Here is a 144,179-nt window from a genome sequence, read left to right as displayed (position 1 = left end):
TCAGATTGCAGGCTTCCCCATGGTGCAGGGTGCCATTGACTGCACGCACATTGCTTTGCAGTGCCTCAAGTCAACTCTGCCATTTTCATGAATTGAGAGGGATTCCAATCCCTCCATGTAACCACAGGAAGTTCATCAAGCAGGTGAATGCCCATTATCCTGGCAGTAGCCACGATTCCTTCATTCTGTGGCAGTCCTTTGTGCCAGCTGTTTTTGACCCAGCAAGTCAAAGGCTGGCTACTGGTTCACAAGGCTTATCCACTCATAACATGGCTCATGACTCCGGTCTGGAACCCATGTGCACAGCAGGCCTACAATGAGAGTCATGCTGCCACAAGGAACATTATAGAGCACACCATCGGCATCCTCAAGCAACGTTTCCGCTGCCTGGCCCACTCTGGAGGAGCCCTGCAGTACTCAGCTGAGCGAGTATTAAGATTTGTGGCAGCATGCTGCATGCTGTACAACCTGGTCATCAGGAGGGAATAGCCCTGGCCACCACCTATCAGGTGAGAAACTGAAGAGCAGGAGGAGGAAGTGGAGGAGGAGGAAGTGCAGGAGCAGGGAGAACAAGGGAAGCTACAACATAGACAGGCCCTTTCTGCCTGAGCACTACATGATGAAATAATTAATGAGCAACACCAGTAACCTCAACCACACCTCCCCATTCACCAACACGGAGTGCAGCTTGGCGCAGAGTGAACAACTTGGGAGTTTGGTAAGTGTGGGAGTGAATCTTAAGGGTTAATCTCTGCTTGATAAAATCTAGCCTTGTGCGCGCTTGCAATTAGCATTTAACTTAAATTTACTGTTTTAAGTTTTAAGTTTCTTCCAGGCTTGGGCAGGACTAAACAAGTTCTGTACTGACGAGTGGGTGGGGCTAGTTAGTTAATGAACTGGTCTAATCTGGTTCTGCAACTGCCAGAGAGATGACACGTAAATCTCAGCTGTATAAACAAGGGAGGTTGGAGTGCAGTTTGTCACAGAGTGCAGCTTGGTGCAGAGTGAACAACTTGGGAGTTTGGTAAGTGTGGGAGTCAGGGGAAGTAGGTGTTGCTTTGCCTTGCTTTTTCTAACTTCTCCCGTAGAGCGGCAGCGGACCTGAGTGGGGATAAAAGCAGCAGCAGACCTGCAACTACAAGAGAAAACTACAGTGTGACATCACAGGTAAGACAGGTAAGTGATTGGTAGTGACTGTGGGCTAAGTTTTAAGTTAACATATAGCATGATGTAAGAAAACTACTAGGCAGTTGGTCGAAGTATTAAACAAGGCTTTAATCAACTGTTTTTCAACATGGAGATCTAGTTGTGTCCTTCACTAGTTCCTGTTAAAGAATGTCCTGAGCAAGCTGGGCCCATGCCTGAGTATTTATACTCTCCCTGGACTGTGCCACCAGCAGGCCGCCCAGTATCATTTCATAAGTCATTTCCACATGAATGACAAGATTCATGTCATAATATATAACTAAATTTTAAAAACTAAACTTAATTTAATAAACTAAATGAGGTAAATAATTTGATTAACACTAAATTAATGAATTAATCAATTAAATAAAATAATGAGAGAACAGGAGATGTGTTGCTGCTACAACATGTGGGAGCTTGTGAACATTTTTGTCCAGGGCGACTACATCTGCGGTAAGTGTCTGTGGCGTGAGGAACTTTGGCTCCGAGTTGAGGAGCTGGAGTCTGAACTGCAGACATTGCGAGACAGCAGGGAGGGAGAAAGTTACCTGGACCTTTTGCTCCAGGAGGCAGTCACACCCCTTAGATTAAATACTTTAGAATTGACACATGGTCAGGGACAGGAGGGTGTGACTGCGAGTGAGGCAGGTACGGGGATCCAGGAGGTAGTATTGCAGGAGCCTCAGTCCCTGCCCTTGTCCAATAGATTCAAGGTTCTTGCAAGCCTTGTGGACGAGTGCGGGGACTGCGGGGAGGATGAGCAAACTGACCACGGCACCGTGGTATAGGAAGCCATTCAAGTGGGGGGAGTAAAAAGGAAGGTGGCTGTAGTAGGGGGATAGTTAGGGGGATAGACACTGTTCTCTGCAGCCAGGAGCGTGAGTCACGAAGGCTATGTTGCCTACCTGGTGCCAGGGTAAAGGACATCTCCTCCGGGCTGGAGAAGAACTTGGAGTGGGAGGGGGAGGATCCAGTTATCGTGGTCCACGTAGGTACCAACGACATAGGTAGGACTAAGAAAGAAGTTCTGCTGCGAGAGTTTGAGCAGCTAGGGACTAAATTAAAAAGCAGAACTACAAAGGTCATAATCTCTTGATTATTACCTGAGCCACAAGCAAATTGACATAGGGTCAATAGGATCAGGGAGATGAATGCGTGGCTCAATGATTGGTGTGGGAGAAGTGGGTTTCGATTCGTGGGGCACTGGCACCAGTACTGGGGAAAGAGAGAGCTGTTCCGTTGGGATGGACTACACCTGAACCATGCTGGGACCAGAGTTCTAGTGAATCGAATAACTAGGGAGGTAGATAGGGCTTTAAACTAAATAAGGGGGGGGGGGTCCCGGTGGAGCGAAATCTAGAATGCTAAAGAGAAAAGACAAGGACGCACTGCAGGAAAGTGATTGGGGTAAGGATAACCAGATTGTGTCAGGAAGGGACAGAGCGTACAAACAAAGGAGCGCATGAACAAATAGGGTCCGGGTAAGAAAAAATGGTAAGACAAATAGTGCCATAGTACAAAAAAATGTTAAGATGTCTAAAAATGTTAAAAAGACAAATCTAAAGGCACTGTATCTGAATGCACAAAGCATTTGTAATAAGGTAGACGAATTAACAGCACAAATAGATGTAAACGGATATGATATAATTGCGATTACGGAGACATGGCTGCAGGGTGACCAAGGCTGGGAGTTGAAAATCCAAGGATATTCGATATTTAGGAAGGACAGGCAAAAAGGAAAAGAAGGTGGGGTGGCGTTGTTAGTAAAGGATGAAATCAGAGCAAAAACGAGAAAGGATATTGGCTCAGAAAATCAAGATGTAGAATCAGTCTGGGTGGAGCTAAGAAGCACAAAGGGGCAGAAAACATTGGTGGGAGTTGTATATAGGCCTCCAAACAGTAGTGGTAATGTAGGGGATGGCATCAAACAGGAAATTAGAGATGCATGTAACAAGGGTACTACAGTAATCATGGGTGACTTTAATCTATATATAGACTGGCCAAACCAAATTAGCAATAATATTGTGGAGGATGAATTCCTGGAGTGTGTACGAAATGGTTTTTTAGATCAGTACGTTGAGGAGCCAACTAGGGAACAGGCTATCCTAGATTGGGTATTGTGCAATGAGAAGGGGTTAATTAATAATCTTGTTGTGCGGGGTCCTTTAGGGAAGAGTGACCATAACATGATAGAATTTTTCATTAAGATGGAAAGTGAAGTACGCCAATCCGAAACTAGGGTCCTAAATCTAAACGAAGGAAACTACGAAGGTATGAGGAGGGAGTTGGTTATGATAGATTGGGGAGCTTCATTAAAAGGCATGATGGTGGATAGACAATGGCTAACATTTAAGGAACTAATGCATGAATTGCAACAGTTATACATTCCTTTCTGGCGCAAAAACACAAAAGGAAAAGTGGCCCAACCATGGCTAACAAAAGAAATTAAGGATAGTATTAGATCCAAAGAGGAGTCATATAAAGTCGCCAAAAAAAGTAGCAAGCTGAGGATTGGGAGCAGTTTAGAATTCAGCAAAAAAGGACCAAGAGATTGATTAAGACGGGAAAAATAATGTATGAGAGTAAACTTGCAAGGAACATAAAAGTGGACTGTAAAAGCTTCTACATGTATGTAAAAAGAAAAAGATTAATGAAGAAAAAATGTAGGTCCCTTACAGTCAGAAACAGGAGGATTTATAATGGGGAACAAGGGAATGGCTGAGCAATTAAACACATACTTTGGTTCTGTCTTCACGGTAGAGGACACAAATAACTTCCCAGAAATGCTGAGGAACCAAGGGTGTTGTGAGAAGGAGGAATTAAAGGAAATTAGTATGAGTAAAAAAATAGTGCTGGAGAAATTAATGGGGCTCAAAGCTGATAAATCCCCAGGGCCTGATAATCTGCATCCCAGAATACTAACAGAGGTAGCCATGGAAATAGTGGATGCATTGGTTGTCATCTTCCAAAATTCTATAGATTATGGAACAATTCCTGCAGATTGGAGGGTGGAAAATGTAACCCCACTATTCATAAAAGGAGGGAGCGAGAAAACAGGGAACTACAAACCGGTTAGCCTAACATCAGTAGTAGGGAAAATGCTACAGTCTATTATAAAGGATGTGATAACAGGACACTTAGAAAATATCAATGGGATTAGACAAAGTCAACATGGATTTATGAAAGGGAGTTTTTTGAGGATGTAACTGGTAGAAAAGATGAGGGAGAACCAGTGGATGTGGTGTATTTGGATTTTCAGAAGGCCTTTGATAAAGTCCCACATAAGAGATTAATGTTCAAAATTAAAGCACATGGGATTGGGAGTAATATGCTGGCATGGATTGAAAATTGGTTAACAGACAGGAAGAGTAGGAATAAATGGGTCTTTTTCGGGGTGGCAGGCGGTGACTAGTGGGGTACCGCAGGGATCAGTGCTCGGGTCCCAGCTATTCACAATATATATCAATGATTTGGATGAGGGAACCAAATTTAGACAAGTTGAGTGAGTGGGCAAATACATGGCAGATGCAGTATAACATGGATAAATATGAAGCTATCCACTTCGGTAGGAAAAACAGAAAGGCAGAGTATTGTTTAAATGGTGATAGATTGGGAAATGTTGATGTACAAAGGGACCTGGGTATCCTTGTACACCAGTCACTGAAAGCAAACATGCAGGTGCAGCAAGCAGTTAGGAAGGCAAATGGTATGTTGGCCTTCATTGCAAGAGGATTTGAGTACGGAGCAAAGATGTCTTACTACAGTTATATAGGGTCTTAGTGGGACCACACCTGGAGTACTATGTGTAGTTTTGGTCTCCTTACCTAAGGAAGGATATACTTGCCATAGAGGGAGTGCAGCGAAGGTTCACCAGACTGGTTCCTGGGATGGTAGGACTGTCATATAAGGAGAGATTGGGTCGACTAGGCCTGTATTCACTAGAGTTTAGAAGAATGAGAGGGGATCTCATTGAAACGTATAAAATTCTGACAGGGCTAGGCAGACTGGATGCAGGGAGGATGCTTCCCCTGGCTGGGGGGTCTAGAATGAGGGGTCACAGACTCAGGATATGGGGTAGGACATTTGGGATTGAGATGAGGAGAAATTTCTTCACTCAGAGGGTGGTGAACCTGTGGAATTCTCTACCACAGAAGACTGTGGAGGCCAAGTCACTGAATATATTTAAGAAGGAGATAGATAGGTTTCTAGACGCAAAAGGCGTCCAGGGGTACGGGGAGAGAGCGGGAATATGGTATTGAGATAGAGGATCAGCCATGATCATATTGAATGGCGGAGCAGGCTCAAACGGCCGAATGGCCTACTCCTGCTCCTATTTTTCTATGTTCTAACAGGCCCACGCTCCTTACTGTTCCTCTATCACTGACCATCACAATGTCCTCTTTATGACATCAAAAAAATAAAAACCAGCAGAAAATGCACATTCCAATCCAAATTTATAAATTCAATCATGACATAATGCATACAAAAATAAACAAATCACCCTTGTGCATTCCCTTCGTGCCTTTGTCTCTCCTGCTGCTCCTACCAGGTGCTTCCCCAATGGCTGCAGCATGGGTGGTGGAAGGCTGGTGACCTTCAGTTGAGGAAACTGCAGATGGCCTTGGAGGGTAAAGTCGAGCAGCTCTGACCCTAGAAGGCCTGGCCTGGGCTGCAGCAGTCTGGGCTGGTTGTCTGACAGGCAACAGCAAGGGCAGTGGCGGATGGCAGGGGTGGGAACAGGAATGCTGTCATACTGAGAGAGGAGAGCAAGTTCGTGCTCCATGGACCCACTGCCACTCTCCCGGGATAGCCCTTCAGCAATCCTACTGATCTGTTGGAGAACAGATTGATTGACTGCTGTGATGTCCTGGAAGCCCCTTTGAACATTGGTATCTAGACCATGAGGGCAGCAGTCTGAGCTTTCACTGCAGCACTCAGACCCACAAGCTGTTTGTGCTGCAATGGAAGCTGTGACATCAGCCAACAGACGCTGCATCATGGTGGGTTCCACAAGTATGCTGATGGAGGTGACCACCTGTTCTATGTTGGAAAGAATGGGCTCCAAGCTCTGTGCAGAGCCCTGTGCCAAGTTGTTGATGGACTCCTCCATGCTCCTTGATATTTAGCGCAGGCTTTCTGGCAGGTTTTCCAGTGCACCAAGCATTTGGTTATGTACACCCATCAGCCTTCTTCTGTAGCCTGGTCCATCAAAGTCCTCATCTGAGTCCTCTGCAGTAGAACTAATGTGTGACCTCACCCTCCGGCGAGCTGGCACCTGCCCTATCCTTTCCCCCCACCCTAGCTCCTGCGCACTTGTGTCTCATTATGTGCAGATCTCTCCTATATTCTAGCCTCTAAAATACATGCAGTTTCTGAGCTGATGGCTGTGACTGTGAGATCTAGTGACAATGTCTGTTCATCTTCACTTTCTTCTTCCTCATCCTCCACAGGTTGTGGTTGTTGGCTATCTGAAATGAAAAAGGGACAATGGTTGGTGAGGGGAGAGGAGAAAGTAAGAAGTGAGAGCTTACACCATCTGAAACTTCTCAGTCAGAAGAGATTGAGGGATGAGGGAGAAGAGGGACGAGAGAAGAATGATTAGGTCTGCTGATACCCTCATCTTCAATTGCTTCAGCCCTGCCAGTGGCTATGGCCTCAACGTTGCCCCTTCCCATGTCAGCACGATCTCCTCCATGGGGGTTAAAAAATGAAGACGTGCTTGTCCTCCTCCAATTCTTTGCTACTGCCTGCTATTTATGTGCCACCTTCTCCTGCAAGAAATAGGGAAGTGTGTCAGTGAGTGTCCTGCAATATGTTTGGTTGATTAGGCTGTCATGGTGGAATAGCTGCCAGTGTTTGTGAGCTGGGAGTTGTGAGTGTGAGGCTTGCAATAGTGTTACGTGTGTAAGGGTGAGGTTGAATCGTGATTGATAGAGATTGTTGGTAGATGGGTGATGGGGGTGCAGTGAATTGAGCAGTGGATGAGGCTAGAGGTGCAGTTGGTAGGATATGCTGTTTGAAGATGAACTCACTCACCTTGACAACTCGTGTGAGATCATTAAACTTCTTCCTGCACGGCATCCATGTTCTTAGGGCAATACTCCTGGCATTGACCTCCACCGCTACTTCTTCTCACCTTTGTGCTCACTCTCTTACATGTTCAGCTATTGCTCAAAGTATCAGAGCACAGAATCAGTTTTCAAATGACTCCCACCACTTCTTGCAGCCAAAATGCACCTCCCCTTTAAGACATGCAGGCTGCCATTAAGTAGTGCTAGCCATTCGTGATATTGGGCACCCTGATGATGTGTGCAGCCAATGAACAGCACGATGAGTGCTGGCTGCATGCAGCAATCTTGTAAAACACAAATTTACCATGCTGCCTGCAACTCAATGAACAGGCACGGGTTCTTGTAAAACACAAATTTACCATGCTGCCTGCAACTCAATGAACAGGCATGGGTTAATCGTGCACCGCGATCTCTGCGCCCGCTTTCGGGGGTTAGCCAATTTCTCCCCCATACGTTCAACGTCACCTGTTCCTCCCAAGCATGCTACACTTCCCACATGTCATGTCTCAGATTACTCATTCATTGTTATTTTCTGAAAGGAATCTATCTAATGTAGTGGGTGGCGTGTGGTGGTCAGTTGGTTATGCCTCTGACTGCCCGTGAGTGGTTCGAATCACTCCCACGCCCCTGAGATTCTCGACACCGGACTTAGGTACAGGTAGCGATACAGAAAAGACTCAAGTAGACAGGTGGTTTGGGTGTAAGCAGAACTCAGGATTTTATTAAACAGGAAAAATTAATACAGTCTTAAGAGAAATTACCAGTATATAACATTACAGGCAAATACAAATAACTATGCTTATACAGGGAATGGGGAACACACGGCACATCGAGGAAAACAACTATCTTAACAATCCCCTTATCCTTATCCCACCCCCTATATCTAACTAGATTAAGCTATGAGGGGCCAGAATTTATGCTCACCAATCAAAAGGGTTTGTTGGACTCAAAACAGCGGTGGGGTTCGGGGTCCGCTCTTGGTGCTCTCTGGAGCCTGCTGTTGTCACGTGGTCTCCGGGCGCTACAAGGGCATTGTCCAGGTTCGAGTACCCCAAAGTTAAAGTCTCTGCTTGGGCACTTTACCTTGCAGGGATGATTCTTCGTCGTCGGCTGACAGTTTGAGTTTGTATGAAGATAGTCGCAGGTTAGCTGAGGCTGAAGGCCCGATGATTTGAAGCCTACCCTCAGTTGGTCTCCTCAGTTGGTCTTCCCAGTTGGTCTTCCTCAGGTGGTCTTCCCTCCTCCCCTCGTCGCCTCCCGCCTCACCTGGCCTGAATTGTCCGTGTCCGCCCGATGCAGTGCCGGGGCGATTTCCAGATGGAGTGGCAAAAGGCACGGGCAAAGGCCAGGGGGTAAGCGCGGGACGGGGAAAGAGCGACAGCCACGAGGGCGAGGGGCCGAAGAGCAGAGAGAGAGAAGAGAAGAAAGCAGTTGCTACCCGGGGCCTTCAATTATACTCTTTTCGAAAACCCTTATCTGCGCGCCAAATCAGGTTAGTTCTTTGTCTTAATCTTGGCGGGCTATTTTAAATAATGGTAGCAATCCATACTAACTGTTTTTAGATGGCCGGTAATCGCATCTACCGGCCTGATAATTGACTTGTATTGTCATGAATGTTCCTTGATGGGCCTGTCCAGCCTCGATGGCGCTCTTAATCTGTTGCCGATTATATATGTAGACTGCTTGATGGCCTTAACTATGGGCCTAACTGAATTTAGATTTGTCTCCAATTCGGTCTAATACATAATTCAGAGTCCTGTCTGGTTTCAAAATACAAAGTCTCTCTTCACAGAAAACTGCAGCTTGGGTTTCGATCCACAAGCTGTCTGCGTTGCAGAGTCCATTTTAAAATCCCACAGGCTTTCTGCCACGAGGCATGGACGCCATCTTGGGTACCCTTTTTGATTTAAAATGTCCACGCAGGGTCCCGTTTATTAATAACAGCCTTCGGGTTAATGCAGAAATTTTGCGAATCTTACATTCTGACCTATGATACTAAAACTTGCTTGAAGTATCATACTTTTAAGGTGAGCAAAATTTTTCTGACCCTCCATAGTCAACCTTCCCCAGTAATTACCTATCTAATATACCCACGACACTTGCACTTCCCATTCTGTGAAAATGTAGTTTACATCAGCATACAGAGAGTAAAATTACAGACTTTACACACACATCCAAGCATGGAGGGGGTCCAACACCCCTGCACCACTTGGTACACACATCTTTATTAAACCGCATCGCAAAAAAAAAACAAAAGAAAAACCTTTATTAAAAATAACAAACACAAAGAAACAACAATCCTTTACTTATAATACAGGGAAAAGACTTAAACCGGCGTATCTCCCTCCACCTTTACATAGTGTTCCTTCCAAATTCTCTGGTTTCGGAATTCTGACCACCGACCTTTTCCCTTACACTGGATACAAACTAAATACAACACTATCCCTAACAGACAAACAACGAGAATGTGGGAAGCCAGTCTGATCCACGAAGGGACCTCGATATTACTGAAAATATTCCACCAGGGTGGAGTCACTATATCCAAATATCTTAGTCCCTATCTCTACTGTTTTCTGTTCGAGTGTGTAAAAATGTTTCTGCGAAACTATAACGGCTTTGAGTATTTTGGTAAGGTGTTCAGGGAGAGGGGGATTTTCATAGCCAAAGTGTGCTATGTACTTCTGCAAATCCGTAAAATTCTCCTTCACAGTGAGGTGAACAGTGGAGGGTTCAGGAATGGGGACGATTCGCTCCTGGGCCACTTGAACTCCTGCCTCGGGTTTAAAACAGAAACTGCTGTCACTAACAGGACACCAGCTATGCTGTCCCTAACCGGACACCAGCTATGCTGTCCATGCTGGTAGTGGGACGCGCCGGTGGTGACACAGTATGTCCCACCTCCTATATATGCTACATGTGGGGGAACATGGCCTTGTGCCATTGCCTCCATGGTACAATTTATAGGCTTCGTGTCAGCAGCTCTGAACCCACACTGCGGTTTTGAAAAGGCATTCAAGTGCCGGGGACACAGGATTATGTGTGCTCCCCGGCTCCGGCACCCTGAGAGGTCGGTACCTGTCATAGCATGCTCCCACTTAATGACGTAAGGCGGGACTGCTGTGAAACGAATGTGTGCACCCCCTTGAATGACTCCAATGTTCTCAACCCTGTATACCAATGTGGGTCGGGCTGTCCTACCCATGACCGGCATCCTAACTACTGCTCCCATGATTGTGTGGTTGGACCGCCCACTATCCACGGGGACTGGGTAGGCTTCGGAGGCTAGCCGGAGTTGGCACGGGCTCAATGCATTCTCAAAAGGGTGGAGGGCTGCGAGGTGCTTGTTGCTAATCCAGGAGGGGACCAAACCCTGTTTTAAATCCTCCAGATTACTGCGGCCCTCGCCCAGTAACCACGCCCCGTATAACACGCACACCTCATTCTGCGCAGCCTGGTCAGAAGCATTTCTGTCCTCCCTTATGAGAGCATTTACCGTCTTTGCGTGCTTTTCCAACTCGGCTATGATCTCTTTTAAATGGACCATCATGGCCTGGTCCTCATGCAACTCCGAGCCCACTACCTTGTTCTCATCCAGTAATATCTTCTTTAACTGTGTTTTTAAACTGTTTATCTGGGTCTGCAGCTCTATGTCATCCAAGCTGTTGATGACAGAGGACCCAGTATTAAACGCAGTAAAAACATCATTCCATACACCCCTTCTTTGCCTCCCTGCATTACCCAAAACTCTCGGTGTGTGGTGTACAGTTCGGTTTTGTCCATGTGGGCAAAATCGAACTTGTAAAACTTCTTGAACATGTCCTTTAATAGGGCCTGGTATAGCTGCTCTGTTTCCTTGGGACACCACTCCGGCAAATGTACCTCGGTGAGACTTAAAATCACGGAGGCTACCGCGTAGTGTACCCCCTGGTACAGCACCTGATCGGTGGGGACTAGTACCAACCCATTCCCTGGTCCCTTGGTGGTGGTGGGGCAACCTTCCCTGGGTAACCTTGCCGCCTGCGCCATGGGCAGGGGCTTACGGGGGCGGGTTACCAGCTCAGTGGCATTGCCTGGGATCTGGGAGTACGGGACCGCACACACCTTTCAGCTGGCATCCCACCTTATCCCCTTCCCGGTGTTGTGCCACTGCCGGTGGAACATAATGGATATGCCTGCGGGGCAGACCTCCTCTGACCCCCACATACAGATGTAAATCCCTTGATCTGGTTCCCACCATTTGTCCCAACACACGCTTAGTCCTCCATGAGTCCCTGTAATCATCCGATGGGTGTTGTTTCCCAACCGTTCCCACTCGACTTCGGGGTTCCTCATGTCCTTGCTCAACTTTCTGAGCCACCACCACCTATCCAGTGGAATGTGTCCTTTACACGTCAAACATATTCGCTTATCAACGGTGACACTGACCCTCGTGGTAACGACTCGTACCCTGGGGCACAGGAGGGAGGTCTCCCCGTACGTGAATCCGGTTTGACTGGAGTACTGAGACGAATTGGACCCCAGCCACCCTGGCCACCTTCCCTCGTGGAAGTAAACGGCGGTTTCCTCCGCATCCCGTTCACCACTCCCATCGATCGCCAGGGGCGCCTTTACTCCCAAACACCCGTAGATGTGGGAGTCTTGGATGTCGCCCCTCCTCTCCACACTCATCCCGATCTGGGCGAATAGGATCACGATCCATTCCATCCCGAAAATCTTTCAGCAAGAGACGTAAAAGAACATGCAGCCAGGTCCCTAAGAGATTCTCTGGCTTGGTGAAGCATGGTCAGGTCCCGCGACCTCGACCCAAAGATACACTCTTAACAGATTACTTAACTTAAAACTACCCATCACCTTATTTAACTTAAATTATAAACACCCAAACTTAAGCTAAATAATTACACTTTACTTAAACTTAAACTATGTACATGCGCCGCCCGTCTCCGGGCGGCCAGGCTAATCCTTGGTCGGACTGCGGCTCGCCGCTACCCCCGGCGTGACCGCACCGTCCTTGACTGTTGGTCCCTCGCAGCCCGTGGCTGCTGGCTGAGGGCCTGTGTCCTTGGACCTCTCCCTGACTCGAGGAGCGGCCCTTGGTAACTGGAGGGCTGGTGACCATGGCTTTCTCGGTTGGGGCGTCCGTGGGGACCTTCTAGGGGCTTTGACGGGTGGGGCTTTCTTGGCCGATGGGCCTTTTACCCGAACCGCTGTTCCCCCAGGCTTGACCCCTTCCGAACCTGGGCTGGGGGCAGGTAACTTTTCGCAGCCTGCTGCTGCGAGCTGAGAGTCTCCGCCCCCAGGTCCCATGGCTGGGTCCGGGGCGGGGTTTTCGGCCTCAGGTCCCTCCCTCTCTACACCTGGGTCCGGGGCGGGGTTTTCAACCTCAGGTCCCTCCCTCTCTACACCTGGGTCAGGGGCGGAGTTTTTGACCTCAGGTCCCTCCCCCTCGTCTGGATCCCAGAAGAGTGGGGGAGTGTCCCAATCGATGGGCGGGATGGCCCCTCTCTTGACGCAAGCCACAGCGCCTGCCTGTGCAGACTGTGAACTCGCTCCTGCTGCAGGCTGAGGATATTTATCCTCAGACCTTTCCCCAACTGGCTGCTTTCCCCTTTCAGGTGTAAACAGCTTACACTGGTTGATATGGAACCATTTTGTACGCCGGGGCATCTCACGGTGTATACCATGGGGCTGGCTTTATCTACAATGCTGTAGGGCCCCATGTATAATGGTTTCAAACTACCTACTCGGGCGTAATTCCTCACCATAACCTGATCTCCTATTTCCCACTCATGGTGCTTTCTCGGTTCGAGCAGCAATCGGTTACTCCGATGCTGCCTTCCCATGTTCCCAGCCGCCTGCTCATGGACCTGCTTCAGGTGCTCAAAGAGGTTTCGGGCAAACCTGTCCTGGTTTACCTCTCTGAGCTGACCCACCGTGAGCACCGGGCTAGTACATGGGTGGGAGTCCGCATAACCCTGCCAGTCATTAGCTCGTATGGGGAGTGCCCCGTGCTTTTAGACTGGCTGGCCCGGATCCCCATCAAAACCAATGGTAGGACTTCGCCCCATTTATGGGGCGAGTCCACCGTTTCCTTTCTTAACCTTTCTTTCAGGGTCCGATTCATGCGTTCTACAATCCCCGATGACTGGGGGTTGTGGGCTACGTGCCATTTCCCTTCGATGCCTAGCAGCATCAGGGTGTTCTGCATCACCTGTCCGGTGATGTGGCTCCCTTGGTCGGACTCCACAAACTGTGGTAGTCCCCACCTCGAGAACACTTCCCGGACTAGGATCCTGGCAGTACCCAGAGCTGTGGCAGTTCTACAGGGAAAAGCCTCTACCCACTTGGTAAACATGTCCACCAGGACTAGGCAGTATTTATAGCCTCCCTGGGCAGTAGGCAGGGGCCCGATGTAGTCGACTTGTATCAACTGCCATGGTCCCTCTACCCTCCTGACGTGTCCCATAGGGACCTTCCTTTTGTGGGGGTCAGGGTTGTTCGCAGCGCACACAAGACAGCCTGCACAGAACTCGCGGACATCGTCCCTGAGTCCCAGCCAACATCCCGCCTGTTCCACCCGTTGCCAGATAGTCTCAGGCACAGGGTATCCCTCTCCTGGACCCTCATGGGCCAGTTGAAGGAATTCCCTCTGGTGTTGCTGCGGCACAACCCACTGTTCCCCCCGGAACAGCATGCCCTCTTTAACGGAGAGGGTCGCTGTGCCGTACGGACCTTCTATTCCCTTTCCCTCAGCAACTGCACTGAGGACTGCTTTTAGGGCGGGGTCTTGGGCTTAGACCGTCTTAAGGACCGGGGCTAATGCTACTCCTACACTCCCTTGGGTCCCGTCCCTACCTCTGACCGCCACCATGGGTCTGGACCCAAATGGGTCCCAGAAAGTGCCTGTACAGGCACCCTCCTTGGCGAGCAAGTCAGCCTGCTGGTTGCCCTGGCCGCGGGGTTCTGTGGAGGAATGGGCCTTCACCTTGTGAATGAAAACCTCCCCCACTGCTGCCAGGATCTTTTCCAGCAGGGGCTTTACTGTGAGGTGTATCCGCGGCGGGACCAGATGGCCAGGTACTCCGTACACGAATTGCACGTGAACATGCTGTCCGAGCAAATCGTGTAGGGGTTGGGGAAGATTTCGGGGTGTGTAACAACGTACACCACCACGGACAGTTCAGCCTGCTGGGCGCTCATGGTGCTGGGGAGCTTAATCGCCAGGGCAATATTTGCCGCTGGGTCGTAAACTCCACACCCCGTGAGACGCTCGCCAGCAAATACCGAGTTGGAACTGTCTACATAGATCTCGCGGCCTGTGGGATGTATCCTAGCCCGTAAACCTATGTTTACTTCCCAAACCCCTTCAATGGAACACCGGTGGGCTGTTCCAGGATATACCAGGTTGACTGCGAGCTTTGGCTCACAGAGACCCTGCACCTTCAGATCCATCTGTGAGAGGAGCATGGTCCAGCGGGCAATGCGGGCACTGCTCGCTGTCCCATCCTTGATCCTCCCGTCCAGAAGCATCTGGGTGGGTGTGTGATGGGTGAGGAGGGTGATGGGAGAGGTGCCTGTGAAGATCAATGATCCTTTCACAGCCCAATGTGTGGCCAAAAGGTGCCGCTCACAATTGGAATAGCTCCTTTCCACATCAGTGAGTATCCTGGAGGAGTAGACCACCGGCCGCAGCCGGCCGTGCCTCTCTTGGAGCAGCACAGCACTGAGGCTGTCCCCGCTGGCTGCTACCTCCCGGAAAAACTCTTTCCCCCCATCTATGGCCCCTAAAGCTGGCGCAGTCTGCAAGTCCTTCTTGAGCCTGACAAATGCTGCCTGGCAACCCTCATCCCAAAGCCACTCCACTCCCTTGTGTAGGAGTCGGAGCAGAGGGGCTATGGTGGCTGCATAGTCCTCAATGAAATCTCTACAGTACCCGGTTAGCCCTAGGAACGACCTCACACCCGTTACTGTGTTAGGGACCGGTAGTTCTTGTACCGCCTCCCTCCTAGCCTTATCTATGGCCCTTTCTCCAGCGCGCACAGTCAGACCGAGGAATTTCACCTCCTGCTGGCCGATCTGCGCTTTCTTGGGATTTACCTTGAAACCCTTCTGTCCTAACAGCTCCGGCAGTTCGGACAACAGTGGGCCATGCTCCTCTCTCGAATCAGTGAACAGGAGCAGGTCATCCACATATTGAACCAACTGTCTGGCTGGCTAAAATCCTTCAAACTGTTGGCCATGCACTGATTGAAAATGCTGGGGCTGTTGTGGAAGCCCTGTGGCAAACAGTTCCACGTGTACTGTTGCCCTTTAAACATAAAGGCAAACTTGTACTGATCCTCCCTTCTTACAGGGATGGACCAAAACCCATTTGAAATATCCAGCACCGTGAAAGTGGTCGCGGATGCTGGAATACTCCCGATGAGGTCGGCAACTGCTGCTACTGTGGGTGCGCAGGCTGGGATGTTGCTATTGAGCACCCGATAGTCCACCGTGGCCCTCCAGGAATTGTCCGGCTTTCTGACCGGCCACAATGGAGAATTCACGTGGGTAGCTATCGGTCTCAGAACTCCCTGCTGCACTAACGAGGACATGGCTGCTTCCATGTCTGGTTCTGCTTCCCTGGGGAAGTTATACTGTTTCTGTGGTCGGGCCATGGGGTCCCCGTCTACGCTGACCTCAAACCCTGTGACCCTCCCGCAGTCGTGTTAGTGAGTGGCAAATGTGGCCAGGTGGGCCTGCACAAATGCCTGGAACTCTGGTGGGGTATTACTGACCATGAGCCCAAGGTTATAATCCTCTTTGGGCTTCATGGTGCAGAGGGTCCCCTTCCCCTCCTTTCCCGGGATTACTACGATCTCTCCGTTCTTTACTCTACCTTCCCCCCAAAGGCAGTGATTCCTCAAATCCACTAGGATCCCGTGGCCTACGATAAAGTCGGTGCCCAGGACCCCTCTTCCACCCTCCGCGTCCCATTTCATCAGGGCACACGTCCACTTGGAGCGGAGCGGTCCTATCTGAATGGCGAGCGGGATGGAAAATGAGCCGGCCTGTTCTCTACCCGTGAACCCCGATAGACTGTATGGGACCCCGCTGGAGAGAGGCGAGGTGGTGGGGTTAGCTGAGTAGACCACGGTGCATGATGCCCCCGTGTCTAACAGATAGGTCCTCGTCACCTTCTCCACCTCCATCTCCAAAAGGGGTCTCCTCCACTCATCATATCGGGGAGAACACAGGTAAACAGGCTGCGCTGGCTCTAGTCACGGCTGTGGGTTGGATGGGGCTGACGGGGTGAGAGCACCGGTGGTGGCTGCTACTCTCCCCTGGCCAGTCAGTAAGGACCTCATGGCGTCCGAAAGTGACTCGACCTCTGCGGAAGGGGTCCCTGCCCCCGCCTTAAGGGCTGAGGCTGTGGGCTGCTTTCCCTTGTTATCCTTCCAAGGGTTTTTGCACTCCTTCCGCCAGTGACCATCCTTCCCACACCCGTAACAATTGGTCTTTGTGTTGGGGGGGTTACTCCCTTCCTGGTACCACTCCTTCCTACCCGGTCCGGGTTTTATCTCATGCACCTTCCCCTTGGGAGGGTGTGCATCAGCTCCCCTACCATTTTTATAAGCCAGAGTGAGCTGCCTAATTACCGTGAGTTCTGTGGTCTGGGGATCTTTGGGGTCGAACCAGGCTTCTGCCTTGGCCCGGACCTGTGGCAAGCTGTTTGCCACCAGGCAACGGAGCCAATGAGTGAGGGAATCCCCGTTCAGGAACGCCCGGCCCAGCGTCCCCGGGCAAGCCTTCCGGTACACCAGCCACAGCCGGTCCATAAAAGCCTGCGGGGTTTCCCCAGAAAGCTGGATCGTCTTCTCCACGTGGGAGAAGGGACTTCCCTCATCCATCCACATGGCCTCTAGAACCGCATCTCTAAGCTCCTCGTACCCGCTCTGCCCCCTTTTGCACTTGTCAGAGGGATTGGAGGAGATTACTCTCCAGGGAGAATAGCAGCATTTTGGCCTTCTCAGCGTCATCGCAGTCGTTGACGCTGGCGGTCTGCTCTATTTCCCTGAAATGGATAGAGGGGTCTCCCTTTGCGGAAAGCTTCGGGATATGGTTGACCATATGCAGCACAGTGGCATAGTGGTTAGCACTGTTGCCTCACAGCGCCAGGGACCCGGGTTCAAATCCGGCCTCGGGCGACTGTCTGTGTGGAGTTTGCACATTCTCCCCGTGTTTGCGTGGGTTTCCTCCGGGTGCTCCGGTTTCCTCCCACAGTCCAAAGATGTGCGGGTTAGGTTGATTGGCTATGATAAATTGACCCTTAGTGTTAGGGGGATTAAATACGTGGGGTTACGGGGATAGGGTGGGATATGTGTTGGTGTAGGGGTTACGGGGATCGGGTGGGATATGTGTCGGTGCAGGCTCGATGGGCCGAAATGGCCTCTATCTGCACTGTGGGGTTTCTGTGATTCTGTGATTCTGTGAACCCTGAGCTGTTGGGTGTTAAAGGGTAATACGAACTGGTTTTGGAGGGGTTCCTCAATGTCGCCATTAGCGGGTGGGCCGAACCTCCGATGCCGCGTTGGGCACATCGGTCCCAGCTCCGGCCTCTCGGGCGGGGTTTGCCCTACCTCCGCCTCCACCTCTGGCTCCACCGGGTTCCACCCCTGGTTCCACCCCCCCTTGCTGCCAAACCTCGCTGGAACTTAGCGCTATGGGTGGTGGTTGTGAGATCTCTCTCTCAACCGGGTCATCCCTGGGCACCACCGATGATGTTGGAACTGTCCTCCCCTCGTTCCCCATAAAATCTGCCTGGCCTGCCTTTGGGCTTATGAGGCATACCATGCCTTTTGCCTTCCGGAGGGCCCGGCTCAGATTTTCTATCCTCTCTCTGCAGGGGCCGTGGTCTGCCTCCTCAAACCCCTGTTCACTTGCTAGCTTGTAAGCGGCTTTTACCTCCTGCACTCTCTCTTCCTGTTCCCTAATCTGCCTTGCCAAGCGGGCGTTCTTCTCCCGCAACCTTAACTCATTTCCCTTGGCCTCGGTGACTTGGCACCATAGCTATTCCAACTGGGCCTTGTGTTCTCCCACTAAATGTACTCTTTCTTGGTGCAAAGCCTGCAAAGCTACTAATAACTTCTCCCCTGCGAGAGCCTTATCCTGGATCTCCAGGGCTGACTCCCTTAACTCGATTGCCTTTGCGGCAACGAGCCTGTCCAGAAGCTGGACCTGCTCTTTAAAGCACATCAGCCAAACTGCCTTCTCTAAGGACTTCTTGTGTTCCTTTCCCTCTGTCCACTTAGCTGCTGCATCTATCGGATGCCCAGCCCTTAACAGAGTGGTGATCCACTTCTTAGTGATATTCAGCTTGCTAAACACATAATCAGAAATCCTTTCTCCATCACGGTTCGCTCATCTGAACCATTGTCTACTGTATCACAACCCTGTTGCCAGTGTCCTGCCGCGGTCACCATTTCTGTAGGGGGTGGCGTGTGGTGGTCAGTTGGTTATGCCACTGACTGCCCGTGAGCGGTTCTAATCGCTCCCATGCCCCTGAGATTCTCTACACTGGACTTAGGTACAGGTAGCGATACAGAAAAGACTCGAGTAGACAGGTGCTTTGGATGTAAGCAGAACTCAGGATTTTATTAAACAGGAAAAATTAATACAGTCTTAAGAGAAATTACCAGTATATAACATTACAGGCAAATACAAATAACTATGCTTATACAGGGAATGGGGAACACACGGCACATCGAGGGAAACAACTATCTTAACCATCCCCTTATCCTAACCCACCCCCTATACCTAACTAGATTAAGCTATGAGGGGCCAGAATTTATGCTCACCAATCAATAGGGTTTGTTGGACTCAAAACAGCGGTGGGGTTCGGGGTCCGCTCTTGGTGCTCTCTGGAGCCTGCCGTCTTCACATGGTCTCCGGGCGCTGCAAGGGCATTGTCCAGGTTCGAGTACCCCACAGTTAAAGTCTCTGCTTGGGCACTTTACCTTGCAGGGATGATTCTTCGTCGTTGGCCGACAGTTTGAGTTTGTATGAAGATAGTCGCAGGTTAGCTGAGGCTGAAGGCCTGATGATTCGAAGCCTACCCTCAGTTGGTCTCCTCAGTTGGTCTTCCCAGTTGGTCTTCCTCAGTTGGTCTTCCTCAGGTGGTCTTCCCTCCTCCCCTCATCGTGTCCCGCCTCGCCTGGCCTGAATTATCTGTGTCCGCCCGATGCAGTGCCGGGCCGATTTCCAGATGGAGTGGTAAAAGGCACGGGCAAAGGCCAGGGGGTAAGCGCGGGACGGGGAAAGAGCGACAGCCACGAGGGCGAGGGGCCGAAGAGCAGAGAGAGAAGAGAAGAGAGCGATTGCTACCCGGGGCCTTCAATTATACTCTTTTCGAAAACTCTTATCTGCGCGCCAAATCAGGCTAGTTCTTTGTCTTAATCTTGGCGGGCTATTTTAAATAATGGTAGCAATCCATACTAACTGTTTTTAGATGGCCGGTAATCACATCTACCGGCCTGATAATTGACTTGTATTGTCATGAATGTTCCTTGATGGGCCTGTCCAGCCTCGATGGCTCTCTTAATCTGTTGCCGATTATATATGTAGACTGCTTGATGGCCTTAACTATGGGCCTAACTGAATTTAGATTTGTCTCCAATTCGGTCTAATACATAATTCAGAGTCCTGTCTGGTTTCAAAATACAAAGTCTCTCTTCACAGAAAACTGCAGCTTGGGTTTCGATCCACAAGCTGTCTGCGTTGCAGAGTCCATTTTAAAATCCCACAGGCTTTCTGCCACGAGGCATGGACGCCATCTTGGGTACCCTTTTTGATTTAAAATGTCCACGCAGGGTCCCGTTTATTAATAACAGCCTTTGGGGAAATGCAGAAATTTTGCAAATCTTACACTAATTTGCATTTGAATGAATCAATACGATCTGCTTCCACCATTTCCCTAGGGAGCCCGATCCATAGATTGCCCATTCGCTCACTGAAATATATATTTCACAGATTTGTTTTCAATTCATCCCCTTCAAGTGCAGACTGTATCCTCTGGTTTCACTGTCCTGGACAAGGTGTAAGAATTGTCATGGTCTACACTATCTAGTCCCTTTAGAATCTTAAAAACAGCCATCAAATCACCTCTCAATCTTCCCTTTTCCAGTGAAATCATGCCCAATGTACATAATGGCTCCTCATAATCCAATCCCTCCATCCCCTCAATCATTCTGGTTTCTCTCTTCTGCATCTTCTCAGTAGCTGCGATATCCTTTCAGTACTGCGGCGACCAGAACTGTACACAGTATTCTAAATGCGGTCGCACTAATGATTTATAAAGTGGCAGGATTGCTTCACTATTTAGGCTCAATATTGACCTTTTAATACATCCCAAAATCCAGAAAGGAGTATCATGCTGTCCACAGAGTGCTAGTTTCTAGCTGAGCAAACTATCTTGAATGGTAGCAAAACAGGAGCAAAACCTAAATTCAAGCTCAAAAAAGGCAACAAATTAAAGGTTCAATCCAAAGAAACCGAGATGATGTCATCACTGTGCATCTGTAAAACCTGGATCACAGCACATTCCTGCAGGCACACAGCCAGCAGAAATTCTCTTAAAGCTGTCCTGTCTGAACTTTAGGAATGATTTAGAAGACCTTGATTTTGGGCTATTGTTCTTGGCAAGGTTTGGAAGTTGATTTCATCAAATGGCATGAATGGGAGCTGTATAACCTGTTGCAGACAGAGCAGGGTCTGTAGATGATGACATATTTGTGGTGCAAAGGTAGAAAATGTCGTTAGGTCTGAATTTAGTTGAAGGTTACAATAGTCAAGAGAAGGTCTCCCATATCATGGCATGAATGCGTCTTTCAGCTGGAAATAGTTTGACCTCCGTATTCTTTTCAAGCTTTTGCTTCTGCTCCTCTTGCTGATTCCCTTGTTATACTTGGGAATCTTCATTCTCTGGAGCCTCCATGAAGGAAGCCTCTATCTAAGGCAAAGCTGTGCAGCATGCAGCACACCACCATGATCCTTGAGATCCTAACATGACGCCACCAGACCAATCCAGGTACCTGAAGCACATTTTCAACATGCCAGTGGTGTGCTCAATTATTACTCTGGTATATGTGTGTACCTCAATATAGCAAGTGCTCAGCTCAGGTCCTGAGAAACTGCACAGGTGTCATCAGCTATGGCTGCAGAGAACAGTTTTGATCTCCCAAAGAACACCCACAGAAATAGCATTTCTGGGTCAAGGAGTGCCGGACTGCCTTAAAATGAAGGCCCCATGGCAGCTCAGATGGAAACAAGCATTCACTTGCATGATGCAGTTCTGCTGCTTGCAAACGAACTGCGCATTGATACATATGGAATCTTTAGCTGTTGACATGTATGGTGGTAGTGATTAAAGGAGCGTGTAGACCATATGGGTATAATCTATGACTTCTGGGACCTTCTGCTACTCTGTCAATTGGAGTTATCTGTCATACCATCACTGAGGGAGCATGGAAAAGGAGAAGAAATTATTTACTTTAGCAAACTGCACATCCATGACTTGCTTAATGCATTTGTGAACCTCTGCTTGGCTAACGTTACTAATATCTCCATTCGCAGCCTGGAATGACCTTGTGCATAGAATTTAAGAGAAGTTGTAACCTTAGCAACCACCGTCAAAACAGTGCCTATGATGGAGGTGAGCTATAGGCCCACTTGCTGCCAATGATATCAATCTGGTACAGCTTATTTTTGAAAGTAAAGACTCTGCTCTTCAGTCAAAATGTAGGCAAGAGCTTTTATATTTACACTGATGTGGAGGTGGGTGGGTAGCGGTCCTCTCCAATGCAGCGTCACCAGCCTGGCAGCCCTCCATTACTTTTCCTCCTCTTTCAAGAAGCGAAGATAGAGGGGAATTCCTAACATTATTAACAGCAACAACTTGCATTTTTATAGTGTCTTTAACATAGTAAAATGACCCGAGGTGCTTCAGAGAGACATAATTGGACAAAAATAGACACTGAGATGAAGAGGATATTAAGAAGGGTGACCAAAAGCTGTGTCAAATAGGCGGGTTTTAAAGAGGGTCTTAAAGGGGAGAGGGAGGTGACAAGATGGGATGGTTTAGGGAGGGGATTAGAGAGTGTGGGGCCTGAATGGCTGAAGGCACAGCCGCCAATGCTGGGGCCAAATGAGGGGGATGCAAAGAAGATCAGACTGAGAGGAACGGAAAGTTCGGGGTTGGAGGGGGGGAGTTGTAGGGCCAGAGGAAGTTACAGAGACAAGCAGGGGCAAGACCACAAAGGGATTTAATTACAAGGATGAGAATTTTAATTTTGAAGTGTTGAAATAATGGGAGCTAATGTAGGTCATCAAGGACAGATGTGGTAAGTGGGTCTTGTGCAGAAAAGATACAGATGGCAGAATTTTGGATGAGCTGAAGCTTATAGAGAATGATGAGTGGGAGGCCGGCCAGGAGAGCATTGGAATGGTCATGTCTTGAGGTAACAAAGGCATGGATGATGTTTTCAGCAGCAGGCCGACTGAGGCAGGGGAGGAGGCGGGTGATGTTAAGGAGGTAGAAGTAGGCAGTCTCAGTGATGGAAAGTATATGGGATTGGAAGCTCAGTTCAGGGTCAAATAGAACACTGAGACTGCAAACTGTCTGGTTCAACCTGAGACAATGGCTGGGGAGGGGGATGGAATCAGTGACGAGGGTAATGAGTTTGTGGTGGGGGCCGGAAACTATCACTTCTATCTTCCCAATGTTTAACTGGAGGAAATTGCAGCCATCCAAGACTGTATATCGGACAAGCAGTCTGACAAGAGCAATGCAGTGGAGGAGTAGAGAGAGGTGGTGGAGAGGTAGATTTGGGTGTTGGCAGTGAACATGTGGAAGTTGACCCCATGTCTCTGGATGATGCCGCCAAGGGACGGCTTATAGATGAAGAAGAGGAGGGAGCCAAGGATAAATGCTTTGAGGGCTCCGGAGATAATGCTGCTGGGGTAAGAAAAGAAACCATTGCTGGAGATGCTCTGGCTGTGATCCGATAGGTAAGAGTGGAACCAAGTGAGGGCAAGCCCACTGAGGTATACAATGAAGGAAAGATGTTGGAGGAGGAAAGGTATTGGAGGAGAGATAAAGCACCATGGTGACAGACACAGAGGATGCCATCTATGCCCAGTGCTGAGGCAGGGATGGAAACTCAATCCATTGTGCCCTGTATGAAATGGGACTGGGGCCACTAGCAGCCCTTCAGGAAATGGCATAAAAGCAAATGAGAAAAAAACCCCACTGCTATAGCTGCATCTAGGCTCTTTAAATTCTCTTCTGCCTTCTCCATGGTGCTCAGCAATACCGCACCCCATGTAAAATGGGAATGAATATGATTCAGCGCAAATGAGGCAGAAATTATAGAAATAGAATGTATGATGTCAAATGTCATTACCAGCTCACTTGTATGTGCCAACTCAACAATGGGCAGGTGTTTCTGCCAATTGTCAGACATGACGGTGAACAAAGGGGCTGGCACTAATGTGGTCAGAGACTCAGCATTACAGATCTCTGTCCCATTTCCTACAATTTCTTATAATGAGCAAAACAAAATTAGGCAGTAGACATTGGAAAATCCAAGCTTTTGTGACAGGCATAGTTCGACCATCTACTTGGTGTAGGAAATGGTGGGTAGTCTTACCATGGCAGATTTTCTGAGGTTAGCAAATCTCTTTTTAATCTGAACCCATGTCCTCTGGGCATTGGAAACAGCTTCACAACATCCTCCCATGCAATCTTACTGCTCAATTTGAGTGCTGAACACTCCTTTCACCCACTTTCTGAAGGAGCTGCCCACAGGTACATCAGTGAATGGAAAAATTCTTTTTGGATACTGCACAATTTTTTTAGCTCATTTTTACTTTGCAACTAATATCCCTTTAAGAGCTCTACCTGCACTGGCTGTCTTACCATCTATTAAGCAATCACCTGACAGGAGGCTCAATCTGGGCCAGGAGTTTACAGGGTCAGCTGTTCCTAATATGTGTGAGCAGAGCAATGCTGCCACAGCCTGAACACATGGACCAGAAAATATAACTTACTATTGGTAGAATTAACTAAACACATGGGACTATGGAGCATTTCTGTGTATCCCATTAAATAAAATTGCCTGCCTCAGCCAATCTGCTGCTGAAACCCTCATCCATGCACTTGTTACATCGAGACTTGACCATTCCAAAACTCTCCTGGCTTGCCTCTCATTCTCCACCCTTGTGTTTTATTTTTGGACTAAAAGTACGTAAAAACACAATGGCAGACAGGATAATGCCATTCATAAATTTATTTCAATTTTTTCTGCTCCAATTTTCCCCTCTTCTCTCCTGAATGCAATGACCCATGCTGGAGGTACGGTTCCACAGGTGATAACATCCCTTGGTCTCATGCCCAAGTGTCCATTGTGAGCCTAAGCTTTGAGTGTTGGCAGGCTTGTTTGACCATGGGGCCATCATGCCAAGGCCCATCCTGTCCTAGCCTAAAATTGATACAGCCTCACTTTCCAGCAGTCATCACTGGATAATGATTACGAGTGGTAACCCCGACTGATTTAAACCCCCACTATCCCAGGGTCACTGCAAGTCCCCTCCCCCATCTGATATGCTTTTGTGACAATATATAAAATCAAAAGAAAATGTTTAAAATGAGATGTCCTGCTCTTACAATGATTAACTGCCTGTGTACTGGCCGCGCTAGACGTGCTCCTATCTAGCTATCCAGCAAGTTAAACACTCATTCAAAAATAATTCTTCTGAAGCCGGTTGCTGTTTTGAAGCTTTACTTGAACAAATTTGTGAAACTGTAAACAAAGACAAAGTATGTTTTGTACATAAACTGAGTACTATACATTCGATATTACATAAGATATAAACATATTTACAACAGTAGAATGGACTAATTGTATAACTAACTAACATTTGGACTAACTTCTATAACTATCAAATATTAACCTTTTATAAACATAGTATTATCAAAATATTACTCTGACAATGTTGCTATTATGCTAAGATACAAAGATACTCACAGATATTGCGCTTGGCCTAACATATGAAATCAGATTACATTGGATTGTAAATGGAACCTCTCATGGCAGATTCTCCATTACTCAAGTCAGGTTCTTCCCAGCAAAACTGCTTCCTGGGGTCAACAGGAAAAAAGGTAGTAAGGTCAAATTACCTCTCACAGGAAGAAAGGAACAAAGGTCAAATGACCTCACACAGGAAGAAAGATCAGATGACCTTTCCAGCATACAAACTGTTAACACAATAACCACCACCAGAGGGTGCTATCTGCACACATAAAATGTTCATTGGTCCAGAACACTCCCCGTCTGGGGTCGTTAACGACTCCACATAGTCCGAACTCTACTTGTCACTGGAGTCCTCTGGCGACAAAAGAAGAACCACCTCGGAGACGGTCCGTCGGTGTCGACGATAGGATGCAGCTTCATTAGACTGCTGTGAGGAGGTAGGTTGCGTTCTGCTACGCACTGTTCGAATCTGGGTATGGTGAGGTCTGGCTGGGGCACCAACTTGCCTCTATCAAAGACGAAGCCGATTTTGCTTTGTCCTTCTTGAGTGGTGACCTTCAGATAAGCCACACTTGCAATGGCCTTAGCGGATGCGTCTACAAAGACACAAAGCTCTTTGAATTGGGCATTTAAGGGAGAGAAAGACGAATAGCAGTGAGGTATTCGGATCTCCTGTAAGTCTTGGAGTGAGTCTCTCCATCTGTCCCACTCTGCTTCCATCTCTTCAGGGAGAGGTGAATCCCACTCTTCAGTGCGTGTGGAGAGTTCCCTGAGGAGCAGCCTGCCTTGTATGGTGACAGGGGCTAAGAAGCCGAGAGGGTCGTATTGGCTGTTAACTGTAGAGAGCACTCCTCTACGTGTGAAGGGTTTCTTGGCGTCTAGGACTTGGAACATGAACGTGTCTGTTGCTATGTTCCACGACACCCCTAGGCTACGCTGTAGGGGGAGGACATCAGTGAAGAGGTCTAGGTCCTTGACGTCCTTAGCACGATCTTCAGGGGGGAATGCCTCCATCACTGCTGGTCTGTTAGAGGCTATCTTATGCAGCCTGAGGTTGGATAGTGCAAGTAGTTCCTGGGCTCGTCCGAGGGTACTGATGGCCTCTGCTTCGATCGGGAATGACTTCAGTGCGTCGTCGACGTAGAACTCTCGTTCGATGAACCCTCTCACATCACTGCCAAAGTCGTCGTCTTCTTCCTTGGCAGCCCTCCTTAGTCCATATATGGCGACAGCAGGGGATGGGCTATTCCCAAAGACATGGACACACATTCTGTAGTCCACAATGTCTCTATTAGGGTCATTGTCCCGATACCACAGGAAGCGGAGGAAGTCTCTGTGGTCTTCTCTCACCACAAAGCAATGAAACATGTGCTGGATATTGGCAGTGATGGCGACGGGCTCTTTCCCGAATCTCATGAGCACTCCCAAGAGGCTGTTGTTAAGATCGGGCCCTGTGAGGAGTACGTCGTTGAGAGAGACGCCCTGATATGGTGCACTGGAGTCAAACACCACGCGGATCTGTTCCGGCTTTTTGGGGTGATAGACTCCGAAGGAAGGGAGGTACCAACACTCTTGGCCTTCCTGGAGTGGAGGAGCTATCTCTGCATGATCGTTGACAAGCATTTTCTTGACAAATTCTAGGAAGTGTGCTTTCATCTCTGGCTTCTTCTCTAGTGTGTGACGGAGTGAGTTAAGACGATTATAGGCATACCCCCTGTTGTTCGGCAGCCGTCGTCTGGGGTTTTGGAAGGGTAAGGGTGCAACCCAGCTTTTAGAGCTGTCACGAGAGACCTCATTGTCCATAATCTGGAGGAACCTCATGTCGTCGATCGATGGAGCAAGTTTGTGGTCGTTGGCGGTGCGACAGAAGACTGACTGACCCGGGTTCTCTCCAGTGAGCATCATCTGTGTGCTGTCTGTGGAGATCAGCGCTGGGGGGGTTCTGAGGCTGAGCCGTATGACTGAACTTCTCTGTCACTCGGATCTGACTACTGCATGGGGTAAGGTAGCTTGGACGACCATTCTCCAAGATGGAAGTCTTGAGTGTGCTCACCTGAGATGGCTTGTGAGCGCCCTTGAGGCACACGTCTCCAACAACGACCCAGCCGAGGTCTAGCCTTTGGGCGAAAGGGGCGTCATGTGGACCGCTGATCTGCTCCCTTATCTTATGTACCCTCAGGCTGTCTCTTCCCAACAACAGAAGTATGCTTGCATCTGGGTCAAGAGGTGGGATCTCGTCTGCAATACATCTCAGATGACGGTGATGACGAGCTGCATTCGGAGTGGGAATCTCAGAACGGTTGTCGGGGACTTGATTACATTCGATGAGTGTAGGAAGGGGGAGACTAATCTTCCCGTCGACTGACTCAACAACGTAACCGCAGGCCCTCCTGCCGGCTGTTTCTGAAAGTCCAGCACACATCTTCAGCGTGTAAGGCGACGGACTTCCTTTGACCTTGAAGATGTTGAAGAACTCGGATCTTGCTAGAGAACGATTACTTTGTTCATCTAGTATGGCATACATCTTTTCAGATTCCTGGCGACATCCTGCAGGGTACACATTAACGAGGCATATCTTGGAGCACGCTCTTGCGCTCACTCCTTCTCCACACACCTCGGTGCACCTGGATGTAATCTCCGTACCAACAGCTCCCTCTCTCTCCCCGCCATGCTCTGATGTGGGAGGAGGCATCTCTGACTTCCAAGGAGCTGGGCCTGGGTGTAGTGCTGAAACGTGCCGATCACTTTCACATTCAGTGCATTTTGCATCCACCTTGCAGTTCTTGGCGAGATGGCTCGTGGACGAGCAGCACCTGAAACATATAGAGTTCTCTTTAAGATATTGTTTCCGATCTTCCAGGGACATCTCCCTGAAGCCTCTGCACTTCTTTAAAGGATGGGGCTTGTTGTGGATAGGGCATTGTTTGCTCATATCCTCAGGTTTCTTCTGAATCTTTGTGTGCTCAGTTGAGGACACTTGCATTCTGTGGACAGATATTGGTGTCTTTCCATGTCTGTCGAACTTGTCTCTTCTGGCAAGTGCTGGGTGGGAGGAGAAGAAGTTGAAGCTGGGGTCGTTCCTGGCTTTGGCTTCTTTACGGATGAATTTAACAAACACAGAGAATGGTGGGAACACCACGTAGTGCTTTAGCTTGAACTTTGATCCAAACGTTATCCACTTCTCCTGCAGGTTAAATGGAAGCTTCTCAATGATGGGACTTACCCCTCTGGAAGTGTCTAAGTACGATAGACCGGGTAGGTAGCCGTCCTGCTTTGCGGCTTCGAGTTCCGACAGCAGATCTCCAAGGTCGCGGAGCTTCTGGGGTTCCTTATTCGTCAACCTCGGAAAGTTCTCCAACCTGTCAAAGAGAGCCCTTTCAATGGCTTCGGGCGAGCCGTAGCTTTCTTCCAGCCTCACCCAAGCCTTCTTCAACCCCTCTGGCAGCTGCCCCACATTGGCCGCTTTTATCCTGCAGGCCTGTCCGGCGGACTCTGGGCCGAGCCATTTGATAAGGAGGCCGAGCTCTTCTCCTGCCGACAGGTCTAAGCCCGATATGGCATCGTGGAAGCAGGACTTCCAAGCCCGATAATTCTCCGGCCTGTCATCAAACTTGATTAACTCCAAAGTCACCAGCTGGGTGCGTGCAAGGTATTTGGCGAGGTCGTAGGTGCTGGGACCTGTGCCAGGGTTGCCTTGGCTGGGGGCTCTGTTGGGGGTCTCAAGGGACCGAGAGGGGATTTGCCTCTGACTTTCTCTATTCGGCGTTCTATTCCTTTGCACCGTGTCTTCCGTTCTGCTGGGGGCGACTCTGCGGCTTGAGGCATGCCGTCTGCTTTGACGTTGGTTGGCAACTTGTGGCATGTTATACGAAGTGTTTGCGTCTGTAGAGATGTGCAGGCCTCCATCCCTTTCTCCTGTAAACTGTATGTCAGCATGGTTGCTCACGTAATCTATGGTGCGCTGTCGTGGACTCTGCCACGGAACGGGAATTAAAGGTTTGTAAGCTGTCGCGGGATCAGCTCCCTCCAAAATTGCCTCGAATACTTGTATCTCGGCTAATGCAGCATCTATCTCTTTTTGTTGCTGCAGAGCGTCTAATGTGGCTTGGAGACGGGCCTGTTCAGCCTGGCGTTCCACTTGGTGATGGGCCTGTTCCGCTTGGAATTCAGCTTGGAGTCGGGCCTGTTCTGCTTGGAGTTGGGCCTGTTCTGCTTGGAGCCGGGCCTGTTCTGCTTGGGGTTCAGCTTGGAGACGGGCCTGTCTTACTTTTATTTCTATTTCACTGTCCGTATGCACAGCTCTGGCTTGAGCTGCTACTAGCTTAGCCCGTGCTTTGGCGATGGCTACGCTTACTCTAGAACCACCCGATGACTGTGAACCAACTTGCGATCTGTAGTAACCGGAGCTTATAGACCGATTGTCACGTTCTACAGTTTTGTCTGCCTGTTTAAGGTCTTCTACTTGCTGCAAAGCATTTTCGTTATTATCTTCTGACATGTTGATGTGAGGTAGGTGTGCTCTACGAGGTTAAGGCTTACTCTGGGTTCCTCCTGCTCCGCTCTTCACAGCTAGCTGTATTGCGATCTTTTCACTGATATCTTTTCACTGTACTGGCCACGCTAGACGTGCTCCTATCTAGCTATCCAGCAAGTTAAACACTCATTCAAAAATAATTCTTCTGAAGCCGGTTGCTGTTTTGAAGCTTTACTTGAACAAATTTGTGAAACTGTAAACAAAGACAAAGTATGTTTTGTACATAAACTGAGTACTATACATTCGATATTACATAAGATATAAACATATTTACAACAGTAGAATGGACTAATTGTATAACTAACTAACATTTGGACTAACTTCTATAACTATCAAATATTAACCTTTTATAAACATAGTATTATCAAAATATTACTCTGACAATGTTGCTATTATGCTAAGGAACAAAGATACTCACAGATATTGCGCTTGGCCTAACATATGAAATCAGATTACATTGGATTGTAAATGGTGTAAAGTCTGTGAGTTGTTTAGTTAATTAATACACAGACTACCAGAGTAACTTAAAACAGGACTTTACTATTCGAAGGTCAGGGCGAATCTGCCAAATAAATCCTGACACAGCACTTATATACCGGTGTGGTCACCGTCGGTATTACAGTATACAGAAGCCAACAAAGTAGTGCCACACCTAAAATAGTTCTCTTAAAGGTGAACGGTTACATACAATGGTTTTCTTAAAGGTAGACGGATACATACACTACAAATGGAACCTCTCATGGCAGATTCTCCATTACTCAAGTCAGGTTCTTCCCAGCAAAACTGCTTCCTGGGGTCAACAGGAAGAAAGGTAGGAAGGTCAAATGACCTCTCACAGGAAGAAAGGAACAAAGGTCAAATGACCTCACACAGGAAGAAAGATCAGATGACCTTTCCAGCATACAAACTGTTAACACAATAACCACCACCAGAGGGTGCTATCTGCACACATAAAATGTTCATTGGTCCAGAACAGCCTGCGTACCTAACCAATCCTTAGCATGGATTGAGGATTGGTCAACGGACAGAAAAGAGAGAGTAGGAATAAACAGGTCATTTTTGGGTTGGCAGGCTGTAACTAATGGGGTATCGCAAGGATTAGTGCTTGGGCCTCAGCTATTTACAATCTGTATCAATGACTTAAATGAGGGGACCAAGTGTAATGTATCCAAGTTTGCTGTCGATACAAAGCTAGGTGAGGAGGACACAAAGGCCCCGATTTTCGGCTTGTGTGGGAAATGGTCGGGTTTCCCCGAATGTGAGGTTTCTGACACACACAAAAAAGTGTCAGCCAGCTCCACGCAATTTTCCCTCAAGTGGCCAATTAATTCCCAGCATGTGGGAAGCCTTGCTAATTGTCCAATTCGAGTCAGAAATCCCCACAGTATGATGTCATCATTCATGGTGCTTTCAAGGTCCATAGCAAGCACTGCATCCTCTGAAGGCTTCCAAACGAACCATACAGGATGGCAGAGGAGCCTGCAGCAGCTGTGGCCAGTGCCAGACCCCGAGCTGCCTTCAAATTCGACAAGGCTTCACTGCAGGCGTTATTGGATGGGGTTAGGGCCCACAGGGAGGTCCTCTTCCCTAGGTCAGGGAGGAAGAGGCCTCCCACTGAGACCAATGCTGCATGGATGCAGGTGTCAGCAGATGCCAACTTGATGGGAGTCACCAGAAGAACCTTGGCATTACATCTCTAACTCCTTCCTTTACTCCCCCACAGTACCATCCAGAGCCCCTGTCCTCACTGTGGAGGAGGAAGAGGCTGTGCAGCCAGACTCCTCAGAGGAAGCTTCAACCTCTGAGGGCGCAGTGTCAGCAGAAGTAAGCGCACCCAGCACCAGCGCAGACACTCACACCTCGGGGGGACCTTCGGGACATATAGTGTTGTCACCTGGTGTTTCACAGCTCACAAGTGAGCCTCAGCAGATTCTGGAGACAGGCACAGCAGTGGTGAGTCCTCGTCGGAGGGCGCAGGACTCTGCCAGCTCAGCTCAGCTGCGCTGCATGTCGACCCTCTGCCTCTGGGTCCATCTGCAAGAGAAGAGGTGATGGATCTCCATGCACAGATGCAGGAGTCTCTGGCAGGTTTTGTCTCCAGGGTCGCTGCGAGTGCGGAGCGAATGGAGGAGTCCATAGCGACCATGAGCAGAGCCTTTGTGGAGTCATTGGCGCATGAACGCATCACCATGGAAAGGTTGGCAACCTCCATGGAGGAGATAACTCACCAGGGTACGGAAAACATGGTGAGTGCTCATAAGAGAATGACATCTCTTGAGCAGCATTGGCCATCTATTGAACAGAGAAACCAGATCTTCATGAAAGTCCTTCTGAGTAGGACTGCCAGTGCAGAAACGGGTCCCCATGGCCCCCTAAAGCGCAGCAAGGTGCTCTCAAGCCACTTCCAAGCGCTGGCCCCTTCTGGCCTGTGCAGCTTCAGGTGAGTGAGCAGCAGCCTGGTGCTCCTGTTGCTGATCCTGCTGTTCCTGGTTCTGCGGCTGCCGCCTCTGCTGCTGGAGATCCTCTAATGGCAAGAAGGTAAGGAAAAAAAGGCGTCCCGTGCTTCTTGTAGATGCCTCCGCTGAGGAAGCACTGAGTGAGGGTGGCGAGAGGGGCTTCCCAGGAGATCGCATTGGAGAACTGTGTGAGGCTCCAACCTTCCACAGCTGTGCTTAAGCCTTGAAGAAGTAGCCCCAAACCTGCAACAACAAAGTCCTTCAACATACAAGTGCTGTCCCTTTAAATCGCAGCTTCTCCGATTGACCTGCAGCTGACAGCAAGCAAGCCGGCAAGCTTCATGCCAGGTCTCATCAGCGGGGTTCCCCGCAGGCGTGTTTCACGTGGGGAAAGCCCCAAATTCGCAACGGTCCCGGAAAATCTACTTCAACAAGGTAATAATTGGTCATTAGTGTTCCGACGACCAGTCCCGCCAGCGGCGGCCGGGACTGAAGAGGGTCGCGGAGAAACGGCGGTCTGAAAGTCGGACGGGGCGGGGGGGGGGGTCGTGACCTGCTTTTTCGGCGATTTTTGGCCTCCGGCCGCCTGAAAAGCCACCCAACGGCTGGCAGAAATTCGGGGCCAAAGAGTCTGCAAAGGGATTTGGACAGGCTCAGTGAGTGGGCAAAAACATGGCAGATGGAATATAATGTGGAGAAATATGAAGTCATCCACTTTGATAGGAAAAATAGAAAAGCAGAATATTTTTTAAATGGTGAGAGATTGGGAAATATTGGCATTCAGAGGGATCTGGGTGTCCTTGTACACGAATCTCTGAAAGTTAACATGCAGGTACAGCAAGCAATTAGGAAAGCAAATGGTATGTTAGCCTTTATTACAAAAGGATTGGAGTATAAGAGTAAAGAAGACTTACTACAATTATATAGGGCCTTGGTGAGACCACACCTTAAGTACTGTGTACAGTTTTGGTCTCCTTACCTAAGACAGGATATACTTGCCACAAAGGGAGTGCAACAAAAGTTCACCAGACTGGTTCCAGGGATGGGGTGATTGTCCTCTGGGGAGAGATTGAGGAGACTAGGCCTATATTCCCAGGAATTTAGAAGAATGAGAGATGATCTCATTGAAACATTTAAAATTCTTAAGGAGCTTGACAGGATAGTTGCAGGGAGGATGTTTCCCTGGCTGGGGAGTCTAGAACCAGGGGTCACAGTCTCAGAATAAGGGGTCGGCCATTTAGGATCGAGATAAGGAGAAACTTCTTCACTCAGAGGGTTGCGAATCTTTGGAATTCTCTACCCCAGAGGGCTGTGATTGCTCAGTCGTTGAGACAGATTGATAGATTTTTATATATTAAGGGAATTAAGGGATATGGGGATAGTGCGGGAAGGTGGAGTTGAGGTAGAAGATCAGCCATGATCTTATTGAATGGCGGAGCCAGCTCAAAGGGCCGAATGGCCTACTCCTGCTCCCATTTCTTATGTAACTCTACAATTTTTTTCCCCTTTTAATTGCCATTGTAATCTGTGGTGGAAATAAAAATTAGCGAAGACATTTTCTAAAAGCTATTTTACATGCAGAAATCTCTTTTATTGATTTTCAAATGCATTGAATTCTATAGTGAGCTTTGGGTGCCCTTTCTAGACGTGCTCCCACACAGATGATGACTGTTGCACTCTTGCCGTTTTCTCCAGGGGGTGCCTCATGCTTCGTTTTACATTTACAAAATCCTTGCGTCTTATTCCATGAGCTGATCTATAAAATCAACAAGAAGATGAGGTCATGTTTGAAAGTCAGCCAAAGTAAACTCAGGAAGGAAAAGGTATTACGTTTCCCTGGTTCAAAACGTTTTGGTAAATGCCCATTAATTATGTGTTGTGGGAATTGTTGTCATTGTGGTTTTCTGAAACACTTTATTGTAGGATTTTTGATGCCAAGCATTACAAATTCTTACCTACTTCACCTTGTAGTCAAAATGTAGCTCTCTAAGATTAAATCGTGTTTATTTGGGTTGTTAAATATGGATCTAAACCAAGGTTAAAATCTTGGCCAGCAGGGCTCTCTCGATAGCTCAGTGGGTAAGTGTAGCCTATGATATCTGACCTTGAAGTTAGAAGACATCCTGTACAGTTTTGTACAGTACTGCATGAACCAGGAAAGTCCCAGGTTCAGTCCTACTCTGTGCTGAGTTAACTGAGGGTTACAATCGGTTTCAATACCTTTCGACTAAGGAGGAGAGCAACGATTCTTAATCCCAATTACTATCAGGTGGTATCTGCCTGTAAGTGCATCTATAAGGTCAAAGGGAGGACAGAAATGAGCTTGGCTCTCATGCTGCACACAGTTAAATACCCTGCAGCCACTCACTGTACAGACCCACACCAGAAGAATGGTGGAGGTATTGGAAGGCTTTCGTGCCCAAGGAACCAAAGCGCTGCAAAGTTGGAAATTTCAGGAGAAAAGGAAATTGGTAGAAAAAAATCTGCTAAATATGATTGGGATGTTTATAACTGCAACGCATGTGTGAAATGGCTGATAAATGCAAATTGGACCTGCTTGCGCATTCAGAAATTCGAAGTGGGCCCACTCGTACTGCCTTCTTTTAAAATCTAACGGTCATTTTTTAAGTCTGCGCTGCCAGTGGAGTGGAGCATCTCACCCATCGGTGGTTCAGACTTATAAAGTTACTCCTTAAATGTCTGGTTCTCATTTCTCAAAATTACCATGAAAACAGAATGTCCAGTACAAAACTGTACAGGATATCTTCTAACTCCAAGGTCAGATATCATAGGCTACATGCAGAGCAGAGATCTCTCCACCTACTCCAACAATGGACCTTAATCCCAAAATGTTTCCACTTCGCACAATGGGCATTGGTGTGGCCTTGCTGAGTGTGGCCTTGCTAATTTAGTGTCAATTTTCATCAAATTATGGTGAGTGCGGTGTTCTTTAGGTACTAGAGTGAGAATGCCTATATCTATTTTATGTAGCACCCTCACAGCTGGCAGAGAGGGGAGGTTTTCATTCCATTAGTCCTGACTGGATTCAAGTTTTGGTCCTGGAGATGAAAGAAATGCATTCACCCACTTCACTGCTCAGACAACTTTCCACCTTTTTACTGAATTGTTTAACAACAACTTGCATTTATATAGCCCCTTTAATGTAGCAAAACGTCTCACGGTGTTTCACAGGAGCTTGGTCAAAGAGGTAGATTTTAAGGAGTGTCTTAAAGGAGGAGAGAGTGGTAGAGAGGCAGAGAGGTTTCGAGAGGGAATTCCAGAGCTTAGGGCCTTGACAGCTGAAGGGATGGCCACCTACAGAGCAGCGAAGGAAACTGGGGATACATAAGAGGCCAGGAACACAGAGTTCTCAGAGGGTTGTAGGGCTGAAGGAGGTTACAGAAATTCCCTGTTGTTTCATCAATATTCTTTGGTTTATAAAATTCAGCTCCTATCTATGCTCCCATAAGATTATTATTATTACAACCATCTGCAGACAGAGGTGTAGCCAGGACTAGAGAAAATGTGGAAATATTCAGATAACTTGAACTTAGGAATATATATTTGGAATAATTTAAGGCTACACCTTCTAGAGTCTTTTTTAGAGGGAGAAAAAAATGCCTGGGGGAGTTAACTTAATTTTAAGGAACATCACAGTTTACGCTTTCCACTGATAAAAGTTTCCACTCTCTGCCAGTCACTGTAAACTTTCAAGCAGTTACATCAGTAGAACATCCAAATAACAGAGTATCAGCTGGGCATTGCCTAGATTGCTACTTGTTCTTTAGGCCCTGACCTATCCACCATTCAGGGGGGCTGATATCGTTAAAGGATTGAAATGAATGGCAAATCAAACCCAAAAGTACACGACTGCTCCAAATAGTAACAACAACTTGTATTTATATCGTGTCTTTAATGTAGTAAAACGTCCCAAGGTGCTTCACAAGAGTATTATACGACAAAAAATTTGACACCGAGCCACATAAGGAGGAATTAGGGCAGATGACCAAAAGCTTGGTCAAAGAGGTAGGTTTCAAGGAGTGTCTTAAAGGAGGAGAGAGAGGTAGAGAGGAGGAGAGGTTTAGGCAGGGAATTCCAGAGCTTAGGGCCTAAGCAACAGAAGGCATGACCACCAATGGTTGAGCGATTATAATCAGGGATGCTCAGGAGGCCAGAATTAGAGGAGCACAGATATCTCGGGGGGGTTGTGGGGCTGTATGGGGGAGATTACAGAGATAGGGAGGGGCGAGGCCATGGAGGGATTTGAAAACAAGGCTGAGAATTTTGAAATCGAGGCGTTGCTTAACCGGGAGCCAATGTAGGTCAGCGAGCACAGGGGTGATGGGTGAACGGGACTTGGTGCAAATTAGGACACGGGCAGCCGAGTTTTGGATGACCTCAAATTTATGTAGAATAGAACGTGGGAGGCCAGCCAGGAGTACGTTGGAATAGTCAAGTCTAGAGGTAACAAAGGCATGGATGAGGGTTTCAGTAGCGGATGAGCTAAGGCAGGGGCAGAGACAGGCAATGTTACAGAGGTGGAAATAGGCAGTCTTAGTTATGCCACGGATATGTGGTCGGAAGTTCATTTCAGGGTCAAATATGACACCAAGGTTGCGATCAGTGTGGTTTAGCCTCAGACAGATGTTAGGGAGAGGGATGGAGTCGGTGGCTAGAGAACGGAGATTGTGGTGGGGACGGAAAACAATGGCTTTGGTCTTCCCAATAGTTAATTGGAAAAATTTCTGCTCATCCAGAACTGGATGTCGGACAAGCAGTCTGACAATTTAGAGACTGTGGAGGGGTTGAGAGAAGTGGTGGTGAGGTTAGACCTGGGTGTCGTCAGCGTACATGTGGAAACTGACGCTGTGTTTTCAGATGATGTCGCCGAGGGGCATCATGTAGATGAGAAATAGGAGGGAGCCAAGGATAGATCCTTGGAGGACACTGGGGGTAACGATGCGGGAGCGGGATGAGAAGCCATTGCAGGTGATTCTCTGGTTACGATTGGATAGATAAGAATGGAACCAGGCGAGTGCAGTCCCACCCAGCTGGACGACAGTGGAGAGGCGTTGGAGGAGGATGGAGTGGTCAACCGTGTCAAAGGCTGCAGACAGGTTGAGAAGGACGAGGAGGGATAGTTTACCTTTGTCACAGTCACATAGGATGTCATTTGTGACTTTGATGAGAGCCGTTTCAGTACTGTGGCAGGGGCGGAAACCTGATTGGAGGGATTCAAACATGGAGTTGTGGGGAAGATGGGCACGGATTTGGGAGGCGACAACACTTTCAAGGACTTTGGAGAGGAAAGGGAGGTTGGAGATGGGGCGGTTGTTTGCAAGGATGGAGGGGTTAAGGGTTGGTTTTCTGAGGAGAGGGGTGATGACGGCAGATTTGAAGGAGAGGGGGACAGTAGCTGAGGAGAGAGAATCATTAACAATGTCAGCTAACATGGGAGCCAGAAAAGGAAGTTGGGTGGTCAGCAGTTTAGTGGGAATAGTGTTGAGGGAGCAGGAAGTGAGTCTTATGGACAAGATGAGCTCGGAGATGTCATGAGGGGAGATCGGAGAGAAACTGGAGAAAGATGTGAGTTCAGGGCAAGGGCAGGGGGGAACCTTAGAGGAAGTTTGGCCCGGTGGGCTAGGGGAAGGAAGGGAAGTGGCAGTGGCAGCTGAATGGATGGTCTCAGTCTTAGAGACAAAGAAGTCCGTGAGCTCCTCACACTTGTTGTTGGAGGTGAGGGTGGAGGAGACAGGAGAGAGGGGTTTAAGAAGACAGTTAGCAGTAGAGAATAGAAGCCGTCCCCACTACCTATGGGGGGAAAAATTCAGTATCGCCCCGTTTGGGGCGCCATTATCGGTCGTGCGCAAAGTTTAGCGCCTGGCGCTAATTATCGCCTCCGACGGCAAACTTGGCTTTTATCGCCCCTGGGGGTGATTGGAGCACTAAATCAGGCGCTTCACACCTGTCTTAAGGTGCAAAGGCCGAAGAGCGAGGCGCTACCTCAGAGCGCTGATGAAGCAAGGAAGGGCAAATCAAAATGAATCTGCAAAGTGCTGCTCAGTACCCAAAACTCCTTCACACAGCGTTGAATCTCTCCAGAAGTCTCTCTCTCTCTCTCTCTCAGAATGCGTGGTGCAAAAATGTCACCAACAAAAAAAGGCAGGAAGCAGTCACCTTTAAATAGCGCTCCCCCAGTCCCTTTCTGACTGCAAAACGCTCTCCTCAGCCTGTCGTTGCTAGCGGCAGGCGGTAAGGCAGGGGGCGCCACTCAATATCCGGTCTGGGGCGCTACCGGGCCGTTGTGCACTCGACTGACGTCACGTGGCGGTAGTGTTTAGCGCCGCCACAAAATGTCTAGCTAATTTCGTGAGCGGTGCAAACATCGCCGCGCCCGGGTGCTAGTTGCTTTGCGCCCCGTTAGCGCCCTCTTAAGGCGCTAACGGGAGGTACAAACAACTGAATTTTTTCCCCCAAGATGTTTATGTGGTAAAGTTATAAACGGTGAACCGTTATTCATCACTTTCTTCTGCAACAAAGGGGAATTGGAAGTACCAGGAAAATACTATGGGGTAGAAATTCATCGGCACCTGGTTTCTGGCGTGAAGGTGGCTATGCGGGCACACCATGTACCTGAACCGGGTGGCCCGAGGCGGGCCAAAATTGGGCCTCAGGCCTCATCTAAATAATCTGGGCATACTGCCACCACCTGTCGCACCTGCGCAGGCAGCTCACCCTTTTGCTTCAATTTCAGGCCACCTGCCTCACCAGCAGTGGTCTCAGCTAAGAGCTGGGGGAGTGGTGGGTGGGGGGGAAAGACAACGGGCGCAAGTTGGATTGCTGATCACTCCTGCTCCTCCTAGCTCCACAGGGGTGATTTCAAACAAAAGCTTAACTATAATTTACAGTACAGAAACATGCTGATCTTTATGCTCCATATGAGCCTCCTCCCACCCTACTTCATCTAATCTTATTAGCATATATATATATTTTTTATTATTCATTCACAGGATGTGGGTTTTGCGGGCAAGGCCAGCATTTATTGCCCATCCCTAGTTGCTCTTGAGAAGGTGGTGGTGAGTCGCCTTCTTGAACTGCTGCAGTTCGTGTTGTGAAAGTACTCCCACAGTGCTGTTAGGTAGGGAGTTCCAGGATTTTGATCCAGTGACGATGAAGGAACGCCAATATATTTCCAAGTCAGGATGGTGTGTGACTTGGAGGAGTACTTGGAGGTGGTGGTGTTCCCATGCGTCTGCTGCCCTTGTCCTTCTAGGTGGTAGAGGTCACGGGTTTGGGAGGTGCTGTCAAAGAAGCCTTGGTGAGTTGCTGCAGTGCATCTTGTAGATGGTACACACTGCAGACAGTGTGCTGGTGGTGGAGGGAGTGAATGTTTAAGATGGTGGATGGGGTGCCAATCAAGTGGCTGCTTTGTCCTGGATGGTGTCAAGCTTCTTGATTGTTGTTGGAGCTGCATTCATCCAGGCAAGTGGAGAGTATTCCATCACACTCCTGACTTGTGCCTTGTAGATGGTGGAAAAGCTTTTGGGAGTCAGGAGGTGAGACACTCACCACAGAATACTGAGCCTCTGAGCTGCTTTTGTAGCCACGGTTTTTATGTGGCTGGTCCAGTTATGTTTCTGGTCAATGGTGACCCCAGGATGGTTGGGGATTTGATGATGGTAATGTCATTGAATGTCAAGGGGAGGTGGTTAGGCTTGTGTGGCGCGAATGTTACTTGCCACTTATTAGCCCAAGCTTGAATGTTATCCAGGTCTTGCTGCATGCGGGCACAGATTGCTTCATTATCTGAGGAGTTATGAATGAAACTTAACACTGTGTAATCATCAGCGAACATCCCCGCTTCTGACCTTATGATGGATGGAAGGTCATTGATGAAACAACTGAAGATGGTTGGGCCTAGGACACTGTCCTGTGTAACTCCTGCAGCAATGTCTTGGGGTTGAGATGATTGGCCTCCAACAACCACAACCATCTTCTTTTGTGCTAGGTATGGCTCCAGCCAGTGGAGAGTTTCCCCCCAATTCCCATTGACTTCAATTTTACTAGGGCTCTTTGATGCCACACTCGGTCAAATGCTACCTTGATGTCAAGGGCAGTCCATCTCCCCTCACCTTCTAATGTTTCAATATTTTTTCTTTTGTAAGTAAACTATGGAGGTAACGATAATATTTAGCTCCATGACTTCTCAAAATTGGATTATGTTTTTAAACTCACTTTTACTGTATGAAAATAAATACCATCTTGGTACTTAAACTTCCAAACAGGGGACTTGGCTAAGGTTGCGAAGGGTGCTATATAACTATAAGTTCTTCCTTTACCATCATAAAAGAACTGAACAACCACATATTTACGGCAATCATAGAGAGAGAAGTAGATCTCGTCATATTTTTCTCACACCAGGGAAATTTCAATTCACAAGATTGATACCATCTTATTATTTGTATATACAGTGAGGCATATTACCTTTTTAACACATTCAAAATATAAATTCCCACAGGCTATATTGCCAATAATAATCTATATTTCTGGCCAAGATTACTAGACACCTGAAGTGTAAAGACATTTATTTCAGTGCTAATTTTACATATGTTCACTTTTGACACATGTGATATTTAATGTAAGCGAATGAATGAAGTGTTACTACACAGTGGTGACACCAAACTATTGTTACACATGCACCACCTACTGGAGCTGGTGAGTGAAACAAACACATATGAACAGGATTATATCGATCTATATTGCAATATTTTTAGTGTTTAACCTGAATATTATATTATTAATCAACATTGAAAAGAAAGCTAAGACTAGAAAATACTGCTGGTGATAACAGCAGATGGATACTTAGGGCTGGATTTTGCCAGCCCTGGGGAGGCGGGTTTGGAGGCAGGACTGCCGGGAAAATGGCAGAATTTGGGGGCGGGTGCCCAACCCGCCCCCAATCCGCCTCCATGCCATCTTGCCAGGAGGCGGGTGCCCGACCCGCGCCAGGTCCCACCTCCTCGAGGCGGGAAGGGGATTAATGCCAATTAATGGCAGGAATGACATATGAGGAGAGGTTGGGACGATTGGGCTTGTACTCGCTGGAGTTTAGAAGAATGAGAGGGGATCTCATTGAAACTTATAAAGTTTCTGACAGGACTGGACAGACTAGATGCAGGAAGGATGTTCCCGATGGTCGGGGAGTCCAGAACCAGGAGTCACAGTCTAAGGATAAGGGGAAGGCCATTTAGGACAGAAATGAGGAGGAATTTCTTCACCCAGAGAGTGGTGAACCTGTGGAATTCTCTACCACAGAAGGCAGTAGAGGCCAATTCATTAAATATATTCAAGAAGGAGTTGGATATATTTCTTAAGGCTAAAGGGATCAAGGGGTATGGGGAGAAAGCAGGGACCGAGTACTGAATTTGGATGATCAGCCATGATCACATTGAATGGCAGAGCAGGCTCGAGGGGCCGAATGGCCTACTCCTGCTCCTATCTTCTATGTTTCTATGTAGATTAGTGAAGCACGATTTACCTTTTGTAAATCCATGTTGACTTTGTCCGATCCTGTCACTGTTTTCCAAGTGCTCTGCTAATACATCTTTTACAATGGAGTCTCGGTCTATAATTCCCCATTTTCTCTCTAAGACCTTTTTGAAATAGTGGGGTAACGTTAGCTACCCTCCAATCCATGGGTACTGTTCCAGAGTCTATCGAATTTTGGAAGATGACCAGCAATGCATCTACTATTTCTAGGGCCACTTCCTTAAGTACCCTAGGATGTAGATTATCAGGCCCTGAGGATTTATTGGCCTTCAATCCCGTCAATTTCCCGAACACCATTTCCCTACAAATACTGATTTCTTTCAGTTCCTCCCTCTCATTAGACTCTATGTTCCCGACATCTCTGGGAGGTTATTTGTGTCCTCCTTTGTGAAGACAGAACCAAAGTATGTATTTAATTGGTTTGCCATTTCTTTGTTCCCCATTATACATTCCCCTGATGCTGACTGCAAGGGACCTACGCTTGACTTCACCAATCTTTTTCTCTTCACTTATCTATAAAAGCTTTTACAGTCAGTTTTTATGTTCCCTGCAAGCTTATTCTCATACCCTATTTCCCCCCTCTTAATTAATCCCTTTGTCCTCCTTTGTTGAATCTTAAACTGCTCCCAATCCTCAGGTTTACTGCTTTTTCTGGCCAACTTATATGTCTTCTCCTTGGATCTTATGCTATCCCTAATTTCCCTTGTTAGCCACGGTTGAGTCACCTTTTTTGTTCTATTTTTATGCCAAACTGGGATGAATAAATTCTGTAGTTCATCCATGCGATCTTTGAATGTTTGCCATTGCCTGTCCACCATCAACCCTTTGAATAACATTCCCCAATCAATCCTACCCAACTCGTGCCTCATACCATTGTAGTTTCCTTTATTTAAATTCAGGACCCTTGTGCTGCCTCTCCCTCTAACTTAACCTTACTGTATGTATTTAACTTACTTATATATGTATAACCTACCTGTTGGGGCCGTTGCCCCTTTAACTTAACTTTTAGGGCCATTGCCCCTTTAAGACGCGCCTTAGCGTGCTGACGTCACGGCACGCACGACGTGACGTGCGTGAGGCGGCTGCCGGCCCGACTCGGCCTTCCAGAAAGGCCGCCGGCACAGCCCGGCCTAGCATCTTCGGCCGCATCTACCAGCCGCCGGGAGCGACGCGATCTTCCGTTCCCGCGGCAAGCACCGGCTCAGCCTGGTCTCCAGCTCCCGCTCCCGACTTCGGCCTCAACGGCCAGAAACGCGACCACGCACATCACGTGACGCCCCAAGCGCGGACAACGCGACCGAGCATGATGAGGTCATCGCGCTCCCCACAGGACTGCTACGTAGTCCTCGTGGAGTCCTCGCTGGGACACAGACCTACACCATGGTGCTCCTACAGCAGCACAGGCTCTGAGCAGTTGTATTGTCCCCATGCTTGAGTCTTGGAAATTGTTTGTCTGTAAGTATTCTAGAATGCTATAGATGATTAGTGTGCACTGTATGTTGTAGAAAATGTTTAGTTGTAACTTTTCTCTGTCTAGCTGATTAACTAGTAGCTGTATTTTGATACACTATGTACAGGGCTAATTTAAAGAGAATGCCTCCCAGTTTACTAAATGTACTGTGTTGCTCAGGCGTACCTAAATTTGTGTATACATATCAGTTATGCACTTGTATACTAATGTGTGCTTCCATTTCTGTGTTGTATTTCAGTTTTACAATAATAAGAATCTTTCAGTAAAGTTTTACAAGAAAAGTCAAGACTTGTGATTTTTATGGGAAGATATCAAGTTGTTCGCTATCTGTCTAGCTCTGCATAGGATCGTGTTGCGAGGGCAGAATAGTAAAAAGACAGCAGCACAGCGGGCTCAAGCACAGGAAGATACCACTCAGCTACCATGAGTCTACGCTCGGGAAGACAATATACCATAGAGGACGTCGACCAGCCAATCGAGAAGCATGAGCCTCTCCGAGCAAACGCTGCCAAGTCACAGTCCCCTAAAGTACCCTCTAGGTCATCTCGGCGGTCCAGCAGACCGTCGTCATCGACAGCTTCTGCAGCCGCCAAAGCACGTGCCAAGGCAAAAGCTGCCCAGGCTCAATTGTCCTTCGCTGAAAAAGAAGCTGACCTTATGAAGCAGAGAGCCGACCTCGACGCTAGTGTGATGAAGCAGAGAGCTGACCTCGAAGCTGGTATGATGAAGCAGAAAGCTGACCTTATGAAGCAGAGAGCCGACCTCGACGCTAGTGTGATGAAGCAGAGAGCTGACCTCGACGCTAGTGTGATGAAGCAGACGGCACAGTCCTCTAAAGTATCCACTAGATCATCTCGGCAGTCCAGCAGACCGTCGTCATCGACAGCTTCTGCAGCCGCCAAAGCACGTGCCAAGGCAAAAGCTGCCCAGGCTCAATTGGCCCTTGCTGAAAAAGAAGCTAGTGTGATGAAGCAGAAAGCTGACCTCGCTGCCAGTCTCCACATTCTCCAAAGCCAGAGAGCTGCCGCTGCCGCTGCCGCTGCCGCTAAAGCTGCAGCTTACGAAGAAGGTGAGGAGAACGAAGGCGGGGAGCCCAGCCAGGAAACATATGTTCTGGGACAGCCCCTCAGTCCAGTGCAACGTACAAGTCAGTATGTCCAACAACACTCCAAATTGTTCTCCAAGGAAACATCCAACTATCTCGACGCAGAACCAGCTACTCACCACAGTAGCAAACAGCCTGTTTTTGGAGACACTGAGCTTAAAGGAGAAGAAACAAGCAAGACTTACCTACAGAGACCTCCACAGCACTCGGCCAATCCAGCCAAGCAGTCCCCACCCGAGCCACAGGGTACACAGGACCTCGCTGGGTGCCTTATCCGCCGAGAGTTGTTGAGTTTGGGCCTTCTGGAGTTAGATGGCCGTCCTGAAAGTTGTTGGCCATGGAAAGAGTCCAACCTGAGACTACACAAGGTAGCATCGAACAGTGGACAGGTGATGGAAGCCTTCCCTGCAGAGGACCGTGCCAAGGATCTGAAGGATTTGCACCTTGGAGTGGATCCTCCCCCCCTTCAACGGAGCCTGGGGCTCTCCTGGAACCTGGAAACAGACAGCGTCACATTCCTGGTGTCCCGTGAAGAAAGGCCATTCACACGGAGAGGCGTCCTGTCCACAGTCAACAGTTTGTACGACCCTTTGGGGTTCGTAGCTCCCATAACAATGCAAGGAAAAGCATTAGTACGGGAACTCTCATCGGATCAGAGTGAGTGGGATGCTCCACTCCTCCCAGAAAAAGAAGCAAAATGGAACCTAGGGAAGGAGTCCTTGAAGGCTCTCGAAGACCTGCACATAAAGAGGTGCTACATTCCAGGCTCGCTGTCTTCAACACAGAGAAGAGAGCTGTGCATCTCCTCAGACGCTTCCACAGTAGCAATAGGAGCTGTGGCCTACTTGAGAGCAGCTGACATCATTCCACGTCTCGAGCTTTGTGCAGCTGTGTTGGCTGTTCAACTGTACGAGTTGATCAGAGACGAGATTGACATCGATGTGGGCACCGTCAAGTTCTTCACGGACAGCAAGATTGTACTTGGTTACATCCACAACTCCACAAGAAGGTCTTGTGTGTATGTTTCCAACCGGGTGACTCGTATCAGACGATCCACTCACCCTGACCATAGATACATATAGATACATAGAAGATAGGAGCAGGAGTAGGCCATTCGGCCCTTCGTGCCTGCTCCGCCATTTAATGAGATCATGGCTGATCCTTTAATTCAGTATCCCGTCCCCGCCTTCTCTCCGTAACCCTTAACCCCTTTTGCCCGTAGAAATATATCTAATTCCCTCTTAAATATATTTAATGAGCTGGCGTACACTGCCCTCTGTGGCAATGAGTTCCACAGGTTCACCACTCTCTGAGTGAAGAAATTCCCCCTCATCTCTGTCCTAAATGGTTTAGCCCTTATCCTTAAATTATGTCCTCTAGTTCTGTTCTCACCCGCCAAGGGAAACATTCCTTCTGCATCCAGTCTGTCTAGACCTGTCAGAATTTTATACACTTCTATGAGGTCCCCTCTCAATCTTCTAAACTCCAGTGTGTACATCCCTAAACTACATAGTCTCTCCTCATAGGTCATTCCCGCCATTCCTGGTATCAGCCTGGTGAATCGCCGCTGCACCCCCTCCATGGCAAGAACATCCTTCCTCAGATGAGGCGACCAAAACTGTACACAGTACTCGAGGTGTGGTCTCACCAGTGCCCTGTACAGCTGCAGCAAGGTATCCCTGTTCCTGTATTCTAACCCTTTTGCTATGAAGGCCAGCATACCGTTTGCCTTCTTGACCGCCTGTTGCACCTGCATGCTCGCCTTCAGTGACTGGTGTACAAGAACACCCAGGTCTCTCTGTACTTCCCCCTCTCCCAATCTATTGCCATTTAAATAATAATTTGCCCTCCCGTTCCTGCACCCAAGGTGGATAACTTCGCACTTGTCCACATTATAGTGCATCTGCCATTTATCCGCCCAATCGCCCAGTCTGTCCAAATCGCTCTGGAGCTTCCTGGTCTCTTCCTCTGAGCCCACCCCACCTCCTAGTTTAGTGTCGTCTGCAAATTTGGAAATGCTGCATCCGACTCCCTGATCCAGGTCATTAATGTAAATTGTGAACAGCTGGGGGCCCAGGACAGATCCCTGTGGTACCCCACTTGTTACTGCCTGCCATTCAGAAAATGAGCCGTTTATTCCAACTCTCTGTTTTCTATCTGACAGCCAGTTCCCTATCCACGCCAAAACTTTCCCCTTTATCCCATGAGCCTCAATTTTCCATGCTAATCTTTTATGTGGGACCTTATCGAAGGCCTTTTGGAAGTCCAGGTACACCACATCTACTGGCTCTCCCCCATCTATTCTACCAGTTACTCCCTCAAAAAATTCCAATAGATTAGTCAAGCACGATTTACCCTTTGTAAATCCATGTTGACTCTGTCCTATCCTGTCCCCATTTGCTAAGTGCTCCGCTATTTCATCCTTAATGATGGACTCCAGCATTTTGCCCACAACTGATGTAAGGCTTACAGGTCTGTAATTACCTGCTTTTTCCCTACCCCCCTTTTTGAATAGTGGGGTAACGTTAGCTACCCTCCAATCCATCGGCACTGTTCCCGAGTCTAATGAATTCTGAAAAATCATCCTTAGTGCATCCGCTATCTCTAGGGCCACCTCCTTCAGTACCCTAGGATGCATGTTATCAGGCCCTGGGGATTTGTCCACCTTCAATCCCTTTAGCTTCCTTAACACCATATCCTTAGAGATATTGATTTGCGTCAGTTCCTCCTTTGCCAATGTCCCTATTTTTCCCGATATCCCAGGGAGGTTTTTTGTGTCTTCCTTCGTAAAGACTGACCCAAAGTATGCATTTAGTTGATCTGCCATTTCCTTATTTCCCATTATATATTCCCCCGTATCTGACTGCAATGGACCAACTTTGGTTTTCACCAGTCTTTTCCTGGTGGTGCTATGTCTCCACAGACCTGAACCCTGCAGACCGTGCTACCAGGTCTATACCAGCAGCACACCTACAGCAAAGCAGTTGGTTCTCGGGCCCCTCTTTCCTGTCTAATGTCAACACAGAGGAGACTCCTGAGTCCAATCCCTTCACCCTTGTGGAGCCTGAAGCTGATACTGAGATTCGACCTGAAGTTACGACCTTGGTCACCAAAGCCTCAGAATCTCAGTTGGGCTTACAACGCTTCGAGCGATTCTCAAGCTGGAGAACACTCTGCCGAACCACAGCCCGACTCATTCATGTAGCAGCATCCTTCAAGGGGAATTCGGATAACATAGAACGCAAAGGATGGAAATGTTCTAAAGAAGTATCCAGCACAAGTGAGCTTTCACAAGCCAAAGGTGTGATCAGTCGCTCTGTCCAGCTTGATGTCTTCAAGGAGGAATTCAAATGTCTTGAAGAGGGACAGACATTCCCCAAGCAAAGAGGAGAGTATTCGTCCACCCTACAGAGCCGTAGGAAATGGACAGAAGATAAGCCAAATGTCAAAGTGAGAGATGTTGTCTTGCTGAAAGACAGCCAAGCACGCAGAAATGAATGGCCAGTGGGACTGGTTGTCAAAACTCTGCCGACCAGGGACAAGAGGGTCCGCAAGGTGGAGGTGAAGATCGTCAAGGAGGGGCCTGTCAAAGTGTTTCTGAGGCCAGTCTCAGAGATTGTAGTCCTCCTTTCTGAAGAAACCTAGAGAACGGACTCTGAGTATGTTGCAGCCAAAGGACGTTTTCTTTAGGTTTATTTTGTATCTGTGGTGGTACAATGGAATTGTACCAAGCGGGGAGTGTGCTGCCTCTCCCTCTAACTTAACCTTACTGTATGTATTTAACTTACTTATATATGTATAACCTACCTGTTGGGGCCGTTGCCCCTTTAACTTACCTTTTAGGGCCATTGCCCCTTTAAGACGCGCCTTAGCGTGCTGAGATCACGTCACGTACGACGTAGCATGCTGACGTCACGGCACGCACGACGTGACGTGCGTGAGGCGGCTGCCGGCCCGACTCGGCCTTCCAGAAAGGCCGCCGGCACAGCCCGGCCTTGCGTCTTCGGCCGCATCTACCAGCCGCCGGGAGCGACGCGATCTTCCGTTCCCGCGGCAAGCACCGGCTCAGCCTGGCCTCCAGCTCCCGCTCCCAACTTCGGCCTCAACGGCCAGAAACGCGACCACGCGCATCACGTGACGCCCCAAGCGCGGACAACGCGACCGAGCGTGATGAGGTCATCGCGCTCCCCACAGGACTGCTACGTAGTCCTCGTGGAGTCCTCGCTGGGACACAGACCTACACCACGGTGCTCCTACAGCAGCACAGGCTCTGAGCAGTTGTATTGTCCCCATGCTTGAGTCTTGGAAATTGTTTGTCTGTAAGTATTCTAGAATGCTATAGATGATTAGTGTGCACTGTATGTTGTAGAAAATGTTTAGTTGTAACTTTTCTCTGTCTAGCTGATTAACTAGTAGCTGTATTTTGATACACTATGTACAGGGCTAATTTAAAGAGAATGCCTCCCAGTTTACTAAATGTACTGTGTTGCTCAGGCGTACCTAAATTTGTGTATACATATCAGTTATGCGCTTGTATACTAATGTGTGCTTCCATTTCTGTGTTGTATTTCAGTTTTACAATAATAAGAATCTTTCAGTAAAGTTTTACAAGAAAAGTCAAGCCTTGTGATTTTTATAGGAAGATATCAAGTTGTTCGCTATCTGTCTAGCTCTGCATAGGATCGCGTTGCGAGGGCAGAATGACCCTAGTCTCTGAGTCAACTACTTCACTCTCCATCTTAATGAAGAATTCTACCATATTATGATCGCTCCGACCCAAGGGGCCTCGCACAACAAGATTGCTAATTAATCCTTTCTCATTACATAATAACCAGTCTAAGATGGCCTGATCTCTAGTTGGTTCCTCGAAGCATTTAGATGAACTCTTGAAACGCCATAGCATACAGGACTACAGACCAAGTGCTTGAAAATGGGATTAGAATAGATAGGGCTTGATGGCCGGCGCGGACACGAAGGGCCTCTTTCTGTGCTGTATAACTCTATGACTCTTGTAGAAATACAATTATGAGATTTATTTATTTTCCTTTGTGGGTCAAATTTTTGTGAAGTTACATTTCTCCCTGTTCTTTTAGTTCGTAACATTCCCTAACTGATAAACTGGACAGTTACCACTGCCGGGCCTCTGCTATTGCACTTGAGGTGGCTGCTAAGGTTTTGATTTAACCTCTGGCTTTCTCATCCTCTCTCTCCGTGATTCCTTGTAGTTTGATTACCCACCAGTAGGAGATGGAAAATGAACATACAGGGAATCATGGGCACGCACCTACGGCTACTGTCAGCTTACTTCAGGTGGCATCACGGTCGTCTCAAACCCCACACCAGACAGTATGATGCATGGTCAGAGATTACATCCTTCAGATGCTGTCAACAATCCAAAAGATTATTTAAAGATGAACGGGGCATTTTTCCCCCAGTGCCCATGCCCATATTCTCGCTGTTACATTTGCCTACATAACAAATACTGCATTTCAAAGCAATTTGTTGTTGAAAAGATGTGATGAAGTGTGAAATAAATGCTTCTTATAGCCATTAACTAGTACTTAATGTTGAACAAAACTATAACATTCCAACTGTACAAATTAATAGCTTAATATAACTATAATAATGACAATATAAAAGAATACATTTTTAATAAAGTATTTTTTCTACAACTAAAATTAGAAAATAACATTTATTCATAACTGTTAATGGTTGTTAGATATATCATATCACGTGAAGGATATTTGATACATGGAAATGATTTCTGTTATTGTTTCATTTGCCTACAAAACAACAATGATTACATTTCAAAAAGTGGAATTCATTCATTGGGAGGTGCTTTGGGACAGTCCTGAGAACATGAGAGGCGCTATATAAATGCAGTTCTATCTTTATGTAGTATACAATTTTATCTCTCCTATTAACATGTTCCAGTTCTTTATAAAACCATAAATTAATTTTAACAGTTGTTGGTAATTAAAGTGTTGTTTCCATTTTGTAAAGATTTGAAGACACTGGTAAACCAATACATCCACAGTGGATGTATTTGCTCCTTGTAGAAAAAGTATACTTATGTTTATGATTTAGTGAAAAGAATAAATCTCTCCCAATGTATTTAGCCATGATTTGTTGAATGGATGATTGGCATTTCTGCATTTCATTTATCAATGAAACTGTATCATCTTTAAATAAACTACAAGAATGTAATAAAGACTCATGTAAATGTAATTGTAATGAATATAATCTCACATTTGGGGTTCTACTGGCAATAAAAATAAGTATGACAATGAGAATATTTTCTTTTGGTCACTCCCACACACGGGCTGGATTTTCTCAATGGAGACGTGCTGGAGGTGGGACTTCCGCTTTCCAGGATTCAGTCCCGCCCCTAGTGACGTCTGACCAACCCACGCTATTTTCCCTTGATTGGCCTTGTTACCGGCCAATTAAGGGAAAGCCGGTGACAGATGACATCAGCGTATGACGCTTCATCTGTCAAAAATGTTTTGACAGATCAATTGTCAGCGTTTGACAGCTTTGAGAAGCTGCCAAACACTGACAATCTCTGTTCTAAGGTGAGCCCTTGCACACAGGCTCACCAAGACCTCTCTCCTCAGCAGAATGCAGATGGCTGCTGCATCTGAGAATGCAGCAGCCATTCTGTCATCTCTGCCATTGAGATGAGGCACCTCCGGATCCCCAAAGGTTGAAGCCTGCAGAAAGAAGCAAAGGTAAGGAAACTTTTTCCAACACTTTACATTCACCTCTCATACTTACCTGTCCACAACTGCACTCATCACTCACCTCTACAGCTGACATTTCGACCCCTCTCACCCCCGCAGATCCACTGCTCGCTTGGCTGACCCTGGCGAGGTTCGCAGCCATCGGGAAACCTGCAATTGCAGGTGTAAAATGGGAAAAAGCCTCAAAACTGCCTGTTAATTACCTGCGTGACTCGGGGACTCGCCTCCCGGGAAGATGGCATGGAGGCGGGTTGGGAGCGGGGTCGATACCCGCTGCTAGCTTCTGCCATTTTCCCGGCAGTCCCACCTTCATACCTGCCTCCCCAGGGCTGTGAAAATTCCCCCGTATCCAATTCTATTTGGTTTTTGTGACTTTTTGTGCCCATCCGGGTGAGGAATATCAGTGCAGAAATAGTGTGAGTTAGATGTGAGTAAAGACCCCTCTGCATTATTCATGGTGTTGTCCTTAATCATAAACTGCATCTCTTATTACATCAGTGTGATTTTCCATTCTCATTGCAGCCATGGTTACTGCCTCTCAGAGTGAGACCAGAAACTTAACAGCAACTACAAGTTTTGTGGTGAAATTCACCCATTGGGGACTGAGTTGAGCGTCCCAAACAGACTTAATCTATAACCCGCACAGTAAGCAGAGGAGAAACTTTTATCCTTTCAGCCTAGGTGGGATTCAAAGACAGATCACCAGGTCGAAATGAGAGTGTGCTAATCCCCTATGCTACCCTAGCTCCATCTACCTTTATTTTAATTATATCACTAATTGAAAAGCACCAAAATCAATTCTAGTATTTTCTTTTTCAATTACTTGCACTCAGAATAGCTTTTCATGCATTTTAATACACAGGGTTATTATAGCCAGATATACAGGGCAGCACAACAGTGCATCCTTCAGCACTGACTATAACATGCTTATCCCAGCATGGGTGGTGGTAGGGGCATTACAATTTGCCTCAGTGTCCCTGCATTAGAGAGGTAAAATTAGCCAATTGGCCCGGGTTCCTGCCCCTAATTGCTATCCAGGGAGTTCCACTGGAAGCATAAGTGTATGGGAGTACAGGATTGGACTCAGCTGTGCTGCCCCTGCAGACAAATAGCCTGCTGACATTCACTCATAAAGAATGGCTCACTTGGGTGATGTACCAAAGGACACTCAGGATCTGTGGAACTGTATCCCAGGTAAGGAGTCAACACAGGAAAAGAGGGAAGGGACAGAAAAATTATGAGAAACGAGAAAAAGAACCATCAAGATTTCAGCTGTTACATATCTGTAGTCATCTGCTTACAATTCTGTGTGACCATTATGTCAAGGAAACTTCCATGCATTTTACATGAAGGAAAATTGTTGAAACGTTGTGCAAAGATTGAGCTTCTAGCTGTTTACTGCTGCAATTTGTCATTTTCAAATATATCCTCCTTCAAACCAGCCTTGGTAAACAAATATTCAACTTCTAGTCTCAATTCCGTCTATCACAGTATCTCTCCAGCATTCTAGCCCACAACTGAGAATTCTCTTTAGGAAGTGAGAGGCAATTTCTGTCGAGGAGGAATAATATTTATTAGTGTGAGAGGCCAGAGAGGTGCCAGCTGTTCATTTGGAGTATCTGTGCAGTTTACGCACTTCCTCTTCTCCCAGCTAGCTGTTAACCACAGTGCAGAGATCCAAAGCATAAGGTCAGCGCACCTGTGGTTCAGATTAACATAAAATCACCCCTATTAACTTGGAATTTGAATGATGTAACTTTTAAATATGCATTATGCCTTGGTGATATATTTTGAGTTAAGAGAAAGAAGGAAGAAAATAAAAGAACATTTGTATTATTGATTAAGTGATTAGTATAATTCAGGTAAATAAATGGCTTGGTGCTGCGTAGTTTTATCTTCTGAGGGACTTGGGTTAGAATCCAGCCCGAATGATGGGATAAAGACTCTAAAGTATGTGTCTATACTTAATCCAATAATGAAGAGACAGCTTGGAAGATTCAACGTAGGTCTTTACTTAATACCAACAGGCGGGAACTGAGGGGAGATCAGTACCCACAGTACTATTTATACCCCTATGGCCAGGAGTGGTACTACGGTATCACTACGCCCTACAAAGTAGTGCTGCCCTGGCCATAGGTTTAAAGTAACATACCTATTACATACACAACAATCCTCCCCTTTTAATTAAAACGTACCCGTGCAATTAAGTCAATAGATGCCCCATAACTAGGGCTAATAACATGTTCTGTTATATATATATATAACAGAACATGTTATGCGGCGGTACTTCCGTCACCCCTTCATCGCTGGACTCGTCGGTGTCTGATGGCACATCCTGTGCCGTGGAGATCACTGGAGTGCTGAACTCCTCGCAATCCTGAGACCTCTGTAACGACGAGCTGGGCTGTGATTCCGCTGTAACAATGTGCTGAGACGTTTGAGGTAGTGAATCAGTTGGGTTTCTGGACTCCACAAGTTGATCAGCATGTCGTCTGATTATGCCTTCCCCTGTCTCAACTGTGTACATCAAGGATCCCTGGCGGACCTTTATCGTACCAGACCGCCACTTTTCATTCCGATAATCACGGGCCAACACTTGCTGCCCCACCTCGAAGCTCCGTGTCTGTCTGTCAGGAGCCCTACGAAATACTCGGTTTTCCACATCTCTCCGAATATTTGGTCTGAGCAATTCAAGGCGAGACCTTAACCTTCTATTAAAGAACATGACGGCGGGGGCCTGGTTGGTCACCGTATGTGCAGCATTACGGTATGCAAATAGGAAGTTGTCCACCTTGTGTTGTAGTGGCAACCTTTCCTCCCCCATCGCCTTGATGGCCTTTTTAAAAGTCTGTACAAAGCGCTCTGCCAGCCCATTTGTAGCCGGATGATATGGTGCGGACGTATAATGTCGCACTCCATTCCTTTTTAGGAATGCTTGAAATTCTTCTGCCACAAATTGCGGCCCATTGTCCGAACAGACTTGCTCGGGCACCCCGTTTCGGGCAAAAATGGTCCTTAAGACTGCGACCGTCTTTTCGGCTGTCGTTGATGACATCTTTATGACCTCCGGCCATTTTGAATGGGCGTCCACTACAATAAGGAACATCGCGTCCAGGAAGGGGCCAGCGAAGTCCATGCGGATCCTTTGCCACGGCGTTGAGGGCCACTCCCACGGATGTAGTGGGGCTTGTGGTGGTACGTTCTGTACCATCTGGCACCCTTGGCACGCTTTTGCTACTTCCTCAATGTCCTTGTCAATGCCGGGCCACCAGACGTAAGCTGCGGCGAGGCTTTTCATTTTGACACCCCCCAGATGACCTTTGTGTAAGTCCTGCAACACTTTATGTTGTAATTTTTGAGGGACCACCACCCTGGCTCCGCACATCAATGTGCCCCGGCAGACGGACAACTGGTCCTTCCTTGCCGAAAACGCCGGCAATGATGCGTCACCCTGCTCCGGCCAGCCTTTCACGGTTAACTTGTAAACCCTTGCCAATGTCGGGTCGTTCCGTGTTTCCCGCTCGATACATTGGCTGGTGATGGGCAAGTGTTCCATAACAGCCGTATGATATATTTCCACGGGGTCCTGTACTATCTCTTCGATCTCGGCAGGCAAGGGTAGCCGCGACAGGCCATCCGCATTGCCATGCTGTTTGGTACCCTTATATTCGATAAGGTACTGGTGTGCTCCTAAGAACAGTGACCATCTCTGTAGCCTTTGGGCCGTCATCAGGGGCACCCCTTTTGTTGGATTAAATATCGACACCAATGGTTGATGATCCGTCAGTAGTGTGAAACGTTGCCCATGCAGGTAGTGGTGGAATTTTTTTACACCCCACACCAGACTGAGGGCCTCCCTGTCGATTTGCGCATAGTTTCTTTCGGCTGTAGTTAACGACCTTGAGGCAAATGCTATTGGCCTCTCCGTCCCGTTGGGAAATTTGTGTGACAACACTGCCCCTATACCGTACGGGGAGGCGTCACATGCCAACCTCATTGGCATTTTTGGGTCAAAGTGTGCGAGCACTTCCTTTGATGTAATGAGTTGTTTACCCTTTTTAAAAGCAGCCTCACACGTTTCGTCCCAATTCCAGGAGACTCCCTTTTGCAGCAAGGAATTTAGTGGATGTAAAATGGACGATAAGTTCGGGAGGAACTTATGGTAATAGTTTATAAGGCCTAAGAATGATCGTAACTGAGATACATTCTCAGGGGGTGGGGCCTTCACTACTGCCTCGATCTTTTCCGGGGACTTATGCAGGCCTTCCTTATCTATAATGTGACCACAGTATGAGATACGTTCCTGGAAAAACTCACATTTCTGCTTGTTCGCCCTGAGTCCGTATTGTTGCAACCGCAGAAGTACTTGCTCCAGGTTAGCGAGGTGGTCGTTATCCGTTTGTCCTGTCACCAGGATGTCATCCAGGTAGCACTGCGTTCCTGGAATGCCCTGTAGGACCTGTTCCATGGTCCTCTGCCATATTGCCGGGGCGGACGCCACACCAAATACCAGGCGATTGTACTGGTACAATCCCTTGTGTGTGTTAATCGTTAGGAGCTTTTTCGAGTCCTGTTCCACCTCCATCTGTAAATAAGCTTGACAAAGGTCAATCTTCGTAAAGTGTCTACCCCCAGCTAACGATGCGAATATGTCCTCTATCCGCGGCAGCGGATACTGTACCATGTGCAGGACTGGGTTAATAGTTATCTTAAAATCCCCGCAAATGCGAACCTTCTTTGGTTCCCCCGGTGTGTTATTTGCAGATTTCTTTATAACTGGGACGATGGGCGTGGCCCACTCACTCCACTCAATCTTTGTAAGGGCACCTGCACTCTCTAAGGCATCCAGTTCTGCTTCCACAGCTGGCCGAATGGCGTAAGGCACCAGTCTGGCCTTACAAAACTTGGGGTTTGCGTCTTGAGCAATAGTTATTTTTGCTCTAATGTCCTTTAATGTCCCCAGCCCTTGTTGGAACACCTCTGGCGTTTTTGCCAATATTTTCGACAGCCTGCTTGTAATGGTTGTATCATCCTTGGTGGTCTCTACTTTTAACTCGTGTATCGACTTCCAGTCGAAATGGATTTTTCTTATCCATTCCCTAACCAAAAGTGGTGGTCCGCCGTTTGGTAGGACGTATAAATAAAGTCCTGGCACTTTTCTGCCATTGTATTTAACTGTTACTTGCATTTTTCCCTTCGGGTAAACTTTTTGTCCCGTATATGTTTTTAATTTAATTTCCGTATCCTTTAAGGGAATGCGTTTGAACAGCCTGTTATAATCTTGTTCATTAATGACTGATAGGGCTGAACCCGTGTCCAGCTCCATATTAACTTCGATGCCTGCTACCTTCATTTTAACCCACATTGTGCTGTGGTCCTCCGTTTTGTCTACACCATATAACTTGAGACATCCCAGACCTTTAGGCTCTGCTTTTGTGCCTTCCTGTGACTCGTCTGAGCTACTGTCAGACATCTTATGTATTTTTGTCCTTGCCTTGGTACTGCTCGGACTGCCCCCACTATTGGGTTTCGTACCCGACCGACAAACTTTCGCTATATGCCCCTTTTTCCCACACTGCCGGCATATTTTATCACAAAACCAACAATTACTTTGGTCGTGGGTGGTTTTGCCACAACGGTAGCATTTACCTTTGTGAAATGTCACCTCATGGGTGTCATAGCAGGTTGTGTTTTGTCACATTTGAGCAGCACCCTGTGCTGCTGCTTCGTGGGGATATGCTATTTCAATCGCCTGATCTAGGCTGAGCTGTTTCTTGGCTAGCAACCGTTTTCGTGTACTCTCGTTTAACATGCCACAGACAAATCTGTCTCTGATCGCGTCCGCCAAAAAGGCTCCAAACTGGCAATGTTTGGACAACCTTCTGAGCTCAGCTAAATAGGCTGCCTGCGACTCACCATTCCTTTGGTCACATCTGTAGAAGCGGTACCTTTCCGCTATAAATGGTGGCTTAGGGTTTAAATGTTTCTTTAACGTATCAACAATTTGGGCATACGTTTTGTCTGCTGGCTTTTCTGGAGTAAGAAGATTCCTCAGCAGACCGTATGTTTTTGCCCCCATACAATTTAATAAGGTTGCTACCTTTTTGTCATCTTCCACCTTGTTTACTATGCAATAAAGTTCATGCCTTTCGATATAGGCATCCCACTCTTCTGTGTCCTCAACAAATGCTGCCAACCAACCTTCTTTAGACATTTTAAACTGCTGAAGAGCTTTTCCCGCCTTTCTCCACTAGATGGCGTTTTCGTTTTTTTAAATTTTAAACTGCTGAAGAGAAAACACTTTTCCCCTTTCTCCACTAGATGGCGTTTTTCGCGTCTTTTCTCCTGCTGCTGCTAACGACCTCTCTCCAGTTTCGTTATTTTTGGCCCTTGCAGCTCCCATTATTGCCACCGCTGCTATTAACAAAGACCTTCCCCTCTCGTGGCTTGCTAGTCCTCGTGGCTCCGTTTGTTCCCCAGATCGCCTGCCCGTTCTGGCCCTTGCAGCTCCCGTTCCCCAGAAGGATTTCAGTTTACCTGGCCCTGGGTGGACTTTTGCCCCATGGCTGGAGCGCCCGTTCAGCCTCTTCTCTCAGCTGCTGCAGCCTCCGCTGGAAACCTCTCTCTCTCGCTCCGTTGCTGCCACTCCTCCCGAACCCGGAGTGCTGGGCGGCCTCCTTCGGTCGACGCTGGACTCTGCAGGCTGGCTGGTAAGAAGCCTCTCTCCTTCTCTCTCCGTACTGCTGCCGTTCCTTTGTTGCACCGTGTACTGGTGAGTTCGAACCTTACTCGTCGCCAGTGTAAAGTATGTGTCTATACTTAATCCAATAATGAAGAGACAGCTTGGAAGATTCAACGTAGGTCTTTACTTAATACCAACAGGCGGGAACTGAGGGGAGATCATGTGGTAAACCACTGTTTGTATTCCACTGTGTACATGCCTGGACATGCCTCGGCTGACTCCTCCCACAAGTCCTAGTATAAAGGTGACTGCTCCCCAGCCCTTTGTATTTCTGGACCGGTCGACCACTCGAGGCAGACCTTCATTCTTTTGTTAATAAAAGCCTTTAGTTACTCTCTTAACTCTCAGTCTTTTATGAGTAATTGATAGCGCATCAATTTTATTAACAAAATTTTTATAATGGAGAAGATCCTCACACCAGCATGCCTGGACTTAGATCATCGGGAGGCGGACTCATCCACCAAGTTTACTCACTGGCTTAAGTGTTTCGAAAAATTCCTGACCGCCTCCGCAGCAATCAAATCGGACGAGGACAAACTGGATGTCCTGACCTCCAAAGTGAACCACCGAGTGTACTCGGTCATCCAAGACGCGACCTCGTACGCGGACGCTATCAAGCTCCTCAAGGACCGGTACACGCGCCCAGTGAACGAAGTGTACGCCAGGCACCTTCTGGGGAGTCGTAAACAACAACCTGGGGAATCGATCGTGGAATACCTTCAGGCACTGTCTGTGCTTGGCCGGGCCTGTGGTTGTAAGGATGTAAAGGCCGCCGTGTACACAGAGGAACTTATCCGGGACGCTTTTGTAGCGGGCCACAGAGCCAATTACACCCGACAGCGACTGTTGGAGCAGAGTGACCTCGACCTCAACAAGGCCTCTGAACTCGCACTATCATTGGATGCAGCCTACCGGGGCATGGATGCCTACTCCTCTGCACCGTGGATGCCGCGGGGAATGACAGCCTGGGACACGGTAGGACCGCCTCATAGCGCCGTGCCACCCCAGCCACACCCCAGCAACGGCCCAACTACCGCAGCAGTGTCCCAAGGCCAGACAGCAGTGCCCCAAGGCCAGAAATGCTACTTCTGTGGCCAGGCAAAACACCCCAGAGCACGCTGCCCGGCGAAAAACGCGATCTGCTCGGGCTGCGGGAAGAAGGGACACTACGCTAACGTCTGCAGGGCCAAAGCCACCCCGAACCCCAGCAGCGCCGCGTGTGGGCCGTGCGGGCCGCCATCTTGGGCCTCCCCGGCCATGTGCGAACCACCGGTACAGCAGCCATTTTGGACGCCTCCAGCCACATGGGGATCATGGACGCCACCATCTTGGACGACAGCCAGAACGCAGCAGGCCCCCAACACCGCCTCATCTGATACCCGCAGCGACACACCGACCCCTACGCTGGCATCCATTACACTGGACCAAGCGAGACCGCACCAGCTGGCCAGTTCCACAATGGACATTAAGGTAAATGGCCACGATACAATCTGCCTTTTTGACTCTGGGAGCACGGAGAGCTTCATCCACCCCGACACGGTGCGGCGCTGCTCTCTCCCAGTCCTGCCTGCGCACCAGCGGATTTCTATGGCCTCCGAGTCCCAGTCGGCGGACATCGGCGGCTACTGCGTAGTGACACTCGTAGTAGACGGGACCGTGTACGATCATTTTAAACTTCTGGTCCTGCCCGACCTCTGCGCTGCCGTCCTGCTGGGGTTAGATTTTCAGTGCCACCTTAAAAGTGTTACGATGGCGTACGGTGGACCCCTACCCCCACTCACAGTCCGCAGCCAGCAGCTCCCAAATTGCCCACCGCGCACCAGGTGCAACCTCTCCACACTCAGAGTCACCCCCCCCCCCCACTGTTTGCTAACCTCACCCCCGACTGTAAGCCCATCGCCACAAAGAGCAGGCGATACAGTGCCGGGGACAGGGTTTTCATTAAAACCGAAGTGGAGCGGCTCCTGAAGGAAGGGATTATTGAGGGCAGCACCAGCCCCTGGCGAGCCCAGGTTGTGGTCGTTAAGACCGGCGAGAAGCAGTGCCTGGTCATCGACTACAGCCAGACAATAAATCGCTACACCCTGCTGGACGCCTACCCACTCCCCCGCATAGCTGATATGGTCAACCAGATCGCGCAGTACCGCGTCTTCTCGACCATTGACCTGAAATCAGTGTACTACCAGCTCCCTATCCGCCCTGAGGACCGCCAGTATACTGCCTTTGAGGCAAACGGCCGCCTCTACCACTTCCTTAGGGTTCCCTTTGGCGTCACCAACGGGGTTTCCGTCTTCCAAAGGGAGATGGACCGGATGGTAGATCAAAATGCGTTGCAGGCCACTTTCCCATATCTGGACAATGTGACCATCTGCGGCCGTGACTTGCAGGACCATGACGCAAACCTCGAAAAATTCCTCCGCACCGCCCAACTCCTGAACCTGACATATAACAAGGAGAAGTGCATATTCCGCACAAACCGCCTCGCCATCCTTGGCTGTGTTGTGGAACACGGAGTCATCGGCCCCGACCCCGACCGGATGCGTCCCCTTATGGAACTCCCACTGCCCCACTGCCTCAAGGCCCTGAAGAGGTGCCTAGGGTTTTTCTCCTATTATGCCCAGTGGGTCCCCTACTATGCGGACAAGGCCCATCCGCTGATCAAGTCCACCTCTTTTCCCTTGACGGCAGAGGCCCGCTTAGCCTTCCACCGTATCAAGGAAGACATTGCCAAAGCCACCATGCACGCAGTGGACGAATCCATCACCTTCCAGGTGGAAAGCGACGCGTCCGACTTTGCCCTGGCCGCTACCCTCAATCAGGTGGGGAGACCCGTGGCCTTCTTTTCACGAACCCTCCAAGGCCCGGAGACCAGACATTCCACTGTTGAGAAGGAGGCCCAGGCGATTGTGGAGGCTGTGCGTCATTGGAGGCACTACCTGGCCGGAAAACGATTTACCCTGCTCACTGACCAACGTTCAGTTGCTTTCATGTTTAACAACAAGCAGAGGGGCAAAATCAAAAATGACAAGATCTTGAGGTGGAGAATCGAACTTTCCACCTACAATTACGAGATCTTGTACCGGCCCGGGAAGCTCAATGAACCCCCGGATGCGCTATCGCGTGGCACCTGCGCCAGCGCGCAGATCGATAGACTGCGGGCCCTCCACAATGACCTCTGCCACCCGGGGGTCACCAGGTTCTTCCACTTCATCAAGGCCCGCAACCTGCCTTACTCTATTGAGGAGGTCAGGACCATGACCAGGAACTGCCAAGTCTGCGCTGAGTGCAAACCGCACTTTTATAGACCAGACAGGGCCCACCTGATAAAAGCCACTCGCCCCTTCGAGCGCCTAAGCGTTGATTTTAAAGGGCCTCTCCCCTCCTCCGACCGCAATGTGTACTTCCTCAATATTATTGATGAGTACTCCCGTTTCCCGTTCGCCATCCCCTGCCCGGACATGACAAGTGCCACGGTCATTAAATGTCTGAACGACCTCTTCACCCTGTTCGGTTTCCCCAGCTATATCCATAGCGACCGGGGCTCATCGTTTATGAGCGACGAACTCCGTCAGTACCTGCTAACTAGGGGTATTGCCACAAGCAGGACCACCAGTTACAACCCCCGGGGGAACGGACAGGTGGAAAGAGAAAATGCGACAGTTTGGAAGGCCGCCCTGCTAGCCTTAAAGTCTAGGGGCCTTCCAACCTCCCGCTGGCAGGATGTGCTCCCCGATGCGCTCCACTCTATTCGGTCACTGCTCTGCACTGCCACTAACGCCACCCCTCATGAGAAAATGTTTGTCTTCCCAAGGAAGTCCACATCGGGGACATCGCTACCGCCATGGCTGACGTCCCCAGGGCCGGTCCTACTGAGAAGGCAAGTGAGGACCCATAAAACGGACCCCCTGGTCGAGAGGGTCGACCTCCTCCACGCCAACCCCCAGTATGCTTACATTGCATACCCGGACGGGCGGGAGGACACAGTCTCCATACGAGACCTTGCACCCTCGGGGGCTGCAGTAACCCACTACTCACTACCACCCCCCCCCCCCACGATCCGATATCCAGCCCCAGCAGACGGCAGGCCTGGGCCCCGCGACCCGCTCGACATCTACGAGGACAACACGCCTGTGCCACAGCCCACGCAGGACTCGACGCCGGAAGCTCCACTACCCCTGCCGTCGCCACGCCGATCACAGCGGCAGACAAGACCTCCGGAGAGACTCCAATACACTAACTTTTAATACACTTCACCCCGCCGGACTCAATTTTAAACAAGGGGTGAATGTGGTAAACCACTGTTTGTATTCCACTGTGTACATGCCTCGGCTGACTCCTCCCACAAGTCCTAGTATAAAGGTGACTGCTCCCCAGCCCTTTGTATTTCTGGACCGGTCGACCACTCGAGGCAGACCTTCATTCTTTTGTTAATAAAAGCCTTTAGTTACTCTCTTAACTCTCAGTCTTTTATGAGTAATTGATAGCGCATCAGATCAGTACCCACAGTACTATTTATACCCCTATGGCCAGGAGTGGTACTACGGTATCACTACGCCCTACAAAGTAGTGCTGCCCTGGCCATAGGTTTAAAGTAACATACCTATTACATACACAACAAAGACCATAAAGGACCTTCTATTTCTATTGGCTCTAAGAATGAGCTTTGGTAGTCTCTGGTCCTATTAGGTGCCAGGATATAAGTATGGTTGGGGTGAGAAATGGAAAGCGTCACAGTGGGACAGAAGGTGTTCGCTTCTGAGGTTGAGGTTAAGATATATTTACCTAGATTTTCCAATCGGTGCCATTTTATTAGAGGATTAACCTGTTTTAAAATAAATGGGTTAGCACTGGCACGAAAATAATGGCAAATGGTAAATCTAATCTATTGTTGGGGGAAATTAGGGGGAGCTTTACTCTCCATCTGGCTATATACTTTGTTGACACTAGATGCCAAAAGTGGGAAATTATTCCACACTGGTGTAGTGAAAATTCATATAAACAAAAGCCTGATACCAGATTGGCTCCAGCATGTCTGAAGGAAAAGGACTCTTAAAACTCTATAGCAACAAGAACTAGTCCAGGGTGGCTGGAGGATACTTTGAACACCTTAGGTTGTGGACACTGAGAAAAAACAAGTGAAGTGTCGATCAATCGTGGGTTGTAATTGTTGGAAACTATTGTTGGCAAGCCACCGCTCCAGAGGTGTGGTTCTAGGTTAAAAAGGGCTTTTAAAGTTAGGCAGAATAGAGAGTAGAAGAGACACCGCTCCACTGCAACTGCTCCAACCTCGCCTTTAGTTTCCTGGCAACACCCTCCCACCTGGTATCTTCCTGACTGCTTGCTACCTCACCGCTTCATGCCTCGATGTAGGCTTACAGATTGCCTGTGAAGTGGATGACCTGGTTACAAAAGAAAGCCATGCTACACTACAACTGTGTCCATCCAAATATATGGAATCTTTCCGACAAGCTTGAGCCAACCATGAGTATATAACTTTCGTTATGAGGTTAGTCTAAGATAGACATTTAATTTCTAAAAGGTTATGCATTTTGGAAATTCAGAACGTGTTGTATTGTTGAGGCAATTCTAATTCATGCTTAAACCGAAGATATTGTTTAGATTCTAATGTCAATCTTCTAATGTATTAATAAATTATTGTTTTCTTTATAAAGCCATGGTTTGTGCCTGAAATTTCTTTAGGGAAAAAGAGCCCATTAAGTTAAAAATAAAATTAAATCATGTGGAAATAAAAAGGCAATTCCTCAAAGTAAAGTGTAAAATCACTTGGCAGTTTTTTGCTCCTACATTTGTCACACTTAATGCCATATATGCAAAGTGTATGTCACCATTAGCTCAAATATCAGATATGCAAAGCACCAAAAATTCATAATTGACTAGGTGAGGAACCTACCAATGAACAAGTAGCATCTGAAGTAAAAAATATAGGAAATAAAAGAGAAAGGAAACCAGTCATTTGTTGCTGGTTTCTACTGACCTTGATAACCTGGCTTGTCACCAATGGAAGAAGCTGGGTGTTTATGAACTGCTGCCAATGTAGAATACCAGGAAGCCAATGAACCATTCCCTTCTGCTCAGTTGGAAGATGAGTAGGATTGCTGCCACAAGGTTATTTTTATCAAGTTTCACTGGAGAGAAGAAATAGTCTCTAACTGACCTCAGCATCCGCCTATTTATAGTACTTAACCAGCCAAAAGAAGATCAGATTCGTTAGATTTTTGTGGCCTTTTAACGGGTCAGACTGCATCAAACTTAGTTCGAATTTAATAGCAGACAACCTTCCTCAGATCAGTCTCTGACATAAAGTCTACGGCCTAGAAATTTGTGGCCGCCACAAGAGTTAACGGCTGCTGAAAATGGACGCAGCAATACCCGAGAGAAATTCGCACTGGGAGCTAAAGATTTTTATCCTGGCACTAAATGCCCTCCTGGTGGTGGTGGTAGTGCAGGCCTGGAAGTCGAAGGTCTCGTCCACAGTCAGCGTTCCAGCTTCTAACAGTCTCTGGGAGCGAGACTGTGGCGTTCACAAGGAATTGTAGACAACTTTAAAGGGCTATGAATTAAAGAGGCAATGCGTTCAGAACTAATAAAAATTAAAATGCAGTGTTCAGCCCTTGGTGCCTGTATTAAAAAATGAACATTCAAAAAAAAAATTCCCAAATGGGTGTGTTCAGCACTTAAAGTTGAATTGCCTTCTGAACCTCAAAAAATAGGAAAAGTGCTTCAGCACTAACACAAATGGCGCAACAAGCCAGGGAAGGAGCACCCAGGATCTCTCATGCAGCACTCCAGTTTTGTGCGGGGGTCAACACTGCAAGAGAGGTCCTCTACCCCAGGGCCCAGGAGGACCTCCAGAAAGAACGATGTGGGATAAGAACATAAGAAATAGGAGCAGGAGTAGGCCATTCGGCCCTTTGAGCCTACTCCACCATTCAATGACATCATAGCTGATCTTCTGCCTCAACTCCATTCACCGGCCCTATTGCCATATCCCTTGATGCCCTTACTAGTCAGAAATCTATTGATTTCTGTTTTGAATATACCCAACGACTGAGCCTCCACAGCCCTCTGGGGTAGAGAATTCCAAAGATTCACCACCCTCTGAAGAAATTTCTTCTCATCTCAGTCCTGAATGGCCTACCCTTTATCTTGAGGCTGTGGCCCCTGGTTCTAGACTCCCCAGCTAAGTGAAACATACTCCCAGCATCCATCCTATCAAGCCCTGTAATAATTTTGTATGCTTCAATGAGATCCCCTCTCATTCTTCTGAATTCAAGAGAATACAGGCCTAGCTTACTCAATCTCTTCTCGTACAACAGTCCCACCATCCCAGGAATCAATCTCGAACTTTCGTTGCACTCCCTCTATGGCAAGTATATCCTTCCTTAGGTAAGAGACCAAAATTGTACACAGTACTCCAGGTCTCACCAAGGCCCTATATAACAGGACTAAAACTTCTTTACTCCTGTACTCAAATCCTCTTGTAATGAAGGCCAGCATACCATTTGCTTTCCTAATGGCTTGCTGCACCTGCACATTCACGTTCAGTGACTCAAGTACAAGGACACCCAGGTCCCTTTTGAGCATCTGCATTCCCCAATCTTTCACCATTTAGGATATGCGCTGCCTTTCTGTTTTTTCTACCAAAGTGGATAACTTCAAATTTATCCACATTATATTTCATCTGCCATGTTCTCGCCCACTCACTGAGCCTGTCGAGATCCCCTTGAAGCCTCTTCACATCCTCTTCGCAACTGACACTGCCACCTAGCTTTGTATCATCAGCAAATTTGGAAATGTCACATTTAGTCCCCTCATCCAAATCATTGATATAGATTGTGAATAGCTAGGGCCCAAGCACCGATCCTTGCGGTACCCCACTAGTCACCGCCTGCCATCCTGAAAAAGACCCGTTTATCCCTACTCTTTGTTTTCTGTCTGTTAACCAATTCTCAATCTATGCTAGTATATTGCCCCCAATTCCCTGTGCCCTAATTTTGTTCACCAACCTCTTGTGTGGGACCTTATCAAAGGCCTTCTCAAAATCCAGATACACATCTACCGGTTCCCCTTTGTCTACTCCACTCGTTACATCCTCAAAGAACTCCAATAGGTTCGTCAAACAGGATTTCTCTTTCATAATCCATGTTGACTCTGCCCAATCTCACTATTAGTTGGCTAAGTGCCCAGTTATTGCATCCTTTGTAATAGATTCCAGCATTTTTCCAACTAATGATGTGAGGCTAATAGATCTGTAGTTCCCCATTTTCACTCTCCACCCTTTCTTAAATAGCGGGGTTACATTTGCAATCCTCCAATCTGTAGGAACCGTTCCAGAATCTATAGAATTTTGGAAGATGACAACCAATGCGTCCACTATCCCAATAGCCACCTCATTCGACACCCTAGGATGTAGGTCATCTGGTCCTTGGGATTTATTGACTTTTAGTCCCATTAATTTTGCTAGTACTGTTTTTTTACTAATAATTTCTTTAAGTTCCTCATTCTCGTCACACCCTTGGTTTTCTCGTATTTCTGGGAGGTTTTTTGTCTTCCTCCGTGAAAACAGAAACAAAGTATTTATTTAATTTCTTTGCCATTTCCTCATTCCCCATTATAAATTCTCCCGTCTCTGACTGTAAAGGACCTACATTTACCTTCGCCAGTCTTTTCCTTTTCACATACCTATAGAAGCTTTTACAATCCGTTTTTATATTTTTTGCTAGTTTGTGCTCATATTCCATTTTCCCTTTCTTTATCAATTTCTTGGTCCACCTATGGTGATTTCTAAAAAGATCCCAATTCTTAGGCTGACCGCTTTTTCTGGCAACTTTATAAGCTTCCTCCTTTGACTTAATACTAGCATAATCACATCACCGAGGCCATCACTGCCAGCAGTTTCGCCCCCACCACTTGGCTCAAGTGCCCAAAGAAGATTTATGACCTCCGATCACTGGTAAAAGTCATTGAATGCATCTTCAAAAGCCGCCATCTACCAACTGAATCACTAGCCTCACATACTGCTCAATGCATGACTCCCCACCCCAATCACTCACCTACCAACAATCTGTACCAATCTATTTTTTAATTCATTTGTGGGATGTGGGTGTCGCTGGCAAGGCCAGCATTTATTGCCCATCCCTAATTCCCCTTGAGAAGGTGGGGGTGAACCTTCTTGAACTGCTGCAGTCCATGTGGTGAAGGTACTCCCACAGTGCTGTTATGTAGGGAGTTCCAGGATTTTGACCCAGCGATGATGAAGGATCGACGATATACTTCTAAGTCAGGATAGTGTGTGACTTGGAGGGCAACTTGGAGGTGGTGATGTTCCCATGCGCCTGCTGCCTTTGACCTTCCAGGTGGAAGAGGTCGCAGGTTTGGGAGGTGCTGCCGAAGAAGCCTTGGCGAGTTGCTGCAGTGCATCTTGCAGATGGTACATACTGCAACCGTGGTACGCCGGTGGTGGAGGGAATGAATGTTTTAAGGTGGTGGATGGGGTGCCAATCAAGCGGGCTGTTTTGTCCTGGATGGTGTCAAGCTTCTTGAGTGTTGTTGGAGTTGCACTCATCCAGGCAAGTGGAGAGTATTCCATCACATCCTTACTTGTGCCTTGTAGATGGTGGAAAGGCTTTGGGGAGTCAGGGGGTGAGACACTCGTCACAGAATACCTAGCCTCTGACCTGCTCTTGTTGCCACAGTATTTGTGCGGCTGGTCCAGTTAAGTTTCTGGTCAATGGTGACCCCCAGGATGTGGATGGTGGGGATTCGGCGATGGTAATGCCATTGCGATGGGCCGAAATGGCCTCCTTCTGTGTTGTAACTTTTGTATGAATGTCAAGGGGAGCGGTTAGACTCTCGCTTGTTGGAGATAGTCATTGCCTGGCACTTCTGTGGCGTGAATGTTACCTGCTACTTACCAGCCCAAGCCTGAATGTAGTCCAGGTCTTGTTGCATGTGGGCATGGACTGCTTCATTATCTGAGGAGTTGTGAATGGCACTGAACACTGCAGTCATCAGCAAACATCCCCATTTCTGACCTTATGTTGGAGGGAAGGTCATTGATGAAGCAGCTGAAGATGGTTGGGCCTAGGACACTGCCCTGAGGAACTCCTGCAGAGATGTCCTGGGGCTGTGATGCTTGACCTTCAACCACCACAACCATCTTCCTTTGAGCTAGGTATGACTCCAGTCAGTGGAGCATTTTCCCCTTGATTCCCATTGACTTCAATTTTACTAGGGTTCCTTAATGCCACACTCGGTCAAATGCTGCCTTGATGTCAAGGGTAGTCACCCTCACCTCTGGAATTCAGCTCCTTTGTCCATGTTTGGACCAAGGCTGTAATGAGGTCAGGAAATCACGAGGCACATTTCCCATTCCTAGCCTTAACTCACCCCCTTGGAGATGGTGCAGGCCATTCTTGCCAGGGGCATAGCTGAGCCCTTGGCCAGCGGTGGGGCTGAAAGGATAGAAGATGTTGGTATTCTCATACATAATCCTCCTTCTCGCATGCACCTTTTGCTTTCCTGCCCTCCCCTCACCACAACTCCACCCTTGTGCCTTCCTCATTTCACACACCCAAGAAAAGCAGCCTGCCCAGCCAATGGTTGGCCAAGAAGAGGGAGAGGAGAGTGAAGAAGAAGAAACACTGTCACTAGATTTCACACTCCCAGCCATCAGCTCCTCAAGGTTGACCAGCAAGGCCATTTGCAGTGTCCCCACAGAGACCAGCTATGCTGCAGCCATTGGGGTAGCACTGCATGATATGAGTAGAATAGGCAAAGGCGCACACGAGAGTCACTAAGAGAATGCAGAAGGGTGATGAGTTGATTTCTTGATGTCATATTGGTTGGATAGGAAAGTTTGCTTTGTGATGGCTTTTATTCCAGCATCGTGGCCAAGAGGACGCTGTGATGGTCAGTAATAGAGGGAAGGTAAGGTGTGGGACAAACATTGAAAGGGGAATTGGGGTTGTGGTCACTGGGACCGCAGGCGGATGATTCCATCCCAGATATCCTGGCCAGAAAGCGGCTGTCTGGGTTGCATCCTTCCTTCTGTTTCTTCCTGTTCTGAGTCTTCCTCTTCCCTCTGCAAGTGGATGCTATAAATCTGAAATGACAGCATACAGTGCTGGAAATACTCAGCAGGTCAGGCAGCATCTCAACCTGAGACATGAACTCTGTTTCTCGCTCCACGGATGTTGCCTGACCTGCTGAGTATTTGTAGCATTTTTTGTCTTCTCAGAGGCCTTCCTTTACCATCTGAAGCCTTGCAAGTGTCCAGCAGCACTCCCTGCACACTTAAATCCTTTAATATCTATTGCAGCAAGCCACTACTTCAGTAAAATAAAAAAAACAGTCCAAAAGCTTAAATGCAAACTTAAATGCAAATGTGTGTGTCCCTTTAAAAGATGCTGACAATGCCTCCGAGTCTGCTTCCATGCTGGGTTTACCTGGTGTGCTAGCGCTGAACTCAGCGCTAGGGTCGAAGTTCGCCGTGGTGCCACTTTTTTTTGCAGGGCGATACCTCAACGGCAGTGCTACCGGGACTTTGAAAATGGATAATGCTGCAGGACCCGCCACCAGCAGGCAGAGGAGTAGCAGCTGCCGCCTTCGTGAGATTACGCCGCGTTAATGGGTGGCGCAAACCGCCCGAATTTCTAGGCCTACATTTTTTAACCGGGCGCAATTCCCGTCTGAAGTGTGGTAGAGCAGGAATAGAGCCCAACTAATGTTGCAAACACTGACCCTGTATTTTATATGGTCAGGCTTAGTCATTAATTAGGATGAGCTCGTAGCATTGGGAAGGCCACTGCTTAGGAGCTCACTCACTGGAGGCAGTGGGGAAGCGGGTGACAGTAAAGGGGGACAGGGGATGGTGGACTATAGCTTGATGCTGCAGGATTTAAAGGGTTGTAGCAGCTTAATGGGTTAACTTTCATCTGCATAATTTTGTCTGCAAGAACCCCAAATGTTGTTGCGGTCTGTTACAGCCCTTAGAGCCCCCGTTTTGCAGATTTTGATGACAATGTACAGGAAATGCTGGAAAAAAAGTATAACGACCTTATCAGATCAGGCAAGGTAAGAGGAGTCAGCTATGCTTCAAAGAATGTACCAAGCATGCCAGCTCCTTTCAATGACCTCTTTCTCACATTGTGTTAGACTGCCCATAAGATACCATGGTGTCTTTTGCACTCCCAGCCTTCAAGTGCGCCGCCTTCAACAACAACAACTACTTGTATTTATATAGCGCCTTTAATGTAGTAAAATGCCCCAAGGCGCTTCACAGGAGCGTTATAAAACAAAATTTTACACCAAGCCACACAAGGAGATATTTGGGCAGATGAAAGATAGGTTTTAAGGAATGTCTTAAAGGAGTAAAGAGAAGTGCAGAGGTTTAGGGAGGGAATACCAGACCTTAGGGCCTTGGAAGCTGAAGGCATGGCCACCAATGGTTGAGCGATTAAAACTAGCGATGCTCAAGAGGCCAGTGCAAATATCTCAGGGTGTTGTGGGGCGGGAGGAGATTATAGAAATAGGGAGGGCTGAGGCCATGGAGGGATTTGAAAACAAGGATGAGAATTTTAAAATCGAGTAGAAATCTCGTACTCTCTTCCCCAAAAGGCTATGGATGCTGGGACAATTGCAGCTTTCAAGACTGAGATCGATAGATTTTTATTAGGCAAGGTCATCAATGGATATGGAGCAAAGGCGGGTAAATGGAGTTAGGGTATAGATCAGCGATGATCTAATTGAATGGTATAGCAAGCTCAAGGTGCTAAATGGTCTACTCCTGTTCCTAAAGTTCCTATGATAGCGTGCTTTTAGAAAATTGATCTTTGTATGTAATGCTGCTGATCTGCAGTAGTGTGGTGACCACACAAATATAAGGATAAGTTCAACAAGGGGTTTTCAGGTCCTTCAAATTCAGTCTAACAATTAATTGACACAAATTAGTGTCAGAACAATGACTGTTTTCTTTGGTTTTGCTCCATTATACAAACCCTTGTCATTTGCTTCTGGAGACAGGGTTTTGTTAGTGTCAGCGATTGGTGGGATTTTAACTGCCTACAGGTTTACGGTGGGAAACTGCTGGTTTCTCTTAGATTCCCACCCTTGGTAGCATGAAATTCGGGCGATTTTAATCTCTGGGCCTCATTAACATGCTGCCGGTTGAGATCTTGCCTACTCTGGATGGGAAGCATGCAGGAAACAGCTGCCGGTTTGCAGAAATTCAGGCCACACCTGGCTGGCTGCCAAGACTCAGATAAGTATGGAAACTGGGGTTCCGGGGGGAGAGGGTCTCGTGGTACTGAGGGCAGGGCGGGGAGTCTGGGGAGAGGATGGTTAAGCTTTCCTTGTGGGGCCTTGCACCTCCTGGCCCCACAAAGGAAACAAAGACACTTATTTGAACGGCCTCTTCTGCTTCCGATCCTCTGCTCATGTGACTTTACCTGGTGGGGAAGCTGCAGCTGTATCCCTGATCAGAGCAGAGGTAAAATTGTAGTCTGGGCTAATTTTAAAGAGGGCCGCTACTGGCTTCAGGTCTTTGCTGCCTCAGAATAGGGTGACCATTGGTCCCTGTTTTCCGGGGACAGTCCCCGGATGAGGTTCTGTGTCCTCGGGCAAGCAATGTCCCCGGTTCACAAAACTCGTCCCCGAAGTGTACCTGTGAGTGAACGCTCCTGAGTTGTCAGCTTGTGACTCTAAGGCTAAACTAAACAGCAACTTGTACAATGGCCAGAGTGACCCACTGAGCATGTGCGACTGGGCAGTCTTTCTGCGCATGTGCCGGTTGTTGTTTGAGCGTCTGGCCAGGCTCGTGCTGGGAAGCACATTAACTGGAACAGGTGAGGGAGAGGGCTCGGGGGAAGGCAGGGCGGGCTAATCCTAGACTCTGGGAGGGGGCGGTTCAGGTGTGACCTCAGTCACAGGGGGGGGGGGTGGGTCAGGTGTGACCTCAGTCACTGGGGGGTGGAGCAGGTGTGACCTCAGTCACGGGGGGGGGGTGGGGTGGAGAGCGGGTCAGGTGTGGCCTTGGTCACTGGGTGGGGGGGTGGTGGTCAGGCGTCTGAATGCGTTTCAATAATGTGACGGCACATGCGCAGTAATTATATGCGCATTTGTTTTGCATTTGCGATGTATGTGCAACTGTTACAATATAAGCTGCTAAAATTTTTTTGCCGTGCTACAATGTGTAACCTACATTTTCTGTCCTGGCTACTTTTCTGTGGCTCCCATCCTGTGTGCCCCTGGATTCGGTTTAGAAAATATGGCCACCCTATCTCAGAAGAGCAGGTTAAATTGAAGACAGCGGATCCAGTTTTAGGACATCAATGGGTAAGTCACCTGGTCTATTTGAACTGCCTATCCGCTTGGTTTCCGTCCAGCGGGTAGGATTAAAGCTAGTATTAATCAAAGGAGGGAGCTTATAAAGTTGCCAGAAAAAGCGGACAGCCATAGAAATCAGCAAAGGGGAACCAAGAAATTGATAAAGGGAAAATGGAATATGAGAAAAAAAACTAGCAAAAAATATAAAAACGGATTGTCAAAGCTTCTATAGGTATGTGAAAAGGAAAAGACTGGCGAAGGTAAATGTAGGTCCTTTACAGTCAGACGGGAGAATTTATAATGGGGAATGAGGAAATGGCAAAGAAATTAAATAAATACTTTGTTTCTGTCTTCACGGAGGAAGACAATAAACCTCCCAGAAATACGAGTAAACCAATGGTGCGGCGAGAATGAGGAACTTAAAGAAATTATTATTAGTAAAAAAACAGTACTACCAAAATTAATGAGATTAAAAGTCGATAAATCCCAAGGACCTACATCCTAGGGTTTTGAAAGAGGTGTCATATGAACATAAGAAATAGGAACAGGAGTAGGCCATTCGAGCCTGCTCCACCATTCAATGAGATCATGGCTGATCTTCTGCCTCAATTCCATTCACCGGCCCTATCGCCATATCCCTTGATGCCCTTACTAGTCAGGAATCTATCGACTTCTGTTTTCAATATAACCAATGACTGAGCCTCCACAGCCCTCTGGGGTAGAGAATTCCAAAGATTCACCACCCTCTGTGTGAAGAAATTTCTTCTCATCTCAGTCCTGAATGGCCTACCCTTTATCTTGAGGCTGTGGCCCCTGGTTCTAGATGCCCCAGCCAAGGGAAACATTCTCCCAGCATCCACGCTATCAAGCCCTGTAATAATTTTGTATGCTTCAATGAGATCCCCTCTCATTCTTCTGATTTCAAGAGAATACAAACTTAGTTTACTCAATCTCTTCTCATACGACAGTTCCACCATCCCAGGAATCAATCTCGTGAACCTTAGTTGCACTCCCTCTATGGCAAGTATATCCTTCCTTAGGTAAGGAGACCAAAATTGTAAACAGTACTCCAGGTGTGGTCTCACCAAGGCCCTATATAATTGGAAAAAGACTTCTTTACTCCTGTACTCAAATCCTCTTGCGATGAAGGCCAGCATACCATTTGCCTTCCTAATGGCTTGCTGCACCTGCACATTCACTTTCAGTGACTCATGTACAAGGACACCCAGGTCCCTTTGAGCATCTGCATTCCCCAATCTTTCACCATTTAGGATATGCTCTGCCTTTCTGTTTTTTCTACCAAAGTGGATAACTTCACATTTATCCACATTATATTCCATCTGCCATGTTCTCGCCCACTCACTGAGCCTGTCAAGATCCCCCTGAAGCCTCTTCACATCCTCTTTAAAGGATATTGGGGGGGAAATTCAGTATCGCCACATTTGGGGTGCAATTATCGGCCGGGCACAAAGATTAGCACCTGGCACTAATTATCACCTCCGACTGAAAACTTGGCTTTTATCGCCCCTGGAGGTGAATGGAGCGCTAAATCAGGTGCTACACACCTGTCTTAAGGCGCAAAGGCCGAGGAGCACGGTGGCATAGTGGTTAGCACTGTTGCCTCACAGCGCCAGGGACCCGGGTTCGAATCCGGCCTCGGGCGACTGTCTGTGTGGAGTTTGCACATTCTCCCCGTGTTTGCGTGGGTTTCCTCCGGGTGCTCCGGTTTCCTCCCACAGTCCAAAGATGTGCAGGTTAGGTTGATTGGCTATGATAAATTGACCCTTAGTGTCAGGGGCATTAAATACGTGGGGTTACGGGGATAGGGTGCGATATGTGTTGGTGTAGGGGTTACGGGGATCGGGTGGGATATGTGTCGGTGCAGGCTCGATGGGCCGAAATGGCCTCTATCTGCACTGTGGGGTTTCTGTGACTTCTGTGACTTCTGAGCGAGCCACCACCTCAGACCGCTGGCGAAGCTCATGTGATGTCAGTCAGCAATGGAACACAGACACACTGGCGCCGGCCAGTTCTTAAAGGGGAGGGTCGATCTTGCTCTCCATCCACACCCTGCTCATTGCAGCCTTGAATCTCGGCCTGGAGAGACCTGCACATCAAGTCTGTTGGAAAGAACAAAGGAGGCCCAGGGAAAGAGCTCAGAGTGCAGCCCCCATATTCGCTTTTAAAACGATGCAAGGAAGATCAAATCAGAAAGAAGCTGTAAAGTGCTGCTCATTACCCAAAACTCCTCAACACAGCTTTGAATATCTCCTGCAATCTCTCTCTCTCTCTCACTCGGAATGCGTGGTGCAAAAATTTCGCCGACAAAAAAAGGCAGGAAGCGGTTGCCTTTAAATAGCGCTCGGCAGGAAGCGGTCGCCTTTAAATAGTGCTCCCCCAGTCCCTCCCCAACTGCAAAACGCTCCCCTCAATCTGTCATTGCTAGCGGCAGGCAGTAAGACGGGGGGGGCGCCACTCAATATCCAGTCTGAGGCGCTACCGGGGCGTTGCACACTCGACTGACGTCATGATCTGCCGGCGCAGGAGGTCATGGCGGTAGTGTTTAGCGCTGCCGCAAAATGTCGTTAATTTCGTGAGTGCCGCAAACATCGCCGCGCACGGATGCTAGTTGCTTTGTGTCCCATTAGCGCCCTCTTGAGGCGCAAACCAACCGAATTTTTCCCCCATTGTTTTTAAGCCACATTCAGTTTCTATGACAGTCAACCCTATATAAATTTCTGATGATCTGCTCTCTTGCCTGCTGATGAAAAGTTGCACTAAGTTTATCCCTTAATCATAAATCTTTTCATTTTTTAAAAGACAGTTTATGTAGTGGTTGTGTCATGTTTCATTTTTCTACTATACATGAATAGGAAGTCAACAGACAAATTTTCCAAATGGTTGCTAGATCTTGAAAAACAAAATAAGTACTGTACTTCAATTTATTGCAAAACACACACAGCAATGGACAGCGTTAAACGGCCAAGGCTAAGTTAGAATTAGGTGGCACGTAGCCTGCATCATTCACGCTGTGAACAGCATAAGTTTGCCAATTTTCATCCGCAGAGATTCTGCTCTGTCTGCAGTTACACAGGTGATGAATTTGACAAGTGCTCAAATGTCATAGCCCATGGTGATCCCAGGAGCAGAAAACAACATTTCTCTATTCATGCACAATTGCTAGATTATGAGTGCCCTCTGTTGGTTGATGCACAAACTAAATTGTTAGGGTGTTGAATCTGTGCAGTAGCACTGATGTAAGTTTGGAAGGTCTGTGTTCATCAATGTGAGGATGACAGTGCTGGGAAATGGAAGGTGTTCCATTCCAGAGAGACCGTGCCATCATCAGGCACTCTCTGCCAGGTCGAGTATAGTGTAACTCGATGCAGAAAAAGAAATCCCTCTTCTCTACCCTAAAAAATGTTTCTCAGTTCCTACCTTAGAGTACTCCTGCTACACCAGTTTAGCATTGGTACCATTCTCCACACTAATCAGCCATAGGCCTGTCTGAATGAAATTGGGAATCAATGTTGAATTAAGGCCATTTTTTTGTTGTAGGTTCATGTCTGCTAGGAACTGGATCAAGACTACCCAAACAAATTTTACATAGTCCACTTACAGCCAGCATACAGAGGAGACTTTCACTCCATCAGTCTGGGCTGAATAATCAATACAGGTTCCACAGGTGTAAGATGATGTAGTGTATATGGACTTTAGCAAGGCTTTTGATAAGGTTCTACATGGCAGACTGGTCACGAAGTTAAAAGCCCATGGGATCCAGGGCAAAGTGTCAAGTTGGATTCAAAACTGGCTCGGAGACCAGAAGCAGAGGGTAATGGTTGATGTGTGTTTTTGTGACTGGAAGGCTGTTTCGAGTGGGGTTCCGCAGGGCTCACTACTAGGTCCCTTGCTTTTTGTGGTATATATCAATGATCTAGGCTTGAATATAGGGGGTATGGTTAAGAAGTTTGCAGATGATACTAAAATCGGCTGTGTGGTTGATATTGAAGAAGGAAGCTGTAGACTGCAGGAGGATATCAATAAATTGGTCAGGTGGGCAGAACGGTGGCAAATGGAATGCAATCTGGAGAAGTGTGAGGTAATGCATTTGGGGAGGGCTAACATGGAAAGGGAATACACATTAAATGGTAGGACACTGAGTAGTGTAGAGGAACAAAGGGACCTTGGAGTGCATGTTCACAGATCCCTGAAGGTAGTAGGCCAGGTAGATAAGGTGGTTAAGAAGGCATACGGAATGCTTGCCTTTATTAGCCGTGGCATAGAATACAAGAGCAGGGGGGTTATGCTTCAACTGTATAAAACACTAGTTAGGCCTCAGCTAGAGTACTGCGTGCAGTTCTGGTCACCACATTTACAAGGATGTTGCCGGGAGTAGAGAATCTTAGCTATGAGGAAAGACGGGATAGGCTGGGTCTGTTTTCCTTGGAACAGGCTGAGGGGAAGACCTTATTGAGGTGTATAAAATTGAGGGGCACAGATAAAGTGGATAGAAAGGACCTATTTCCCTTACCAGAGTGGTCAAAAACCAAGGGGCACAGATTTAAAGTAATTGGTGGAAAGTTTAGAGGGAATTTGAGGGGAAATTTCTTCACCCAGAGGGTTGAAAGGGTCTGGAACTCTGTCTGAAAGGGTGGTAGAGGCAGGAACCCTAACCACATTTAAAAAGTACTTGGGATGCTGTAACCTGCAGGGCTACGGACCAAAAGCTGGGAAGTGGGATTAGGCTGGATAGCTCTTTGTTGGCTGGCGGGACGCGATGGGCCAAAATGGCCTCCTTCCGTGCTGTAACTTTCTATGAAGGTCAGTGTCTTACCCTCTATGCCACCCAGTTGTGTCAAAACAGAGTTCTACTTGAAAGTAAATGGCCTGGAGGACTGGCAGCAAGAAGCTCCATCATGATTGCATATAGACTGCATGCACAGAAATTCTCTGGTTATCTTTGAACAGAAAGCAAAATACTGCAGATGCTGGCAATCTGAAGCAAAAACAGAAACTGCTAGTAACACTCAGCAGATCAGGCAGCATACAAACAATGACAGACAGGAAAAGACCCACTAGTCCATTCAACCTGTTCCACACAATTGCAGTGCCTTGTGCATTACTATACACTTCTCTTTCTCCCAACCCCCACCACCCCCCCCCACTCCACCCACCCCACACTCGCGGCCAGGTAATCTCCTGGGAGAGGTGAAAAAAGATAAAAGCCCAGGCCAATTAGCAGAAAAATCAGAGACATTCCTCTCTGACCCCTTTAGGCATCAAAACTAGACCAGGGGACCACTTTGGCCCTGATTAATGTTATACAGCACCTTCCTTTTGTAAGAGGTGATATCCGCTCCAGCCAGAAACGGGTCTAGATCTTGCTTGAAGGAATTCAGCGAATCAATGTACACCGCACAAGCCAGCAGCCTGTACCACAAGTCCACTATTCTCTGGGAAAAGAATTTAATATCTAATGTAGTTCTGGACTTAAATAATTTGAGATTGTGACACCTGGTCCTCCCTAACCTATTTAGTTGAAACAAACAGCCCACACAGACACACACTATTCCCTTCATCATCTTATAAGCCACAATTAAATCACCCCCAAGCCTATGCTTCTCTAATGTGTAGAGTCCCAGCTCTTTGAGCCTATCTTGGTAATTTTACATGTGTGGACCCAGCTGTAACTGGGTACACCTGACCATTTACACCTGAATTGGTCTAAATTAAATTTCTCAATATATTATTAATGGTATAGCAATGGGATGCAGCTAGTGCTGAATTCAACAAGAATCATTGCTTCATAGAATTGATCCTGGTGATTGCTGGAAACACACATACTTTGAAAATCTCTACAGTAGGTGTCAGTTGTCAATATATATATTGGATAATATGCATGATTCAAATTGAACAAGTGATCCTGTGACCAGTGCTCCCAGCATGGATCTGCACCAGTATGGAGCGCATCAAAAAAAGGGGGAGGGGGATAAATCCAACAACTACAGGCCAGTCAGCCTAACGTAGGTGGTGGGGAAACTTTTAGACAGTATAATCCAAGACAGAAAGCAGAGAATAGTGGTGAAGGATTTTTTTTTCCAGACTGGAGGGAACTGTACAGTGGTGACCCCCCCCCCCCCAGGGGTTGGTTTTAGGACCACTGCTCTTTTTGCTATATATTAATGACCTGGACTTACACATGCAGTTGACACACAATCAGAAATGTAATAAACAGTGAGGAGGATAGTAACAGGCTTCAGGAGGATACAAACAGACTGGTGAACTGGGTAGACACATGAAAATTATCGCAGGGAAGTGTGAAGTGATGTATTTTGGTAGGAAGAATGAGGAGGCAATATAAACTAAATGGTACAATTTTAAAATGGGTGCACAAACAGGGACACTAGGGGATGTACATACACAAATCTTTGAAGGTGGTAGGACAAGTTGACAAAGGTTGTTAAAAAGCAGACAGGATCCATGGCTTTATAAACAGGGGCATAGGGTACAAAAGCAAGGAAGTTATTCTAAACCTTTATAGCTCACTGGTTAGGCCCAGCTGGAGTACTGCAGCCAATTCTGGGCACAACACTTTAGGAAGTATGTCAAGGGCTTAGAGAGGGTGCAGAGAAGATTTACTAGAATGGTATCAGGGATGAAGGACTCAGTTACGTGGAGAGACTAGAGAAGTTGGGGTTGCTCTCTTTAGAGCAGAGCAGAGAAGCTTGAGTGGAGATTAAAATAGGTGTCCAAAGCCATGAAGGGTTTTGATAAAGTAAATAAGAAACTGTTTCCAGTGACAGATGTGTTGGTAACCAGAGGACACAGATTTAAGGTAATTTGCAAAAGAACTGTGACTGAAACCAGACTAAAGCCGTGGTCCCAGTTACTGGTGGTGTCCCAATGGCAGAAATGCCACACACCAGGTAGCAGGTAAGCAACATTCCAGCACAGGCAGGCTGGGGAACAGCAGAGGGGGGGGCGGGAGGACAAAATCCTGAAACACTCAGCAGCTGTGCAGTGACTAGGCGAGCAGTGGAAGGTTACACCTGAAATGGTGCCAGTGTTCCCAACAGGAGCCACCAAGCCTAATCCTACTCCAGGAAGAACAGGGAGGTGCCTTGCGATGAAGTATTCAACAGGCACGTTGCTGAACCTGTTTAGTTACCTTTCAGCTGAAGGGAAGATAAAAGTTTTCACATCACCAATCACAGCAATGTTCACTATATCGGACAGCCCTGGCAAAGTTTCAGGCAAGTCCCTTTAACAGGACACTGAAAAAGACTTGCATTTATATAGCACCTTTTATGACCACCAGACATCCCAAAGCATTTTACAGTCAATTAAGTACTTTTGAAGTATAGTCACTGTTGTAATGTAGGAAATGCGGCAGTCAATTTGCAAACAGCAAGTTCCCACAAACAGCAATGTGATAATGACCAGAATCTGTTTCAGTGATGTTGGTTGAGTAATAAATATTGGCCAAGCTCCTCTTCGAAATAGTGCTATGCAATCTTTTACGTCCACCTGAGAGATAGACGGGGCCTCCGTTTAATGTCTCATCTGAAAGACGGCACCTCCGACACTGCAGCACTTCCTTAGCACTGCACTAGAGTGTCAGCCTAGATTTGTGCTCCAGTCTCTGGAGTGGGACTTGCACCTGCTAAGCACTCAACAGAAAGCAACTATATGCCAAAATGAAAAAAAAAATCACAACACCCAATTAATAAACATCCTCTATTTATTGAGCATACAATCAATACAAGCCAAAAGGTAAAAGAAAAGACATATGCATTGTCAGCTGTGGCTCAGATGGTAGCACCTTGCCTTGGAGTCAGAAGGTTGTGGGTTCAAGTCCCACTCCCGAAACTGGAGCACAAAAAATATAGGTTGACACTCCAGTGCAGTACTAAGGGAGTGCCGCACTATCGGAGGTGCTGTCTTTCGGAGGAGATGTTAAACTGAGGCCCTGTCTGCTCTCTCAGGTGGACAAAGATCCCATGGCATTATTTTGAAGAGCAGGGGAGTTCTCCCAGTGTCCTGGCCAATATTTATCCCTCAATCAACATCACTAAAATCACACTGCTGTTTGTGGGAACTTGCTGTGTGCAAATTGGCTGCCATGTTTCCATTACAACAGTGACTACACTTAAAGTATTTAATTGGCTGTAAAATGCTTTGGGATGCAGGTCATGAAAGGCGCTACATAAATGCAAGTCTCTTTCCTTATATAGTGCCTTTCACGAACTCGGGACATCCCAAAATGCTTTACAGCCTCCATTTTTCTTTTTATGTACAAAAATCTTGTATTCTGGACATTTAAAATTTTTATTGCTAGTTCCTTGTAACCCATTAGTGAAGTTCTGGGAGGGTTTTCAGCCACCTACAATAATTTTGACAGGCAGGGTTAATTAAATAACTGAGGGTGTGACAACAATGAAGCATTTTTGTCTGTCTAATTAGTTATTGGATTATTTCGATTATAAATCGCATAAGGGTTAAAATTGTTACTTCTTGCCTTCATTGCCAGCAGCTTCAGGTTGCATGGTTTGATACTAGTGCTTCACCAGCAGGACCTTGGGTCAATTTCAACTCCAGCTGAAGGGTTAAAAGTTGTCTCTATGCTGTAAGGAGTCTAGGTGAAATAAGTTATTCCTGTCACAATCCAATCCCCAATAGGCATAGGCCACAGTACCAAATTCAGAATTTTACTCAGCCACAGGATGGTTACTGTGGAAAATGGAAATCACAATGATGCTATAAAGCATGGTCTGAAGTTGAAGCGAATTATATTGTTGAACATAGTGAATGAACTTTATATCTGTTTTATAGTTAACCAGAAATGCTTGATGCTAGCATTTGTTATTCAAAATAGAAAGTCTAGCACCAACATCCTTCACATATGAGCATAACATTCCGGGGGGGGGGGGGGGGGGGGGAATCCTGAACCAGTATCTGTGCTCAATGTTATCCAACAAATGGAAGGAAGTAGGGTCTATTATCTCAGGTTTATCCACCACCAAAAAAAGCTACCTTATTCAGCAAGTTCAGCCCTACATTCAGAACTGGGAAAGTCAATGAAGAATGGCCATCTTGGCAATTAGGCCATACAACTGGCTCCTATCAAGCCTACATTACCTAGGAAGGCAAGCGTGGGGATGAAAGGTGATTCTAATTAGAGATGATTTTGAAAGAAAAGTTCCTTCTTATAATTTTGAAATTGCCCCACAGCCTCAACTAATGTCCTTACCTCTTTCACTTCTCCAGGCTAATTCTTCATTCTGGATAGCTATCATTTTCATTGCACTTGGAATGTAATTAGTAAGCTGGATGCTCCATATTTTGCCTTACTGGTTGATATACATCCATCTACCAACTGAGAGGGGAAGGCAAAGAATGGGGGATCACAGTTGAACAGTCTGGATACAGAGTGAGGTCTAACCCATAAATGAGTAACCAGGCTTACAAGTTAGATTTATGCAACTTTACAGGGGCAGCATTAGCTCTTCTGATCTGCACAAAAGCATGAAAGCTATTCAATGGCAAAGCTAATTGAGTAAAAAAAGGGCAGTAACACAATTGAAAAGAAAATCAGGCAAAGTGCTAAACGGGCTCCCGATTCACGATCCCCTGTTTTGCGCTATTGCCCAAGGTGAATTTAGAATCTTTAATACATCTCCCAGTATATTAGCTCCAGCAGGCCAAAACGCCACAGGCACCTGGGAATGATTTTAGTACAACAGAACTACTGTTGCAACTATAGATTGAAATTCCAATGCCCCAATTTACTTTAATTATATTAAATCCGTACAATAATGGCTACAATAGAACCAGCTCCAGATGGATAATGGATCTGTTGTAATTATAAGAAGGAACTTTTCTTTCAAAATCATCTAATCAGAATCACCTTTCATCCCCTCTCTTGCCTTCCTAGGTAATGTTGTCATCCGAATGGTGATTTTGGAAAATGAAGTTAAATGCTGAAGTTTATTGATAAAACAGGCAAGTTATAAATGCATAGGGAAATTTCCCCCAATTTAAAAAAAAAACATTTCCATGCCTCACTTATGACAAGTCCTAAACTTTCATTGGTCACACTGATGTATATATAAAAAATGGTTGCAATATGGGACAAAAGCAGTTTCTGGGGTTATCCTGCTTCAGTTACAGTGGTTAGAAGTTTAAAATCCATTGTGGTGGTGAGAATTGTTAAAGTTTTTTTTTAAGGGAATAAAGTAATTCTTCAATTGCTCAACTAGTGAGCAGTGGGATTGGAAGTAAGTTGTGAACATATTGTGCAGTTTTTGCTCCCCGAATAAACATATGTACAAATTAATTCATCAACAGCCAGAATGTAGACTAAAAAATGGGACCCTGCAACAGATTATTTTTGATAAGTAGAGTGCAATAAAGTATCCAGAAACATTATCAATACAAAAGTTTTGTGGATTACTACCTTTATTCAGTGCAAGTTTTTCAACATCCAAGATAAGGAAAACAGAAAAATCAGAATTAAGAAAAACACTATGTAAAGCATTAGAAATTGAGCGCATTTTGGGTGATGGTTGCCTTGTATGGGCAGATGGACAGTTTCCATTCACCTCCATTAAAAGTCAGCTGAAAGAAGTTAAATAAATCAAGTTTAGGCATGTTTCAAGTTGCTTGGCAGCAGGTTAATATTTGTTCAGAGATGGCTGTGAATAAGCAGACCTCCATGACTATGACAAATCCCTACTTTTCTGGAAGAGCAAGGGGCTGCAATCTGAAAACCAAAAGGTTATATATGGTCAGATAACCTGTATAGAAAGTCAGAGGGAAACCAAATCAGGAAGTTTGCTTTTAGTCATAAAACTGCTGCTATTATTCAGTAGTCTTTGTCTAAAAGGGGTAATTTTATTCATCTGTGCTGCCAGTGGAAAGTCTTGAATTCTGGCAGTGCAAATGAGAAATTCAGACAAGTCATGAAAATCATGAACAGTGGTACCAGAATTCCTGGTTTGCACTACCGATGGGAGTAGTTCCTCACTGGGCATAGACTCGGAAAGCTATTCCTATAGTTTCTGTGGCCATAGCTCTAATGAGTTATATAAATTTAAAGGAAACTAACTTTAAAATACGGTGCAACCAGTTTTTAAAACTGAGGCTTCCATGACAAGCTACAGCTTGCACCAAGTGTCAAATCAGTGCATAATTTTTCAGTAAAAGACTTTAGTTGTTGATTAGTATGAAGCAGTTCATGATAGTTTAAAAAATAAATTTTCAGAAAGCTTTATTACTAGATCATGGACAGCAATTTACCTGATGCGGAGTCACAGATCTCACTTGGGAAAACTTCCATTTTAAACCAGCATATCCAATACACACAAAGTCATTCCTGAAACATAGGCACTTGGTAAAAAAAAAAAAAATCTTGAAATTTCAAGAATGAGAAAACTATAGAACAATTGCGGCATAATGAAAACATAATTGGAATAATTTCCAATTTGTTGTTACAAACAATGATCAAGATTCAACTGTTACATAATGATATTCAGTACATACAATAGTTGAGAAATGTAAATAATGGATAATTATGCAACATATGCAAAATTGGAAAAAGGTTTACTTAAATGATCTTGACAGACATAATTTACTTACAGTAATAGGGAAGTGCCAAGCACACAAATGAAAATGATTTACATTTTTAAGGGGGAGTGTTCACAATCAAATAATAGACAACGGATAATAAAGTCTGACTTATTTCATCCAATCCCTTTGGATCCTTTCATTTTCCTGAATTCAAGTTTACAGTAAATGAACTGCTGCTGTTACTGGTTTTGGAATATTTTGTTTGTGAAAGCTTTAAATGTTTGGACAACACACTCAGCACCCAACGTTCAGATAAAGTGGAAACTATTTTATTCTTCTCTTTCACAAGCTTTAGAACTTAACACTGAAAATGATCACAAAAAAGTTATTAATTTATAAACAAAAGCCATCACTGCTGCAAAACACTCCAGTATAAAACAGAATTGGCCTATGAAAGGACTGCCCTTCTCTTGGGAAGCATCTTCCATCGGTGTTTGAAAAAGTTTTGCATCTTCCATCGGTGTTTGAAAAAGTTTTGCAACAATGATAATGAATCCAGCCATCTACACCTTTCCAAACAGTTCATATGTTGCAATTTACAGCTTCCATCTTCTCAAAGCAAGACCCAAACTGCAGCCATAAAACAGAGTGACGACAAAAGAAAATATCTGAAATAAGAGTGGTAGAAAAATCAATCTCACCATCAAATTAGAAAAAAAAATTGCACAGTTGGGCATTTTTAATTTGGGTTTATGATGTGTTTCTCTAAATGTTTTTCTATAGTTTGTCAGTTTCTAAAATGCATAGAAATTACAACACGGAAACAAACCTTTTGGCCCAACCAGTCGTCTGTGTTGGTGTTTATCTTCCACATAAGCAGTGGTCTTAATCCCACCTGCATGCCCCCATCCCAATATAGTTTTACTCCCCTTTCCTTCAACCACCTATATAACTGATTCTTAAATGTTGACAGTGTCTCTTTCACTTAAGTGTATTTCACAAACTCACAACCCTTTTTTAAAAAAAAACACATTTTCCAAATTCTAGAGCCCTGGATCACTAGAAATTGTGTTCCCACTGTCCCATCCCTTCATGCTTTTAAAAACCCGTCAAATTAACATCTAATCATCTTTGTTCGAAAAACAGCCTCAATTTTTGAAAATTTTTTTCATTTGTATTTCCTCATACCAGGCAGCATTCTAGTGAATCTGCACTGTCCCTTTATTACCTGAGCATCCTTCTCCTTGAGGTCAAAATTACCAAGCGTACTTCAACTGGAGTTTGAGGTTTTCATTATTACATCTTGACTTTTATATTCTATACCTCTTGCTATAAAACCCAGTATTCAATTAGCTTTTTATGACCTTATACACTTGCGATGCTGCTCTTAATGTCTTGAACTTGAATCCCCAAATCTCTCTGCTCTTCATGTCACACAGCTTTCCCTCATTATATAAATATTTTAACCAAAATGTACCACCTCACATTTATGGATATTAAATTCCATCTGCCACTTTTTTGCCCATCTTATCAATATCCTGCAGCTTCCTTTGGTTCTCAGAATTATTTACTGTGCTAATATTGTAGTATCATCTGCAAATTTGGACACCACTTCCTCTAACCCTATATCCAAATCACTTCTGTACAGTAAGTGCCTAGATTATTTTTCGGCTTTATTTTTGCTTTGTAACTTCTGCTTTGATTAGTTATTTTTACATATCAAAAAAGTTCAGATATAGAAACAATGACAGTTCACAGTAACAAAACAAAATTATTTGCAAGAGAGAATATATTCAAGATTAGAACAGCAGGTTGAAGGATTTTAACAAAATATGTAACTATTCAAGAACAACCTGATTTGTCAAAGGCTGCTTTTTACTGAAATCCTCTTAAGGACATACTGATGCAAGTAATGACAGTAATATGAAACCGAGTCTGGTCTGTGAATCACTAACAAGTGTAAGAAAAAGCTCTGTATGAGTATACCACTTAAAGAATTGCTTTAAATCAACATTAAAAAACAAGACGTTAGTTATTGAAAAATAGTTAGACATTTGAGAGCCCTGCCCCACAAAAGTAAAGAGGATCTACCTGGTCCCATATTCTGTGGGAATAGGGTCGAGTGAGCAGGAGGGGGGGTCTCATGGACAAGATTGATTGTCATAGAGTTATACAGCACAGAAAGAGGCCCTTCGGCCCATCGCGTCCGTGCCAGCCATCAAGCCCTATCTAATCTAATCCCATTTTCCAGCATTTGGTCCGTAGCCTTGTGTGCTATGGTGTTTCAAGTGCTCATCCAAATGCTTCTTGAATGTTGTGAGGGTTCCTGCCTCTACCACCCTTTCAGGCAGTGAGTTCCAGATTCCAACCACCCTCTGGGTGAAAAAGTTTTTCCTTGAATCCCCTCTAAACATCCTGCCCCTTACCTTGAATCTATGCCCCCTTGTTATTGACCCCTCTACTAAGGGGAAAAGTTCCTTTCTATCCACCCTATCTATGCCCCTCATAATTTTGTATACCTCAATCAGGTCCCCCCTCAGCCTTCTCTGCTCCAAGGAAAACAACCCCAGCCTGTCCAGTCTTTCTTCATAGCTGAAGCACTCCAGCCAGGTAACATCCTGGTAAATCTCCTTTGCACCCTCTCCAAAGCAATCACATCCTTCCTATAGTGTGGCGACCAGAACTGCACACAGTACTCCAGCTGTGGCCTTACCAGCGTTTTGTACAGCTCCATCATAACCTCCCTGCTCTTATATTCTGTGCCTCGGCTAATGAAGGCAAGTATCCCATATGCCTTTTTAACCACCTTATCCACCTGTTCTGCTGCCTTCAGGGATCAATGTACATGCACACCAAGGTCCCTCTGATCCTGTCTTTCCTAGGGCCTTACCATTCATTGTGTATTCCCTTGCCTTGTTAGTCCATCCAAAATGCATCACCTCACACTTTTCAGGGTTAAATTCCATTTTCCACTGTTCCGCCCATCTGACCAACCCATCTATATCGTCCTGTAGCCTGAGGCTACCCTCCTCGCTATTTACCACCTCACCAATTTTTGTGCCATCTGCGAACTTACTGATCATACCTTTTACATTCACATCCAAATCATTAATGTAGACCACAAACAGCAACGACCCAGCACCGATCCCTGCGGTACCCCACTGGACACAGGCTTCCGGTCACAAAAACAACCTTCCACCATCACCCTCTGCCTTCTGCCACTAAGCCAGTTTTGGATCCAATGTGCCAAGGCACCCTGGATCCCATGGGCTCTTACCTTCCTGACCAGTCTCCTATGCGGGACTTTATCGAAAGCCTTACTGAAATCCATGTAAACCACATCCACTGCACTACCCTCATCCACACACCTAGTCACCCCCTCTCAAAATTCAATCAAATTGGTCAGACATGATCTTCCCTTGACAAAGCCACGCTGGCTATCCCTAATTAATCCCTGCCTCTCCAAGTGGAGACCAATTCTATCCCTCAGAATTTTTTCCAATAATTTCCCTACCACTGATGTTAGGCTCACTGGCCTATAATTCCCTGGTTTATCCCTACTACCCTTCTTGAATAATGGTACTACTTTAGCTGTTCTCCAGTCCTCTGGCACATCCCCTGTGGCCAGAGAGGTTCTGAAAATTTGTGTCAGAGCCCCTGCAATCTCCTCCTTTGCCTCACATAGTAGCCTGGGATACATCTCGTCCGGGCCTGGGGATTTATCCACTTTTAAGCCTGCTAAAACCGCTAGTAACTCCTCCCTCTCTATGCTAATATGTTCAAGTATATCACAGTCCCCCTGCCCAATTTCTATGTCCACATCGTCCTTCTCCATAGTGAACACAGATGCAAAAAATTCATTTAAAACCCCACCTACATCCTCTGGCTCTACACACAGTTTGCCACTTTGGTCCCTAGCTATCCTCTTGCCTATAAAAAAGGATACATCTGTCTGTCATTCCGTCTGTCTGTATTGTATAAACTCTCAAGTTATAGAGCGTTCCTACACGTGTGTTACATCAAAAGAAAGCTTACGATTCCAGAACCGTCATAAGCGTATTTACGTTTCGGCGAGACAAAAATTGCGCCCGCGGTATCCAAAAAACATTCAACATTCCGCTCATTATCCACTCATTAGCATCGAGTGACGTAGAGGTCGACCAATCGTACGGTCGAGCGACCCGATGGTCGACCAATCGCTGCGTGGCGGGTTCCTGGCGCGTGCGGGTGGGCCCTCCTACAGTCGAGTGACGGGACGATTGACCAATCCTACGCTTCGGTGACCTGACGGTCCACCAATCGGTGCTTGTGTGGGCGGGCCTTATCGTTCTGAACCGAGGTGAATCGCCGCCATCTTGATTCCAAACTATTTCTTTTTCCCGCTTTCTGCGTGTTTCTTTTCAAATCTACATTTCCAGCAAAAAAAAAGTTGCTTTTAAAAGACAAATTGTTTTTAAAAAAAGTTAATTAATTTGTAAATCTTTTGTCTAACTTCTAATTTTCCTACCTTTCACCATTTTTCCAGGCCTCAAAGCCTCAGCCCCCCCCCCCACCCCTCCTCTGTCTTTAGTCCTTTGTATCTGCCAAAAGCCCCCCTTTTTTTCCCTAATCCATTCTCGTATATCCCTTGACATCCAAGGTTCCCTGGGCTTGTTGGTCCTACCCTTGACCTTTATGGGAACATATTGCCATTGTACTCACTCAATTTCCTTTCTGAAAGACTCCCATTGCTCCGATGTGGATTTTCCTTCAAGTAGCTGATCCCAGTCCACATTGGCCAGATCCTGCCAGATGAGCTTGGACAGGGCATGAGGTGAAATAGGAGAGAAACTAGAGAAAGATGCGCATTTAGGGTGGTGGGGTGTACCTTAGGGAAAGTTTGGCGTTATGGGCCAAACTTGTGACATATTTCTCAAGTGTTACTTTTTACCCACCAGGTTCTGTTCAGCTTGCACTTACACAGTTGCCCAACCTCTCAAATGTGAAAACTTTGCTGAACCTGATAAGAACTTGGTATGAACATAACTGATAAACCATTGGAGAAGCAGGAATATGAAATGCACATCCTAAGACACAGACTGGAAATTCAGAAGGTGCTTCAGACCAGCCTTCTTTGTCCTGTTGGACGAACACCTCGAGAAGAATAAATATAGCAACACCCTTTATATCCCTGTGACAAAATTAATTATTTCTATATTTAATGAAGCATTGAATTTTATACCAACATACTGTGTACTTGCTCCTGCTAGTTTGAGTCCAAAGTGCTGAACAGCTGCTGGAACTTGCCCAATAGTTGCTTCAAGAGCAGCAGGTAATGGAACCATCTAGCCATGACGTCCATCCATTCATCACCAGATCTGGCTGGACCATAAAGCACTCTTGGGTCCAGCTCTCCTCTGCCAAAATTGCTCACTATCCCAGGATCATCCTGGAATGCAACGATAACTCCCGGCTTGTCCTCTCCACTAGTCTTAAACCCCTCTCCTCCAACAAATGTAAGGAGCTCATGGAGTTTTATCACCAAGATTGAAACCATCCATTCAGCTGCTTCCCGCTCTTCCCCTAGCCCATAACGCCAAACTTTCCCTAAGGTACACCCCACCCCCCCCCACCCTAAATGCGCATCTTTCTCTAGTTTCTCTCCCATTTCACCTCATGCCTTGTCCAAGCTCATCTTGTCCATGAGACCCCCCCTCCTGCTCACTCGACCCTATTCCCACTAAACTGACCACCCAACTTCCCTTCCTGGCCCCAAGATTAGCGGATAGTTAATGGTTCCCTCTCCTCGGGTACTGTCCCCCTCACCTTCAAATCTACCGTCATCATCCCTCCTCCTCAAAAAACCTATCCTTAACGCCTCTGTCCTTGCAAACGACTGCCGAGTCTCCAACCTCCCTTTCCTCTCAAGTCCTTGACATATTGTCGCCTCCCAAATCCATGCCCATGTTTCCCACAACTCCATGTTTCCACCACTGCCACAGCATTGAAACAGCCCTTAAAGTCACAAATGACATCCTTTGTGACTGTGACCGTGGTAAACTATCCCTCTTCCTTCTCTACCTGTCTGCAGCCTTTGACACTGTAGACCATCCACCTCTTCTCAGTCATCCAGCTGGGTGGGACTGCCCTCGCCTGGTTCCATTATATCTATCCAGTCGTAGTCGTAGCCAGAGAATTAACTGAAATTCTGTAATGGCAGAGGACAGCAGGACCCAATAGTGCCTATGTGATCCAGCAAGATCTGGGAACGAATGGGGAGGTGGTCAGGGCTAGATGCATCTCAGCGACATCATCCGAAAATATGTCATCAGGTTCCACATGCACTTTTTTTTTTTTTTTTTAAATTCATTCATGGGATGCGGGCGTTACTGGCTAGGTCAGCATTTATTGCCCATCTCTAGTTGCTGTTAAGATGGTGAGCTGCCTTCTTGAACTGCTGCAGTCCGTGTGGTGAAGGTACTCCCAGTGCTGTTAGGGAGGGAGTTCCAGGATTTTGACCCAGCGACGATGAAGGATTGGCGATATACTTACAAGTCAGGATGGTGTGTGACTTGGAGGGGAACTTGGATGTGGTGGTGTTCCCATGTGCCTGCTGCCCTTGTCCTTCTAGGTGGTAGAGGTCGCGGGTTTGGGAGGTGCTGCCGAAGAAGCCTTGGCAAGTTGCTGCAGTGCATCTTGTAGACGGTACACACTGCAGCCACAGTATGCCGGTGGTGGAGGGAGTGAATGTTTAAGGTGCTGGATGGGTTGCCAATCAAGCAGGCTGCTTTGTCTTCGATGGCATTGAGCTTCTTGTGTTTTGTTGGAGCTGCACTCATCCAGGCAAGTGGAGAGTATTCATCACACTCCTGACTTGTGCCTTGTGGAAAGGCTTTGGGGAGTCAGGGGGTGAGACACTCGCTGCAGTATACCCAGCCTCTGACCTGCTCTTGTTGCCACAGTATTTATGTGGCTGGTCCAGGCTGACCCCCACGATATTGATGGTGGGGGATTCAGCGATGGTAATGCTGTTGAATGTCAAGGGGCGGTGGTTAGACTCTCGCTTGTTGGAGATAGTCATTGCTCGGCACTTGTGTGGCGCGAATGTTACTTGCCATTTATCAGCCCAAGCCTGAATGTCATCCAGGTCTTGCTGCATGCGGGCATGGACGGTTTCATTATCTGAGGAGTTGCGACTTGGATGACACTTTATGAACTTTGGTATAGGGAGTACAAATCTAAAGTTTGCAGATGATACAAAACTTGGCAACATAGTAAATAGTGAGCATGATGGTAGCAGACAGACTGGTGAAATGAGTAGACACATCGCAGATGCAATTTAATGTGGTTAAGTGTGAAGTGATGCACTTTGGGAGCAGTATAATCTTAAATATTTTGATATGGGGGGGGGGGGGGGGGGGGGAAAAGAGAGAGAAAGAGTGCAATAATAGAGGAACCTGGGGGTGTATATTCACAAATCTTTGAAGGTGGCAGGGCAAGTTGATAAAGCAGTTAAGAGTGCATGGAATACTGGGCTTTGTAAACAGGGACATTGAATACAAAAAACAAGGTAGTCATGCTAAACCTTAACAAATCTCTAGTTAGGCCTTAGCTGAAGTATTGTGTGCAATTCTGGGCACCACACTTAAGTATGTCAAAGCCCTGGAGAGGGTACAGGGGAGGTTTACCAGGATGATGGACTTGTTATGTGGAGAGATTGGAAGTTGGGATAGTTTTCCTCGGAGCAGAGAAGGTTAAGGGGAGACTTAATACAGGTATTCAAAATTATGAGGGGGTTTTGATAAAGTAGGGAGAAACTGTTTCCTCTGGCAAGTGGGTCAGTAACTAGAGGTCATAGATTTAAAATAATTGGCAAAAGAACTAGAGGGGAAATTAGGACAAATCTCTTCAGAAGGGGTGGTGGAATCAGATTCCATAGGAACTTTCAAAAGGCAATTGGACACGTACATTGAGGGGACTAATTTGCAGGGTTATGGGGAAAAAGCTGGGTGTGGGACTAAATTGGACAGCCCTTTCAAAGAGCTAGCACAGGCACGACAGGCCAAATGGCCTCCTTCTGTGTTGCAAGATTCTATGATACCCAGCTCTAACTCACCACTACCTTGCTTGACATCTCCACTGTCTACGATTTGTCACGCTGCTTGTCCGACATCCAGTACTGGATGAGCAGAATTTCCTCCAACTAAATACTGGGAAGAGGAAGCCATTGTCTTCGATCCCCGCCACAATCTCTGTTCCCTAGCTACCGGCTCCATCCTTCTCCCTGGCAACTGTGAGGCTAAACCAGACCATTCACAACCTTGGGAGTCCTACTGACCTCGAGATGAGCTTCCAACCACATATACGCTTCATCACCAAGACTGTCTACTTCCACCTCCGTAACATTGCCCGTCTTTGCCACTGCCTCAGCTCATCTGCTGCTGAAACCCTCATCTATACCTTGCTTACTTCTAGACTTAACTATTCCAGGTCTCCCATCTTCCACTCTACGTAAATTTGAACTCATCCAAAACTCTGCTGCCCGTATCCTAACTTGCACCAAGTCCCGTTCATCCATCGCCCCTGTGCTCGCTGACCTACATTGGCTTCTGGTCTGGCAACGGCTCGATTTTAAAATTCTCATCCTTGTTTTCAAATCCCTCCATGGCCTCGCCCCTCCTTATATCTGTAACCTCCGCCAGCCCGACAACTCTCCGAGATTTCTGCACTCCAATTCTGGTCTCTTGCGCATCCGCGATTTTAATTGCTCCACCATTGTCGGCTGTGCCATAAGAATTAGGAGCAGGAGTAGGCCATATTGCCCTTCGAGCCTGCTCTGCCATTCTATATCATGGCTTATCTTCAACCTCAACTTCACTTTCCCGCCCGATCCCCATATCCCTTAATTCTCCTAGGGTCCAAAAATCTATCTATCTCGGCTTTGAATGTACTCAACGTTTCAGCATCCACAGCCCTTTCGGGTAGAGAATTCCAAAGATTCACAACCCTCAGTGAAGAAATTCCTCATCTCAGTCCTAAATGGCTGACCGCTTACCCTGAGATTATGCCCCCTAGTTCTAGACTCTCCAGCCAGGGGAAACAACCTCTCAGCATCTACCCTGTCAATCCCCCCCAGAATCTTATATGTTTGAATGAGATCACCTCTCATTCTTCTAAACTCCAAAGGATATAGGCCTAGTCTACTCAATCTTTTCAGCTGCCTGGGCCCCAGGCACTGGACACCCCCCCCCCCCCACACCATACGTGCCACTCCGCCTCTCTGCTCCTTTTAAGATGCTCCTTAAAATCTGCCTCTTTGACCAAGCTTTTGATCACCGAGCCAGTGTCAAATTTTGTTTGATAACACTCCTGTGAAACGCCTTGGGATGTTTTATGTTAAGGTGCTATATAAATGCAAGTAGTTGTTGTTCCTCTAGCACCAGCTCAGGAATCCAGTTGGGAACCAGGCTGCAGGAACAGCAGAAAGTTTTGGTAAACTGGGGCTGCACAGGGTCCATGTACACAAAACAAAATAAAAATATAGGCCTTGAACTCCCACCAAACCTAGGAGCAGGAGGGGACAGAGACAAACACATTCTGCTCAGAGCAGGGAGAAAGGAAAAAAGGTGAAGAATTTCTTATGATATCCCTAAATACCCAACTGAAACAGAAGAGCAGTACAATGACAATAGAGGCAGAGATTGGAGCTCAACACCAGAATGCCTTAAACAAGTTCCAGGTGAAACATTGATTTATTTGTACTACTTGTAATTTAGTATATTGTATTCACTGCTCACGATCCGGTGGTCTCTACATTGGGGAGACTAAACGCAGATTGGGTGACCGTTTTGCAGAACACCTTCGCTTAGTCCACAAGCGTGAGCCTGAGCTTCCGGTCGCCTGTCACTTTAATTCTCTGCTCCACTCCCACTCAGACCCCTCTGTCCTTGGCCTCTTGCACTGTTCCAACGAAGCTCAACGTAAGCTTGAGGAACAGGCACTTTACAGCCTTCTAGACTCGACATCGAATTCAACAATTTCAGACCATAACCTCTGCCCCTATTTTTTTCCAGATGGCAGCTGTTGATGATTCTGCTATACCAATTTACATCTCTTCCAGACCAATCATTACCATCTCCTTTTGCTTTGTACAATCATACCTTTTGTCATTTAATCACTCCTGCCTTCCAGCCCATCACAGACTTTCCTTTTGTTCTTCCCCCCCCTGCCCCTGCACTTGCTTAAAATCTGTTACATCTCCAGCTTTTTCCAGTTCTGACAAAGGGTCATCGACCTGAAACGTTAACTCTGTTTCTCTCTCCACAGATGCTGTCTGACCTGCTGAGTATTTCCAGCATTTTCTGTTTTTATTTCAAACTCACTGCCCCTGGTTTTCAATACCCTCCTCACCTGCTTCAAGCTATCCATCTTACTGCTGGCAGTGGGTGTGGTTGAGGGGTTGTCAGTTGTGCACTCGTTAATTTTAGAACTTTATTGCATATTTGATAGAAAAGCAAAATAAGTGACATTTTAGTTTGTTCATATTCAGCAGACCAACTTGACCATCACTTTCACAAGTTACCTGAAGTTCTTGCAAGATTAATCACAAAACTAATTCTTACTTATTATGGACAGGCCTTCACACCTTACACATTTAAACATGTTTTCTACTAGACCCCATTCCCATCCTGCTCTCAAATCCCTCTCATTCAGAGGCACTTCTCTCCCACCCATCCTTCACAAAAGCACACACTTTTTCTCCCCCCCCCCCCCCCCCCGCAAGGTATTTTCCTTCTACAAGGCACACTCCATTTCTCCGTCTCAGAACGGTATTCACTGTACCTACCCCCAATCAGTTTCTACTCCCTGATGCACTCTTCACTGCTGGTCCTGACTGCAGCTCCTAACTGCCACTCTGTTGACTCACTTTAGGAGGAGACGTTCTGCTTTGTGCTGCAGGCAGGAATTCCTGATTTGACAAAAATTATTGCAAGCCTGTGTGTTGTTACCCACATTGAGGGGCATTGAGTCCACTCGGCATGAATCAGTAGCCATCAGTTGGAAGTAGTGAGCATTAGACAGCAGTGGTAGTCACCTTTTCCCTCCTCACCCAAACCCACATTTCCCATAGCTTGATTTGCTGGCCCAAGGAGAAAACTTAAACAGTTGCATACAGTGCCTAAACCGGTCACCGTTCAGGAGCCTGTGGCCATTGTTTCCCCCAGGAAAAAAACTTGGACGTAGTGATTTTAATATGTGGTTTGGGTAGAAGCTTGCTTGAAAGGAATTTTTTTCCCTAGATAGCCCCATATTGGGGTAGCTACCAATAGGGAGATAAGAGGTGATGGGAGGTTATTTTGCACAGATCCCAAACAATGACCCATTCATTATCAATGTCTCTTCATTCAAGGTGCTAGATGTTTCCTGTTGACAACAGGGAGGCTTTTAAGGGATCAACATAGACATCCAAGTCAGTCAGGCAGTAGCAGGCTGCAAGCATTGAACCCTTGCCTTTGTCAAGGAGAGCTTGTATTTTTTACATCAAACAAAGTGGACTAGTGGATGATTGTTTAAAAACAGTATGTGAACAGAAGTTGAACTAATTCTGTCAATTGACCATCATATTCTGTATGTTTTACCTACTGTTGAATAAAGCAGCTTACAAACCAAACATCTAGCCTAGTGTTAAGTTGGTACACAGAGATCAAAAGTGCTCAAGATGTGGCGATCTTGTCCAGATCAGAAGGGGGTTTCATTGTTACATAACCGAATTCTGCTATCACACTACCAAATACAGAAAAGTGGGAGTCAACTTCTGCTTAAAAAAAAAAGGCAACCAGACTGCTTAAGGGAGTTACTTACACTACTGAACCCAAGTAGATACTGGCAGAAGAACCAAATTCTTAACATCTATCTACACCCACAGTAGTTGAGCAAACTTGGATCACACTGAATTTGCAATTTGTTTTTCATTCCTTAGAGGCCATGTGCTACCTGTTTAATCTCCATGTTTTAACATATTGGGGAAAACTATTTCACAAAAATAAAAAACTTGCATATCTAGACTTGGTCCCCAAATACTTTAAATTGTACCTTCAAACCAAAGAGCAAAATAGTATTTTGTACATTAGCAGCTGAAGTGGTATTGGAGGACAAGTGTCAAGCTACCCCTCAGGGTGGGTCTTTGTTCAGGTTTCCTGGATATTGTTCCCCCCCCCCCCCAAAAAAATAATTTTGAACAAACAAAAATTGTGTTCTGTTGGTGAGTGTTACTTCCTTGAACATTTAAAATGTTTGCATGCAAGCAAATTACAGGAGAATATAGCATCTAGGATTGCGTTTTACTAAAAAGGGACATAAGAGCAAATTTATAAAGTTACCGTCAAAAACAGCTCTGCACTTGAAAATCAGCTATTATCCCAATTATTTTCACATTTTCCAAACAGCTACAATTGTTTAGTATGATCACCTCCTCAGAGAGAAACTTGGAGTGACTTTAAAAGGGACCTCCAGGTTAAGCACAGCTATACCATGGTAGCTAAATATCACAGATGCGGTCCAAACTACCCATGAGCAACAATGGATTTGAATATTACACAATTTGAAAGCTGCAGTTTCTAATTAGACCACTTCTAAAAACTTAATGAACATCTTGTATTGGTTTAAACTACACAAGTGAAAAAACTTACCGTAGCAACAACATTTATGCTGTACTGCCGAAAATCTAGAACAGTTACAAAAACAGCTGTGGTTGCATTGAAAGACCCGCGTTCTACAGTTGCAGCTGTTGTTGCAGCTTCAAGAAGTGATGCTCCAAAGTAGAACACAAAGGCAACAAAATGATAGACAAAATCCTGCAATTAAAAGAAGTAGCCATTAGGAATAGTATTCAGATTTAAAAAAACAAAGGGCATTAATTATAGAAGAAATTACAAGTTCACCAAATCTCACATTAATAGCTGCTGATTAAAAGATTTTGCTAATATCTACAGGTAATTCAATAATCAATCTTGTGAATATACAATTTTTTTTTTTTTTTTTTTTTAAATTAAAAAAAGAGAAATGTCAAGCAGGGAAGTGAACCACACAAGTTCCATGGCAGTCCAGGCTCTAAGTGGCCAGAACCCCAACTGTTAATAGAAACCACCACTTTCTGGCTCCCCTCATGGCTTAGCTGATTAAGGCAGAATGTTGCTGAGCCATAGGTTCAGGATAATCCCAGGTTTGATTTGTGACCTTCCCAGAATTACCTCAACTAGAATGGTGCTATAATTAGCTTTAGTACCTCTGGGTTGGAGAAGGGTTGTAGCTCCAATACTATCCCATTGATTGGGCAGGAATGTGGATATCAGGAGCAGACAGGCTCAGGCTTGTCAATGACCTCCCTTTAGTTGAATAGCCTAATCCCTCACTGTTGAGGCAATAGCCAATTCAATAAGGTCGCAGAGGGCAACTATGAAGCCATACCCCAACAAGGAGTCAATACCTTCAGGAGACAAGGGAGAAAATTGACAAGAGGATAACCTTGCTTCAGGTTCAAGATTAAATGATCACTTCAAAAATTCAGTTAGTCGAGAGTTAGGCTCCCAGGTAACTCCAGAAACATGCACAGAGAAGTATAAAAGAAATTAACTGTGCTGACTTTATCTCTTAGAAATAATGGAAGTGAGGTGTCATTTAAAACTGAGTGTGAAGCTGGTTTTGCACAAGAGTTGAAGACTATGGAAGATGATTAGAGACTTAAAGCCTTAAGTTGTCCAATTATGAGGAAATGGAATGTAATGGCAAGGTATCCGGGTGACTAGTGGGGAAGAATCAATGAGGCCCCAAGGTTATGGCTTCTCAATCTTCCTACAGTTAATTTGATACTTCCAAAAAAAGCATCAGTGCTGAATGGAGGTAATAACACTTTCTCGCCATGCTTTTAAGTTTCCCCATACCATGCATCATTCACCAGCCAAGACTGGTGGGTACCACACATGTTCCTAGGCTTCTGTTTTAAATGGAAAAAAGTAGCCGACAGCACCCTCCAATTTTTCTTCCCAGCATGCAAGGATTCTACCTTGCTTAGGGCCTCTTGCAGATAGTGTGGTTGCGATCAGAAATTGTGGACAATCACAGATGCAAACTCATCCTTTCACTCCACAACAAAGTACATTGGAATACCACTGAATTCTGCTTTTAGTAGGAAATATATATTTTAAAATATATACAAAAATCCTAAAAGACAGAATGACAGGTGAACAAATATGACTGAACCCAAAAATCTTTATAGTCATCTTTTCAAATCCAAATAAAGTATGAGGACATTTTATGATGGGCCCTAGCAGTTTACAACGTCATGAGAGAAACCAAGTCACGGTGTCTACATTTCAATAGAACAATGTTTAATCCTTTCCTGACATTAGGCCATCTGTTTACAGCTACTTTTTCACAATTAATCCTTTTGGCTATATATCAGGAAATCCCAGCCTTCATTTTCTTCTTCTAAAACAAAAGCTTCTCCCATTACAACTGCTTGCATTTGTATAGTGCCTTTAACACAGAAAAACATCCCAAAGCACTTGAGGCATGAGGAATATAAAACCCAAACCCAAAGGAAGAGAAATTAGGAGGTGATCAAAAGTTTGGTTGAAGAGGTGGGTTTCAGAAAGTTCTTAAAGGAGGGGAGGAAGGCAGCAAGGTGGAAGTGTTTAGGAATGGAATTCCAGTAAAATCAGACTTGGGTGGCTGAAGGCACATTTGTCAATGGTTGGGCAAGGGGCGGAGATGACTGATGCGCAAGGCCAGAGTCAGGGGAACTGAGAGGTCAATGGAGGTGGAGGAAGAAAGAGCAGAATTTGAGGGGAGCTGGACCGTTTATGGACAGAGAAGGATAGGAGTCAGAAAGTCAGCATCTTATTAAGCGAGTCTGGAGGTGAGGAAGGCTGGCATAAGACTTTCAGTGGTAGTTGGGCTCAAGTAGAGGCGGATGTATGGGTTGTGTCTGTTAATGGAGAGGATGCAAGGTCAAAGCACAGCTCAGTGTCAATTAGGACTTCGAGGTTGTGAACAGTCCAGTTCAGCCCAAGCAGTGGCCAGGGAGGGGGAATTGAGTCAATGGCAAAGAATGCGGAGCTTTTTTTTAATTTTTTTTAATTCGTTCATGGGATGTGGGCATTGCTGGCAAGGCCAGCATTTATTGCCCATTCCTAGTTGCCCTTGAGAAGGTGGTGGTGAGTCGCCTTCTTGAACTGTTGCAGTCCATGTGGTGAAAGTACTCCCACAGTGCTGTTAGGGAGGGAGTTCCAGGATTTTAACCCAGCGACGATGAAGAAACAGCGATATACTTCCAAGTTAGGATGGTGTGTGACTTGGAGGTGGTGTTTCCATGCGCCTGCTGCCCTTGTCCTTCTCGGTGGTAGAGGTTGCGGGTTTGGGAGGTGCTGCCGAAGAAGCCTTGGCGAGTTGCTGCAGTGCATCTTGTAGATGGTACACACTACAGCAACAATACGCCGGTGGTGGAGGGAGTGAATGTTTAAGGTGGTGGATGGGGTGTCAATCAAGTGGGCTGCTTTGTCGTGGATGGTGTCAAGCTTCTTGAGTGTTGTTGGAGCTGCACTCATCCATCACACTCCTTACTTGTGCATTGTAGCTAGTGGAAAGGCTTTGGGGAGTCAGGAGGTGAGCCATATGCCGCAGAATACCCAGCCTCTGACCTGCTTTTGTTGCCACAGTATTTATGTAGCTGGTCCAGTTAAGTTTCTGGTCAATGGTGACCCCCAGGATATTGATGGTGGAGGATTTGGCGATGGTAATGCCATTGACTGTCAAGGGACGACGGTTAGATGCACGCTAATTGGAGATAGTCATTGCCTGGCACAAATGTTACCTGCCACTTATCAGCCCAAGCCTGGATGTCGTCCAGGTTTTGCTGCATGTGGGCATGGACTGCTTCATTATCTGTGGAGTTGCGAATGGCACTGAACACACTGCAGTCATCAGCAAACATCCCCACTTCTGACCTTATGATGGAGGGAAGGTCATTGAGATGAAGCAACTGAAGATGGTTGGACCTAGGGCATTACCCGGAGGAACACCTGCAGCAATGTCCTGGGGCTGCGATGATTGACCTCCAACCACCACTTTGTGCTAGGTATGACTCCAGCCAATTGAGAGTTCTCTCAATTGGAGGAACCCAAACTGGGCATCAGTGAGCAGGTTATTGGTGAATAAGTGCTGCTTGACAGCACTGTCGACGACACCTTCCATCACTTTGCTGATGATTAAGAGTAGACTGATGGGGTGGTAATTGGCCGAATTGGATTTGTTCTGCTTTTTGTGGACAGGAAATACCTGAGCAGTTTTCCACATGGTCGGATAGATGCCAGTGTTATAGCTGTACTGAACAGCTTGACTAGAAGCTAGTTCTGGAGCACAAGTCTTCAGCACGACAGCCGGTATTTTGTAGGGGCCCATAGTTTGCTGTATCCAGTGCACTGAGCTGCTTCTTGATATTTAAATTCCCCAACTGCCATGATGGGATTTGAACTCGCATCTCTGGATCATTAGTCCAGGCCTCTGGATTACTAGCCCAGTAACATAACCACTATGCTACCATTCCCAGCTTGTGGCAGGGACCAAAGAGTGCAGCCTTCGTATTCCTGATATTTAGCTGAAGACACAGATTTGAAGATACAATATTCCTGATCAGTACCATCATAGCGAATCACAGGTAAAAGCTCGTATATTCATTAACCTAGCCAATGAAATAACTGCACAACATTTTATTCTATGATTTTAGAAAATGTCTCTGCACTTGATGTAATCATAATGTACCCAATATCGTTATTGGCAAGATGTTCTTCATATATTTAAGGGTTATTATTTTACCATACAAGTTAAAATGAACACTCCCAACATTTTTGCATTCAGACCAAATGTATGGCTCACCTATGGATGCAAGGTGCCTACCTTATGTGCAGAATATCATCCCAGTGTAGTGCACAAATGGTAGATCCCCAAATGGGAAGAAATTAAGTGTAGGGGGGGGTCAAAGCACAGTTGAAGAGAAGAGTCTTAAGTAAGCCTTTGAAAACAGGAAGGGTAAGTGACAAGACAAAAGGCACTGGGAAAGAGTTTGGGAGTACAGGGGCATAGTGACTAAATGAGTGGCCTTTGATGGAGCAGAAAATAAGTCAGTTGGAATGAAAGTGAAGGGTATCACATGGATACAAGACTGGAGGAAATCACAGGATGGGGCAAGGCCATGTAGGGATTTGAAGTCAAGCTGATTTTACAGTCAGTTTGATGGGGTGTAGCGAGGCAGTGCAGCTTAGGAACGCGAGATAATGAGTGTGCCAAGCTTGCTATTGGAGCGGACAATGATTGTAGGCATTTGACGAGTTGCAGTTTGTGAAGGTTCTAGGTATGAGGCCATCAAGGACAGTGTTGGAGAAAGAGCCTTTTGTCAGTAGAGGTAGGGGCAGAGGCAGGCAATATTAGAACTTAAGAACAAACAATTTTGGTGATTGATGTGATGCATAGGAGGAAGCTGAACAACACACCAACATTCAGCACTGCTGGGCTTAGCCCAAGGTGGTTCAGAGAAGTAAATGGGTCAAGGCCAATCGTGTAATTGTTTGTAGCAGCCATTGCACTACTGGACCACTTGTCATAATGGAGCAGAATGTGGATGCACAATCTCCCAGCAATGTTAAATATGTGAAACTGTAGAAGATTATGACTGTGTGTACTTTCCAAAGGTCAGCTGGCAGACTAGTCTGATGCAAATGTTAATAAGTGTTCCATTAAGAGATGTTATTTTTGAATAAGATTGAGTGAGGAGATTAATTTGGTATCAAAATGTTTTCAAATTAAGCTCAAAAATGATTAGTTATAAACTGTTCATTCAAAAGAACTATTATAATTTAATGCACATTATGTAAAACAGAACCAAATTTTATATTCAGACAGAAAAGTGTATTTATTCATTGAGTGAGAAAGTCATTTTGTGCATGCATGTCACCATTTAACCCATTTCCCTTGTAGCCATGAAGTTTTGGCTAAGCAACTGCATCCATGAAGCGACAAAGGCAGTTAAAAAAAGCACATATTTAATCAGCTTCTAATCATATTGTTGGATATTGTAATTCATGACAACACAGAGATTGAGCTTTTTAAAAAAACTTGTATTTCTAATCTGGTGGGTTTGGGGAAAGGCTTTGTGATGAAGCATCATTCCAATCTTTAGCAGTCATGGGAAATTGTTGTTCTTGGTGGATGGCTGTGTCCCATTTGATCTCTTTATAACTTTCACTTTGGTTAGATACTTAATTGCCCTAATTTTAGCTAACGTGCATCTCAAAGTTAAACCACCAAGTGTAAAAAGAGAATTTCAACTTTAAAACAGAGTAGTCTTACTATCCCAGTCAAAACTTCAGATATATATTTTTGCATTATTTGTGGTCAGTAGCTACACATGAACAATCAACCCTAAACCAAGTTCTCCAATTTTGGGTAAATAATTGTTTCAAGTACACACACAAAAACAGATAACGTAGAAACTATTTGAGATGTTTCAGCTTTTAAATGAGCAAGCCCTCCAGCTATTTATCGAGACAACTTACTTATCAAATTAACAATTTGTACCTTGGTACATTTTCAGAGCTCCCTCATATCAAGTTAATTAATTGTGAGAAAGGAGCAAAGTTAATGATTCACCATGAAAGAGCAAGAGGCTCCAAACAGTTCATTTGGCCATCATACAAGCTTCATTCCAGAATAAATCTATTGTCTTTTCACACGTTGGTATCTCACTCTTACTTTAATTCTCTCGCCCACTATGATGTTCTTCATGTTAAGTCATGATTTGAATGGTGCATTATTTTTAGTTATAAAAATACTAGCATTGAAATAAAAATCTACATATCCGAGCGTGGAAAGTTACACCCTGTTGAGCATCTGATTACAGTATTATGTCACTAACATTTTCAGTACTATGGTCAAGTATAAAACATGCCATTTTATTGGCTAATAATTGCCAGGCTGTGGTTTAAGAGCAGGTGCAAGTGTTTTTCTAAGTCACAGTTTCTAAAGGTGTCTGAACTCATAGCATCAAGAAAGAAGCAATGTGAAACTTTAGTGCTTTGTGCATTCCAAACTCCCATCAATGGATTTATGACACCTCAAATATATTCTACACTTAAAACTTTGAGTTCTATTAAACCAGAATTAACTTACTAATCTGCCAACAGCTATATATATATTTTTTTCCATTCGTTTATGGCATGTGGGCATCGCTGGCAAGGCCAGCATTTATTGCCCATCCCTAATTGCCCTTGATGAGGTGGTGGTGAGCTTCTGCTTTGAACCGCTACAGTCCATGTGGTGATGGTACTCCCACAGTGCTGTTAGGTAGGGAGTTCCAGGATTTTGACTCAGCGACGATGAAAGATCGACTATATACTTCTAGGTCAGGATGGTGCAAGACTTGGAGGGGAACTTGAATGTGGTGGTGTTCCCATGCGCCTGTTGCCTTTGTCCTTCTAGGTGGAAGAGATCGTGGGTTTGGGAGGTGCTGCCGAAGAAGCCTTGGCAAGTTGCTGCAGTGCATCCTGTAGATGGTACACACTGCGGCCATGGTATGCCGGTGGTGGAGGGAGTGAATGTTTAAAGTGGTGGATGGGGTGCCAATCAAGTGGGCTGCTTTGTCCTGGATGGTGTCGAGCTTCTTGAGTGTTGTTGGAGCTGCACTCATCCAGGCAAGTGAAGAGTACTGACTCACACTTCTTACTTGTGCCTTGTAGATGGTAGAAAGGCTTTGGGGAGTCAGGTGGTGAGACACTCACCGCAGAATAACTAGCCTCTGACCTGCTCTTGTTGCCACAGTATTTGTGTGACTGGTCCAGTTAAGCTTCTGGTCAATGGTGACCCCCAGGATGTTGATGGGGAATCTGGTGATGGTAATGCCATTGAATGTCAAGAGGCGGTGGTTAGACACTCGCTTGTTGGAGATAGTCATTGCCTGGCACTTCTGTGGCGCGAATGTTACCTGCCACTTATCAGCCCAAGCCTGAACGTCGTCCAGGTCTTGTTGCATGCAGACATAGACTGCTTCATTATCTGGAGTTGTGAATGGCACAACCTATTTCTGACCTTATGTTGGAGGGAAGGTCATTGATGAAGCAGCTGAAGGTGGTTGGGCCTAGGACACTGCCCTGAGGAACTCCTGCAGCGATGTCCTGGGGCTGTGATGATTGACCTTCAACCATCACAACCATCTTCCTTTGTGTTAGGTATGACTCCAGCCCATGGAGAGTTTTCCCCCCCCAATTCCCACCGACTTCAGTTTTACTAGGGCTCCTTGATGCCACACTCGGTCAAATGCTGCCTTGATGTCAAGGGCAGTCACTCTCCCCTCACCTCTGGAATTCAGCTCCTTTGTCCACGTTTGGACTAAGGCTGTATTGAGGTCGGGAGCCGAGTGGTCTTGGCAGAACCCAAACTGGGCATCAGTGAGCAGGTTATTGGTGAGTAAGTGCCGCTTGATAGCACTGTCGATGACACCTTCCATCACTTTGCTGATGATTGAGAGTAGACTGATGGAGCGGTAACTGACTGGATTGGTTTTGTCCTGCTTTTTGTGGACAGGACATACCTGGACAGTTTTCCACATTGTCGCATAGATGCCAGTGTTGTAGCTGTACTGGAACAGCTTGGCTAGAGGCGCGGCTAGTTCTGGAGCACAAGTCTTCAGCACGATAGCCGGGATGTTGTCAGGGCCCATCGCCTTTGCTGTATCCAGTGCGCTCAGCCGTTTCTTGCTATCACATGGAGTGTATCAATTTGGCTGTGATGGTGGGGACCTCAGGAGGAGCCGAGATGGATCATCCACTTGGCACTTCTGGCTGAAGATGGTTGCAAACGCTTCAGCCTTGTCTTTTGCACTCACGTGCTGGGCTCCACCATCATTGAGGATGGGGATATTCATGGAGCCTCCGCCCCGTTAGTTGTTTAATGGTCCACCACCATTCTCGACTGGATGTGGCAGGACTGCAGAGCTTTGATCTGATCCGTTGATTGTGGGATCGCTTAGCCCTGTCTATAACATGCTGCTTCTGCTTTTTAGCATGCATGTAGCTTCCCCAGGTTGGCACCTCATTTTTAGATACACCTGATGCTGCTCCTGGTATGCTCATCTACACTCCTTATTGAACCAGGGTTAGTCCCCTTGATGGTAATGGTAGAGTGAGGGATATGCCAGGCCATGAGGTTACAGATTGTGGTGGAATACAATTCTGCTGCTACTGATGGCACATAGCGCCTCATGGATGCCCAGTTTTGAGCTGCTAGATCTGTTCTGAATCTATTCCATTTAGCACGGTGGTAGTGCCACACAGAAACATAGAAGATAGGAGCAGGAGTAGGCCATTCGGCCCTTCGAGCCTGCTCCGCCATTCAATGAGGTCATGGCTGATCATCCAAATTCAGTACCCTGTCCCTGCCTTCTCCCCATATCCCTTTAGCCTTAAGAAATATATCCAACTCCTTCTTGAATATATTTAATGAACTGGCCTCCACCGCCCTCTGTGGCAGAGAATTCCACAGGTTCACCACTCTCTGGGTGAAGAAATTCCTCATTTCAGTCCTAAATGGCTTACCCCTTATCCTTAGACTATGACCCCTGGTTCTGGATTCCCTGGCCATCAGAAACATCCTTCCTGCATCTATTCTGTCCAGGCCGGACAGAATTTTATTGGTTTCGATGAGATCCCCTCAATCTTCTAAACTCCAGTGAGTATAAGCACAATCGACACAATCTCATCACCAGAAAGCAGGTAAGTGATTGGGTGGCAAGTATTTCTCTCTTTTTAAAATTAAACTCGGTGGATTATAGTTTGTTTGTAAACAAGAGCCCTTAAATATATCATTTAGCTGTAAGGTAACTTCAATTCTGCAGTTTATATTTTCTAGGGTCTCTCTGGTGTAGCGGGGACTTCTGCCATACAAGCACCCTAGAGTATATCTTTAATTGGTGGTATTGAATTAATTTAAATTAATTAAAGGGTAAGTCATGTCAGGACAGCCCAGCCCCGTGTTATGCTCCACCTGCGCTATGTGGGAATTCAGGGATGCTGCCGGTGTCCCTGACAACCATGTGTGCCGGAAATGTATCCAGCTGCAGCTACTAGCAGACCGCATTGAGGCGCTGGAGCTGCGGATGGATGAGTTTTGGAGCATTTGCGATGCTGAGAAGGTCATGGATAGCACGTTTAGTGAGTTGGTCACACCGCAGGTAAGGGCTGCACAGGCAGAAGGGAAATGGGTGACCATCAGGCGGAGCAGTAGAAGCAGGCAGGTAGTGCAGCGGATCCCTGTGGCCCTCTCAGGTATACCGATTTGGATACTGTTGAGGGGGATGACTTACCAGGGGAAGGCAGCAGCAGCCAACTTCCTGGCACCAGGGGTGCTTCTGCTGCTCAGGAAGGGAGGAAAAAGAGTGGGAGAGCAATAGTGGTAGGGGATTCTATCGTAAGGGGAACAGATAGGCGTTTCTGTGGCCGTAGACGTGACTCCAGGATGGTTTGTTGCCTCCCTGGTGTCAGGATCAAGGATGTCACTGAACGGCTGCAGGGCATTCTGAAGGGGGAGGGTGAACAGTCAGAGGTTGTGGTTCACATTGGGACCAACGACATGGATAGGAAGAGGGATGAGGTCCTGCAGCAAGAATTTAGGGAGCTAGGTAGCAGATTAAAGAGCAGGACCTCAAAGGTTGTAATCTCTGGATTACTCCCGGTGCCACGTGCTAGTGACTACAGGAATAGGAGGATAGAGCAGATGAATGCGTGGCTAAAGAGTTGGTGCAGGAGGGAGGGCTTTAGTTTCCTGGATCACTGGGTCTGCTTCTGGGGAAGGTGGGACTTGTACAAGTCGGACGGGTTGCACCTGAACCAGAACTGGACAAATATCCTTGCGGGGAGGTTTGCTAGCACTGTTTTGGGGGGGGGGGGTTTAAACTAACTTGGCAGGGGGATGGGATACAGAGTGGAGCTATAATAGGGGGTGATGTACAGCCAAATATAGAGGAAAAAACAAGTCCGCTTGGAAGGCAGAGCAAATATGTAACGGCACAAGGGAGTAGGGCAAGGCTGGATGGCATTTATTTTAATGCAAGGAGTCTTGCGAATAAGGTGGATGAACTGATGTGTTGATGAACACATGGGAGTATGATATTGTTGCTATCACGGAGACATGGTTGAGGGAGGGGCAAGACTGGCAGCTCAATATTCCGGGGTATAGAATCTTCAGGCGAGAGAGGGGGGGTGGGTAAAAGAGGAGGGGGTGTCGCAAGATTAATTAAGGAGTCAATTACTGCTGTAAGGAGGGATGATATATTAACAGGTTCCTCTAATGAGGCCATATGGGTTGAACTTAAAAACAAAAAGGGGGCAAGCACTTTGCTGGGAGTGTACTATAGGCCCCCAAACAGTCAGGGGGAGATAGAGGAACAGATATGTAGGCAAATCTCAGAGAAATGTGCAAATAATAGGGTAATAATAGTGGGGGATTTCAACTTCCCCAATATTAACTGGGATAGTCAGAGTGTGAAAGGCTTAGAGGGTGCAGAATTCTTAGTGCATCCAGGAGAGCTTTTTGAGCCAGCATGTAGAAAGTCCTACAAGAGAGGGGGTGGTACTGGACCTAATTCTAGGGAATGTGGCCAGGCAAGTGGTAGAAGTGTTAGTAGGTGAGCACTTTGGTGACAGTGACCATAATTCGGTGAGATTTAAGGTAGTCATGGAAAAGGACAGAGATGGACCGGAAATAAAAATTCTAAATTGGGGGAAGGCCGATTTTAATATAAGGCAGGATCTGGCCAAAGTGGACTGGGATCAGCTACTTGTAGGAAAATCCACATCGGAGCAATGGGAGTCTTTCAGAAAGGAAATTGAGAGTACAATGGCAACATGTTCCCGTAAAGGTCAAGGGTGGGACCAACAAGCCCAGGGAACCTTGGATGTCAAGGGATATACGAGAATGGATTAGGAAAAAGGGGGGCTTTTGGCAGATACAAAGGACTAAAGACAGAGGAAGCCCTAGAGGAGTATAAAAAGTGCAGGGGGATACTTAAAAAAGAAATTAGGAGAGCGAGGAGGGGCCATGAAATAACACTGGCGAGCAAAATAAAGGAAAATCCTAAGGTGTTTTATAAGTATATTAAGGGCAAGAGGATAACTAGGGAAAGAGTAGGGCCCAAAGTGGCAATGTGTGTGTGGAGCCAGAAGATGTAGGTGGGGTTTTAAATGAATTTTTTGCATCTGTGTTCACTATGGAGAAGGATGATAGACATAGAAATCGGGCAGGGGGACTGTGATACACTTGAACATATTAGCATCGAGAGGGAGGAGGTACTAGCGGTTTTAGCAGGCTTAAAAGTGGATAAATCCCCAGGCCCGGACGAGATGTATCCCAGGCTGCTGTGTGAGGCAAAGGAGGAGATTGCAGGGGCTCTGACACAAATTTTCAGAACCTCTCTGGCCACAGGGGATGTGCCAGAGGACTGGAGAACAGCTAACGTAGTACCATTATTCAAGAAGGGTAGTAGGGATAAACCAGGGAATTACAGGCCAATGAGCCTAACATCAGTGGTAGGAAAATTATTGGAAAAAATTCTGAGGGACAGAATTAGTCTCCACTTGGAGAGGCAAGGATTAAATCAGGGATAGTCAGCATGGCTTTGTCAAGGGAAGATCATGTCTGACTAATTTGATTGAATTTTGAGGGGGTGACTAGGTGTGTGGATGAGGGTAGTGCAGTGGATGTGGTATACATGGATTTCAGTAAGGCTTTCGATAAAGTCCCGCATAGGAGACTGGTCAAGAAGGTAAGAGCCCATGGGATCCAGGGTGACTTGGCACATTGGATCCAAAACTGGCTTAGTGGCAGAAGGCAGAGGGTGATGGTCGAAGGTTGTTTTTGTGACTGGAAGCCTGTGTCCAGTGGGGTAACGCAGGGATCGGTGCTGGGTCCCTTGCTGTTTGTGGTCTACATTAATGATTTGGATGTGAATGTAAAAGGTATGATCAGTAAGTTCACAGATGACACGAAAATTGGTGGGTTGGTAAATAACGAGGAGGGTAGCCTCAGTCTGCAGGACGATATAGATGGGTTGGTCAGATGGGCGGAACAGTGGCAAATGGAATTTAACCCTGAAAAGTGTAAGGTGATGCATTTTGGAGGGACTAACAAGGCAAGGGAATACACAATGAATAGTAAGACCGTAGGAAAGACAGAGGATCAGAGGGACCTTGGTGTGCATGTACATAGATCCCTGAAGGCAGCAGAACAGGTGGATGTGGTTAAAAAGGCATATGGGATACTTACCTTCATTAGCCGAGGCATAGACAGCTGGAATACTGTGTGCAGTTCTGGTCGCCACACTATAGGAAGGATGTGATTGCTTTGGAGAGGGTGCAGAGGAGATTCACCAGGATGTTACCTGGGCTGGAGCGCTTCAGCTATGAAGAAAGACTGGACAGGCTGGGGTTGTTTTCCTTGGAGCAGAGAAGGCTGAGGGGGGACCTGATTGAGGTGTACAAAATTATGAGGGGCATAGATAGGGTAGATAGAAAGGAAGTTTTTCCCTTAGTAGAGGGGTCAATAACAAGGGGGCATAGATTCAAGGTAAGGGGCAGGAGGTTTAGAGGGGATTTGAGGAAAAACTTTTTCACCCAGAGTGTGGTTGGAATCTGGAACTCACTGCCTGAAAGGGTGGTAGAGACAGGAACCCTCACAACATTCAAGAAGCATTTGGATGAGCACTTGAAATGCCATAGCATATAATGCTACGGACCAAATGCTGGAAAATGGGATTAGATTAGACAGGGCTTGATGGCCGGTGCGGACACGATGGGCCGAAGGGCCTCTTTCTGTGCTGTATAACTCTGACTATTTTTTTGCCCTCCCCACAGGGACAGGTACCCCAGTTTTGCTGGAATGGCATAGACATCCACCCAAATTATTTTATAATAGCTTGACCGTGGGATTTACGATGGGATCAGGGCATTCACAGAAATTCTGTTATTTCCTAAATACACCGAGCATTCCCAGGAATTTTAGGGTCATTATTATTATACTTTATAATCCCCTCACTGCAGCACCATGGAGGCCTGACCATCAGCAAAGAGCTGATCAGCTGACATCAGCAGTGAGTGTCACTGAGCAACTCAGATTATTGCTGATTGGCATCCTATTCAATCCTGCATATAGTCATCAGGATGCGATATAAAAATCAGTGCCGACAGAGTACATTTAATTTACATTTCAGCAAGCTCCTGAAACATGTAAACCTTCCTGAAGACCTTAGTATATTGCAGTAGTTCTATCTATGGTCAGGACCAAAGTAATGCAGCGCTGACTATAAAAATCAAGCTATCACTATTCATACATTTGCCAGGACAGTAAACATAAATCACAACATTAGGCTATTTGACTGCAGGGGATGTTAGACAAGTCAGATCCTGTCCTCTTCCAGGAGTGGTTGCTGGATAGTGATCTGAACAAGGTACAACTATGAGACATTAGGGAAACTTGGCAGACAACAGACCAATGTAAAAAGCTTCAAATCTGCTTCAGATGGCTCCATGGGGAAAAAGAACACACTCCCTGGTGCAGTATTAAGCCATATATGGAGCAAAGAAAGGTACAAGGTTCAATCCTTGGTCCATGCAGATTCACATAATTTGGGACACTGCAACTGACCTCAACACCTCTCTGCTGGTGGAAAGGAGGGAATTGAAAGCAAAATTAAGCCAGGAATCTTATTCCTCATCACTATCCAATAATATCTGCCAGAAAATGTAAATGGGTTTGGATGAGGATAGGATTGGGCACATTTGTGATGAGCCTCTTTGAATAGCCTGCCAACGACACAGATAGGATTAAGAAAGAGGTTCTGCTGAGGGAGTATGAGCAGCTAGGGGCTAAATTAAAAAGCAGAACCACAAAGGTAATAATCTATAGATTACTACCTGAGCCACGAGCAAATTGGCATAAGGTCAATAAGATCAGAGAGTTGAATGTGTGGCTCAAGGATTGGTGTGGGAGAAATGAGTTGAGATTCATGGGGCACTGGCACCAGTGCTGGAGAAAGAGAGAGCTGTTCCGTTGGGACGGGCTTCACTTAAACCATGTTGGGACCAGTGTCCTGACAAATCGAATAACTAGAGCTGTAGATAGGGCTTTAAACTAAATAGTGGGGGGGGAGGGTTCAGATGAGGGGAAACTTAGAAAGTTAGAGAAAGTACAAGGCAATAGTGCAGGGTAGTGATAGGGGTAATGATAACCAGAGTGTGACAGGAAGGGACAGTGTACACAAGCATAAGAGAGTGCACCAGCAAATAGGGTCAGAGTAGGGAAAAATGGTAAAAAGATAAAATTAAAGGCTCTTTATTTGAATGCATTTATAACAAGATAGATGAATTGACAGCACAAATAGAAATAAATGGGTATGATCTGATAGCCATTAGAGACATGGCTGCAAGGTGACCAAGGCTGGGAACTGAATATTCAGGGGTATTTGACATTTCAGAAGGATAGGCAGAAAGGAATAGGAGGTGGGGCAGCTCTGTTAATAAAGGATGAGATCAGTACTGTAGTGGGAAATGATCTTGGCTCAGAAGATCAAGATGTAGAATCAGTTTGGGTGGAGATAAGAAATAGTAAGAGTAAGAAGTCACTGGTGGGAGTAGTCTATAGGCCTCCTAACAGTAGCTACACTGTGGGACAGAGTATACATCAAGAAATAATGGGGGCTTGCAAGAAAGGTACTGCAATAATCGTGGGTGATTTTGATCTTCACATAGATTGGATAAATCAAATTGGCAAAGGTAGCCTTGAGAATGAGTTCATAGAATGTGTTCAGGACAGTTTCTTAGAACAATGCATTGTGGAACCAACCAGGGAACAGGCTATTTTAGATCTGAATGCGTAATGAGACAGGATTAATTAACGATCTCATAGTAATGGATCCTCTAGGGAAGAGTGATCGTAACATGATAAACTGAATTTGAATTTGAAATTCTGAGGGTGAGAAACATGGGTCTGAAACTAATGGCCCAGAAATTCAGGTCCCACACGAGTACGCACGGGGTACTCACGCGTAGGCCCAACGAAAGTGCCGGTTTCGTGCATGCACTGTGCATGCGCGGGAAACCGGCTCTTCCATTCCCCTGAAAGAAGGGGTTGACAGGTGGAGCGCATGCGCATCGAACTTACATTTTTTTTTGCAGGTTTCTCCGGGAGGGTAAGTCTCCAGCAGTTACACTTTTAAAAAGCAGGCACAAGGCCTGCTTTTAACAAGGTAAGTGGTGAATTAATTAAAATTAAAACATTTTTTCCACAGGTTTATTATTTCTAAATACTTTAAAGAAAGCTAAGTTTATTTTTAGCCCCGTTAGAAAATGTAATTTTTTCAAAAATTTAAATTAGTTTAAAATAGTTATTTCATGTAATTTATAGTTATTTTAAAAATGTGATTTAAAAAAAAAATTATTTGAAGTTTTAGTGATGTTGAGGCTTATAGTATTTATAGGTTTGACAGTTCTTCCTGTCAAACTTATGAATGAAGCATTCCCTGCTACCATTGGCTCTCCATGGCCCACGTGATTCCAGGGGACGCATTGAACTAACTGCGCCCCTGGGATACGCAAGCACTGCGCGCCGGCAGTTGGAGGCGGCCCAGGATCGGAATCCCACGTGGGCCCACAGCTCAATGGCCAGTGCGCTAGGTAAGTGCAGGTCGGGGGCTTGCACCCGCGGGAAGCCCCCGACCCGAATTTCTGGGCCAATGTCTTAAACTTAAATAAAGGCAATTACAAGGGTATGGCTAAAGTGGACTGGGAAAATAGATTAAAAGGTAAGACAGTAGATAAGCAGTGGCAGACTTAAGGAGATATTTCATAACTCTCAACAAGATATATTCCAGTGAGAAAGAAAGACTCTACGAGAAGGATGAACCATCCATGGCTTACTAAAGGAAGTTAAGGAGGGTATCACATTGAAAGAAAAGGCATACAATGTTGCAAAGATTAGTTGTGGGCCAGAAGATTGGGAATTTTTTTTTAGAAACTTGCAAAGGATGACTAAAAAAATAAGAGCAAGAAAATAGATTAAGTATTAAAAACAGGCAGCAAGAGCTTCTACAAGTACATAAAAAGGAAGAGAGTAGCTAAAGTAAACATTGGTCCCTTAGAGGATGAGACTGGGGAATTAATAATGGGAAACAAGGAAATGGCAGAGACTTTGAACAAATATTTTGTATCTGTCTTCACGGTAGAAGACATTGAAAGCATCCCAGTAATAGTGGAAAAAAGGGGCAAAAGGGAGGGAGGAATTTAAAACAATCACTATCTCTAGAGAAAAGGTATTAGGCAAACTAATAGGACTAAAGGCTGACAAGTCCCCTGGACCTGATGGCCTGCATCCTAGGGTCTTAAATGAAGTGGCTGCAGAGAGAGTGGATGCGTTGGTTGTAATCTTCCAAAATTCCCTAGACTCTGGAAAGGTCCCAGCGGATTGGAAAACCGCAAATGTAACGCCCATATTCAAGAAAGGAGGGAGACAGAAAACAGGAAACTATAGGCCAGTTAGCCTAACATCCGTCATTGGGAAAATGTTGGAATCCATTATTAAGGCAGTAATAGCAGGACATTTAGAAAATCATAAAACCATATTGACTCTGCTTGATTGTATGAAAGGGAAATTGTGTTTGACAAATTTTGAGCAGGGTGGATAAAGGGAAACCAGTAGATGTAGTGTATTTGGATTTCCAAAAGGCATTCGATAAGGTGCCATATAAAAAGTTACTGCACAAGAGCTCGTGGTGTTGGGGGGTAATTGATACGCTTATCAATTACTTCATAAAAGGTGATGAGTCGAAGAAGAGATGATGAGTCGAAAGAAGAGATGAATAAGGCTTTTATTAGCTAAGAAGAGACCATGCTTCTTCGTGAGTGACTGAACAAGTCTGAACGAAACCCACACAGTGGTGGGTGGAGTCAGCTGAGGCATGCCTCCATACACAGCGCCACCCAGAGGTGGCAATATACAATAGTGGTTTACCACATTCACCCCTTGTTTAATGTGAAGTCCGGCGGGGTGAAGGGTACTACAAGTTAAGTCTATCAGGAGGCCTTGTCTGACGTCCTGATCGTCGTGGTGGCGGCGGTGGTGTTGCAGCATCCGACGTCGGGTCTGGTGTCTGGGTGGTTGGCGAAGATTCCTGGGGCTTTGGCATGCCGTCTGCAGGGGTTGGGTTGGGAGGGGTGGTGGGGGATAACAGTGGTAAGGGGGATAACGGTGGTAAGGGGGATAACGGTGGTAATTCAGGGGTACCCGAGGGTGCGAGATCTCGTATGGAGACCGTGTCCTCCCGCCCGTCTGGGTATGTCACCTAGGCATACTGGGGGTTGGCGTGTAGGAGGTGCACCCGCTCGACCAGGGGGTCCGTTTTATGCGTCCTCACGTGCCTCCGCAGTAGGACGGGCCCAGGAGAAGTCAACCATGCCGGTAGCGAGGTTCCTGATGTAGACTTCCGGGGGAAAACGAACATTTTCTCATGAGGGGTCGCATTAGTGGCAGTACAAAGCAGTGACCGAATGGAGTGAAGCGCTGCAGGGAGGACCTCCTGCCAGCGGGAGGTCGGAAGGCCCTTAGATTTTAGTGCTAAGAGGACTGCCTTCCAAACCGTCGCGTTCTCCCTTTCCACCTGGCCGTTCCCCCGGGGGTTGTAACTGGTGGTCCTGCTCGTGGCGATACCTCTTGTTAGCAGGTACTGCCGAAGTTCGTCGCTCATGAACGATGAGCCCCTGTCGCTATGTATATAGCTGGGGAACCCGAACAGAGCGAAGATGTCATTCAGACACTTGATGACCGTGGTACTGGTCATGTCTGGGCAAGGGATGGCAAAGGGGAAACGGGAGTACTCATCAACTATGTTGAGGAAGTACACATTGCGGTCAGCGGAGGGGAGGGGCCCTTTAAAATCGACGCTCAGGCGTTCGAAGGGGCGGGTGGCCTTGATCAGGCTTGCTCTGTCCGGCCTATAGAAGTGCGGTTTGCACTCGGCGCAGATTTGGCAGCTCTTGGTCATGGTCCTGACCTCCTCGATGGAGTAGGGCAGGTTACGGGATTTGATAAAATGGAAAAACCTGGTGACCCCCGGGTGGCAGAGGTCATTGTGGAGGGACTGCAGCCTATCACTCTGCGCGTTGGCGCATGTACCACGTGATAGGGCATCTGGGGGCTCATTGAGTTTCCCTGGCCGATACAAGATATCATAATTGTAGGTGGAGAGTTCGATTCTCCACCTCAAGATCTTGTCGTTCTTGATTTTACCCCTCTGCTTATTATTAAACATAAAAGCTACTGAACGCTGGTCAGTGAGCAGGGTAAATCGTTTCCCGGCCAGGTAATGCCTCCAGTGACGCACCGCTTCTACAATAGCCTGGGCCTCCTTTTCGACGGAGGAGTGTCTCGTCTCGGGGCCCTGGAGGGTCCTTGAGAAAAAGGCCACGGGTCTGCCTGCCTGGTTAAGGGTCGCGGCTAGGGCGAAGTCGGAGGCATCGCTCTCCACTTGGAAGGGGATGGACTCATCCACCGCGTGCATTGCGGCCTTCGCGATATCGTTCTTGATAAGAGTGAAGGCTGCACACGCCTCTGGTGTCAGGGGGAAGGAGGTGGCTTTGATGAGGGGCCTGGCTTTGTCTGCATAGAGGGGCACCCACTGGGCGTAGGAGAAAAACCCCAGGCATCTCTTCAGTGCTTTTTGGCAGTGGGGAAGGGGTAGCTCCATTAGGGGGCGCATTCTGTCGGGGTCGGGCCCGATGACTCCGTTCTCCACCACGCAGCCGAGGATGGCCAGGCGCTTGGTGTGAAACATACATTTTTCCTTATTGTACGTTAGGTTCAGCCGTTGGGCCGTACGGAGGAAATTTGCTAGATTAACGTCGTGGTCCTGCTGGTCGTGGCCGCAGATGGTGACGTTATCCAAATAGGGGAAGGTTGCCCGCAGCGCGTTCTGGTCAACCATTCGGTCCATCTCCCTTTGGAAGACCGAAACCCCGTTGGTGACGCCGAAGGGGACCCTAAGGAAGTGGTAGAGGCGGCCGTTTGCCTCGAAGGCAGTATACTGGCGGTCCTCATGGCGGATGGGCAGCTGGTGGTACGCTGACTTAAGGTCGATGGTGGAGAATACTTTGTATTGCGCAATCTGATTGACCATATCAGATATGCGAGGGAGGGGGTACGCGTCCAGCTGGGTGTACCGGTTTATGGTTTGGCTGTAGTCGATTACCATGCGGCGTTTTGCAGTGGTTTTAACGACTACAACCTGGGCTCGCCAGGGGCTAGTGCTACCTTCGATAATGCCCTCCTTCAAGAGCCGCTCCACCTCAGAGCTGATAAAAGCTCTGTCCCCGGCACTGTACCGCCTGCTTTTGGTAGCGATGGGTTTACAGTCGCGGGTGAGGTTAGCGAACAGGGGAGGGGGGGGGACTTTTAATGTGGAAAGGCTGCAGGTGGTTTGCAGCGGGCGATTTAAAAGTTGTTGGTTGCAGACTGTGAGTGGGGGGAGGGGTCCACCGTATGCTAGTGTGACACTCTTAAGGTGGCACTGAAAATCCAACCCTAGCAGGACGGCAGCGCAAAGACGGGGCAGGACTAGCAGTTTAAATTTTTGATATTCAGTGCCCCCTACTGACAGGGTCACCACACAGTAGCCGCTGATGTCCATTGACTGGGACTTGGACGCCATAGAAATGCGATGGTGCGTTGGCAGAATCGTGAGGGAGTGGCTACGTACCGTGTCGGGGTGGACGAAACTCTCTGTGCTCCCGCTGTCGATCAGGCAACTGGTGGCGCGGCCGTTTACCGCGATATCCATCATGGAGCTGGATAGATGGTGAGGGTGGCCTTGATCCAGCGTCACGGAGGCCAGTATGTGGCTTAGTGAGTCACTATAGTCATCCGCCGAGACGGTGGTCGGTTCCGGTGACGAAATGGCGGTTGAGTGCGTTGGATACGATGGCGGCGGATGCCATGCGGCCGGGGGTACACAAAATGGCGGATAAGATGGCTGCTCCCACGGCCCGCACGCTGCGCTGCTGGCTGGCTTCCCCTTGCAGGCGTTAGCGTAATGGCCTTTCTTCCCGCAGCCCGAGCAGGTAGCTGTCTTAGCTGGGCAGTGCGCTCTGGGATGTTTTAACTGGCCACAGAAATAGCATTTTTGGGCCTGGTTACTGGGCATCGAAGCAGTTCTTACCGGAGGCTGCTGTCTCGGTTGGGTCGCTGCAGCGGTTGGTGCCGGGGGCGGCGGTCCCGTGTCCCACGGTTTCGATTGCCATGTCTCGGCGCTGTTACGGGGGTATGCCTCGAGGTTTCGGTGGGCCTCCTCTAACGAGAGCGCAAGGGCAATGGCCGTCTTCAGGTCGGGTTCCTTGCTTTCTAGCAGTCTCTGCCGGGTGTGGTCTGACTGGATGCCCCTGACGAAGGCATCACAGGCGAGTCCCTGCGCATGCTCCACAGCCGTTACCGCTTTACAATCGCAGTCTCTGCAGAGTGCCAGTAGCGCCCGTGCAAATGCCCCTACCGATTCTCCCGGTTGCTGCCTGCGGGATCCCAAGAGGTGTCGGGCGTAAATTGTGTTCACTGGGCGCGTATATTGCCCTTTTAGTAGCTCGAGGGCCGCCACGTACGTATTAGAGTCCCGGATTAGCATATATACTTGATGGCTCACCTGGGCGGTCAAAATTTTCAGTTTGTGATCCTCCTCTGTAACCTGTGAGATTGCGAGGAAGGATTCAAAGCAGCTCAGCCAGTGTTCAAACTTGGCTGATGCACCCACATCTTGAGGGTCGAGGTCCAGGCGTGGTGGTCTGAGGGCTCTCAGCAATGTCTGCTGTATCCGTTGCTGTTGTTGCTCCTCAGGTGTCGCCATTTAACTTTTAGCTAATAAAATTGATACGCTTATCAATTACTTCATAAAAGGTGATGAGTCGAAGAAGAGATGATGAGTCGAAAGAAGAGATGAATAAGGCTTTTATTAGCTAAGAAGAGACCATGCTTCTTCGTGAGTGACTGAACAAGTCTGAACGAAACCCACACAGTGGTGGGTGGAGTCAGCTGAGGTGGCAATATACAATACAGTGGTTTACCACAGTAATATATTAGCATGGATGGATAGAGGATTGGCTAACTAACAGAAAACAGAGTTGGGATAAATGGGTCATTTTCAGGTTGGCAAACACTAACTAGTGCGATGCCACAGGGATCAGTGCTGGGGCCTCAACTATTTACAATCTATATTAATGACCTGGATGAAGGGACTGAGTGTACTGTAGCCAAATTTGCTGACGATACAAAGATAGGTGGGAAAGCAAGTTGTGAGGTGGGCAGAGTCTGCAAAGGGATATAGATAGGTTGAGTGAGTGGGCAAAAGTTTGGCAGATGGAGTATAATGTGGAAAAATATCAGGCCAATATTAAGTGTAAGGAGCAGCAGCAAGCAAGATGCACCAGTTTAAGAAATGGCAAAGTACAGCTAGAATTCAATCTATATAGTGAGAAAGTTAATCGCCAGGGTTTCTTGGTCAGCAGTGTAGGAACGGCGCTCGCCGCTCATTACACTTACAGCTGCCCACAGACTTTTTTGCATGTTTTTGAGCGGCAACATACGATTAAGAGTGATTTTTTTCAATGCTGAGCCCTGCATGGGTGAGCAGGGAAAGCAACAGCGTGTCTCTTCAACCAATCAGATTGACGAATCCTCACCGAGACACGCATTGTCTAAACCAGAAAGTATAAATTAGAATATTTAATTCAATGTAAAATCATGTACAGAAAGCTAAGGAGGGAAAGAAAGATGGGATTGAGAGAGAGGGAAAGAAAGATGGGATTGAGACAAGAGATAGAAAAAGTTTTTTAAAAAAATTATAAAATCTCCAATAATTAAATTAAGCTACGAGACTCCACACATGTAAAATTAAATTTTCAGGGCCAGAGGAGGTGTTTGACAGTAATTAAGATTTACCACACCTTTAAAAATTCACTTACATCTAAATGCACCAAACCTAACTTTTTCTGGCGTGTTCAGTGGGTAAGTACCGCAACTTCATGCCGTTCGCGTATTTCAAATGTGGAATTACTTGGCGAGGTGCCGGTGTAGCGAAGCTTGTGGAGGAGCAGGGCAAATCGGACAGCAACTTCAGGATTTCCGTGTTCAACTGCGCATGTGTGCACGCCAGAAGTTGCCGTCTGATTTACTACATAATAACTGTGAGTGCTGTTAGTCTCACCATTATTCTTAACACGAAATCCCGGCCAATATTTTTCCCTCCCTCAATGATCTTCACACACACATTGTAACCTGGGGACAATTCCTCAATTTAAAAAAAGTCACCAACTGTTACCAAGTCCAGATTTGTTCCTTGGATAAGTAATGGGCTCATGCAAAAGCCAGCTTTTCTAATCTAACACAATTTTGGAATTACAATGCAAACTGTAAAATTGCATAAACATTTCTCACCAGCATAATACAGGGTATAATTTATATTTGATCTATCCAAGTGGGCCAAAATTTACTTTCCCCAACTTCATGAAGATACAAACACCTAGCTACACATAAAATTATGTAGAATCTTGTGAGGTAGGATTCAAGGCCAATTTTATGAATAGTCTCAAGTGTACAGTGTGCAACTACATACAAAATAATGCCCATGATTCTTGAAGCAGTACAAATGCACTTTTCCACAGGGTGAAACAGTGAAGGGCTGTGGGGGGGAAGAGCAGGGGAGTGGGACTAATCGGATAGCTCTTTCAAAGAGCCAGTACAGATATGATGGGCTGAATGGCCTCCTTCTGTGATACCGTCATTATTTTTATACTCTAGATACAGTATACTGATGGGAACAATGTATAGCCTTTAGCCCAAGAGGTAAAGCTTAACCAAACAAGCTGAGCGCACTGAACCATAGCTACAAATTAGAAAGCCCACAGGAAAGTGAAAGCCTGAAAGTTACTTTATCATTTCTGCTCATCACACTCCCTCGTCTTAGTTCTTCTGCCTTCAAGTCTTTTCCTGCTGAGCTCATTCATTCCACATTTTCCTTTCTCTACTCCATAATGAACTCATTTATTTTCTCCACATCAGCATCCTTGTTTGAACTTTTACCCTCAAATTATTCTTACTTGCCGCCTCTCCTGAAGACACTAACTCCTCACTGTGGTATGGCTTCAGTCATCATCCAGCACTTCACCCAAGTGCCCATTATTCACATGTACCGACATCATCACTGCAAGCATGATCCTGTCCTCAACAAATGTCCATTCACATACTTTCCTACAGGGGTCAGTGAATAGCAATAAGGAGCAAGAACCCTAGCCAATTCCTTTCCTTCACTAACCCAAGGTTGCTGAGGCCATTGTACATTGATTGTTCTAGGTGTGATCACCTAATTCTGCACAGCTACTTAGTGATTGCAGTCTCTTCCATCCTGTTCCTTACCCATCTGTACATCAGATACCACAAGATATGATCTCAGTAACTAACTCATCCTTCACTATGGAACAGGTTATTTAAAAAGAAAACACAATCAACGCTGCACAAAATAAACCATTACATAAAATGACCACAAATACACCGAATACGGACAAAACGCACTAGAGAATATGGTCACGTGTGTACCTTTAGCACATTGGCACTTGTATAATGGCCTCCATTTTATTTGAAACTTTCAGTGATAAATAATGAAGAGTACCAATAGTCTTAACATGGTCTACCATATTTAAATTTCAAGCAAAATGGAGGGCTTCCAACACAGGAGAAACATGCCTTCCTAAAACCACAGGCCCTATGTCAGATACAACCAATTGATTGATTTTATTCAACAGAGCATGGTGAAATTCAGTAAGATTTACATTAGCTGACTTTTTGAGAACGAGCACTTAAAAAGACTTCTCAATTCAGAGCAATTCTATAAAACTGGATTGTAAGTTTGCCTTTTGTCACAATTCTCCCATCTGATAAACACTAAATTCTTGGATGCACAAATGATTATAGATACTAATGTTGGGAAAAGATAAATTTTCAACTAACAAACAGCAACAGCACCAAATCATCATTCACCCATCATGTTGGCAGATCTCATTCAAAACTTTGAGATTTTGCAATACTACAGATAGATGCCATTGTCATGAAGACATGAACTTCACATTGAAACAGAAATTTACAATGCATGTGTCCTACCTACACAGGACGAATCATGCATTCAACCATAACAGCTAAAGGAGTCAAAAGGCTGCACTTTTACAATAAATTTACTGATGTTGGACATCCATTGCCATTTAATAAGGAAAATTTTCCTTCTAGATCATGAAACCTCCCCAGTTACACTACAGGTAGTTTTAGGAGCTCCCAAAAAGAGAACACCTGACATTCTCATTCCTCTGAACATTAGTTTTCTCTTCATCTCTAGAACTAGGGGTCATATTCTCAGGATAAGGGGTCAGCCATTTAGGACTGAGGTGAGGAGCAATTTCTTCACTCAGAGGGTTGTGAATCATTGGAATTATCTACCCTAGAGGGCTGTGGATGCTCAGTCATTTGAGTATATTCAAGAACAAAATCAATAGATTTTTGGACACTAAGGGAATCAAAGGATATGGGGATAGGGCAAGAAAGTGGAGTTGAGGTAGAATAGCAGCCACAATCACATTGAATGGCAGAGTAGGCTCAAGGGGCCGTACGGCCTACTCCTGCTCATTGTTTCCTTTTAGCTGCGTGGCTGCATGTTGTTCTGGAGGTCCCGTGCAGCTGGTTCACTGGGTTTTAAATAGAAAAACAGTGCACGTGCAGAATTCTGAATGGGCCATGCAGCCTGTTAAAGGGGCCACGCTATCGCAAAAAATTAAGAGGGAACATTTCTTATGTCTCCTTTGCCATAGTAAAGGTACAGGAAACTTTGGTTTATCTGGAGGTTATATGTCCGGAATACTCGATCCAACGGCAAAAATCAGCAGCCGTTTTCTATAAGTTTTTTTCGTTCTCGTTGCTTTTTTTTTCACCCCCCCAGTCAGGCACTGCAAGGTCTGTAGCTATAGCAACAGCTTCAGCTAGAGACGCTTGCAGCTGCAGCTGACTGTTTAGAAGCTGTTGCTAAACAACAGTGTTTGTTGTCAGATACAGAGATGAAAACCTCCGTATGCTTCAACATTAACTTTGTATGTCCGGCAGTTTTGATGGGACCGAGCTGTTGCCGATCTATCGGTGCCGGATATCACAAAGTTTCCTGTACTGGATAAGGAAACTCGAAGTAAAAAAAACATTCTGTGGGTCAGTGGTAAAGGCAATGCGAAATGGAGTCAAAGATCAGGACCCATGTTAAGCCCAAGGTGGTGCTAAATGAGCTGATCTGAGCCAGAGTTGCAGTTGAGTTGCTACAATTAGTAGCTTGCTCCTGCCTAGCGAAGGGAAAAACAGCCAGGGTTTGTGCTTCTGATCACTATTTACAGTGGAGTTCAGTAAAGTGAACATGGGGGGCCATCACGCGCTGATAGAATTGGGCTTAGCTGTGATGGGGTCTCCCCTCCTCTGTGTAGATTAGCTTGCCAATAGTCATGAAGAACAGCCACTTTGTTGAGGTACCATAAATGAGCTATGCCTGGAGTTTGGGCGCAAACAAATTGCGTGGCTTAATAGATCGCGGAATTTTGGGAGTAAGTGAATTACATGCAATGCTACAATTCACCCAAATGGCCTTGATCTTTTACGGCTGTCCATCAAACGCTCTGTTCAAATTAATTTCTGCCCACAAATCTGGCCATGCCAGATTCTCAAATGTGAGTATCCTCCAATTGTACTTGTGTTGGGGTGGATCTCATTGCATCCAGATTTCCAGGCGCAGCAGGAAACAGGTCATTTTTCTGGTCTTTTATTTGCAAATTTTTGAGCCTTTTCAATGAAAAAAAATGATCCGCAGAGCTCCGCATTTTCTGGTTCTTTTAATTCATTTTTATGGCACAAGTGCAAGTTACAATAAAAACTGAAGTTTCCCCAATTACAGCTTCTTAAACAAACGGTGTATGAATGATGGTTGAAACTTAAATTTTACACCTGGAAAAAAAAAATACTGCTGTGGGTTAGGTATTTCCTTGGACTCCGATTGTCTTTGGTGATTTATGTCTATTTTAGGTTTGAGCATATTCTAATAGATTGGGGAGATACTTAGGTGTAACTTGACATTGGCAAAATGCATACAATTTCCGATTGAGGGGAGAAGCTAGCTTTATTTTTGAAAGTTGGCAGGGCCAAATTTGCCATTTTCCTATGTCAGATGCTGAGTATTTCCAGCATTTATTTTAGATTTCCAACATCCGCAGTATTTTGCTTTTGTATTAGTTCCTAATCCATGCCTGGGTCTCATAGCTCAATATTTATAAAGCTGTTATCATTTACTAAACTAATTGGTTTTGTCCGAAGTTACATATAAAGTTCATAGTGAAGATAAATGAAAATCAAAATTTCTCAAATGAACTTGCCTTAAAATATTCTGCCTCTCAAACAGCTCCTGAACTTACTCGCCCTCCAAAACACAGGGGGCGATTTTGCTGGCGCTCAGGGGTCGGGTTTGGAGGCGGGACTGCTGGCAAAATCAAAGAGATTGGCAGCTGGTCCTGAACCCACTTCCAATCAATCTTCCCAGGACATAAGGACCCGACTCCTAGCGGCAAGAAGAGGATTATAGCCACTTAACTGCTTGTTAACAGGCAGTTAAGAGGCTTTTTCCAATTTTGACACTTCTACTGAGGGCTTCCCGACGTTGGGAAACCCCGCCAGGGTAATTGTGCCGTACTGTGGGTCTACTGTAATGTTTGTGTATAGATGCCAGCTGCAGAAGTGCTGTGAAGGATCCAATGGGACACTGGTGAGTTGCAGAGGTAAGAAAATGTTGGGAAAGTCATTTTTAATGCGTTTAGATTTTTCTGTACGTGACGAGCTTTGAAGTGTTTGTGTAGTCCCACATCTCATTGGGAAAATCTCTCACCAGTGACAGATCGCTTCTGTAACCTCACCTGCAGCTGCCATCTGTTTTAGCCTAAGGAGAAAGTTACTGGAGAGACCTGGGTGCAAGGGCTTACCTTTGTACAGTGATTGTCAGTATTTACAGCACCTCAATGCTGTCAAACACTGAAAAAAAAAAAGTCCAAAAAAAATGGTGGCGGCCCCTTTAAGACGACTGGCAGATGATGCGTCATCAACTGGCACCATCTGACACTGGCTTTCTCTTAATTGGCCGGCAAGCCCACAGACCTGCTCCCTCGACCCTATTCCCGCTAAACTACTGACCACCCAACTTCCCTTCCTGGCCCCCGTGCTAGCTGATATGACAAATAGTTCCATCTCCTCAAGTACTGTTCCCCTCCCTTTCAAATCTGCCATCACTCCCCTACTCAAAGAAAATCACCCTGACCCCTCTGTCGTTGAAAACTACCATCCCATCTCCAACATCCCTTCTTCTCCAAAGTCCTTGAACATGTTGCCTTCTCCCAAATTAGTGTCCATCTTTTCACCTCTCCAATTAGGTTCTTGCCCCTGCCCCAGCAGTGAAATGGCCCTAATCAGTCACAAATGAAATTCTGTGACTGTGGTGCACTATCTTTCCTCATCCTTCTCAAGCTGTGCAGCATTTAACACAGCTACCACACCATCCTCCTCCATTCAGGCAAGTGGTATTGACATTGCATGGTTCCACTCTTACCTATCTAGTCATAGCCAGAGATTCTCCAGTAATGCCTTCTCTTCTTGCCTCTGGAGTCCCCCAAGGATCTATCCTTGGCCCTCCTATTTCTCATTATTTGCTGCCTCTCAGTGGTATCATCTGAAGGCATGAAGTCAGGTTCCACACGTACGCTGACAACTTCTTGTACTTATATAGCGCCTTCAACGTAGTAAAGCGTCCCAAGGTGCTTCACAGGAGTGTTACAAGACAAAAAAATTGACACTGAGCCACATAAGGAGATATTAGGGCAGATGACTAAAAGCTTAGTCAAAGAGGTAGGTTTTAAAGGAGCGTCTTAAAGAAGGAAAGAGAGGTAGAGAGGCAGAGAGGTTTAAGGAGGGAATTCCAGAGCTTAGGGCCTAGGCAGCTAAAGGTATGGCCACCAATGGTTGAGCAATTAAAATCAGGGATGCTCAAGAGGGTAGAATTAGATGAGCGCAGATATCTCGGTGGATTGTGGGGCTGGAGGAGATTACAGAGATAGAGACAACACCCAGCTGTACCATCCCACTTCTCTCGACCTCTCCACGGCCTCGTCAGGCTGCTGGTCGGACATCCAGTCTTGGATGAGCTGCAATTTCCTCCAATTAAACATTGGGAAGACCAAAGCCATTGTCTTTGGCCCCTGCCACAAACTTCGTTCTCTTGCCAATTCCATCCCCCTCCCTGACCACTGTCCCAGGTTGAACCAGACTGTTTGCAACCTCAGTGTCCTATTTGTCCCTGTGCTGAGCTTCTGACCCCATATCCTCTCCACCACAAAGGCAGTCCGTCTACTTCCATAGCATCGCTCTCCTGGTCGGCCTCAAATCACCACTTGCCATAAACTTGAGCTCATCTAAAACTCTGCTGCTCGTATCCTAACAAGAAGCGATTCTTGAGCACAGAGCTGGGTGAACACAATCAGAGTATATCACAGCAAAGTGGAAGAATTTGGTGAGAGCAGGAATCAGTGGAGGAAGAGGAAGGCGGTTGAGACGTCTAACTGAAAAGGAGCAGCGGAGCCACAGAACCCAAGGGCTCGAAGTTAATTGGCCCGAGATAAAAGGTAGGTCTGAGAGCCCGGAGGGAGCACAAGCATCAGGGAGCGAGGTTAAAAAAAACCTAAAAGTGACATCAGCACAAGGGAAGGAGCTGATTGGTGAGTAGCTGGTGATTTTTTAAGTCGAGGTTATTTCTGTTACGTTAGTTAATAGTCAATTAAATAGAGGCATGGCAGGGCAGTCCCGTGGAATGCACATCTTGTGCGATGTGAGAACTCCAGGACACTTCCACTGTCCTGGACAACCACGTGTGCAGGAAGTGTAGTCAGCTGGAGGAGCTCAAGCTCCGGGTTTCGGAGCTTGAGCAGCAGCTGGCGTCACTGCGGTACATCCGTGAGGCTGAGAGCTACATGGATAGCACGTTTCAAGAGGTGATCACCCTGCAGCATAAGAGTGTACAGGTAGAGAGGGAATGGGTGACCGTCAGACAGGCAAGGAGGACCAGGCCTGTCTGACGGTCACCCATTCCCTCTCTACCCGGAACTGGTGAGGGCAATGGTTCCTCTCTGGTGTACAGCTACAGCTAAGTCCACGCACCACGGTAGGCTCAGCTTTATGGGGGTTGGGGGGAGGTGAGGACGACGATCGGGAAAGCAAGAATGATAGGAGATTCGATAGTTAGGGGCCACAGACATGATTCCAGGATGGTGCATTGCCTCTCTGGTGCCAGGGTCAAGGATGTCACTGAGCAGCTGCAGAACATTGAGGGGGGGGGGGGGGGGGGGGGGGGAGGTGAACAGCTAGAGGTCGTGGTCCATATCGGTATCAAGGACATTGGTAGAAAGAGGGATGAGGTCCTGCAGGCAGATTTTAGGGTGCTAGAAGAGATTAAAAAGCAGGATCTCAAAGGTAGTATTTTCCAGATTACTCGAATGCGTGGCTGAAGAGATGGTGCAGGAGGGAGGGCTTTAGATTTCTGGGACATTGGGAATGGTTCTGGGGGAGGTGGGAGCTGTACAGGCCGGGTGGGTTGCACATCAACAGAGCCGGGGACCAATAACCTATGGGGCGGGGGGGGATTTGCTAGTGCTGTTGCGGAGGGTTTAAACTAATTTGGCAGCGGGATGGGCACCAGAAAAGAGAAACAAGGTGCACAAAGGATTGGGAGAGACAGATAGTACTAGAGTAAGAAATAGTACAGAATTAAGTGGGATGAGACCGGAGACTACAAGGTGGTCTAAGCTGCGTTTACACACATGCACTGTAAACCTATGAAATGCGGTAAAATAAGGTTGGCGAGCTGCAGGCGCAAATAGCCACATGAGAATATATGAACATACGAATTAGGAGCAGGAGTAGGCCACTCGGCCCCTCGAGCCTGCTCCACCATTCATTTAAGATCATGGCTGATCTGATTACTCCATATTCCCGCCTACCCCCCCGATAACCTTTCACCCCCTTGCTTATCAAGAATCTATCTACCTCTGCCGTAAAAATATTCAAAGACTCTGCTTCCACCGCCCTCCGAGGAACAGAGTTCCAAAGACTCACGACCTAAGAAAAAATTTCTCCTCATCTATGTCTTAAAAGGGCGACCCCTTATTTTTAAACAGTGACCCCTAGTTCTAGATTCTCCTACAAGAGGAAACATCCTCTCCACATCCACCCTGTCCAGACCCCTCAGGATCTTATATGTTTCAATCAAGTCACATCTTATTCTTCTAAACTCCAGCGGATACAAGCCTAGCCTGTCCAACCTTTCCTCATAAGACAACCCGCCCAGTCCAGGGATTAGTCTAGTAAACCTTCTCTTAACTGCTTCCAATGCATTTACATCCTTCCTTAAATAAGGAGACCAATACTGTACACAGTACTCCAGATGTGGTCTCGCCAATGCCCTGTATAACTGAAGCATAACCTCCCTACTCTTGTATTCAATTCCCCTCGCAATAAACAATAACATTCTACTGGCGTTCCTAATGACTTGCTGTACCTGCATACTAACCTTTTGCGATTCATGCACTAGGACACCCAGATCCCTCTGCATCTCCGAGCTCTGCAATCTCTCACCATTTAGATAATATGCTTTTTTAGTCTTCCTGCCAAAATGGACAATTTCACATTTTCCCACATTATACTCCATTTGCCAGATCTTTGCCCACTCCTTATGTCCTCTTCACTATTTACTTTTCTACCCATCTTTGTGTCATAATGTTGTGGCGATAACAGAGACCTGTCTCAAAAAAGGGTAGGATTGGGTACTAAATATTCCTGGATAGAAGGTATTCAGGAAAGATAGGGAAGGAAAAAAGGAGGTGGGTGGCAGTATTGATTAAGGAGAATATTAGAGTGCGGGAGAGAGAGGATGTCCTGGAGGGGTCAAAGACAGAATCTATTTGGTTAGAGTTGAGAAACAATAGAGATGCCATTACACTACTAGGTGTATTCTATAGACCACCAACTACGGGAATGGTAGCATAGTGGTAATGTCACTGGGCTAGTAATCCAAAGGCCTGGACTAATGATCCAGAGACGTGAATTCAAATCCCACTATGGCAGCTGGGGTATTTAAATTCAGTTAATTAAATAAATCTGGAATAAAACGCTAGTATCAGTAGTAGTAACCATGAAATTATCAGATTGTCGTTAAAACTAATCTGTATAACTGAAGCATAACTGGTTCACTAATGTCCTTTAGGGAAGGAAATCTGTGGTTGACTCTTAAATGCCCTCTGAAATGGCCTCGCAAACCACTCAGCTAACAAACCGCTATGAAACACACAACGACACACCCAGCCCAGTCGGCCCTGCAAAGTCCTCCTCACCAACATCTGGGGACTTGTGACAAAATTGGGAGAGCTGTCCCACAGACTAGTCAAGAATCATACATAGCTGCGAGTCTGGGCCTGCGACAGGTGATGAGAGAACCAACACGAGGGAAAAACCTACTTGACCTCGTCCCCACCAATCTACCTGTCGCAGATGCAACTGTCCATGAAAGTATTGGTAGCAGTGACCACCACGAAGTCCCGTCTTCACACTGAGGACACTCTCCATCGTGTTGTGTGGTCTTACCATCATGGGATAGATTCAGAACAGATCTAGCAGCTCAAAACTGGGCATCCATGAGGCGCTGTGGGCCATCAGCACCAGCAGAATTGTATTCCACCACAATCCGTAACCTCATGGCTGGCATATCTCTCACTACCATTACCATCAAGCCAGGGGATCAACCCTGGTTCACTAAGGAGTGTAGAAGAGCATACCAGGAGCAGCACCAGGCGTACCTAAAAATGAGGTGCCAACCTGGTGGAAGCTGCAACACAGGACTACATGCATGCCAAAAAGCAGAAGCAGCATGCTATAGACAGGGCTAAGCGATCCCACAATCAACGGATCACATCAAAGCTCTGCAGTCCTGCCACATCCAGTCGGGAAAGGTGGTGGACCATTAAACTAATAGGAGGAGGAGGCTCCATGAACATCCCCATCCTCAATGATGGTGGAGCCCGGCACGTGAGTGCAAAAGACAAGGCTGAAGTGTTTGCAACCATCTTCAGCCAGAAGTGCCGAGTGGATGATCCATATCTGCCTACTCCCGAGGTCCCCACCATTACAGAAGCCAGTCTTCAGCCAACTCGATTCACTCTACGTGATATCAAGAGACGGCTGAGTGCACTAGATACAGCAAAGGCTACGGGCCCCGACAACATTCCGGCTATCATGCTGAAGACTTGTGTTCCAGAACTAGCCGCACCTCTGGCCAAGCTGTTCCAGTAAAGCTACAACACTGGCATTTATCCGACAATGTGGAAAACTGCCCAGGGTATGTCCTGTCCACAAAAAGCAGGACAAATCCAACCCGGCCAATTACCACCCCATCAGTCTACTCTCAATCATCAGAAAAGTGATGGAAGGTGTCATCGACAGTGCTATCAAGTGGCACTTTCCAATAACCTGCTCACTGATGCACAGTTTGGGTTCCGCTAAGACCACTCGGCTCCCGACCTCATTACAGCCTTGGTCCAAACATGGACAAAGAGCTGAATTCCAGAGGTGAGGTAAGAGTGACTGCCCTTGCCATCAAGGCAGCATTTGACCGAGTGTGGCATCAAGGAGCCCTAGTAAAACTGAAATCAATAGGGAATCGGGGGGAAAAACTCTCCACTGGCTGGAGTCATACCTAGCACAGAGGAAGATGGTTGTGGTGGTTGAAGGTCAATCATCACAGCCCCAGGATATCACTGCAGAAGTTGCTCAGGGCAGTGTCCTAGGCCCAACCTTCTTCAGCTGCTTCATCAATTAACTTCCCTCCAACATAAGGTCAGAAATGGGGATGTTCGCTGATGATTGCAGAGTGTTCAGCGTCATTCACAACTTCTCAGGTAATGACGCAATCCACGCCCGCATGCAACAAGACGTGGATGATGTTCAGGCTTGGGCTGATAAGTGGCAGGTATCATTCGCGCCACAAAAGTGCCAGGCAATGACTATCTCCAACAAGCGAGAGACTAAACACCTCCCCTTGACATTCAACGGCATTACCATAGCCGAATCCCCCACTATCAACATCCTGGGGGGGGGGGGGGGTTACCATTGATCAGAAACTTAACTGGACCAGCCACATAAATACTGTGGCAACAAGAGCAGGTCAGAGGCTAGTTATTCTGCAGCAACTGTCTCACCTCCTGACTCCCCAAAGCCGTTCCACCATCTACAAGGCACAAGTAAGGAGTGTGATGGAATACTCTCCACTTGCCTGGATGAGTGTAGCTCCAACAACACTCAAGAAGCTCAACGCGATCCAGGACAAAGCAGCCCGCTATTTTGGCACCCCAGCTACCACATTAAATATTCACTGGCTCCACCACTGACATACCGTGGGGCTGCAGTGTGTACCATCTACAAGATGCACTGCAGCAAATCGCCAAGGCTTCTTTGGCAGCACCTCCCAAACGTGCAATCTCTTCAACCTAGCAGGACAAGGGCAGCAGGCGCATGGGAGCACCACCACTTCCAAGGTCTCCTCCAAGTCACTCACCATCCTGACTTAGAAGTATATTGCCGATCCTTCATCGTCGCCGAGTCAAAATCCTGGAACTCCCTACCTAACAGCACTGTGGGAGTACCTTCACCACTCGGACTGCAGCGGTTCAAGGCGGCGGTTCACCACCACCTTCTCGAGGGCAATTAGGGATGGGCAATAAATGCTGGCCTTGCCAGCGACGCCCACATCCCATAAATAAATTTTAAAAAAAACTAGTGGGAAGTATATAGAGCAAATTTGCAGGTAAATTACAGAGGTGCAAGAACTATAGAGTAGTGATAATGGTTGACTTCAACTATACTAATATAGACTGGGATAGTAATAGTGTAAAGGGCAAAGAGGGGGAAGAATTTCTGAAGTGTGTTCAAGAGAACTTTCGTGATCAGTACATTTTCGGTCCAATGAGGAAGGCGGCATTTGGTTCTGGGAAACGATGTTGGTCAAGTGGAGCAAGCGTCAGTAGGGAACAGTGATCATAGTATCATAAGGTTTAGATTAACTATGTAAAAGGACAGGGAGCAATCTAGAGTAAAAATACTTAATTGGAGGAAGGCCAATTTCAGTGGGTTGAGAATGGATCAGGCCTGGGTAAATTGGAATCAAAGATTGGCAGGCAAAACTGTAATCGAACAATGGGCTACCTTTAAAGACGAGATGGTTCGGGTACAGTCGCGGTACATTCCCACGAGGGGGAAAGGTAGGGCAACTAAAGTCAGACCTCCCTGGATGACGAGAGATAGTGCAAGATGAAGCAGAAAAAGGGGGCGTATGACAGATGTTAGGTTGAGAATACAAGTGAGAACTAGGCTGAATATAGAAAGTTCAGAGGGGAAATGAAAATGAAATAACAGGGGCAAAGAGAGAGTATGAGAACAGATTGGCAGCTATTATAAAAGGGAATCCAAAAGTTTCCTATAGGCATATAAATAGTAAACGGGTAATTAAGAGGAGGGGTGGGGCTGATTAGGGACCAAAAAGACCTATGCATGGAGGCAGAGGGCATGGCTGAGGTACTAAATGAGTAATTTGCATCTGTCTTTACCAAGGAAGAGGATGCTGCCAAAGTCATAGTGAAAGAGGAGGTAGTTGAGATTCTGGGTGGGATAAAAATCGATAAAAGGAGGTACTAGAAAGGCTGTCTGTACTTAAAAAGTAGGTACGTCATCAGGACCGGATGGGATTATCCTAGGATGCCGAGGGAAGTAAAGGTGGAAACTGCGGAGGTACTGGACATAATCTTCCAATCCTCCTTAAATACAGGGGTGGTACCAGAGGACTGGAGAATTGCAAATTGTTACACCCTTGTTCAAAAAAGGGTGCAAGGATAAACCAGCAACTACAGGCCAGCCAGTTTAACCTCTGTAGTGGGGAAGCTTTTAGAAATAATAATCTGGGACAAAATTAACAGTCACTTGGACAAGTGTGGACAAGTGTGGATTAATTAAGGAAAGCCAGCACAGATTTGTTAAAGGCAAATCGTGTTTAACTAACTTGATTGAGTTTTCTGATGAGGTAATAGAGGGTTGATGAGGGCAATGCGGTTGATGTAGTGTACATGGACTTCCAAAAGGCATTTGATAAAGTGCCACATAATAGGCTTGCCAGCAAAGTTGAAGCCCATGGAATAAAAGGGACAGTTACAGCATGGATACGAAATTGGCTAAGTGACAAGAAACAGAGTAGTGGTGAACATTTGCTTTTTGGACTGGAGGAAGGTATACAGTGGTGCGCCCCAGGGCCACTGCTTTTCTTGATATATATTAATGACTTAGACTTGGGTGTACAGGGCACAATTTCAAAATTTGCAGATGTCACAAAACTTGGAAGTATAATGAAGTGAGGAGGACAGTGATAGACTTCAAGAGGACAGACAGGCTGGACACGTGGCAGATGAAATTTAACGCAGAAAAGCGCGAAGTGATACATTTTGGTAGGAAGAACGAGGAGAGGCAATATAAAGGATACAATTCTAAAGGGGGTGCATTAACAGAGACAGACACCTGGGGGTACATGTGCACAAATAGTTGAAGGTGGCAGGGCAGCTTAAGCGGTTGAAAAGCATACGGGATACTGGGCTTCATAAATAGAGGCATAGAGTACAAAAGCAAGGAAGTTATGATGAACCTTTATAAAACACTGGCTTGGCCTCAACTGGAGTATTGTGTCCAATTCTGGGCACCGCACTTTAGGAAGGATGTGAAGGCTTTAGAGAGGGTGCAGAAAAGATTTACAAGAATGGTTCCAGGGATGAGGGACTTCAGTTACGTGGATAGACTGGAGAAGCTGGGGTTGTTCTCCTTAGCAACGCTTCGATTTCAAAACTCTCATCCTTGTTTTCAAATCCCTCCATGGCCTCACCCCTCCCTATCTCTAATCTCCTACAGCCCCACAACCCCCCCATCCCTATCTCTGTAATCTCCTTCAGCCCCATAACCACCACCCCACCCGAGATATCTGTGCTCCTCTAATTCTGCCCTCTTGAGCATCTCTGATTATAAATCGCTCAATCGTTGGTGACCGTGCCTTCTGTTCCCTAGGCCCTAAGCTCTGGAATTCCGTGCCTAAATCTCTCTGCCTCGCTACCTCTCTTTCTTCCTTTAAGATGCGCCTTAAAACCTACCTGTGACCAAGCTTTTGGTCACCTGCCCTAATTTCTCCTTATGTGACTCGGTGTCAAATTCTTTGTCTTTTAATACTCCTGTGAAGCATCTTGGGACGTTTTACTATGTTAAAGGTGCTATATAAATACTAGTTATTGTTGTTGTTAGAGCAGAGAAGACTGAGAGGCGATTTGATAGAGGTGTTCAAAATCATGAGGTGTCTAGACAGAGTAGATAGAGAGAAACTGTCCCCATTGGCAGAAGAGTCGAGAACCAGAGGACACAGATTTAAGGTGATTGGCAGAAGAACCAAAGGCGACAAGAGGAAAAACTTTTTTTTACTCCGCGAGTGGTTTGGATCTGGAATGCACTGCCCGAGAGGATGGTGGAGGCAGATGCAGATTCAATTGTGGCTTTCAAAAGGGAATTGGATAAGTACCTGAAGGAAAAAAATTTGCAGGACTACGGGGAAAGGGCAGGGGAGTGGGACTAGCTGAAGTGCTCTGCAGAGAGCTTGCATGGGCTCGACGGGCCGAATAGCCTCCTTCTGTGCTGGAACCATTTTATGATTCTAAGTTCCATTCACCCATCACCCCTGTGCTCGCTGACCTACATTGGTTCCTGGCCTTGCCCCTCATTTTTGTAACCTCCTCCAGATCTACAAACATCCAAGAACAGTGTCTCTCTCCAACTATGGCCTCTTGTGCATGCCCCACTCCTTTCACTTCTGCATTGGCAGCCATGCTTTCAGCCTTCTAGTCCGTAACCTCTAGGATTCCCTCCCTAAATCTCACCGTCTCTCTCCTCCAAACTTACCTCGGATCAACTTTTTAGTTAACTGACCTCCTATCTCCTTGTATTAATTTTTGTATGTTTACACTTCTGTGAAGCAGTTTGGCACATCTTTCTACATTAAAGGGCACTATAAAATGCATGAGGTTATTAGAATACCTAAGATGTAGCCAGGCATCATAATTCCCAAGCACCACCTGGTGTCAGTATTAATTAAAATCAGAAGTTTCATTTTAAATCCCCATTCAGGTTTGAGTAGGCTCTCTCAGCTAAGATGGCTGTTGAGGTATTTTCATTGACCTCCGCCCAGAGGTAGAAACAGGGATGATCAGATTCCTATCCAGCACTCTTGCGGGAATTAGACTAAGAACATAAGAAATAGGAGCAGGAATAGGCCACTTGGCCCCTCGAGCCTGCTCCGCCATACAATAAGATCATGGCTGATCTAGAACTCAAAGCCACTTCCCAGCCCGCTCCCCATAATCCTTCACTCCATTATCTTGCAAAAATCTGTCTATCTCCACTTTAAATGTATTAATGACCCAGCCTCCACAGCTCTCTGGGGCAGAGAATTCCACAAATTTACAACCCAAGAAAATGATCCTCCTCATCTCAGTTCTAAAAGGGCGACTCTTAGCCAAAAAAAGCGCCAGAGCGGAAGATTGGGAACAGTTTAAGATAGAGCAAAGGAGGGCAAAGGGCATGATCAAGAGGGGCAAAATAGCTTACGAAAACAAGCTGGCGGAAAATATAAAAACTAACTCCAAAAGCTTTTATAAATATATCAAAAGGAAAAGACTGGTGAAAACCAAAGTTGGTCCATTGCAGTCAGATACGGGGGAATATATATTGGGAAATAAGGAAATGGCAGATCAACTAAATGCATACTTTGGGTCAGTCTTTACGAAGGAAGACACAAAAAACCTCCCTGGGATATCGGGAAAAATAGGGACATTGGCAAAGGAGGAACTGACGCAAATCAATATCTCTAAGGATATGGTGTTAAGGAAGCTAAAGGGATTGAAGGTGGACAAATCCCCAGGGCCTGATAACATGCATCCTAGGGTACTGAAGGAGGTGGCCCTAGAGATAGCGGATGCACTAAGGATGATTTTTCAGAATTCATTAGACTCGGGAACAGTGCCGATGGATTGGAGGGTAGCTAACGTTACCCCACTATTCAAAAAGGGGGGTAGGGAAAAAGCAGGTAATTACAGACCTGTAAGCCTTACATCAGTTGTGGGCAAAATGCTGGAGTCCATCATTAAGGATGAAATAGCGGAGCACTTAGCAAATGGGGACAGGATAGGACAGAGTCAACATGGATTTACAAAGGGTAAATCGTGCTTGACTAATCTATTGGAATTTTTTGAGGGAGTAACTGGTAGAATAGATGGGGGAGAGCCAGTAGATGTGGTGTACCTGGACTTCCAAAAGGCCTTCGATAAGGTCCCACATAAAAGATTAGCATGGAAAATTGAGGCTCATGGGATAAAGGGGAAAGTTTTGGCGTGGATAGGGAACTGGCTGTCAGATAGAAAACAGAGAGTTGGAATAAACGGCTCATTTTCTGAATGGCAGGCAGTAACAAGTGGGGTACCACAGGGATCTGTCCTGGGCCCCCAGCTGTTCACAATTTACATTAATGACCTGGATCAGGGAGTCGGATGCAGCATTTCCAAATTTGCAGACGACACTAAACTAGGAGGTGGGGTGGGCTCAGAGGAAGAGACCAGGAAGCTCCAGAGCGATTTGGACAGACTGGGCGATTGGGCGGATAAATGGCAGATGCACTATAATGTGGACAAGTGCGAAGTTATCCACCTTGGGTGCAGGAACGGGAGGGCAAATTATTATTTAAATGGCAATAGATTGGGAGAGGGGGAAGTACAGAGAGACCTGGGTGTTCTTGTACACCAGTCACTGAAGGCGAGCATGCAGGTGCAACAGGCGGTCAAGAAGGCAAACGGTATGCTGGCCTTCATAGCAAAAGGGTTAGAATACAGGAACAGGGATACCTTGCTGCAGCTGTACAGGGCACTGGTGAGACCACACCTCGAGTACTGTGTACAGTTTTGGTCGCCTCATCTGAGGAAGGATGTTCTTGCCATGGAGGGGGTGCAGCGGCGATTCACCAGGCTGATACCAGGAATGGCGGGAATGACCTATGAGGAGAGACTATGTAGTTTAGGGATGTACACACTGGAGTTTAGAAGATTGAGAGGGGACCTCATAGAAGTGTATAAAATTCTGACAGGTCTAGACAGACTGGATGCAGAAGGAATGTTTCCCTTGGCGGGTGAGAACAGAACTAGAGGACATAATTTAAGGATAAGGGCTAAACCATTTAGGACAGAGATGAGGGGGAATTTCTTCACTCAGAGAGTGGTGAACCTGTGGAACTCATTGCCACAGAGGGCAGTGTACGCCAGCTCATTAAATATATTTAAGAGGGAATTAGATATATTTCTACGGGCAAAAGGGGTTAAGGGTTACGGAGAGAAGGCGGGGACGGGATACTGAATTAAAGGATCAGCCATGATCTCATTAAATGGCGGAGCAGGCACGAAGGGCCGAATGGCCTACTCCTGCTCCTATCTTCTATGTATCTATGTATCTTTATTCTGAGACTGTGCCCCCGAGTTCTAGATTTCCCCACGAGGGGAAACATCCTCTCTGCATCTACCTTGTCGAGCCCCCTCAGTATCTTATATATTTCGATAAGATCACCTCTCATTCTTCTAAATTCCAATGAGTATAGGCCCAACCTGCTCAACCTTTCCTCATAAGTCAAACCCCTCATCTCTGGAATTAACCTAGTGAATCGTCTCTGAACTGCCTCCATTGCAAGTATATCCTTCCTTAAATAAGGAGACCAAAACTGTATGCAGTACTCAAGGTGTGGCCTCACCAATATCATGTACAGTTGTAGCAGGACTTCCCTGCTTTTATACTCCAACCCCCTTGAAATAAAGGCCAACATTCCATTTGCCTTTTTGATTACTTGCTGTACCTGCATGCTAACTGTGTGTTTAATGCACAAGGATACTAGGTGGCTCGTGTGGTGCAGACTTAATGAGCCAAATGGTCCAATTTCTGTGCTATAACATTCTATACTATACTGACCAAGAGTACATCTAAACCACTTGCCTCTCAGTAATTTGTTTGTTTCATATTCCGTTTTTTTCCTTTTCACTTCAGGTTCTGAAATTGATACATTAAAAGGAAAGTTTCACACCAGCAAACCTGCCCTGCTACAAATCAAAGTAAAATCGCTCCCTGCAATACCACTGTACACCGGCAAACAATCTGACTTCACAAAAGGTGAAAAGCAAAAGGTGGTTTAGTTTCGAAGCTTCTGCATGCTAACTTTTACAGATCGGTTTAAAACTAGCGTGTGAATAATTTTTCATGAGTTTGCAGACAATTGATTTACTGCTGGCTCCGGGCTACACCCTGTAGACCTGGTGTTGCGCTGAGATTTTGTGAGCGGCAACGAGGGACGGACTACTTTCACAGGGCGTTGGGATCCCCAGTGATTGCTGGTTGACAATAAGCGACATTTACTTACCACCAAATTCCAATCGGTATCCACTCTGTACGCCAGTCCGCACAGATACACAGACAGGTACAGAGACGAGCACACGAACATTGTGAGGGACACAAACATCACCCAGCCTTGCGTCAGAGGCACGGGGACGTTGGACGAGGCGATCAGAATCCACACCAACCCTCCGAACAACTTTAGGTAAAAAGAGAGATTGTTACCCAGGTGAACAAACACTCGCGGCGCCACCGCCCAACATTACAGCAGTCCTTGCGACGATTATATCGACTACTCACAATCTCCAAACAGATGAAGGCTCCGGAATAGGTTTGCAGAACCGACGTGCCGACAGGTAAAGTCAACCGAGGGGCCGGGAACTCCACGGCGCTGGAGTTGGGGGTAGGATTTGCAGCGGGAGCCGCCATGGTGCTTGTAGCCGCCAGCAGGTGAGTGCAGCGCCCCGAGAGAGCGAGTTGGCCCCGTCACGTGACGCCCAGCCCGGACAGGTGCTGCCACTCCCCGGAGCGCGCGCGCAGCCCCGCACCCTGGTGCTGATCTATTGTAGAACAAGACGCCGCTCAGCGTGTCCCAGGACCCAACTGCAGCGGTTTCTGAGCGAGAGGTTAGGATGGGCGATACTGCCATTTAATTAAAGTACATTTTATTGACACTATCAATCCCTGGCAGGGCAGCAATAACATATAGTAATTCATATCTCTTGAGCGTTTTGGGGATTAAAAACGAGATGGAAAAAATCTAAACGATTAATTGAACGGAGGCGATCACACCGTAAGATGTCCTTGAAACCAGCCATTGTACCTGCTATAGAACACGTCAAAAATAGTTGGCCGAGAAAGGCAAATACAAGTCGCCCTTGATGACGCTTTTAAGGTCGCATCATATTTCAGCTGGACCTGGTATCGTTTATAAACGAATAATGTTTAGTGATTTCAGGATTAAGTGGCATAGCCAGATTTGTTGTATGTAACAGCAAGAGGCGTTGTTTGTGGTATCCAGGTGCGAGGCATTGGATATTGTCGCTTAGAGCCAGCACGGAATCAAGCTTGCAACTCAAAGTTAAATGATGCAGCAGCTCTCTTTTAACTAACATTTCATTATATTCAAGGAGGAGATAATGAGGGTTCAGAACAAGTATGTTCCCTTAAAGAAAAAGGATGGGACTAACAAATCTAGAGCTCCCTGGATGTCAAGGGGCATACAGGGTAAGATTATGTGAGGTTATCCACTTTGGTGGCAAAAACAGGAAGGCAGATTATTTGAATGGCAATAGATTTGGAGAAGGGGAAGTGCAAAGAGACCTGGGTGTACTTGTGCACCAGTCACTGAAGGTAAGCATGCAGGTGCAGCAGGCGGTTAAGAAGGCAAATGGTATGTTGGCCTTCGTAGCAAGAGGGTTCGAGTACAAGAACAAGGATGTCTTGCTGCAGTTGTACAGGGCCTTGGTGAGACCGCACCTTGAGTATTGTGTGCAGTTTTGGTCACCTTACCTGAGGAAGGACGTTCTTGCCATGGAGGGAGTGCAGCGAAGATTCACCAGGCTGATACCTGGGATGGCAGGAATGACGTACGAGGAGAGATTGTGTCAATTGGGCTTATACTCACTGGAGTTTAGAAGATTGAGAGGGGATCTCATCGAAACCTATAAAATTCTGTCAGGTCTGGACAGACTAGATGCAGAAAGGATGTTTCTGATGGCCAGGGAGTCCAGAACCAGGGGTCATAGTCTAAGGATAAGGGGTAAGCCATTTAGGACTGAAACGAGGAGGAATTTCTTCACCCAGAGAGTGCTGAACCTGTGGAATTCTCTGCCACAGAGGGCGGTGGAGGCCAGTTCATTAAATATATTCAAGAAAGAGTTGGATATATTTCTTGAGGCTAAAGGGATCAAGGGATATGGGGAGAAGGCAGGGACAGGGTACTGAATTTGGATGATCAGCCATGATCTCATTGAATGGCGGTGCAGGCTCGAAGGGCCGAATGGCCTACTCCTGCTCCTATCTTCTATGTTTCTATGTAAAAAGGGAAGCTTACGACAGATACTGAGGACTCAATACTGCAGAAAGCCTGGAAGAGTATAGAAAGTACAGGGGTGAAATTAAAAAGGAAATTAGGAAAGAAAAGAGAGGGCATGAAAAAATATTGGCAAGTAAAATCAAGAAAAACCCAAAGATGTTTTATAAATACATTTAAGAGCAAGAGGATAACTAAAGTAAGAGTAGGGCCTATTAGGGTCCATAAAGGCAACCTGTGTGTGGAGGCGGAAGACACGGGTAGGGTTCTTAATACTTTGTGTCTGTTTTAACAAAAGAGTGGGACAGTGCAGACATTGCAATCAGGGAGGAGTGTGAAATGTTAGATGAAATAAACATAGTGAAAGAGGAAGTATTAAGGGGTTTAGCATCTTTGAAAGTGGATAAATCCCCAGGCCCGGATGAAATGTATCCCAGACTGTTAAGAGAAGTAAGAGAGGAAATAGCAGAGGTTCTGACCATCATTTTCCAATCTGCTCTGGCTACAGGTGTTGTGCCAGAGGATTGGAGGACTGCTAATGTGGTACCATTGTTTAAAAAGGGAGAAAGGGATAAACCGAGTAATTACAGGCCAGTCAGCCTAACCTCGGGGCTCTCTACACGGGAGTCCTCCCTTTATCTATTGGGGACTTGGCCTGGAAGGTGTTGCATGGAGCAATCCCGTGCAATAAAGTTTAAAGTAGGTTCACAGACTCCCAGACCGTCTGCCTATTCCACGGCCTGGAGGAGTCCGTGTTCCATGTTTATGTGGAGTGTGAGAGATTGCAGCCCCTCTTCCATTATTTGAAGGGGCTGCTCCTCGATTTTTGGCTGCACTTCTGTCCCACGCTCCTGATCATTGGTCACCCGGTACAGAGGGGAGCGGACAGGTCGGGGGACCTCTTCGAAGGACCGCTCCTGGGCCTGGCCAAAGTGGCCATTAACAGGTCCAGGCAGCGGGCGGTCGAGGGGTCCGTTCAGCCTGCCTGTCTTCTGCGGCCGGGTGGCCCTGGAGATGGAGCACGCGGTGTCCGCCGGAAGGGACTGGAGTGCTTCATCACCCCCTGAAACCAAATTTTAATTGAATTGTTAAGTTTCATTTGATGTATTTTTGATAAGTTACAGTTTTTTTGTTTCTTGATTGCACTAAAAGAGCACCCTCACCTCGGTGGTGGGAAAAGTATTGGAAAAAATTCTGAGGGACAGGATAAATCTTCATTTAGGAAGTCACGGATTAATCAGGGACAGTCAGCATGGATTTGTCTAGGGAACGTCGTGTCTGACTAACTTGATTGAACTTTTTGAGGAGGCAACAAGGAGGGTCGATGAGGGTAGTGCATTTGATGTAGTCTATATGGATTTTAGCAAGGCTTTTGATAAGGCCCCACATGGTAGACTAGTTACGAAAGTAAAAGCCCATGGGATCCAAGGCAATGTAGCAAGTTGGATCCAAAATTGGCTCAGAGGCAGGAAGCAAAGGGTAATGGTCGAAGGGTGTTTTTGTGACTGGAAGGCTGTTTCCAGTGGGGATCCGCAGGGCTCAGTACTGGGTCCTCTGCTTCTTGTGGTATATATCAATGATTTGGACTTGAATGTAGGAAGTATGATTAAGAAGTTTGCAGATGATACAAAAATTGGCCGTGTGGTTGATCATGAAGAAGACTGCTGCAGATTGCAGGAAGATATCAATGAACTGGTTAGGTGGGCAGAACAGTGGCAAATAGAATTGAATCAGAGAAGTGTGAGGTAATGCATTTGGGGAGGGCTAACAAGGCAAAGGAATACATGATAAAAGGCAGGACACTGAGAAGTACAGAATATCAAAGGGACCTTGGAGTGCATGTCCACAGATCCCTGTAGGTAGCAGGACAGGTAGATAAGGTGGTTAAGAAGGCATACGGGATACTTGCCTTTATTAGCCAAGGCACAGAATATAAGAGCAGGGAGGTTATGCTTGAACTGTATAAAACACTAGTTAGGCCGCAGCTAGAATACTGCGTGCAGTTCTGGTCACCACATTACAGGAAGGATGTAATTGCACTAGAGGGGGTGCAGAGGAGATTTACGAGGATGTTGCCTGGGCTGGGGAATTTTAGCTATGAGGAAAGGTTGGAGAGGCTGGGGTTGTTTTCTTTGGAACAGAGGAGGCTGAGGGGAGACCTAATTGAGGTGTATAAAATTATGAGGGGCCTAGATAGAGTGGATAGGAAGGACCTATTTCCCTTAGCAGCAGGGCCAATAACCAGGGGGCATAGATTTAAAGTAAGTGGTTGGAGGTTGAGAGGGGAGTTGAGGAGAAATGTTTTCACCCAGAGGGTTGTGGGGGTCTGGAACTCACTGCCTGAAAGGGTGGTAGAGGCAGAAACCCTCATCACATTTAAAAAGTACTTGGATATTCACTTGAAGTGCCGTAACCTACAAGGATTTGGACCAAGTGCTGGAAAGTGGGATTAGGGTAGATAGCTCTTTGTCGGCTGGCGCGGACAAGATGGGCTGAATGGCTGTAAATTTCTATGATTCTCCGACACAAAAATCCAATGTGTGCAGTTCTAAAGGAATTGTATGTCTTATTTGGCATTATTTATGGCAGATCAGCTAATATTATGATTATACCACCAACAATGTGTGAAAAGCAAGTGGAGGGGATAGGATAGGGGAGGAAAGTGGAGTATAGGAGACAGGAGGAGAATGGGGAGAGAGGAAAGGTGCAGAGGAGGGGTGCAGAAGAGGAGTGGGTGGAGGAGAGGGGGAAGGGGACAGGGGAGCAAAGGCAGGGAACTTTCCTCAGTATTGTGAGTGTGAAGGAGGGGGTTGCAGTAGAAAAACTTACCATTTGCCCACGTCTGGTGGGCAGTCTCAGTGAGGATGAGGGGCTTGTGGAGAGCTTCATAGAAACATAGAAGATAGGAGCAGGAGTAAGTCATTCGGCCCCTCGAGCCTGCTCCACCATTTAATGAGATCATGGCTGATCATCCAAATTCAGTACCCTGTCCCTGCTTTATCCCCATATCCCTTGATCCCTTTAGCCTTAAGGAATATAGCTAACTCCTTCTTGAATATATTTAATGAATTGGCCTCAACTGCCTTCTGTGGTAGAGAATTCCACAGGTTCACCACTCTCTGGGTGAAGAAATTCCTCCTCATCTCAGTCCTAAATGGCTTACCCCTTATCCTTAGACTATGACCCCTGGTTCTGGACTCGCCCACCATCAGAAACATCCTTCCTGCATCTAGTCTGTCTAGTCCTGTTAGAATTTTATTACTTTCAATGAGATCCCCTCTCATTCTTCTAAACTCTAGCGAATATAAGCCGAATCGACCCAACCTCTCTTCATACGTCATTCCTGCCATCCCAGGTATCAGTCTGGTGAATCTTCGCTGCACTCCCTCCATGGCAAGAACATCATTCCTCAGATAAGGCGACCAAAACTGCACATAATACTCAAGGTGTGATCTCACCAAGGCCCTGTACAGCTGCAGCAAGACATCCTTGTTCCTGTACTCGAACCCCCTCGCTACGAAGGCCAACATACCATTTGCCTTCTTAACCGCCTGCTGTACCTGCATGCTTACCTTCAGCGACTGGTGCATAAGGACACCCAGGTCTCGTTGCACTTCCCCTTCTCCCAATCTATTGCTGTTCAGGTAATAATCTGCCTTCCTGTTTTTGCCACCAAAGTGGATAACCTCGCATTTATCCACATTATACTGCATCTGTCATGCATCTGCCCAATCACCCAACCTGTCCAAATCATACTGGAGTTTCTCTGCATCCTCCTCACAGCACACACGCCCACCCAGCTTTGTGTCGTCTGCAAACTTGGAGATACTACCTCTAGTTCCCTCATCTAGATCATTAATATATATTGTGAATAGCTGGGGTCCTAGCACCGATCCCTGCGGTACTCCACTAGTCACTGCCTGCCACTCGGAAAAAGACCCGTTTATTCAAACTCTTTGCTTCCTGTCTGCCAACCAGTTCTCTATCCAAGTCAGTACTGTTAGATCCGTGTATCTTGTTGTGTCCTTCAATAATCAGACAAGAGACTGCAGGGAACGATTCAACAGGTGTTTACTGAATGAGGGTTACTCTAGAACTAACTGTACAGATCACTACTCAGGGTTTATATACAGGTGTGGTCACTGCCGGTACTACAGTATGCAGGAGCTGTAAAAAGTAGTTCTCCCCTTAAAGGTACATACATTACAATTCCTCCCCTTTTAGATTAACAGTACCATAACACTCATTTAACAATTAACACTTTTAACATGCAACATTAGCTGAAAATAGTCTATTTATAAATTCAGTCTTTGGGGAGGCTTCCTGATCCTTTCTGGATAGCGCCTTTCCTGAGTGTCTTGCTCTTGGTGTGGAGGCGATTCTGGCCCCCTGTCGTCGGTTGGTTCATCCGCTTCCGATGCTACTGTTTCTGGGGTAGATGCTACCTGTACGTCGGGTTCATCACCAGGTACGTATGGGCGAGACATGGGGTTGACTCGTTCCTGTGACTCTAGGATCTGGTCAGCATGGCGTCTCACAATGTTCTCCCCAA

General features: G+C 46.5%; 1 protein-coding gene across 1 annotated transcript; it reads right to left on the bottom strand.

Annotated features, from left to right (window-relative positions):
- Positions 1 to 79,990: 79,990 nt before the first annotated feature.
- On the bottom strand, positions 79,991 to 138,222 carry mal2 (mal, T cell differentiation protein 2). Its single transcript, XM_085993319.1, has 4 exons — positions 137,893 to 138,222; positions 137,621 to 137,791; positions 96,504 to 96,668; positions 79,991 to 84,503 (listed from the first exon to the last, which is right to left on the bottom strand). The coding sequence occupies exons 1-4, from the start codon at positions 138,019 to 138,021 to the stop codon at positions 84,432 to 84,434; spliced, it is 537 nt and encodes a 178-aa protein (XP_085849445.1). The 5' UTR covers positions 138,022 to 138,222; the 3' UTR covers positions 79,991 to 84,431.
- Between the last annotated feature and the right edge of the window lie 5,957 nt (positions 138,223 to 144,179).

The sequence above is a fragment of the Somniosus microcephalus genome, chromosome 7 (assembly GCF_052327205.1).
Source record: "Somniosus microcephalus isolate GS21.2 chromosome 7, FLI_Smic_1.0, whole genome shotgun sequence".
Lineage (NCBI taxonomy): Eukaryota > Metazoa > Chordata > Chondrichthyes > Squaliformes > Somniosidae > Somniosus > Somniosus microcephalus.
The sequence above is the reverse complement of the archived record's forward strand: the minus strand, read 5'-3'. Positions and strand labels throughout refer to the sequence as shown.

Bases quoted from the DNA above. Each gene is read 5' to 3' on its own strand.
- mal2 (XM_085993319.1), bottom strand. From the start codon at position 138,021: ATGGCGGCTCCCGCTGCAAATCCTACCCCCAACTCCAGCGCCGTGGAG. The intron at 137,792-137,892 runs GTGAGTAGTCGA...TTTTACCTAAAG, and splicing joins CCTTCATCTGTTTGGAGATT to TTGTTCGGAGGGTTGGTGTG. The intron at 96,669-137,620 runs GTAAGTAAATGT...TTTTAATTGCAG, and splicing joins ATACCGATTGGAATTTGGTG to GATTTTGTCTATCATTTTGT.